The sequence below is a fragment of the Aedes albopictus genome, chromosome 1 (genome assembly GCF_035046485.1).
Source record: "Aedes albopictus strain Foshan chromosome 1, AalbF5, whole genome shotgun sequence".
NCBI lineage: Eukaryota > Metazoa > Arthropoda > Insecta > Diptera > Culicidae > Aedes > Aedes albopictus.
In genome coordinates, this window is record NC_085136.1 from 297,066,655 (window position 1) to 297,210,833 (window position 144,179).

A 144,179-nucleotide genomic window follows, 5' to 3' on the forward strand; every position below is an offset into this window, starting at 1 on the left:
GCGTTCTTTTTGCAATGCCTCGAAAGTCCTTAGCGCGAGGCATTGTAAAGTTTATAAATGTCTTTTCAAGGAATTTGCCCAAGCATTTTTTAGTTTAACCTGCAGCGATTACTTCAAAACTCCTCCAAAAATTGCTGCAAGAAATCTTCTAAAAATTCCTTAGGAGATTTTTTGAAGTCCTTTTTCACAATTAGTTTAAGAATCCTTTAAGGGTTTAATCTTTTTATCCAGGGATTATTTCAAGCTACTTTACAAATATTTCTTCAGTTGGTTCCGCAGGAGGTGCCACAGAAATTCCTCTAAGGCCGCTGCACAAATTCTTCCAGGGAAATCTATAGGAATTCTTTTGAAGGTTATTTTTATATGCACCAAAAAATGTAGAGGAATTCTTCAGGGTTTCCGCCATTGATTCCTTTGAGAAATAAATAACCCAGGCATTTCAAAATAAATTCTTCCAAATATCCCTGTACTTTCAACATTTCTTCAAGAATTATTTACGTAATTCTTCATAGTACTTCTAGTCTAACTTGTGAAAAAGCCTCGATGCTTTTTGTAAATTTGCTTGATTCCTTTAGAAATTCCTCCAAAATTTTCCTCGAGGAATCCTTGGAGGACCTTGTTAATGTAAATTGTAGTTTGCCCTGAAGATGAGTGAATAAACGCTCGAAACGTCGGCTTTAATTAAAACAGTTGTTTTATAAGCAACCCGAGGACCGAAAATACGCCAGCAATCGCTATCAAACGACCTCGTTAAGATTCATCTGAAGGATTCCTTGAAGGACTTCATGACACAAACCTTGAAGGAGTTGATTATAAAATCCGGAGAGGTATTCCTGAAAGCATGCTTGAAGAAATTTATAACAAATTCTTGAAATTCCTTGAGGAATTTTGAAATTTGGGGATGAACTGCCTTGGGCAGAAAATCCCCATAATAAAGAGTTATTAATTAATTAAAAGAAATGTCTAAAGAAATGCTTTAAGGAGTTCCTGAAGGAATCATTGTTGGTATTCCTTAATCAATGCTTGGAAGAATGTCTGAAGTTATCCCTGAAAAAAATTCTGAAGTAAATCTTAGAGGATTATTTGCTACATGAATCGTATAAGATATTCTCGCAGAATTCCTTCAAGGAAAATTGGGTAAGAGATTCTTGATGATATCGTTGGAAAAATTACGAAATACGTTGATTGCTTTTATTTTTCATGCGAGAGCAAACATAATCGACCAACTATTGTTACATATTAAGGTTTTGAGGTGACATGTGTTCAGATCTTAATATTGAACAAAAATGTATGCTACCTGTACTAATCATGATAGTAGCCCACGTGAGAGCTCCACAAATAATAATTTTGGTCAGAATAGGTTAAATATTTCTCAAAAATTTGTTTTTGAGCCCAATTTATTCTCCTGATTAAGCCGCTACCTTAAGCTAAGCCAACAGCTCTTTTAAGTCGTGTGTTACTTCCACATCGGTACATATTGAGTTTCGTAAAGTTGAATTTTGATTGCTTTGTGCGAACACATATTTTGTTGTTTTAAGGCCCCTAAGATACAAAGAGTAATCACCAAACTCCTAAACTAAACTAACCAAACAAATTCAGTAACGCGTGTATGTTTAATAAAAGAACTTTAAATTAGCCATCTGGGTGCCCCATTCCAAAAACTCTTCATAATCCTTTACATACTGTTACGACGGGGTCCCTCGTTACGCCGACACCGCTGAGTATGTCGTGTTATCGGTCGACCGACAGCTGCCCAAGACACGTCATCAAACTGTCAGAAAGAAGATGTGATGAAAAATTGAAAGTCATGCAGTTGAACTCAGTTCGGATTGTTCTAGGAATTTATTAAGCTAGACAAAATACTATTCCACCTAATCTAAATTTGATATTCTACTTAATTCTAGGTTACACCTAAAGTTCTGTTCGCATTCTACAGTTGAATTCTAAATCGTAAGTAATAAGTTCATATTATCATGCAAAGTTGATTGTTTCATATACTCGTCACTGTATAGGCTATCGCGTGCAGACTTGCCGATCCAATCACTCTCCGCTCAGAAATTGTCGGTTCACTAAAATGTATGTAAAGCCACAAAATTGTAAAAATGAATTACACTAATAAACCCTATTTCAGCTTGAAGCTTACCACCAACGCAACGACAAATTTGAGTTTGCTATCCAGATTTAGTGAAGAACCCCAACACATACCCATCAGCAGATCTATGAAGTATTGAACTAGTAATTTTCGTTATTTAACCGTTATGTGGCCGGCAAACTTTTTGCTTTTTTTTACACCGTATATTTTAAATGGGTGCTGGGTACCCGGGTACCCTGCCGGCCACATAAGGGTTAAAGAACTTTGTTCAAACAAGTGTTAAGTAGAAACCTACCTTGATTTAGAGACCCCATGTATTCAGGGGTCCGATGCGGACCACACCCTCCGCACCCTTCCTTGTCATGCCAATGAGTATAGGTATTTTATAAATCGCCTCTGCAACGATGATTATTTTTGCACAAAACACGGCTTTTCAAAGAAATAAGTACCAAACAATAATTATGTTTCAACAGGGTTTATTTCAATCACTCCGGTACCGATACTTCCTCGTTATTGATGGCATTATCCAACGATTCAGCTAATCCTTCCTGGGACACCTTATGCCGTGTCCTATCCTCGTACAAGTAAATTTCCTGAATTGCTCCCACTGGAATCAAATCCAGCCGTCTGCGAATCATGATGGTCGAGGACTTCAAGGCGTAACTCATGCCATGGAACGTGTCCCAGTTCATGCCGGATCCAAATTCAGTCGTCTTGCCGCGGAGGTATTTTCCATTCAAATTGCTGTGTGGAAATCGAAAATTCCTATCAATTAGAGAATAAAAATCTGAACCAATGCAATCTTACCTAGAGTGGCAAGCTTTGTACCACCACGCTCCGTGATACTTGACGGCGCAGTTATGCTTCTCGTTGGTGTCATGATCCTGGTCAAAAGTGGTAAACCTGGCATTCAATGTGTAGTTCATCGAATCACCGGCATCTCCTTTGTAACCATCCAATTTTGTCACCTTATAGTGCTCAAATTCCCCGGCAATTTCAAAGTTCTCGTACAGCGCATATCGACTTTCATCCTCCCAGTCCTCCAGAACCACGGCCAACTCATGTGGAGCCGAATACGTCAGCCGATGAATTCTTTCCAAACCCAGCCAAAACTCCCCACCATCCAGCTTCCCAAACCCTCGCACATACTCATTGTAATCTCGGTAAAAGTTAACTGTACCGTTGAACCGGCGCTGTATCACTGTCCATCCACCATCCAAATAAGTCTGATTGCAGAACACTTTCATCGGTTCCCGGAAATCCCCATCCGGCATAACCATGTACACCCCGGACTCCTTAGTCTCCGGCAGCTGATCACAGTACTCGTACATATGGTCGTCCATCATCATATTCTCCACCATTTTCGTCAGCGGCTCCGGATTCTCATTTTCTCCCTCAGCCTGCTGTTGTTGCTGATGGAACCTCAGCTTTACCAGCGCATTTTCAATGTACGTCCTCGTTGGCAGCCGCTGTTGAACGTTCAACAAATCCCGAACGTCCTTCTGCAGCATTGTCAAATTGAACTCGATCGCCTTCACATGATGCTCCACAAAGCTGCTGGACAACTCGGTTTGGCTCGCTACCCAGGCCAGCTTCTCCACAACCTGGCCCAAGTTCTCTATATCGGCAGCGATCGTCTGCACCGTGTTCAACAGGGCGAACTCCGCCTTCACCATCCGCAGATCCAGCGCGTCCAGCTTCATCATAATCGTCTCAAAGTCCGTACTATTGAGAAATTGTTGACCAGCAACGGGGGTCACAGCTGTGGTCGAATCCACTCCCGGTTGAAACAGCCGACATTGGATTTTTCTTCGTCCGGAAACGGTTCCGATCATGGTAGCACCAATCAAAACTAGCACAACAATCCGAGACTTCATCATTGCACGCGACGTGAAACCGGAATACTCGGAGAAGTCTGATGTGCAGGTGCTTTTAATAGTTTTCGATTTTCGGAGATGGAATGGCTAGCTCTTGGATATTCTATTATTAGTTCAGGCATCGAGGATGTATGATTACCTCACTGTTGATCGGGTAATTGGCGTGAAAGGGAAATCATACGTCACCCGTTCATTATCGCACTTGGGATACTGGCGTGAGTGCAGTAGGCAGCAGGTACAGCCACTACTGTGAGGTTAAGTGGAGACCTGTTGGATAGGTTGGATGACATATAATTGGACACCACGACACCACCACCGGTTTGGACGTGGGCGATGCGAGTGTTAGATCATTATTAACAAGTGTGTTATGTATTGAAGTGCACTTTTTGCCTTAGGTTTAGTGAACTTGTCATGTTAAATCAATATACATCCCAACAAACATTTTTGCTGTACAAGAGTGGAACAAACAACTCTTAAGCAAACTTTAGCTTAAAAAACTGTTATTCAGCTAGTTTTGTTACATGGGATCTACCGAATTCGATTTGGTTACTTGAGCATTCGTGACTATGTAATAATGTTTGTCGTAAGGTTGCTAGCAGCACAATAACAACACCAGTGCAGAACAGTGTGTGTCTAGTGACCTTAATCCAAATAAATCATTGACCATTGAGTAAACATCTAAAAACAAAGGGTTCACGCTACCGTGCGAATAAGATCACAGAAATGCACGCTGAAGTCAAATAAAAGCATTATTACCGAAGTGCGGAATCTATTAGTATACTGGTACTAATTATTGCGAAGTTAAGTTATTTAAATGTCACATAGTTCAAGTGTTTTAAATGCTTATGAAGTAAACGTTGCTTATTAGGTTTGATTAGATGGGTTTTAGAGAGTAGCCATCTAATCAAACCTAATAAGCATTATCTAAACAAGATATCAAACATGTTAAACAGGTGGCAGCTAATGTTTACAATTCAACTTGGGAACATATTTTCTTTTGTTTTGTGTTGTGGGTGTATGACTGCCGCCGGAATATAATGAAAGATGAGCAAAGTAGTTCCGCCAGGTTCATTTTTTGACTCCAGACATTTTCCCTATACCAAATATACTCATATTGAAAGGTTAAGGAGTGTAAAACACCATTAAACATCCGTCATCTCAAATTTGGAGCCGCCATCTTGAATATTCGGCTGCCATCTTGAATTTTGGGCCGACATCGTGGAATTTCTGATCTCCTGTGTTGATTTCCACTCAAAATTCGTCAGCCATGCTAAAGCCTACAAAAATCTCCGCAGTTTGATGTGTCTCGTCATGATGGGGCTTGGCTCAGTTTTATATACGGCCAGGCCAGTTCTACCGGTGCTAGTCCGGATAATTGAAATGCCCGTACTCCGGAAATGCCTTGTCTGATCCGGACCATTTTTAAAAGCAAACAATGCGGTAAAATTCCGGTTCAATTTGAGCTAAAATACGAAATGGGAAGTGCCTCAAAAGTGAGTAAACTTATTTTGCGCACAGACATACATACATACACACATACAGACATCATCTCAATTCGTCGAACTGGGTTGATTGGTATATGTGACTTGATCCTCCGAGCCTTCTATCGAAAATTCATTTTTTGAGTGGACATATAGCCCTTCAGTACACTTTGGTGACTTGGTGTACCAGAAAGACAAAAATCCGGGAAATTTGTGAGAAATTCCGTCAAGAATGCCTTTAAAGATTTCTCTGAGTTTTCTATACATCACAACAGAAATTAATTTGGGGACCTTTTTATGAATCCTTGATTCCATCCAATACTGCTTTTTGGATTCCTTTAGAAAATCCTCCAGGAATTCTTTTTGGAACATTTTCAGAATTAACTCTTTAATTTCCTTCGGAACTTTTGCTAGAGAATCCTCCAAAAGTTTCTTCATCTTTTCATCTGGATGGTCGGGTTTTCTTGAACAAATGCTCCATAGATTTCTTCAAGAATTCGAACGAGAATTCTTTTAACAAATTATTCACGGATTTCTTCAGAAATGCTTTGAGAGTTTATTTAGGAAAATAGAAGGGTTTCCAGGAATCCTCCAATACTTAATCTAACAATTTCTTTAGTAAATCTTCAATAGACTCCTTCAGCAATTATTGCAAAGGTTCAATCATAAATCCTTCAAGGGTACAAATATCCCTGCAGATTCCTTTATATTGTTTCCATGTCCAGGGAAATCTTCCAACATTATATCATCAATTATTTCAGAAATGCAAGTATTTGTCCAAGAAGTTCTTAAGAAATTTCACTAGAGCTAATTACAAGAATTTCCCTGATTTTTTTTTCAGATATTCAACCAGAGAATCATGCAAAAGTACTTCTTATTATTTCTGTAATGATTCTACCAAAGACTTCTTCAGAAGTTTTTACAGAAGTTCCTTCTAAAATTTCTTTGAAGAGATATTTTTATTTCTGAAACCTTTTTATGAGGATTTTTTCAAAATTTCTCCCATGGAGATTTTCAGAAATTCTTCTAAACGATTCTTAACAAAATCCTTCATATATGAAAAGATCTTTTTGGAAATTGCTACCGGGGTTCGTCTTCAGAAATCCCTATAGAATATATTCCGTTACTCCTCCAGGGATGTCACTGAAAATTACTGAAGGGACAAAATCTTTAAAAGTTTCTGGAAGGATTCCTGAAACACCCGTAGATGAATTTCTGACTGAATTTCTTAAAAATGTCCGCAGAAATCACAGACAAAGGTACTAGTAGAATTCTTGAAAAAAAAACATCAATAAATTTCGGATGTATCCCAAAGGGGTTCTAGAGAGAATGCTTGGAAAAGCTCCTGAAGATAGCTCAGAAGGAATTCTCACAAAAAATCATACACAATTTCTGAAGGGGAGCTATCTGTACTACAACTGGAGAAATTTCTGAAGGAAGTCCTGCAGAAATAAAAAAAAATGTTCTTAGGAATTGAATCGGGAGCCACTGTAGAAATAAAAAAAAATATTTGAAGGAATCTTCGGAATAATATCCAGAGAATTAATAAAGAACTCCCTGCATAGAAAAAAAGAAATATTCCTTGAAAACTGCTAAGGAATAGATTCTTGAGTAACATGTGCAGGAAGTGTCTAGCAAATCTTTGTAAAAAAATCTAGAGGAAAGAGTGAATAAATCCAAAGCAATGTCTGGAGAATAGCTGGAGGAACTATTGTAGAAACTCCTGGAGAAAATTTCTGAAGAATCTATTCAGAGTTTTCTGGAAGAATTTCTAGAGAGATGCCTAAGAAAATTCCTCAAAAAATGGGATAATTTCTAATAGAACCTCCGGAAAAATTAAATTGGATTTAATAAGTTTCTGGACATTTTCTAAACTTTCTTTAGGAAACTGCTAGAGGAATTTGTAAAAGAATCTCCAAAACATTGTTTAAAAAATATAGTCTTCTGGAATTGCACCTTTTGAAGAGACGTTTGAAAGAGCTCTTGGAGAAACTCCTACCAAAATGTCTTGAGAAATTCCTAGATTAATTTTCGGAGAAACCTCAAAAATACATTCTGGAAAAAAATCTGACAAATTTTCTGCAGTGTTTCCTTTGGAAATATTTGAAGAAATTTATAAATGAAGGCAAGTATGAACTCATACAATAATCCTTGAAAGAATTTCCAATAATATCACTTAGGGAAATTTTGTGCGAAACTCTCGAAGAAAACCTTTCAAAAAATTCTAAGGGTTTTCCTGAAAATATCATGGAGGAAGCTCTGAAGCAATTTTCAAATAAATGTATGGACAAGGATGCATTTTGAAGGGATACTTAGAGGAATCTTAAGAGGAATTCTTGCTGAGATCATTCATAGAAATTTTGCGAGAATCTTCTTTTGGTAAGCATTGCATAATTTTTTTGATAAACCCCGACAGAATCCCCGAAGGATTTTCTGACGTAGTCTCTGGAAGTAGTTTTGGAGAAGTTTTTAGAAATTTTAAGAAAGTTTCTTGCTAAATTCATAAAAAAAAATCCAGCATAAATGTCATTTCCTGGAAACTTCGTGGAGCCACCGACAAGTTCAGCTTTGATGTAATCACAGCAAATGCAAGTACGAAATACGTGATTGATAGAGGTAAAACTTATTGAGCATGAGCATGAGCATGAGCATGAGCATGAGCATGAGCATAAATGACCGCACAATTCGTAGTTGCTACTCCGTGATTGACCAGAGCAATCGAAATTGCACAAGGAACCAATGAATAGGGCTTGGGACTAGCTTACTATTCTCAATGTACACAGTTCGAGAGCTCTCAGCTTTATTAAGGTCAATAACGGCGCCGGCCACGTCCTTACGGTCATCGAGGAAGGGAAGGAATGTTAGTAAGACAAACGTTGTTAAAAAGACCGCGAATCGCTGCATCTCCACGTTTGTCTCAGGAAGGATTTTTTTTTGTTAGTAGGGTAAGGTACATTGTCAGTCCGGGAGTCACCTATGGTTGGTGATATGATTTGACAATGGATCAATATACACAAACCGCCGTTAACAACCGACCACTTTTCGACGCAAACACTAGCCAAAAAGAAAATTCTATCGCGCGTCTCCACTCCACTAGGGAGCAGAAACCTTTAGTCTATTCCACACAGAAATACACTGAACGCGACTCACTTGTCGGTGCCCGGATTTTTTCTCGACCGGCGAGCCCGAACTAACACTTTTCACTCTTTTGTGTGAATGCAAAAAATTAAAGAAAATGTCAATTATCAACTTAAAGTGTATTGGGAACTAGCGCCGACGGGAAGCGAAAAATTTGGAACCGAAAGCTCTTTTTTATATTGCAGTATAGGCGGTACAGGTAGTGCAGTCAGAAGCCTTTACGACGAGTTTGGCGATATCAAAAAACGGCAGGAAGTAACTAGTCCGTTTTTGAAATAAGCAAATGAGAGCGTGCTACCTGAACTTGCCGAAGCCATAAAACAGTGCCAGCTGTCAGCTTGTAAATCGTGATTTCACTCTCAAACATCCATATTTCCAATAAGTACACATTGCACTGAAATATTATCAATATTATAATTTTTAAAAATAAAAACAACAAATATAAACAAATTTCTGTATATACTCAAACCAACCATCCAATATAGTTAGTTCAACTCTCATGTTGAGGGTCAAGGTGAGCATAAAAATGCGAACAATTGAGCTGTCCAATCATCATGCATAAATATTGATTTTTTTTTCTTTTTTTTTTTTAATAATCTTTATTAGTATCTCAATCAATTTTTACATTCTTCAACTTAATCTAGGTGGTCTGTTTATTATAACACACTATCATCCTAATTTGGTAAAATTAATTTAAATATTCTTGATTTAAGCATATTATGGTTGATTCAATCATATATATTGCTCCAATCAGATCATAAACGTAGCTTAACTCAAGCTTCCATTATTCTTCGACCTTTTGAAATATGCGCTATACAATCTCAAAAAGGGATTATACAGGGTGTTAGGTTCATGAGTGCTCAACTTTTTGAAGGGTGATAGAGAACCGTAAATAGTGAAAAAAAAATGTGCTACGCATATGGTCAAATCTCAACCGTTACGTAGTTCTTGAACTTTCCATGTCTTTGATTATTATTGCATTAACTGAGTATAACTTTAAAATGGTCAAACTTAACGCAGTTTTTTACCCTCATTCGAAAGATTTTTGAATTTTCTATCAAATGGCATCTTTGAATCGATTAGTTTAGTTAGTTGATTTAAATGATTTAAATGTGCGGCACAGTGCGCAAAAATTTGCTTACCATGACAGTTGCAAATTTATAATCTGAAATGCGATGTTTAAATCAAAATTGCAAGAAAACGATAAGAGATAGAAGTTTGATGTCAAAGAACAAATTGTAGAGTAGAACAGGGACCATAACTTTGCCAAATAAAGAATTTGAAATTAATACGCGTTTTTCAAAGATAATTGATAAAGACTAATTAAAATACACTACTTTTGAGCTATTTGCTCTAGAAAACTTAGTTATTTAACTAAACCAATCGGTTCAAAGATGGCATTTGATAGAAAATTCAATAATCTTTCGAATAAGGGTAAAAAACTGCGATAAGTTTGAACATTTTCAAGTTATAGCCAGTTAAGTCAATAAGAGTCAAAAACATGGGAAGTTCTATAACTACGTAACGATTGAGATTTGACCAAATGCGTAGAACAATTGTTTTCACCATTTATGGTCCTCTATTATCTACTAGTTTGCACTCAGGAACCTAACACCCTGTATAAAAGTCAGTGCATAAATGTGTTTGTTTGGGACAGAAATGTCATTGACTTGACTTTATTTTTTTTCTCCGTGTAGGGGGAGGGGGGAGTCCGGCTGAACGTGACGGCCCATACACAAATCTTAGGGTTTTCATACGAAAAAGCGTTGCGGTGGGGGAAGGGGGATCAAAAAATGCCGATTTTAGCGTTACATAATATATGGATGCTGCCCAAGTTGTTTCTTCAAAAAGTGCTACAGGGATTATTTCTATAATAAGAACACATATTTATACGAACTTCTGCAGATTTTTCTTCAGGATTTTCTCTAGGAAGTCTATTGAATGTTCCCTTATGAATGTCTCCTAGAATTCCGCCAGAAGTTCATCCATAATTTTTGTCAGTGTTCCAGCAAGTACGCTTCCAAAGATTCCTACATGAATCTATAAAGAGATTACTTCAGAATTCTGCAGGATTTCTTCTAAGGATACCTTTTGGAATTTTTACTCGGATTCGTTTAGAAATTTGGAGATTTCTTCAAAAACAATGCCTTGAAACTTCTATAGAAATTCCTTTGGAAATTTCACAAGAGATTTTTCAAGGAATCTTTATCTACGTCCAAGTGTTTCTCTTTTTATTCTTCCAGGAATTCTTCTTAAAATACGTTTAATAATTCCGGGAACTTCAAAATATCCTCCATAAATTTTGGTAAGGGATTTCTTTGGGAAATTTTGCTATATATTTCACCATGGGATTTTCTTGGTAGTCCTCCGTAAATTTCTTCAGCAACTCCTTCTAGAATTCTTTCAGGAATATTGTTGGGTTTTGTTTGGATATTCCTTCTGGGATTTAAACAGGAATTAGACAGAAGATTTCCATGAAATCCTCCAGGGGTTCCTTCTTGAACTTTTTCATAAATTTCTTCAATAATACCTCATGAGACTTAGTTTAAGGATTACTTCATGTACGCCAACACGAGATTTCTTCAGAAGTTTTTCCATGGATTTTTTTTAAATTCATCAAACATTTTAGATTCTGCCCTTCATTCTTCCAAGGGTTCCTCCAGGAATCCCTTGAAAATTTCGTCAGGAGTTATTGGAGGAATCTTTTGGAATCTCTCTTGTGGTTCCTTCAGAAATATCTCCTGAGATTCCTTCGGAAACCTCTCCAGGAATTCTATCTAATATTCCGCCACGGAATATAACAAAAGTATTTTATGAAATCACATAAAAAATACTGGAGAAATTCCCTGAAGTTTCCTTGGAAATAGTTCTATAGCTTCCAAGAAGAAACTTTTGGATCCTATGAAGGAATCCTTGAAAAAAAATTCTACAGCAATTCGTGCAGAAATTGCAGTTACAAGTATTGGAGAAATTTTTGAATATATCTTTTAAATTGCTAAAGGGAATCCTGTACGACGTTTGGAACAAATCCCTGAGAATACTCTTAAGGATAGTTCTGGAGGAATGCTTGAAAGAATTCCTTTCAAAATGGCTGAAAATCTTGGACAAATATCCAATTAATGAAAAAATCCCAAGAGCCTAAAGGCATTTTTGTAGCAAAATTTTACAGCAGAAATTTCAAACTTATCTGGATGTATTCTTGAAGAAATTATCAAAACTAAATTTTGAAGAAGTGGATTGTTTTATGGAAACTCTGAAAAAATGCCTGGAAAACAGAAGGAAGCTCCAAGAAGAATTTCTCGAGATATTACTGGACAAATACAATATATCCTAAAGTGAGCTCCGAATTCCTAAAAGGTCCCCGGAATAGTTTCTGAAGTAATCCTTGACGAAAGGTATCAATAAATCAAAAAAGAGATGTTTGTGACGCAACTACAAAAGGAATATCTGAGGATTTTCTGAGAAACCACCGGAAAGAATTTTTAGAAAGAATCTCCTAAGAATTTTCTTTCCTGCAAAGAAAAAAGTCTGAATTTATTAAGGAATCGATAGAGACATTTTGGGATGAACCTCTGGAGATTTTTAGCAAGAATCTCGTGGAGATTTACTGATGAAATAACTGCAGGAATCTTTCATTAAACATCTGAAGTAATCGCTGGAGGAACTCCTTTACAATAGGTTTTGGAAGGAATTTCTGTTTTTTTAAGGTTAAAGCTCTAAGAATATCTGACGAAACACCAGGAGGAAAATATTGAAAAATTTCTTGAGAAATTTCTGGTTGAATTTCTGGAGAAACCTGGGAAAAAGTGCGGAATAAAAGCAAAATTGAGTGTGATCTATTTCAACAACTATTATTTAGAATACGTTACACTTCTTCTTGACCTTTTTAGCGTATCGTATCAACTGAGTCAAAACCTGCTTCTCGGTTTAATTCAGTTCAGTCATTATTAGAGAGCTACCTCTGTTAATGACCATTCTACATGTGCATATCGTTCGGCAGGCAAGATGATACCCAATGAACAAGTAAATTAAATAAATTTCTATTGCGAAACGTTCCTGAACCAACCGAAAATCGAATCACTAAAAAACTGCCGCTCTGTGTTAACCTGCGCAAACTTTACAAATAATATTAACCGTAGTGGAATCTTCCGCAGAGTACACATATTCTTTATCCTAGCGCATTGCACCGACATAATCCGCTGTGTTATGAACCTGTGTTGTAAAACTATGCTCTGAAAGTGCCAACAACCACTAGAGTAAAGTGGGGCAAAAGTTCGAGTGGGGCAAGAGTTCCTTTTGAAGTTTTTGAGCTCAATTTAAATTATTTATTTCGGATGGCAAGGTTGTTCGAAGCCTTTTTGAAAAAGAGTCTTTCACTCCAAAAATTATGAAGATTGATCAATATTTCGAAAACTTATGATAAAATGTTGGTTTTTGATCAAAAAATTGTAATATGCGATGGTCCTTCCAACGCATGGAATGGAATTATAATGAAATCGAATTCGATATTTTATTTTGGGGCGTAACTAGGTATATTTTGAAGATGCTTTAGCATGTATAACTTTTTGAAAAAAAGATTTGAAAATCATATTTTACACATAGTGGGGCAAAAGTTCGAATTGTGGGGCAAGAGTTCGAGTCATGTGGCAACTTTAGGTAAAAAACTCAAATTCTGCAAAATGTCTATATTATCTCTAAAAACGATGGAATTAGTGAGAAAATTCGATCAGGGTTAAGAAAAAATGTTGTTTTATCTGAATTTAGCGGAAAACTACTAATTGTTGATGTAGTAAATTTAACCCTGATTTGAGTAAAATCCAGATCGAACTTTAAAGTGTATTCCAGTTCCAACATCAAATATTAATTGGTTTCAGGCATTCCTATTATCAAAGTGTCAAAATAGTGTGCTACGGTTAGCGTAATTCCTCAAACACTAGATTCGAACTTTTGCCCCAGTGGTGGGACAAGAGTTCGAATAAGAGACACACATACAAAAAGTATTGTAACTTAAAATTGAAAAGACATTTGGCGTAACGTTGTTCAGCAAAGTTTTAGCTCATGGATGGTAGAATCACCAGACGGTATTCATTTATTTATGTCTGCTTTGGTTTTTTGAAAAATTTTGAATTTTCAACTAGGGTCGAACTTTTGCCCCACCTTACTCTAACCATTTCGCAAGATTTCCAACCGCCAACCCGTACAGGCAGCATAACAAAAGGCGCACTTTCTGACTTCATGGGGGGTACCAACTTCTTTCGCCAGCAGCTTGGGAAAGCTTTCCGTCCAAACCTTTCACTCTCTTCCGTCAAGAGGAACGGGATGGAAGTAAGCGAAGCGTGCCCCGTACAAGATATGAGAAATGGCTATTCCCCGAACCGGTTATACCGAGCGTGGTTGCATCCACTGAGGGGAGCAAAACTTTCCTGCTTTCTTAGCGCTTACCTTTTTCACTCATCTGAGATAGCTTTGTCTGCTGCCAGCCAGCAGCACAACGTGGGTAATATATTTCCACTATGCTGTTGGAAGAAAGACTTTCCCCTGCACGGGGGAGAAGAAAGTTCCATCCAACTTAAGTTGCTTCATTCGGGCGTTTGCTGTCAGTCGTTTGTTCAGCTTATTCACGGGCGGTCGGTCGTAACGTATCCCAGCATAACATCATGAGAGCGATCATAACTGTCCCATTTCAGTGGTACTCCTTTCATAGTTGAGGATAAAATATGATCTGGTCAGGGGTTTTTTATTGAGAATTTGCAACGGAGTGCAGTAAGTATGTCCATGTTTGTCGTTATTGAGCTGAAAGAGAATGCACGATAACAATGTCGAAACTGCAACATGAAAGCACTCTGAATGCATTTTTCGATGCAGATGTTCGGTCATTCGACGATATGTGTTAGAGCTCTGCTCACTGCAAAAGCAGTGAGATGACAAAGGAGTTAATTCCAAAATATGTGGAGTGCATCAAAAATGTATGTTTATGTCAGTTATGGATTAAAGCAGATTGATATGTATGAAACTATGACCCTGTGCTGGATAGCGCATGGAATCATAACGGACAGAAGATAAAAAGACAAGAAGACAAGAAGACAAGAAGACAAGAAGACAAGAAGACAAGAAGACAAGAAGACAAGAAGACAAGAAGACAAGAAGACAAGAAGACAAGAAGACAAGAAGACAAGAAGACAAGAAGACAAGAAGACAAGAAGACAAGAAGACAAGAAGACAAGAAGACAAGAAGACAAGAAGACAAGAAGACAAGAAGACAAGAAGACAAGAAGACAAGAAGACAAGAAGACAAGAAGACAAGAAGACAAGAAGACAAGAAGACAAGAAGACAAGAAGACAAGAAGACAAGAAGACAAGAAGACAAGAAGACAAGAAGACAAGAAGACAAGAAGACAAGAAGACAAGAAGACAGAAGACAAGAAGACAAGAAGACAAGAAGACAAGAGGACTTCTTGTTTGGTAAAACTTTTTACTCACAGTTTCTAAGCATATCTATCAGTCTTTCCGAAATATCTTATATAGTACATATTCAGTTCAATGCAAAACTCTTGTCAAAGGAGAAATTTTCAAATTTCCCGTCAAATTCAGGTCAGTCGTTCACTTTCCCTCAAAAACGTCTAAAATTATCTTATTTATAGTTTCCGGAAACAAACGCCGGCTTGACCGTCCAATAATCATATACCTTTTCCGTTGCCAATCGAAACCGTCGACATAAATTAGGCCATATAGGTTGTATTGATACTAATTCGATGCTGCTTTGGGGAACGGATGTCTGCTACCTGTCTGCCACGACCGCTTTATTGCTGTGAATGGTAAACGTTCAGCTGGGAAAGTAACATCGATAGGTTAACTTATGGAATCATTCAGTTCATCTAAATAATTAAGCTCAAACCATAATTGAAAACATTACCTCTGATCTATCAACAATGTTGCAAAAAGCTAGCTCACACCCATCAATCGTGATTGGCATCTTTCTTCGGGCCGCGCCACTCCTACCTGCCATTATCTTTGCAACTGTCACAACACCTATCGTATTACCTACAGAGATCCCCGTCTTGTGTCACCCGAAGCACGATGACCTCTCACGGAGGAGTGAAGCCTACCCGGACGCCCAGGCCAGGGCCTGTCACCTGGGAGATCGATCACCGGTTGATTATTGATGAAGTGGTTCGCCCAGCTTTTGTGCTCGAACTCCAAGCGTGCGCTGCACACGCCTATCCTAGGAAAACCGTGTGCATTGAGAAGTGATTAGAAGATAACATCATCAGTCATCACCATCATCATCATCATGATCGTCTAATCAGACGACATCGACAAAACCGACGACGACGACGAACGGTGGTGATTATCATTTTCCTTCACCAATGGTTTCCGTTCATCCGTTTTTGTGTGTGACACTCTCGTGGCTTGGGTAGAGGAGAACGGGGTGAAATGGGTACCCAAAGGAAAGAACACATATAAGACTTATCCTCTTCCTGTGAATGTCCTGAGCTCAACTTCAAATAGCAGAGAATCATTTTACTCTGGGACGCCTTTGACCCCAACCTCCTATCTAGGGGCAACTTCTCGTCGGCAGTCAGCTCAGCCAGCAGTCATCTGTCGACGCGGACTGGACGGGATGGATGCCTAGCTGCTACAATGAAAGTGAAACTGATCTCCACTCCTCTCCAGATGTAGCAGCTGCCTCGAGAGGCTCCTCATTGTGAGACGGATGGGTGAAGCAGCTCTCGGTGAAATGTATGCATGTCATCGTCACAGCCAGCGCAGTGTAGTGTGGAGTGATGTGGTGCTGCCGCTGCTCAGGCTGCTGTTGCTGTGGGAATAGACCAACTCGATTAGAAACGCATCATGAATCTAATTACATAGCTTGACCGACGACCGCTCGCTCGACTGACAACGACCAAAAGACAATGCTGGCTGTAGTATGTGTACGGAGGAGCAGGAGGTCTTAGATCAGATGCGACTCGACTCACAGTTGCGTGGAACAGTATAATATAAAATCACGCTTTCATCATATGTTCGTGCATTTATGTGTGCGGTTTGCTCAAACTGGTCAGCTTACTGCATAACTGTGATTAAATTACAAGAGATACAGGATCTGCGGCGATTTCTTTGCGAGTGGCTAAGCTGGTTATTAAAAATTGCACTTTACCCAGTATTTCATTATAATTTTCTACTAGTGATAGGTGAATTAGAAATTAAACAATTTTTTTTGTTCAGTTCCTGCCAAGAAGAATTAGTGAAATTTTTAAATTAAGCACTGAATTAAAATAAGAAGACTAAGCTTACTACACTTCTGATGTTCTCGATTTACACAATGATTTCTTAGATTTACACCATTCAATCGAAATTTCTCCTAAAGCAAACTATGACATAAGCTGTAAGAACTGCTCAAATAGTTTGTTTATAAACTTCATAAAGGAATCTCTTCAAGAATCGCTCCAATGGTTAAACCAGGATTTTTGTTTTGTATTTTTCCTTAGTGGTTCTTGGACTTTCTTCAAGAACTTTTCTAGGATTCCTTCAAGGAATGCCCCTGGAAGTTCTTCAGCCATTCCTGTAGGAGTTCTTCAAGCAATTGCGCCAGGAGTTCCTCTAATAATTCCTCCACGAATTGCTCTCAAACTTTCTACAGGATTTCCTCCAGGTGTTTTCCAACAACTCACATTGGATTGCCTTGAGGAATTATTCCATTCATTAAAGAATAAATATCACTTAGAGTTCTTATACATTTTCGTTGTTGTTTTCAGAAATTGCTGTAGAGTTTCCTGCATTTTATTTTTCTAGAAGGTCCTTATGAAGTTTCATAACAATGTATCTAGGATTTCCTCTAAAAGTTAATTCTGGAATTTCTGCTGCTGTTTTTATAAGTATCTCTTTATCAATTTCTTCAAGAGTTTATTTGGCGTAGCTAGGATTTTTTCCTTGAGGGGGCCCAGGAGGGCGCCTGACTTACGATGACTTTTAAGGGGCATGGGCGCCCGATATGTGAATATGTAAACCGGTATTGCAGCTTTGAGTAATCAATAATTAATTCGTCTAGGGATTTTACCGGACATTTTTTCGGGGATTTGTACTGGGATATCCTAAATGGTTTCCCCAGTGATTGTTCCAGTGGGCTGCAAAACGGTGAGTCGATAAGGAGAGCGTCCAATATAGCTCTGATCCTCACAAGTTTCTACCTCATGCTTCCACGGGTCAAGCGATGACAAAGACCGCCAGCTAAGAGTTGTGTGCTTAGCTGGTAGTGCAGCCTGGGTACTGTTGTCCTTCTGACTTCAGCTAGATTGAGGAGGTACGATCCGATTGTCTGTTCACCAAGGAGGTGCGGCTCAAACAGCGTCTGTTCTGGCATCCAGCGGCTGAGTAAGAAACGCTGCACCACGCCCAGCTAGATCCAAGGTGGTAGCCCCATCAGCGTGGTCGTCCCAGTGTTGGTTGGGACGTTAAACAGAACTGGCACGATGGCCCTCCGGCGAGACAGGAGTGTTGGCGTAGGCCCAATAAGCCACCCGTAAAAATCCCCATTGCGAATAACATAGGAGAAAATACGACTCGATACAATCGGCAAAGACCCACGCGACGAAATAAGGACTACGATTGGAAACTTGGAACATGGAATTGCAAGTCACTAGGTTTCGCAGGATGTGACAGGATAATCTACGACGAACTACATCCCCGCAACTTCGACATCGTGGCGTTGCAGGAACTTTGTTGGACTGGACAGAAAGTGTGGAAAAGCGGGCATCGAGCGGCTACCTTCTACCAAAGCTGTGGCACCACCAATGAACTGGGAACAGGATTTATAGTGTTGGGCAAGATGCGACAACGTGTGATCGGGTGGCAGCCGATCAACGCAAGGATGTGCATGTTGAGAGTTAAGGGCCGTTTCTTCAACTACAGCATCATCAACGTCCACTGCCCACACGAAGGGAGACCCGATGACGAGAAAGAAGCGTTCTACGCGCAGTTAGAGCAAACATACGATGGTTGCTCGCCGCGTGACGTGAAAATCGTTGTCGGCGACATGAACGCGCAGGTAGGAAGGGAGGAAATGTACAGACCGGTTATCGGGCGAAACAGCCTGCACGCCGTATCGAATGATAACGGCCAGCGATGCGTAAACTTTGCAGCCTCCCGTGGTATGGTAGTCCGAAGAACGTAGAAGTGGCTCAAGACTACGCGCAGCAGTTAGCAGTGGCCCTACCAACGGAAGAGCAGCTTGGCGCAGCTACACTTGAAGATGGCTGGAGGAACATCCGATCCGTCATAGGTAGTACCTCGGCTACAGCACTAGGCTGTGAACAGTTGAAAAACGAGAAGAATGCAGCATGGGCGAGAATGCTGCAACACCGTACGAGAGCGAATGAGGCACGTTACAAACAGGCGCGGAACAGGCAGAACTCAGTCTTCCGGATAAAGAAGCGCCAGCAGGAAGAACGAGATCGCGAAGCGAAGGAAGAGCTGTACCGCGCTAAGGACACACGAGAGTTCTACGAGAAGCTGAACCGCTCGCGCAGAGGCTTCGTGCCACAAGCCGACATGTGCCGAGATAATCACGGGGATATTCTCACGAGCGCAGTGAATCAAAATTCAACCATCGCGCAACAATAATGACAATGTCGCAACCTGTGTTTGTTGCGACAAACAAACCCATGCGACATAAGTTTGTCCCAACTTGAAAATAATGGGATTAACATCGTACACCACGAGTTTAGAGATTTTTAAGCCTTGCATTGCGATTTTCGAACGGTAACTTCGAGTCGGTAAACACTGCAACTCTGGTGAAGCTCTATCATCAAACAGTTTCGACTTTGGGTTAGCAATAATTGATTATTCACGAGTTGAAAAGTACGCAACAAATTCAGCTTCCGTTTTGTCTGCAACAAAAAATTTCGAGATCATGTCATTATCTGTTACCAGTAGGGATAAAGAGTAATCGTCGCACCTTCTTTGTTGTTTGTTTTGTGCCTCTTTTGTCTGACAATTCTCTTCACTGCACGAGCGAGCATGACGTGGTCGAGAGGTGACGGCAGCATTACGATGAGCACCTCAATGGCCACGTTGCAAGTACCGAAGGTGGCGTGGTAACAGATCTAGGAGTATGTGCACAGGACGAAAGACTTCCGGCCCCTGACCTTCAAGAGATTGAGGAGGACGTTGGCCGGTTGAAAAACAACAAAGCCGCTGGAGCAGATCAACTACCAAGCGAGCTTCTAAAATACGGTGGAGAAGCACTGGAGAGAGCACTACACTGGGTTATTACCAAGATTTGGGAGGAGGAAGTATTACCGGAGGAATGGATGGAAGGTATCGTGTGTCCCATCTACAAAAAGGGCGACAAGTTGGATTGCGGGAACTACCGCGCGATCACACTACTGAGCGCTGCCTACAAAATACTCTCTCAAATTTTATGCCGCCGTCTATCACCGATTGCAAGAGAGTTCGTGGGGCAATATCAGGCTGGATTTATGGGTGAACGCACTACAACGGACCAGATGTTCATTATCCGCCAGGTGTTGCAGAAATGCCGCGAATACAACGTGCCCACACATCACTTGTTCATCGATTTCAAATCGGCGTATGATACAATCGATCGAGAACAGCTATGGCAGATTATGCACGAATACGGATTCCCGGATAAACTGATACGGTTGATCAAGGCGACGATGGATCGAGTGATGTGCGTAGTTCGAGTATCAGGGACACTCTCGAGTCCCTTCGAATCTCGCAGAGGGTTACGGCAAGGTGATGGTCTTTCGTGCTTGCTGTTCAACATTGCTTTGGAGGGTGTAATAAGAAGAGCGGGGATAAACACGAGTGGGACGATGTTCACGAAGTCCGTTCAGCTGCTTGGTTTCGCCGATGATATTGATATTATTGCTCGTAAATTTGAGACGATGGCGGAAACGTACATTCGACTAAAGAGTGAAGCCAGGCGAATCGGATTAGTCATTAATGTGTCGAAGACAAAGTACATGATGGCAAAGGGCTCCAGGGAAGAATCACCGCGCCCGCCACCCCGAATTCATATCGACGGTGATGAAATCGAGGCGGTTGAAGAATTCGTGTACTTGAGATCACTTGTGACCGCCGACAACGACACCAGCAGAGAAATTCAGAGGCGCATTGTGGCAGGAAATCGTGCCTACTTTGGACTCCGCAGAACTCTACGATCGAATAAAGTTCGCCGTAACACGAAGTTAACTATCTACAAAACGTTGATTAGACTGGTCGTCCTCTATGGGCACGAAACATGGACCCTACGTGCAGAGGACCAACGCGCCCTTGGAGTTTTCGAACGGAAGGTGTTGCGTACCATCTACGGCGGAGTGCAGATGGAAGACGGGACTTGGAGAATGAGAATGAACCACGAGCTGCATCATCTGCTGGGAGAACCAACCATCGTCCATACCGCGAAAATCGGGAGGCTACGGTGGGCGGGTCACGTCATCAGGATGTCGGATAGCAACCCGATTAAAATGGTTCACGAGAGTCATCCGACCGGTACAAGAAGACGTGGAGCGCAGCGAGCTAGGTGGGTCGACCAAGTGGAGGACGATCTGCGGACCCTACGCAGAGTGTGGAACTGGAGACAAACAGCCATGGACCGAGTGGAATGGAGGCGGCTACTATGTACAGCAGAGGCCACCCCGGCCTTAGCCCGACTGGTAAGGTAAGTAAGTGATTGTTCCATTGCAATCTCCAAGTTTTCCTTCAGGAATTTCTCCAGAGATCCTTTAAGGTATTTCTTCAGGCATTTCTTCGTATATTTCTTCCAGAATTCTGTTGGAAAATGCTACAACAATTTCATATGGAATTATTCATTTTTAAATCCATGAATTGCTTAAAAACACTTCAGGAGCCCATTTAAGTATTCCTTCAAAAATTGGTCCAGAAAATACTGCAAACATGGATTTCTTCAGATTTTTTATCCAAGGATTCCTACAGAAATTCTTCCAGAAATTCACCAAGAAAGCTCTCCTTAGATTCCTTAAGAATGCTTCCGGGATTCTTCATGGGGTGTCTTCAAAAATTCCTCCAATAATTTCTCCAGAAATTCATCCGGAAATTCATTCTGTGGCTCTTTTAGGAACAACTTCATGAATTATTCGAAAAATGCTTTGAAGAACTCTTCTTGGGGTTCCTTAGGAATTTCTCTAGGAATTCGTTCAGGAACTCCTTCAGGAAAAAAAAAATAAGTTTTCCTCCAGGAGTTGTTTAGAAATTCCCTTAGGAATTCCTCTTGGGATTGCTTCCAATATTCCTCCAGAGATTCCTTCAAGGACTGTTTCGTCCAAGAGTTCCTCTACTTACTCCTGTAAGGATTCCTCTAGCTTAGAATCTCTTCAGGAATTTAAGCGGCTTTTTTCAGTACTTCCTTCTGAGATTTCTTCTGAAACTCTTCTTGAAATTCCCTCTGGAATTGTTCCATGGATTCCTTCAAGAATGCGTCTTGAAGTTCCTCCTGGAACTCCTCAAGGGATTCCTCCAGAAATTCTTCCAAAGATCCTGCCAGGATTTCTCTGGGAATTCCTGCAGGGATTCCTCTAAAAGTTCCACCTCGGATTCCACCTGGTATTTGCACAAAAATTCCTCAAGGTATTTGTCCTGAGGTTCCTCCGAAAAATGCTTGCGAGAATCCTTCAAGATTTTTTTTAAGAATTCCTCCATGGATTCTTCCCAGAATTGCGTTGCGTTTGCGTTGCGTGGTAACGGAGTAATTCGTAGATTGCATGCTGGAAGTTGTCATGTTAAAACTTTAATACTTCTTTTCTAATTGCTTATGGAATGCTATTTGGGAAGAAACAGCTATCCAATCATAGGTTGAAGCAAAAAAGACATGAAAACTTCCATTGCCGGCCACGCCCATCTTCTCCGTTATGAGGATAGGAAAGGATGTGATGATATGACACCTACTTTATGAAAGGCCAGCGACTCACCGGCGCCCCCATAGGTGTCAAGGAGTTGAATATTTGGAATGGGTTGATTTGGGATTCACTATAAGCGAGTGATGCGACAAGATTCAGACTGTGTAACTGTATTTGTATCATGTAAATGTGTTGGTCTTAAGTGTAAATGTTTTAGTATATTTAAACACCAACGTTGGGAGTGACGTAGCTAAAAGATTTTGTCACTCCATGGGCCTTTTTGCTCCAGGGATGGGGCACAGGCATTTACACTGTGCCCTGGCTAACAAGCCTAGGTTTAAGCGCCATTGCTCGCTCTCTGAAACGATAAGAAATACGTTTTGTGGATGGGAAGGGATACATAGTTAGGAAGAGGATGATATGTATTCATCGAAATGCCAGCGACTCACCAACGCACCCGTGAATAGAAAGATGGGATTTTGATACGTGAATGGTCTGGGATTTAGTATAATTAAGTAATGGATTAATATGAAATTATATGTGGTTCGATATAATGCTAATGTAAAATGTAGCTATAAAGCAAAAAGCATGGAGCGAACTCACCAAATGGGAACACCTTGTGAGTGATCAACTGACAATTGTGTTCATGAAGTTCTGCATGCTGTTTTCCAAGGTTCAATAACCGGAACTTCCTCTTCTCCAGGATCTCCGAGATTATCGGAATTCTTCTCATTTTTTTCCGTTTCGGTCAGGTTGTCGTTGATTCTAAATTGCACCTCCGGAGGCTCCCTCGTATGCCGTCGTTTCTTGATCATCAGGATATTTATGGTACTCTTCCCCTCCGAGATTTTCAAAAGCCTTGCACGATATGCGCCGCTGTTTGTGCTGCTATTAACTTTGTGCGGACTCTGCATGAACTCAATACCTGATGACTTCGCCGTTTTAATTTCATTCCCATAATTTTGTGACGATGTTCTCTCCTACTGCTGCTTTGGTTACGCCAGCCGGAACTTTCGCTATCCTGGAATCCTCAAAGCTTTTGAGCTTCAAACTCACAGAGCTTTCGTTGGTTGCTTAAAAAATTACCCCGTAAACGATCTCCAGATTCTGTCCATCTGGCCTTTCACCGCATAACAACCCCATCACTGGAGTAGGGTAGGTAATCAAAATTTGAACCAAATTGCGGCTTTCTGAAGCAGTGCAAATTTTAAGTGATTTTTTCTCCCACATGGAAATAATTTACTACGGCAAAATCGCATGTACATGAAAGCCACGGCTATAAGCTTTCTGTTAAATGGTAAAAAGTTTGTATTTGCACCGAATTTCATTGAAATATTCGATTTTTCATCAACAATGATTTTAATCTTAATTTGAACCATCGTAATCATAATTTGAACCAATTTTAATCTTAATTTGAACTACTGGCGGCAGCAGCTCGAGCAACTCACAAAACAGTCAATTCCATGCTAAACAATTAAAAATCACATGAATCTGCTAATTCTCATACCTATTTATCATTAGGCAGTGGAATTTCAACTCAGAATGTTCGAAATTCTTTAGGAATTCGGAAATAAAATTTGGAATTTTTCATCCCCCAAGAGTAAACAAAGCAACCACTAGCGCAATCTACAGGCCAACACTGGAAGCTCATCCCCCGTTTACTAGTTCAAATTTAGATTACAAATGGTTCAACTTAAGATAACATTCTCCAAGTAAGAATTACTTAAATTCGATAATTTTATGACAAATAATGCGAAATATTATTCGGTTGGTCGATTCTACGATAAATAAGCTTTCATTTGACGTGTTCACATATTGCGTGTGATACAATGTATGAGCTGTACGAGTGCACCGAAAATGTGCTTTCTCTGGGGGGAAATGGGTGAAATCACAGTGATTTTTCAGTTGTCTGTTTTCCATGACAAAAACGCTTTTTTCAATGCTTTTAAAGTCCATGTTATCAAGTTATATTACGGAAAGCTGTTTAACATTTTTTTCGGGACAATATTTGCCTAAAAAATACGTCGTTTTAATGAATTTCGAAATGGTTCAAATTAAGATTACAATTTGACTAGTTCAAAGTTTGATTTCTTACCCTATGTACACGGTTCCGCCTTGCTTTCACCTCGACATTCAGCATTTCGCTTCCTATAGGCTCCTTCCCCTTTTTCCTCGTCTTCCTTGATATCCAGTGCCAGTTCTGTTCCTCCATTGTGACCAGCAATTTACACAATTTCACAAGATTTTCTACCACTTTTTCCGTGACCACCACCAATGTCTGCTTATCACACAATGGATGGATAAAGCTTTGGATTCTTAAAAATATCACAAAATATTCATATTTTTGCTGGAAGGCATCCGATTAGAAAGAAAAAAAAAACACTTGAGCTAACTTGACAAACGCGACCGTTCTCCATGGATTCCTCCAAGAATTTCTCCAAAAATCACTAAATATTTCTTCATGAATTTCTCTAACGGTTTCTTCAAAAAATTTCTTCAGGAATTCTTCCCAGAATTCCTCTATGGACTCTTCCAGGAAGTCATTTCTACAGGATTTGCTCAGGGTTTGCTCCAGGAATCCATCCTGGAATTTCTCCAGGGAGTTTTCCAGGAATTCCATTAGGAATTCTTCCACGAATTCATCCAGGAATTCCTCCAAGGATTGCAAGATCCCTACCACAATTCCTCTAGACAGTGTTGGGAATACTCACTTGTGAAAAGTTATACTCACTTGCTGCTATCTCAGTCCAGATACATGCTATCAAAAATGATGTTTGAAGGGCTTTTAGCTTGAGGTTTAATCTTAAAGTTTCCCGAAAAATGTAAAGGTCGCAGACGCATACCAAAACCGTGAGAGAGCTGTGAGCATAAGGTGAGTATAAATTACACGAATTTTACTCACCTCGTACCCACAGCTCTCTCGCGGTTTTGGTATGCGTCTGCGACCTTTACTTTATTCGGCAAACTTTATGATTAAACTACAATCTAAAAGCCCTACAAAAATCATTTTTTGATAGCACTGGACTGAGATAGAAGAAAGTGAGTATCACTGTTGCAAGTGAGTATTCCCAACACTGAGGAGATTTCACCAGGAATTCACCCAGGAAATCCTCCAGTTATCTCTTCAGAAATTTGTCTAAGACCCTAGTGATACCACTGACTGCAACATACCAAATTTTTTTTATGGAATTTTATATTTTTTTCGCACCAATAAATTGATTCCTTCGTTCATTATCGACCAATACCAGCTATTTATCCAGGTACTCCTTCAGGTGAATTCGTGGATTTTTTTTTAAAGAATTTCGTCATTTTAGAGTTCTCCGGCAATACCTCCAAGAATATCTTCAAGAATGTCTCCAGGAATTCCCTTGAGAAATTCTTACAGGGACACCTCGCTAGTTTCCTCCAGAGATGGTTTCAAAGCTTTTACGAGAATACCATTAAACATTCTTTCAAGGATCCTTCGGGGAATACGCCAATTAACATTAAAAACCATAAAAAACACCAACCCCGGAAGACTGGCGCTTGAGCCTAGCTATTTAGCACTGTAGTTGGATGAAATGCCAATGCAGAACCCGTAGCTTCCGGGAAAGTAAGCCCAGCTCCCTGGGTTAGTGGGTTGGTGTCAGGCCCTGCGAGCCAGCCGTAAAAAGAATAGCACCGAAAAATCAACAAGAGAAGAATGCGAACCAATACCAATGGCGACGACCACAGCGACGAAAACGGACTTGCGATTGGAAGCTCGAAACGTGGAACTGCAGATCTCTCAACTTCATCGGGAGCACCCGCATACTCGGCGATATACTGAAGGACCGCGGGCTCGGAATCGTAGCGCTGCAAGACAGGATCTAAATATTTTCAAGATATTCTTTTGGATGTTTCTTCTGGGGTTTTCCAATAGTTCCTTTAGGTGTTCCTCCAGATATTTCTTTAGATTTATTCAGACCTTCCTTCAGGGATTTTTTCAGACTTTTTTCCAGAGATTCCCTCAATAATGCCTGCAGTAATTGCTCCAGAATCTGTTCCTTAGTATTTTAAAGATTTTTTTAGGATGTTTTTCTATGACTACTGCAGGACTGTTCTTCAGTTATTCCAGATGTTATTTTAAAATTCCTTCGAATATTTATTTTTTTTATTTCTTCGATGGTTTCCAAAGATTCCTACATGAGTTGTTAGTTTCTCCAGGATTTCTCCAGGTAGTAGTTAAGGTTCTGATAGAACCGCGGGAATTACTGGATGAATTACTAAAAGAGTTGTTCTGAAGAATTTGTAAGGATTGAAAAAACTCCATAGAAGAACTTTTGAAGATCTCCCTTGCTGAAACTCTTGAAGAAATCCGTGATATTTTGAAGAAGTTTCTGGAAATGTTTTTCAAAGCAATATCTGAAGGAATTCAAAAAAGAACGGAGAAAAAAAAATTCGAATGAACTAAAAAAAAATCTAAAAGAAATTTATCAAAAGATTTTCTGTAGGAATTACCAAAGGATTCCCCAAAAGTGTTGCCTGGGAAATTTTTGATGGAATTACTGATGAAATTCCTAGAACAAATCTATGTAAATTCCAAAGGAAATATCGACGGCATTTCCCAAGTAACTGATGTAACAATTCGTAAAGGTGTTACTGAAGAATTAACGAACGGATTTTTAAGAGTGTTCTCATAGGAATAATTGAATGAAATCACAAAATAAATGCCGAGGAAATTGTCCAAACATCCTCTAAAGCAATCGCTGATTGAGTTCCAAATGCCATTGATCAATTAATACAGTCGGGTCTCCTATAAGACGCTGTCACCCACTTGCCCACTTTGGTATTTACCAGATTTTCTGGTATGTCTGAAACCTTGATTAGAACGCACGAAATTTTGCCAATTGACTTCATTTTCGTTGTTGAATTACCGCAAGAATTTCCTTGGAATTTCTAGATAAATTTCCGAAGAAACTTTCAAGACAGTCTGGCGATTCCGGGTCTCGTTCATCCCACCCATTGCTCCACATCCATTCAGTATATTCTTATTCTGCTCGCACATGAAATACGTCCCCCTTACTCGTTACCTTCATTTGCCCCCGACACATGAACTCAAAGTGACTGCCCTGAAGGCTGTCGATCACCTCTCGGTAACTCAGTACCCGTGTACCACGGAATACCCGTGGAGTCCATCCTACTGGCTACTTTCACCTTATTTCCCTTGATATCGAGCTGCGGCTTCCTGCCCCCAAATAACTCCGGCCACGACTGGCCCTACGTTCACCCCAACCAATCAACCCTACCGCAGCTACATAAGTTCTACCCAGCGTCCCTATTTTATCAAGCGAATGGAATCGCTCCTCGCATAACAACCCATCGATTTCCACAATGATCTCGTTCAACAATCGCAAACACTCGACCTCCTGGTTATACCCGTACAGTTCGGTGTAGAACAGCATATTGGCTACGATCACCCAAACCTTGCCGTAGCTCGGATGTAACAGGTCCTGATTACCTTCGAGAGAACCCTGCGATTTACACTGGAACTGTTCTTAACAAACAAACCTGCAGCTGCCACTGGAAATCCAACCAAGTCGTCCACTCGACCTGCTGGCCGTGCACCAAAATCGCGATCATAAAGGTGATAATCCTCATGTGTAACGGAATCGTCGACTCCATCCGCTGATCGTAGCAATCGAAGATGTTCGTGTACGAGAGTTCGATGAACACCTGTAGTGCTCATCAGCATGACCAGAAACGTTTTCAACATGATCGGTAACCCACGGATGGAATAAAGGATGAAGATCGATTATGGCTTGTGCAAGAGGGGCACACGAGGATACCTCAGGAATATCGATACGGTCAGGAAGGAGAAGGCCGCCGACAGAGAAACTTACTGCGAAAGAGCACACTTTCGGTGAGCGTAGTTGACTGCGGGAGGTGACGATACGTGGTCTCCCGGAAAGGGTACGTAAGTCTCGTACAATGCCGGCATCGACAAGGATGCCGAAGCCGCCGCTGGTTTTAGGTGTTGGTACCCATCCACGGCTTTCGTTGCGAAGGTAAAAGTGCAGGGTAGTCCGAGAGACAGGTTAACTGGAACAAGGGGTGAAGGAGCAAAAAGTCTGATGTAAGTCTGTCACTGTAGTTTAGAACAGGTCAGATCACTTATCACATTGACCTTTTCGACCGAGTAGAGCAGTACAATCGTTAAAACAGTGGTCGCCGTGTGTAGCGAGAAACTCTGCGACAGGTCCCACTTCAGTCTTTCGGCCAGCAGTAGCTTCAGGATCGAACTACTTCAGATGAACACCGTCAGAAATATAAGCAACAGTACAAAGGTACGAGGTAACGCTGAAATCTGAAACGGCAGTCACGTTAACTCGGATCACTGAGAGGTGATCGCCCAGGATCATCTAACCTGCAATTCAGCGCCTGCAAGAGGAACTTATTGGCCTGGTTCGACGGCTAATGGTATACGCTAGAATGCGGTGAACGGCCATTTGAACTTGTGGGTGATCTTGTTCCAAAAATGTGCGGAGATTTTATGAATGTGAGTTTCATTGAATCACTTCAGGAAGGTCTGGTATGATAAGAGGCTACAACAGATGAGCTACTACATATGTACAACAGCACAAACCAAGGCTACAATCGGGACTATTCAAATAACAAAGCGGGTTAACAAATTCATGTCTTCTTGTCTTCTTGTCTTCTTGTCTTCTTGTCTTCTTGTCTTCTTGTCTTCTTGTCTTCTTGTCTTCTTGTCTTCTTGTCTTCTTGTCTTCTTGTCTTCTTGTCTTCTTGTCTTCTTGTCTTCTTGTCTTCTTGTCTTCTTGTCTTCTTGTCTTCTTGTCTTCTTGTCTTCTTGTCTTCTTGTCTTCTTGTCTTCTTGTCTTCTTGTCTTCTTGTCTTCTTGTCTTCTTGTCTTCTTGTCTTCTTGTCTTCTTGTCTTCTTGTCTTCTTGTCTTCTTGTCTTCTTGTCTTCTTATCTTCTTATCTTCTTGTCTTCTTGTCTTCTTGTCTTCTTGTCTTCTTGTCTTCTTGTCTTCTTGTCTTCTTGTCTTCTTGTCTTCTTGTCTTCTTGTCTTCTTGTCTTCTTGTCTTCTTGTCTTCTTGTCTTCTTGTCTTCTTGTCTTCTTGTCTTCTTGTCTTCTTGTCTTCTTGTCTTCTTGTCTTCTTGTCTTCTTGTCTTCTTGTCTTCTTGTCTTCTTGTCTTCTTGTCTTCTTGTCTTCTTGTCTTCTTGTCTTCTTGTCTTCTTGTCTTCTTGTCTTCTTGTCTTCTTGTCTTCTTGTCTTCTTGTCTTCTTGTCTTCTTGTCTTCTTGTCTTCTTGTCTTCTTGTCTTCTTGTCTTCTTGTCTTCTTGTCTTCTTGTCTTCTTGTCTTCTTGTCTTCTTGTCTTCTTGTCTTCTTGTCTTCTTGTCTTCTTGTCTTCTTGTCTTCTTGTCTTCTTGTCTTCTTGTCTTCTTGTCTTCTTGTCTTCTTGTCTTCTTGTCTTCTTGTCTTCTTGTCTTCTTGTCTTCTTGTCTTCTTGTCTTCTTGTCTTCTTGTCTTCTTGTCTTCTTGTCTTCTTGTCTTCTTGTCTTCTTGTCTTCTTGTCTTCTTGTCTTCTTGTCTTCTTGTCTTCTTGTCTTCTTGTCTTCTTGTCTTCTTGTCTTCTTGTCTTCTTGTCTTCTTGTCTTCTTGTCTTCTTGTCTTCTTGTCTTCTTGTCTTCTTGTATTCTTGTCTTCTTGTATTCTTGTCTTCTTGTCTTCTTGTCTTCTTGTCTTCTTGTCTTCTTGTCTTCTTGTCTTCTTGTCTTCTTGTCTTCTTGTCTTCTTGTCTTCTTGTCTTCTTGTCTTCTTGTCTTCTTGTCTTCTTGTCTTCTTGTCTTCTTGTCTTCTTGTCTTCTTGTCTTCTTGTCTTCTTGTCTTCTTGTCTTCTTGTCTTCTTGTCTTCTTGTCTTCTTGTCTTCTTGTCTTCTTGTCTTCTTGTCTTCTTGTCTTCTTGTCTTCTTGTCTTCTTGTCTTCTTGTCTTCTTGTCTTCTTGTCTTCTTGTCTTCTTGTCTTCTTGTCTTCTTGTCTTCTTGTCTTCTTGTCTTCTTGTCTTCTTGTCTTCTTGTCTTCTTGTCTTCTTGTCTTCTTGTCTTCTTGTCTTCTTGTCTTCTTGTCTTCTTGTCTTCTTGTCTTCTTGTCTTCTTGTCTTCTTGTCTTCTTGTCTTCTTGTCTTCTTGTCTTCTTGTCTTCTTGTCTTCTTGTCTTCTTGTCTTCTTGTCTTCTTGTCTTCTTGTCTTCTTGTCTTCTTGTCTTCTTGTCTTCTTGTCTTCTTGTCTTCTTGTCTTCTTGTCTTCTTGTCTTCTTGTCTTCTTGTCTTCTTGTCTTCTTGTCTTCTTGTCTTCTTGTCTTCTTGTCTTCTTGTCTTCTTGTCTTCTTGTCTTCTTGTCTTCTTGTCTTCTTGTCTTCTTGTCTTCTTGTCTTCTTGTCTTCTTGTCTTCTTGTCTTCATACTGTCGACGAATTTCTCCCAAGACTTTATCTTCGCTTCTTGTATTGTCTATGCAGATCGTTTTCTCCATTGATTTAATCTATTCTCCCAAAAAATCTACGCTTCCGTTCTAATTCTAAATTTTCATAAAATTCATTAACTTAATTCAAGTGTTTACCGATGCTAATTTGTCGTTAAATTTAAAATGCAGGAAATTACCGAAAATTAAGACACCGTGTCGGAGCTGCCAATGAAAATGACAAACACTATAAATCACCGATTAAGGAAGATGAAAGCGCGACAAAAAATAAGCCACAAAAAAACGATGAGCACCATCGCCATTTAACATGGGAAAGACTGCTGTCGTAGCAAAAGCGACGGCGGTGGTGGTGGTGTAGGAAGGCTCCACTGATCAGCAGCAGCAGAAGTCACCATCGCCGACACCGTTCCGGTAAGTCGTTCCCGCGGTGCCTATACCATTTGCTTGTGATCATCATTGCCCCGACGACGACGTTATTGTATTGTGCTGCTGCTGCTCACTCATCTGAATAAACGCGTGCGTCGCGTCGCGGGTTCCTCCTTCACACGCCGCCGCCACCAGCACTCGCATTCGAGAGGCCGGGACTCTGTTCAGAGTCGTTTTGCATAATTCACTGTGTCAACGTGAAAATGAGTCAATGGCGAAGCAATTAGGCGTGAAATGTTGAACTTGGCTGCCGTCTGGCGACAAAACGTGGGAAAAATGGGGTGTGTCTCATGGAGCCAGGCGGGACACAGGAGGATGATTATGCAAAATATGATTTTGGCTGAATGTGGGGTACGTATCGTCTGACGAGTTTGGTTTGGACGTTGATTGTGGTGGACTGGTTCGGTGTGCCGGTGGAATGTGGAATGCGAAATTCGAAGCGACAAATCAATGATTTGCGATCGTCTCAATGCGACGTGGCGCGCGGTGGCCTGCCATATCCTGGAAAGTCTGCATCGCTGAGACCGGTCTTTGATTGTAACCGCGTGCGCGGGCAATAAAGGACCGGTACGGGGTGGTCAGTAATGTAATTCTTCGATCAGCACGGTCGCGAAATGAAACCACAATAAGGTCCCACTCAAGCGCATAATTGGAGGTGCTCCTGTGGACCTTTCATTGGTTGTAATAGCTGCAGAGTCGGTTACTGCCTTTGAATCGGTCCGAACATTCCAGCAATACATCGCAGCAGGGATTGGGCTGCATTAGGGGCACGGAACCGACCAGAAGACCAAAGCTGCATATTATAGTCGCATTACAACACATTTTGCGGTGCCCGTATACCTACAGGCAGAGACGTGTTCCCATCCGAACAGCCGGATCTAGATGCTGCAGCTGTAGTGAAAGTGAAAAAATAAGTTGTTCGAAAAAAAAAACACGAAGCCAACAAAACTTCACGGATCATTTTGTAGATTGGTCGGCTTTAGTACCCCCGCCACCGACCCGTCTCTGCGCGCAAGCTACGCAACAATACTAAGAGGAAGGGGTTTCGATGTGGTAAGAGTCGCGTATGCGAACAGTTTTGTAGGAACCCGATCGGATGGGAATCACCATATTATAACTGGTTGTGTTGTTATTAGTAGATACAATAAAAAATATAACAAAACGAGCTTCAATCAAGACAAAATTATAACAAATTTTGTCAACAAGACTATTACCAATTAAACATGTTTCAAACTTCACTATAACCTTCCTTTTGCATTACGTTGGCAGCACCTCGATGACGTAGTGTACGGTTTGGGTCAAAAATGACCCTAATGCTAAAGGAAGGTTAAACAAAAACACCGACTTCTGTAGCCCTTTATGAAAATAATATTTGAAAATAGTTTAACCGATGTTAATAGTCGGCAGAGGGGGTATTTTCGGCCTTGGCAGTCTTTTAACGGCAGCAAAAACGGCTATTGCATTGTAACCCGACGGTTTCGGTTATGTATTTAACCTTTCTCAAGGATTCTAAAAAGATATTTTTAAACAGTTTTCGTTTTACAAATTTTGCTTATCGGTTTAGGGCCCTATCTCTCTACACTTACATATGCTCGTTTTCTTGTTGGATTTAAAATTTGGCTGTTCTATGTACGGAGTCATGGAGTGATGGCGTCCGCTATGGCTATTGATGATCAAAGTCATGTTATATTTTAATGTTTCAAAATTGTTTGCTAAAACTTTACTTACTGCGTTTGTACCGATTTGTTTGAACCTCACTGTACTTTCAGTGGAGCTTTTTTGTCGGATTCGCAGCTTTTCAAAAAAGATCGCCTACGATGACTTTGATCATCAATAGCCATAGCGGACGCCATCACTCCATGACTCCGTACATAGAACAGCCAAATTTTAAATCCAACAAGAAAACGAGCATATGTAAGTGTAGAGAGATAGGGCCCTAAACCGATAAGCAAAATTTGTAAAACGAAAACTGTTTAAAAATATCTTTTTAGAATCCTTGAGAAAGGTTAAATACATAACCGAAACCGTCGGGTTACAATGCAATAGCCGTTTTTGCTGCCGTTAAAAGACTGCCAAGGCCGAAAATACCCCCTCTGCCGGTTGTAATACCTACAGTCGTAACGAAACATCAGATGTTAATAGTTTTAACCGAATTTCTTTCTTGTACCGACTTTTCGAACCCTCTAAGCAGAATACCCTCTTTCAATGAGTGTAATCAGTTTCGTACCTTTTAATTCCGCCCTATGTTGCTTATCCTTTGACAGATACGCGTATTTCGACTACCACTTGTAATCTTCGAATTTCTTTGACAACTGGCCAACTTTTCTGGGCCCATCTTGATGAGTTCAGCTGCGATACCATCCTTACCAGCTGCTTTGTTGGTTTTGAGCTGGTGAATGGCATCCTTAACTTCGCTCAGCGTGGGAGTTGGTTCATTCCCGTCCTCCGCTGCACTGACGTCGTCGTTTTCTCCGTTGGGCTCTCATGCCTACGTTCTCCACGCAGTTCAGGTGCTGATCGAAGTGCTGCTTCCACCTTTCGATCATCTCACGTCCGTCCGTCAAGAGGCCTCCGTCTTTATCCCTGCATATTTCGGCTCGCGGCACGAAGCCGTTGCGGGATGCGTTGAGCTTCTGATAGAACTTCCGTGTTTCTTGGGAACGGCATAGCAGTTCCATTTCTTCACACTCCGCGTCTTCCAGGCGGCGCTTTTTCACCCGAAAGAGGCGGATCGGCTATTTCCGCTTGTGTTTGTAACGTTCCACGTTCTGCGGGGTCCATAGGAAGGATGAAAGAGGGGGCACTGGCCCCCTCTTGCATCCCGCTCTTTCTCGTGTTTGTTAAGGAGAGTGAGTAAGAAAAAAGAAAAAGCTAGCTACGCCAATGGTCGGGTCCCTTGCTGCAGCATTAAAGCCCGCGCTACGTTCTTCTCCTTCAAAACCGTTCTGCACTCTTCGTTGAACCATTCATTCCGCCGATTCCGTTCCACGTACCCGATGGTGCTCTGTGACAGAATAATGCATTTAATCTTTGGATAATACGTATTAGTCACTGCATTCTTTTGAAGTTTTCCTAGAAGTTTGCAGATGCGATTCAGCGCTCGAACACAGGCTCTAAGGTGAGCTTCACGGAAGTTTCAGGGGCTGGAAGAGAGGCTTCAGATGCGTTTCAATGCGGTTCATAGCGCTTCAAAGTTTTTCAGTGTGCTTCAGGAGATTTCAGAGCCTTCACAGCCTTCACAGCCTCCCAAGTGAACTGCACTGGGTGTCAGGGGCTTTTCAAGGCATTTGCAAAGCGTTTCTGGGCGTTTCAGGAGGTTTCAGAAGGGACTTAGGCGGATTTACAGGAGTTCAAGGGGGTTTTAAAAGCGTTTCAATGCGTTTTAGGGAGCGTCAGGGCATATCGATTTCAGAGGGGGTTTAAGGTGTGTTCCACCAGCCGCAGCTCTAAGTTGTCCTCCTAGAAAATTGAGCCCTTGGTTTAATACTACAGACTTCACGGTGGACTAAAGCTTTTGGAGGAGGGGAACCAATTCAACTTGCTTTAGGTCAGCCCCAGGTCTCCAGTTTTCCTAGTGGTTAAGGCTATGGATTGCCAATCCGAAGACGGCGGGTTTGATCCCCGATGATTGATTAAAATTTTCCAGAATAGCGTGGATAACTCTTCATATATAGAATCGCCTACGTCTAAGTCTGCGTAGTCTATAAATGCTTAACAGTAGAAGCTTAGGCTTCCATCTCCCAACAGCCAGATAACTGGGTTTTGCATATTAAGCATCATTTGTGGCAACACTTTAAGCGGCATGATGGAACAATGTCGAGCACGCTAAGTGTTATTAGACCGCTAATGTAGTTGCATGAAGTGGGTAACGAGGAACATAAGTAACATTACAGCGTGCTTAACCATTATTTCAGCATTTGAGGCACCCATTTCACTAAAGCTTGGAATACACAACAAACTTTAATGTCGAATTATATGGTAGTTCACTCAGAGATTAACTCATGAGAAAACTGTCGAGTTCGATTTAAACATAAGCTATGTGTTCAAGACTTAATAAGCGAACCCGCAGACGAACCTATATTAGAAGTTGTAACGATAAAACATGAATTATCTCACCTCATTTTATAATATCCTTGGATTAGATCATTTTCACAAACTTCGAAAAGCTACCGACTCCTTTTTAACTTTTTAGGATTGGCTTTCTCAGTCATTAAGTCAAGACGAGTATTGTATACTGTTCCGACGTTTCGGCCTTTTTGTTGTGGCCTTCTTCAGGGACAACATCAAAAAGGCCGAAACGTCGGAACAGTATACAATACTCGTCTTGACTTAATGACTGAGAAAGCCAATCCTAAAAAGTCGATGAATATCCAGTCAAAATCGCCATTGCTACCGACTCCTAAATGTAGATTTCCTGAATTACTCGACTAGATTTTCAATGGATTATCTACATTACGGCGAATCTCGTTTTCCCATTTCACTCCCACGAATTGCAGCAAGCTAGTCAAGGTCGAGCGGTTTAAATACTTTTGCTATGCAAATTAGGCGGGACAATGATATTAAACTGCGTAGTTAAATTTGGATAAAAGACCAGATTTTTTTTCTTAAGACAATACCGCTTCCCCCGAACAAATCTGCATCGATTGTTCTCATTCTTGGTGGAAGCTTTAGTCTGTTCAGACGTTTTCTAAAACTCTAGCAGTTTAAATTTCCTCGTGTCGTGTGCGGTAATTATTTGCAGTTGAAGTGAGCATCTAATTAAATACTAGTGAGTGGTTTAATTTAAATTCTAAATTTTATCCCAATTTAGTTTGTACGCGGTTCGGTCTCAACATTTGTTTTCCTGAGTTTTTGTATTGTGAGCCTTCAAGTTTTGAGTCAGGTAAGAACACATGGCATGAAGTGGTATAAATGATGCAGTGGAGTAATTGCAAGTGCCCTTTGGACAGAAGAAACCCCATTCCAAAGTGGGTGCAAGTTTGGGACTCGACGATTCGGCACCTAAAGCATTTCCGTTGGCTGGCAAGCCGCCAGTATCCACCAGTATCCGCCAGGGGACAACTCTAACCCGCGGGAGTGGCAATTCCGATACGCAAGCCACGCGGTGCGGCCATCCGGCGAAGTAGGACATGACCGCTGAATCGAAGTAACCGCTGTACGTCTCGTCGCAGCTCAACTCTCCTGCGTGACGAACGAAGGATCCGAAAACCGTAAGCTAGTGTACTAGAGCTCGAAGAGAAAAACGTGTAGAGCAGATGAATTTGGGGCCAAAACGATTTGATCGCCGGAAGCTCACAATATTTGCTTCGCGATCGAGAGTAGGATAAATTGATACTTTAAATCAGTGGTGTTCAGGCTGGAGGATACCGCGGGCCAAATTTGCAATTCGGGATCGACCTGCGGGCCGCATAAAACATCGATGCACAAAAACAACAAAAAGAACAATTCTAAAGCTTATTTATTAAAAATATGAACTGTTCAGAACTTGTGTAAGGGTCAAACTTTATAATCTATTGCCCCTCGTAAAGCTCAATTTAGATTCATTGGTTTGGTTGAAAAAAAAATGCCTTGAAGCCACTTCAAGAACTTGTCAAGCAGCTTTTACAAGAATTTATTTTGAATCGCTCCAAAAAGGTTTGCTGGATTTTTTCCTGGAATTTCTTGTGGAGATGCTCCAGATGGTTTTCGAGAAATTTCTTGAAGTTTCATTTAGTTTTTCTAGAACTCTCTTGGAACACCTCCAAGAACTCCTCTTAGATTTGCCTTTGGAACTGCCCTGAAGTTACTTCTGGAATTCCTCATTAATGATTCGCAATAATTTCTCCTAGAATAGCTTCCGGATTTTTCCGAAAATTTCCCAGAAGTTTCTTGAAGATTTAGGTAAATTCCTTCCATAAGTCTCTTCTAAAGTTGATGAAATACTTCATCATTAAATTTCTTCAAAACTTAGATTATTAACAATTGTTTCCGGAAGTTTTTTAAACATTAGCTTCTTAAGTTGCTGCATAAGCTGCTTAAAATTTATCGTTAAAAGTTTCCTCTGGTGTTCTAGGCATCTTTTGTGTCTTGATGCAGTTGGTCCTGGAATCTTGTTTGTAGTTACTCCTGATTTTTTTTTTGTTGCTCGAGAAATTCATTCTAAAGTTGTTTAAAAAACTTCTGTTGGAGTAGCACCAGAACATTTTTCTAGAAGATGCTCCTATAATTTCCATGCAGTATCGCCACAACTTTCTCATTGAGTTTCTTCAGGTTTATTTTCTCTAGGATGATTTGAGTTTCTCCATATATTTCGCTTAGAGATGCTTAAATTTTTCTCCAATAATGTTTCCTAGAGTTTCTCCAAAAATATATCCAAAAGTTTCTCCAAAAGGGCACAGGAGACGCTTCATGAATCTCGCCTGATATTTTTTTCTTTAAGTTCGTTCAGGAGTTTTGCTTGGACAATTCAAATTGGATTCGTAAGAATTGTTTCAAAAAAATGTGTGAGTCTTATAATAGAAATTTAAACAAACAGTGAAAATTAAACAATATTGACTACCAAGTTGAGATTTGTTGAAAATTATGTCAAAAACTTCCTGCTTTGTGTTTTTATGTTCTTTGGAAAGGCGAAATGTGAAATATCTGCTCAGCGTTGCATTGACTGCGTTTAAAAACTGCAACTAATTTCTAAATGATTCAAAATTACATTTTTAACAAACTTTCATTTGATTTGTACCACTTATACATAACTATAAGTTGGCTTCGTGACTTAGCTGAAATGCCGAAATATTTCGGAGTTGCGATTTCGAATCTTACCAGAACTTATTGTTCTTTTTGTTTATTTATCATTTAATTTGTGTTCAGCACTGTGAAAATTGATCAGAATTTTTTTTTTTGGTTTGATTTCTTAATAAATTTAACGAGTTATTTCAAATAATCGTTCAAAAATTTCGATTCATCTTAAAGTACTCTGCGGGCCGCATCTTAAGGCTTGGAGGGCCGCATGCGGCCCGCGGGCCGCAGGATGAGCACCACTGCTTTAAATTTAGCTGAATTTGGAGAAAGTTAGATTTGAATAAAACCACTTCGAAATTCGAATATTCAATAAACGTTGATGTTTGATAGAGTAGATTGAACTGCTCGAATTTTTTGAATTATTTTATTGCGCCTTCACTACCTCGATTTTTTCGAGCAGATGAGTTCGGACTAAATAAGAAGAGAACTAATTGAATTTAGAGTATAGTTTCTTATTTTCAACCCAGGTAAGTGCGATTCGAATGAGATTGGGAAAAACCAGACCCGCCCTAAGGAAAAAGTCTCTGGCCGGACGAATTTGTTCCCGTGGCCTCTTTTCGAAGAGTGGCGTGTCACAAGAAATTGATAACCTTTCCTCTTTGATCGCATAGATTGGTGAGAATTTAGTAGAACGTGTTCGCACAATTAGTCGGTATGAGTGTTGGCCCTTTTAGTAGCATTGAAGAACACTTAGAAAGGTTACAAAGTCGTTTCAGTATCCAGTCTTTGATTTTGTCCAGTGTCCATATGATAAAGATCAATCTACATGAAAGATAAATTTCGGCAATCGCATTTGATTTAGTTGAATTCAAAGGCAAGATCAAAACATACTTACCTTACCTTACCGGTCAGGCTAAGGCCGGGGTGGCCTCTGCTGTACATAGTAGCCGCCTCCATTCCACTCGGTCCATGGCTGTTTGCCTCCAGTTCCGCACTCTGCGTAGGGTCCGCAGATCGTCCTCCACTTGGTCGACCCACCTAGCTCGCTGCGCACCACGTCTTCTTGTACCGGTCGGATGACTCTCGAGAACCATTTTAGTCGGGTTGCTATCCGACATCCTGATGACGTGACCCACCCACCGTAGCATCCCGATTTTCGCGGTATGGACGATGGTTGGTTCTCTCAGCAGCTGATGCAGCTCGTGGTTCATTCGCCTTCTCCAAGTCCCGTCTTCCATCTGCACTCCGCCGTAGATGGTACGCAACACCTTCCGTTCGAAAACTCCAAGGGCGCGTTGGTCCTCTGCACGTAGGGTCCATGTTTCGTGCCCATAGAGGACGACCGGTCTAATCAACGAAGATCAAAACATAGAAGGGGAGAAAACTCTCCTCAATGCAAATACAAAAGGTTCGTGTTGAGCCTCATCCATTGATTCGCGGTAATCAGACCTAGGTATGTGTATTTCTGGATTGAACTACATTCGAATTCCTCTCATCGCACTCTACATACTTAGTGTTCTTTGAGCACTTCCACAGTTATTAATTGGAGGGCATTCTTTGTCAGCCATTGCATGAATTAGTATATTGTGAGGCAAGCACAATGATACACTATGCCCAGGCAGTCGAGAAAATTTTCCCGACCGGAACGGGAATCGAGCTCGCCGTCTCCAGATTGACGATCCATAGCCTTAACCACTAGGCTAACTGGAGACTCACTCTACATACATTACTTGCTTTATCATTTGGAGCTGCAGTCCTTAGGGCACCTGGTTTGTCACTTGTTAATACAGTTTATTGACTAAAGTTTAATTTTTAAACTTATTAAATTTCTTGTTTTGTCTTTTTTTGCTTTACAAAGTCACTTACATCAACAAAACAGAGCACGGAAAAAATATTAAATTAAAAAAATAAATAAAAACGCACGGAAAAACATATATTGGAAAAGTGACAGTGATTCAAACGTATGAAAAACTGTATAACCCTCTAATACCCAATCCCGCCTTTAGACGGGGTATGGTTTGAGCATTTTTGTAATTTTTATTTCGTGGAAAATCATTTTTTTTTTTTATTTTTGGCTGATATTTAGGACTGTTCTGTATATCTCAAAATGGTTTTTGGTGTATTTTAAAGCGTATTTACATTTTTTAAAAATCATTGAAAAATTGATGTTTTAGTCACCTTTCAGAAGTCATTGTTTATTTTGTATTGAATCGCTACAATTAACATATTTTAATTTTTTCCCAAATCATTCTATCCTTGTTCAATAGTTCAAGGAAATCGAATACACTCTAAAATTATTTTCCTTAAAATTACACGGAAAATAAAATTTTCTGTGAAAAAAATTTAAAATAATAATATTTCAACAATAATCATAAAATCTCAAAATGTTTTCATCTCAAAAAATCCGTTCCCAAAATTGGCTTCCAGGAAAAATATAAAAGTGTGGGGATGTTCAAAAATAAAAATTAGAAAAATCAAAAACTGAAATTCACGAAATCGAGAATTTAAAAGAATCATCTTCCAAAACATGTTTAAATCGATTTTAGATGACGAAAAATTATATTTAGATGAAAATCAAAAATTTGGGTATTAGAGGGATAATGTTGTTACATAAATATCTGATGTAAATGTATAGCGGGTACAATGTGCAATGCTTTTAGTGAACCATTACATTATAATACATTTTAGTGTAGCAGGAACGCTGTATGGTACATGATTTTCACCAAACATCGTATGGTTAGTTTTTATCCGGATTGTGTTTACTTGGTTAGTGTAATGATTGTTGCAAAACTTCCCTTCTTCCGTAACGTTCCCACTAACTAAGGCACAGTCTGCTTCTCCGCTTAGTGTTCTATGATCACTTGCACAGTTATCAACTGAGACCTCCCTCTGCCAATGACAATTTTGCATATGTATATCGGAAGTTAAGAAAATTTCCATTTTTGAAAGTGCTTGGATGGACCGGGAATCAAACCCGTAACCCTCGTCATTGTCATGTTGAATACCCACTAGTATGGGACAAACATCAAATTCTCGCTCCAGTCGACTAGTTCGATCCCATTTAGGTCTCATATGAACCGTATAAAATTTCAGCGCAATCGGTGAAACTATAATTTAGCGCAAGCGGTTCAAAGTTTTCATAGGATTTACTATGGGAAAAGTTATACTTTCAGATGAAAAATCCCAGAGGTCTCCCCTTATCTCCTTAATTCAAATCAATCAACGCTTCTTGTAGAAAAATTATTTACGAAACTTTCCTTCGAAGACCGCAAAACGATTGGATGCTTGTGGAAAAAGTTATTGATTTTGTTTGTACAGGTATTCTTCGATATAACGTACCCTCGATATAGCGAATTCGATATAACGTACATTTTGCTTCGATATAACGTACAACATTGAAAATTTTTATTTTTCCCATGAATAACCCTTAGATAACGAAATCACTCAAATCAATGTTTTGTTGCAGCATTAGCCTTGTTACCCAGAATAAGCGCAATTTGGGGAAAAATTTAGTGTACGGTATATCGAAGCAAAATGTACGTTATATCGAAGCACAAAAAACGAAATGACTTTTTCGTCAAAACTAAAGATTTTCATTATTGGTTTTGTGAATTTCACCGAAATCATTATTCGGGATTAATTTCACGTCGAATACATCAAAACTAGCATAAAAAATATTAAAATTTTCTCTGCTTCGATATAACGTACACTTCGATATAACGTACAAAGAGAAAACTTTTTTGTACGTTATATCGAAGAGTACCTGTATTATAAGCAGCACTGTAGCTGTTGCCTTGGCTACTGCTGTTTCTGGGGGTGGTGATGCCTCCCGGCACCCCATGCAACAACGGCAGCAGCAGTGCTGCTGATAAAACAAAACAAAAAGCTGTTCGTTGGATCACTAATCGGTAATAAATCAATACCTTTTTACACAAGCATCCAATTGTTTTGCGGTCTTCGAAGAAAAGTTTCATAAATGATTTTCCCACCAGAAGCGTTGATCGATTTGAATTAAGGAGACAAGGGGCGATCTCTGGGATTTTTTACCTGAAAGTATAACTTTTCCCATAGTAAATCCTATGAAAAGTTTCAACCGCTTGCGCTAAATTATAGTTTCACCGATTGCGCTGAAATTTTATATAGTTCATATGGGACCTCAATAGGATCTAAAAAGTCGACTGGAGCGAGGATTTATTTTTTCCATACAAGCGTGTCCCATACTAATACCCACGCATTTGCAGTTGTATCTTTTGGGTTGGAAAACATTGTAACCGATTGATTTAAAAAAAAAGTGGGTACGACTGTGGGTATTGCAAATGTTTTTACTGTGAATATTGTGTGAAAATTGATTAATTGATATGAACCCCGTAACGTGGGTAAATCACCTTAGAATGGTGCGTTGCGGTGTAAGATCTACCAAATCAAATTTTGATCTTGATATTCACCGTATTTTTAAATATTCCAAGATCAAAGTTTGATGCTCTTTTCCTTGTGTTTTGTAGTATTTGTGTTTCAATGAACTGCTAATTAACATTTTATTTCAGCAGGATTCAGGTAAATGTATCGTAAGATATAAATAATATTTTAAAAACATGTAACTGTGGCGAGCGTATCACTAATATGTAGCTTATTTGACGTACGATGTTAATATTATTTTATATTTCAGATCCGAAGAATCTAGTAATTCAACCAGGAAACCAGGATGAATTGGGCAGACAACTGATTCGAAGCAGTCTAACAATGGTGTGCCTGAACGTTAATCAAGCGTATCCTTTGGAGTTTACCCTTCCACTAACAACACCCAAATTCCCGTGACACCTAGGCCTGAGAGATCGTAGAGTTGTCTACATTTTTCATAGGTGTCCAAAACTAACTATCCTTTCCCATTCCTCAGCAGTCGCAAGGACGTGGCCAGGACAGTGCTCGACCATTGGAGGATTGCGTCAGTCTTGTCTAAGAGTCAGAGATTAGTCCCAAATCTTTGTGCTTTGGTTCAGACGGGAAGGAGGCAACCCTCATAACAGCGGTCTAGGACTGTACCACCTACGAATTTGTGCGACTCGCTTAATGCTAATGCTAATGCTAATGCTAATGCTAATGCTAATGCTAATAATTGATTAATTGATATGTCTTTATTTAAGAGACTTTCAGCCCTTGGCTGGTTCGTCTCTATTGTGTGATAATCATAAAGATGCTCATTGTTCAAGGAAGTCAATACCGAAAAGAGTCTAATCCGTGACTCAATAATAATTCCAAATATGATATCATAACACTGTAAGATTCCTATTACCTTGTTATTAATCGAGAAATTAGCACATTTAGTTGCCTCCATAACAGTTCCGGTAGTTTTCGTCTCTTTTTGGCGAAATGCAACCTATCTCACTACACCATTACGCATCACCCGATTGACCCACAAACGCACAATTTTCCCTTTTAGCGATTCTCCGTGCTCATTAATCTCCATTGTTTACATAACCGCAAAATCATTACCCCAGAAAAAAAAACAACACCTTTTCTCCAAAAATTAACAACATACAGAGATACACAATCAAGCGCGGCATAGAAACTGACCGCCGGCATTGACGTCACCGGACTGTTACGGATAGCCACCACCTCGCTCGCAAACTAATTGCCGGCCGTGCACATTAACTGCCCACCACACCGCACCGGCGCGGCACCGGCTCCAACTGACTGGGTTGGCCGCCGATCGTGTGGATCCCGGCCCCGAACTGCATGCAGCTCACGTAACAGATCATTGGCAGTGCGCAGAGATTACGCCGGCAGTGATGCTGCTGATGCTGCTGGTTGCACACCAAACCAAAATCTCCCGCGCGCTCGTTTGGGTTGGAATCTGCGATGAATCCGCGATATTGTGGGGTCCTGCGCTGATGGATTCGATCCGTGTCGTCTCTCGTCAATTCGTATTCCACTGTCGAACGTGCGTGAGATCGGTTGCATTAGATGGCTACCACGGTGGTGCTTGGCGCGGCAGTAAACGAGCAAAACGAGCCTTGCAATCAAGTTCAGTCACCTTTCTCTTGGTGCGATGGGACACGGATAGGGAGGCCAGATTATGTGGACATATGTATAGTGTAAACTTCTGTGCAGTTCCAAGCTCCAATTATGAGCATCATATGCCACAGAAATGTACTCATTTTTTACGACCAGATTCATCGCGTACAATTTTAGCCTTAAAAATAGCTTGGCCACCCTGAAATCACACTCACAGAAAGCTGGGCAGTTTTCGAATTCAAATCAGTTATCATATCCACACTTCAGTGTTCAGTGTTTGGTGGTCGTAACAGAAAGATGCCAAACACTGTTATTGGGCTTGGTCATGAAATGGATGTGTGATTTGAATTTGATGCGAGGAGTTTTGTTTCTTCCGATAGTCGATTCGAAAGACGCATGTAGCTCTGTAAATCATAACTCATAGCGACTCTGAAAATGGGAATAAAATAACTCTCGCTGTTTAAACATAACCGAGACTCTAAGCCGGCATCATTTATTAAGTCATTATGTTTCAAGAGCGTCATTAGCTCTTCCAATGGAAGCCATACGCTGCCACTTGGTAGTAGCTTCTGTAAAGAAAAGGAAAGTGTTTCATCAGTCACATGTGTGAGAAAGAAGTTCACCAGCGCCATCAGCCAAGCGCTTTAATTTGTAACCATCAACCGCCAGTCCCGTCATCCAACAAAACCGGCAATGCAATGGTGGCGGCTCGCCTCGTCCGTCCGGCCGCATGTTGGTGGCACCCGTCGTCAAAGTGGCGTAATAAAAGACTCATAATTTCGCTGTTTGCTTGCGCTCATGCCACTTTAAACTGACCTTTTCACCGGGGTACCTATGGCGGTTGATGCAACTGAAAATACACCCTTCGACACTCGACCGACAGTGATTTCCTCCGTTCGGTCTGATGTAACAAGTGGGTAGCGGTTTTGTGGGAAATGCCACGCAGCGGAAAAGCTCTTTCAAGGTGGATATAGCTTTCGCGTACATATCATCCAATAAGAGGGAAGAAGCCCTAATCAGAAGCTCACAAAAAGATCAAAAGATGCAATGAGAAGAGAAACTGGAAACTGTTTCCGAAAAATGTTTTTGCTGCTAACGAAGCGCCATGCCATGGTGCCTATTTCCATCAAATGACACAAATCGATCGAATTTCTTATTTAGATTTTGGTTTGGTGGTATTTGGTTAATGATTAAATTTTCACCTTTTAGCACTTCCCAGCAAAAATTGCTGGAAATTTTCACCTATCACGGGCAGTCGGAATGCCAAAGGGGATTAGGCTCCGTGGATCTCATAAGCCGGTTTTGCTTATATCCTAATGAATCTGCTTTAGATGTACTGTCAGTTGTGATGACTCAAGATCCGCCTAACTATACTACAGGTTCCACGAATCACCGCTTTCAGATTGTTTTTTAGGTCAATCCACACAATTCCAGCTCGTCTAGGGACCTCAGGAGAGATGTAGGGACAACTCCGGTTGCCGAAAGAATAAACGGAACTGGACTCCTCCAGGTGCCTCTTCTGCTGCAACACAGCGATGTCGATGAGGGTTACCCGCTCCATCCTTTTATCGTAAACTACAATGTCGGGCCGGCTGGCACGAATGAGGACGTCCGTAAAGATCTCGCGATCCCAGTTTTTTTTTTTTTTTAGAACCGGGTCCGGGTGGTTCTTGTAGTGGCGATCGAAGTGAGCTTATCTAGTTAACACTGAACAACCTGCAACAACGACTTATAATCGATCGTTTCCCCTACTGAATTGCGCTTCCTACACTGCCGTTAGTCGCAAGTCAGTCCCATCTGCAAAAAGTAGGTATTGAGAAAATGGACTCTGCAGTTTTCAAATTCGATTTCTTTGTGAAACTTCAAAAAAGCCATGAATTGAAAACTTCTGCGATCATTATGAAACTTTCACACATTGCCTGAAACGTGAAAACATAACAGTGAAAAATATAAAACTGGTTAAAATAATGTTAGGTTTTGTACTGGAGGGTAATTTGATTCGCAAGGGGACTGACTTGCGATTACATTTCATTATGGGACAATTTGACTTGGTATTGTTTTTCAATTTTATTGAACAAACTATATATTTTTATTCACGCAGCTTAAAGATCATCCGAACAAAGATCGAAAATGGCCATTAACTCATTTTTGCCCAAAATGCAGATGGGACTGACTTGCGATTCTCGGCAGTACAGCGGTCCTCCACGTATTCTTTCAATATGTACCGCCGATCTTCGTCGCGATTACCTGATCCTGGATAGCTGCCATGAAACTTTCTGTTTTCGAGAAGATGTCACCCCGCACAAGCCACGTGTTCGACGCCGCCTTATCGGTGTGCTCGAGCTCCAGTTGATGGGGGTGCGTCCGTTGCAACTCCTTTTCCTTCCACGTTACGATCAACATCAACGATTACGTCAACGGTCTTGATGTCGCTGTTCAGCAGGTAATCCTCCTGCGCCAGATGCAGGGCCCTGTAACCGTGGTCGGCTTCACACACAGTGCGGTACATTCACCGTTGCATCCACTTTTCCAGGCTTTTCATTCCTCGACTTTTTCTTATCGCGTCCTTTCCCCAGCTTCGTCAGCTCCGATTCCGTCATCTTCCATGTTCCGATTTTCGAACTTCCCATTTAACCGCCTCCGACAGCTTCCTCGAACTCCTTTCCACCGTTGGCCACTTCTGTATTCCGTTTCAGCTTTTTTTCCATCTCAGTCCGCATTTGCTCGAGTTTCCTCTGGTGGGTTTCTTCTCCGGAGATCTTCTCCATCTGCGCCTTTTCAAACTCGAGCTCCATTTTCCGCTTTTCTTTGTCCAGATGCTGGCGCATCTCGAACAGCTCCTACTTGATCTTCAGACGTTTCCGGATCAAAATTTTCTCATTCCCCATTTCCCGCTTCTGCTTCGTCTTTTCCGCTTCCCCTCTTGCATACATACATTATTTGTTCAACATCATTAACCTTCCAGAACGCGCGCCATCAAGTAACCGAAACTGCACCGCGCTCGCACTGTATACGACGAGCGAGGTTTTTTGGTAGTGTTGTACTTTTTACAACAGCGCGCGTGCTGAAGGGTTAAGACAAGAAAAATCAACAATAGTACGTCACAATACTCGGTTTGTGGCTGCCGCTTTTCACCCTCGGTCGCGCCCATTGCTCGCCAGGTCACGCTCCACCTGGTCCGCCATCGTGCTCTCTGCGGCCCATGCCTTCTTGTGCCAACCGGATCAGTTGCAAACACCAACTTTGCAGGGTTGTTGTCCAGCATCCTCGCAACATGCCCTGCCCACCGTATCCTTCCGGATTTGGTAACCTTCTGGATGCTGGGTTCGCCGTAAAGTGCATGAGCTCGTGGTTCATCCTTCTCCGCCACACACCGTTCTCCTGCACACCGCCGAAGATCGTCCTTAGCACGCGTCGCTCGAAAACTCCGAGTGCTTGCAGGTCTTCCTCGAGCATGGTCCATGTCTTGTGCCTGTAGAGGACCGCCGGTCTTATTTACGTCTTGTACATGGTACGTTTGGTGCGGGGGTCAATCTTTTTCGACCGCAGTTTCTTCTGGAGCCCATAGTAGGCACGACTTCCACTGATAATGCGCCTCCGAATTTCACGGCTCACGTTGTGTCAGCCGTCAGTAAGGATCCGAAGTAGACGAATTCCTCCACCACCTCGAAAGTATCCCCGTCTATCGTAACATTACTACCCAGACGGATCCGGTCGTTTTCGGTTCCGCCTACCAGCATGTACTTTGTTTTTGAGGCATTCACCACCAGTCCGACCTTTGCTGCTTCGCGTTTCAGGCGAGTGTACAGCTCTGCCACCGTTCCAAATGTTCTGGCGGTAATGTCCATGTTGTCCGCAAAGCACACAAATTGACCGGATTTTGTGAAAATCGTTCCCCGGCTGTTGAGCCCGGCTCGTCGCATCACACCTTCCAGAGCGATGTTGAAGAGTAGGCATGAGAGTCCATCACCTTGTCTCAGTCCCCGGCGAGATTCAAATGAACTGGATAGTTCACCCGAAACCCTTACGCAGTTTCGCACACCGTCCATCGTTGCTTAAATCAGTCTAGTCAGCTTCCCAGGAAAGCCGTTTTCGTCAATGATTCTCCATAGCTCTGCGCGGTCGATACTGTCGTATGCCGCTTTGAAGTCGATGAACAGGCGATGCGTTGGGACCTGGTATTCACGGCATTTCTGGAGGATTTTCCGTACGGTGAAGATTTGGTCCATTGTCGACCGGCCGTCGATGAAGCCGACTTGATAACTTCCCACAAACTCATTCGTTTTAGGTAACAAACGACGGAAGATGATCTGGGATAGCACTTTGTAGGCAGCATTCAAAATAGTGATCGCCCTGAAGTTCTCACATTCCAAATGGTCGCCTTTCTTGTGAATGGGGCAGATTACCCCTTCCTTCCACTCCTCCGGTAGCTGTTCGGTTCCCCAGATCCTGATTATCAGCCGATGCAGACAGGTGACCAACTTTTCTGGGCCCATCTTGATGAGTTCAGCTGCGATATCATCCTTACCAGTTGGTTTTGAGCTGGTGAATGGCATCCTTAACTTCCCTCAGCGTGGGAGTTGGTTCATTTCCGTCATCTGCTGCAGTGGCGTCGTCATTTCCTCCGTCGCCGTGGGCTCCCGTGCCTACGTTCTCCACGCCGTTCAGGTGCTAACCGAAGTGCTGCTTCCACCTTTCGATCACCTCACGTCCGTCCGTCAAGAGGCCTCCGTCTTTATCCCTGCATATTTCTGCTCGCGGCACGTAGCCTTTGCGGGATGCGTTAAGCTGCTGATAGAACTTCCGTGTTTTTTGGGAACGGCACAGCAGTTCCAATTCTTCACACTCCGCTTCTTCCAGGCGGCGCTTTATCTCCCGAAAGAGGTGGGCCTGCTGCTTCCGCCTCTGTTTTTGTAACGTTCCACGTTCTGTCGAGTCCCTTGCTGCAGCATTACCGCCCTCGCTGCGTTCTTCTCCTCCAAAACCGTTTTTCACTCTTCGTCAAACCATTCGTTCCGTCAATTCCGTTCCACGCATCCGATGGTGCTCTCGGCTGTGTCGTTGATGGCTGCTTTCACTGTACTCCAGCAGTCCTCTAGAGGGGCCTCATCGAGCTCGCCCTCGCCTGGCAACGCGGCCTCGAGATTCTGCGCGTATGCTGAGGCGACATCCGGTTGCTTTAGTCGCTCTAGGTTGTACCGTGGCGGTCGCCGGTACCGTACATTGTTGATGACGGAGAGTATTTTTCCCTCTTGCATATCGACAGGAAAAACACCTTTACAACAGACAAACTTTTTTTTTTAAAGAGTAACGATGAGAAGTGAGTAGAGTGAGACGCCTGTTTGTTTGTGCCTTCACTATCACTTCCGATGCATTTCTGACAGTACCATGAAACGACCCTGACATCCGCTGTGACGCCAACACATCCAAAGTGGTACCGCCGATGGCAGTGGTCACAAAATTACATTTACGTTTCATACTTACCTTCCGGTCAGACTAAGGCCAGAGTGTCCTCTGTACCTAGGAGTCGTATCCATTCTACTCGGCCCATGGCTGTGAGTCTCCAGTTCCGCACTCTGCGAAAGGTCCCCAAATCATCCGAATAGCTCGCTGCGCATTACATCTCGTCTCGTACCGAGCTCTCAGGAACCATTTTAGTCACGTTGCTATCCGACATCCTGATGGCGTGACCTGCCCACCGTAGCCTCCCAATTTTCGCGGTGTGGACGATGGTTGATTCCCGCAGTAGCTGATGCAGCTCGTGGTTCATTCGCCTTCTCCAAGTCCCGTCTTCCATCTGCACTACACTGTAGATTGTATGAAACACCTTCGGCTCGTAAACTCCAAGGACGCGATGTTCCTCTGCACGTAGGGTCCATGTTTCGTGCCCATAGAGGACTACCGGTCTAATCAGCGTTTTGTACATTGATAGTTAACTTCGTGATACGGTGAACTTTATTCGATCGTAAAGTTCTGAGGAGTCCAAAGTATGCTTGATTTCCTGCCACAATGCGTCTCTTAATTTTTCTCTGCTGACGTTGCAGTCGTACACGAATTCTTAAACCGCCTCGATTTCACCACTGTCGATAGAAATTCGTGGTTGCGGGCGCGATGATTCCTCCCTGGAGCTCTTTACCATCATGTACTTTGTCTTAATTCGTCATGTACATTTCCGCCATCGCATCGTCTCAAGTTTGTGAGCAATAATATCAATATCATCAGTGAAACCAAGCAGCTGAACGAACTTCGTGAAAATCGTTCCACTCGTGTTTATTCCCGCTCTCTCTATTACACCTACTAAGGTGATGTCAAACAGCACGCACGAAAGACCATCACCTTGCCGTAACCGTCTGCGAGATCCGATGGAATTCGAAAGTGTCCAAGATACTCGAACTACGCACATCACTCGATCCATCGTCGCCTTGATTAATCGTATCAGTTTATGCGGGAATCCGTATTCGTGCATAATCTGTCATAGCTGTTCTCGATCGATTGTATCATAAGCCGATATGAAATCGATGAACAAATGATGTGTGGACACGTTGTATTCGCGGCATTTCTGCAACACCTTTCAACCAAATGAGCTCGATTTTTGGGAGAAGGCATAGAATCTGGTTGTGAATCGAATAAGCGGTGTGGAACAAAAACGCCCTAGCGCCTAGGGCTTCCCATATATTTTTGTTAATGAGATGGTCAAAAGCTTTTTCGTAATCTATTTTTGCCTTTCTCGTACACCAAGGTGTCCCGAAAGGCTATATGTTCACTCCAAAAATAAAATTTCGATAGAGCCCCCAGAGGGTCAAGTTTCATATATCAATCGACTCAGCTCGACGAGTTGAGATGATGTCTGTGTGTGTGTGTATGTGTGTGTGTGTGTATGTATGTGTGTGTATGTGTACAAAAAAGGTCACCTCACTTTTAGATAGTAAATATCAACCGACTTTAACGATTGATGGCCCATTCGACGCGGCATCTGGTCCCATTGTTTCCTATTGAAAATGGTTCGGTTCGGTCCAGCCGTTCCGGAGTTATAGCCATTTAGGTGCTCCGGACCGGTACCCCTGGAAGGGGCCAGACATGAAAATGCACCAAACCCATGCATGCGACCCATCAAACCACGGCATTTACGATTATCTCATGAACGGTAAGCAGGAAAATAGTCTCAGACCATATCTGAACCGGTAGTGTTTCGGAACCGGTTCTGGGTGTCCCGCCGGAACTGGCCAAATATCAAATTGAACATAACTCATGCATGCGACACATCAAACAGCGGCTTTTTCGATAATCCGATGAACGGTTAGCAGGAAAACAGTATCAGACTACATCTGAACCGGTAGTGTTCCGGAACCGGTTCCGGATGTCCCACCGGAAGAGGCCAAATATAAAAGAGTACCAAACCCATGCATGCGACACATCAAACAACGGCATTTCCGTTAACCTGATGAACGGTAAGCAGGAAAACAGTATCAGACCATATCTGAACTGGTAGTGTTCCAGAACCGATTCTGGATGTTCCGCCGGATGCAGCCAAATATAAATGAGTACCAAACCGATGCGTGCGATACATCAAACAGAGGCATTTTCGACAATCTTACGAACGGTAAGCAGGAAAACAGAATCAGACCATATCTGAACCGGTGGTGTTCCGGAACCGGTTCCGGATGTCCCACCGGAAGTGGCCAAATATAAAAGAGTACCAAACCCATACATGCGACACATCAAACAGCGGCATTTTTGATAACCTGATGAACGGTCAGCAGGAAAGCAGTATCAGACCATATCTGAACCGGTAGTTGTCCGGAACCGGTTCCGGGGGTCTCGACGGGTGTGGCCAAATATAAAGAGTACCAAACTCATGCATGCGATACAACAAATAATGGCTTTCCTGATAACCTGATGACTGGTTATTATATTATATTTGGTATGGGGAAGACTTCCAGAGTCCAAAATGGCGATCAGGATATCCAAAATGCCGATCTAAAATTTAAGATGGCGGCTCCGAATTCAATATCGCGCCTGTTTAATTGAGTTTTAGGGCCTGCAACAATGCATTATTGGTATATTTGGTATGGGGATGATGTCTGGATTCCAAAAATGGCGACCAGAACATCCAAGATGACAATCTTAAATCTTAAATGGCGGCTTCAAATTCAAGATAGCGTCTTTTTCTTAAGAGTTTGAGGCTCAAACATCGAAAGCCAGATAAACGATATGATTTCTGGTATGATGAAATGGATTTCTGCGAGGATTTCTGTTAATTGTATGGAAGTGCGATATACATAAACATTTCGCTTGAGTTTTATTGAAATGGGGTTTCGAAGGCACGAGAAAGGCGCCATCACCGTTAGGTGGATTAATTAGGGTTTTTTGCCTTTCTCGTACACTAAGTGTACTGGAAAGGCTATATGTTCACTCCAAAAACGACTTTTTGATAGAAAGCTCGGAGGGTCGAATCACATATACCAATCAACTCAGTTCGAAGAATTGAGCAAATGTCTGTATGTGTTTATGTATGTGTATGTGTGTATGTGTGTGTGTATGTGTGTATGTATGTCTGTGTACAAAAAGGTCACATCACTTTTTTGAACTAAACCTCCACCGATTTTAATGACCGATGGTTCATTCGACGCGGAGTGTGGTCCCATTGTTTCCTATTGAAAATGGTTCGGATCGGTCCAGCCATTCCGGAGTTATGGCCATTTAGGTGTTCCGGACCGGTACCCCAGGAAGGGGCCAGATATGAAAACGCTACAAACCCATCCATGCGACACATCAAACTACGGCATTTTCGATAACTTGATGAACGGTAAGCAGGAAAATGGTCTCAGACCATATCTGAACCGGTAGTGTCCCGGAGCCGGTTCCGGGTGTCCCACCGGAAGTGGCCAAACATAAAAGTGCACTAAACCCTAGACTAAACCCATGCATGCGGCATATCAAACCGCAGCTTTTTCGATACCCTGATGAACAGTAAGAAGGAATACATTCTCAGACCATATCGGAACCGGTAGTATTCCGGAACCGGTTCCAGATGTCCCGCTGGAGGTGGCCAAGTATAAAAGTTAACCAAACCCATGCATGCGACATATCAAATAGTGGCTTTTTTGACATCCTGATGAAAGGTAAGCAGGAAAATATTCTCAGACCATATTTGAACCGGTTATGTTCCGGAACCGGTTCCGGGTGTCTCGCCAGAAGTGGCCAAATATAAAATTGAACTGAAACCATGCATGTGACATATCAAACCGCGGCTTTTTCGATAACCTGATGAACAGTATTCAGGAAAACATTCTCAGAACACATCGGAACCAGTAGTGTTCCGAAACCGGTTCCAGATGTCCCGCCAGAGGTGGCCAAGTTTCAATGTTAATCAAACCCATACATGCGACATATCAAATAGTGGCTTTTTTGATATCCTGATGAACAGTCAGCAGGAAAATATTCTCAGACCATATGTATCTGAACCGGGAGTGATCCGGAACCTGTTCCGGGTGTCCCGCCGGAAATGGCCAAACAAAAAAGTGAACCAAACCCATGCGACAAATCAAATCGCGGATTTTTAGGTATCTTGATTTGGCAAAAAAAAAGTCTCAGGCCACTTTAAGACTACCGGTAGTGTACCGGAACCACTTTCGAGTGTCTCGCCGGAACTGGCGAAATGCACAAATAAGTGTGTGACAGTACATCAAATAGCAGCTTTTTTGAATACACGATGATCGATTCGTAAGAACTAGCCTCAGACCATATTTTAGACAACCGGTAGTGTCCCGAAAACAGTTCTGGGTGTCCCACTGGAAGTGGTCAAATGTAAAAGTGATCTATACCCACCCATGCATGAGATAAATCAAATCGTGTTTTTTTTTGGGTAACCTAAAGAACGTTAGCAATGAAATAGTCTCAGACTATATTTGGGAGAGCCGGTGTGCTGCGGAACCTGTTCCGGTACCGCATCGAAAGTAACCAAATGTACCATGCAACATATTACATCACGGCTTTTTGAATAACCCGAGGAACGGTTAACTAGAAAATAGGCTCATAACACATTACAGACTACCGGTAGGGATGCACAACCAGCGTTTGGTGCTTCGCCGGAACTACGAAAGTAAATAAACTCAATGCAAGCGATAAATATGTGTAAGAGAACAAAATCTTACAAATTAAACCCACATACAAACAGACGTCGCACTATACTCACTACCTATCGCTCTTGTTTTCAACGGTCAATAAGATACAGCCCAAACGTTCAGAAAAAAAAAATGTGATCTGTGATTGTGTAAAGAGTTATAGCTTAGCTTGTTAGTATCGTCTTGATATTGATCAGCCTCCAGTGTTAGTGTAGGTGCTCAACAAAGTGCTCAAGCAGTCAACTGAGAAGTCTGATATTTTTCAGCCCTGCTTATACGTTGAACATAATGTCGGACTATGTACAATCAATAAGTTTTAAGTCAATTCAAAGATGTCTGATAAAATGCTTGCTTTTCTATAAAAATATTCGGATTCAGAAACACTTTGACTTACATTGCCGGAAAGATTGTGAGAACATGTTCGACGAGAAAGGCACTATCACCACTAGGTGGATTAATTTGGGTTTTTATTATTACTGTCTATTTCGTAATCAATGAACACCAGGTAGAGAGACTCTTAGAATTCATTGATTTGCTCCAGGATGTTATGTAGCATGAAAGCACAGGATCGTTAGGCACGGAATCCTGGTTGCTGCTGTTGGAGAGTTGCGTCAAAGTATCCGGTTAAAGATCACTTTGCAATGGACTTTGAGTCGCCTTGCATCCAGTCGTCCAGTGTCCGACACTAGAAAAAGGTTTCCAAAGTGCTCGAACCAGCGTTTCAACTGGTCAGCCGAGTCGGTCAGTAACTGTCCAGACGTGTTTTTCACGGGCATCGTAGCATTCATCTTGGTCCCACTAAAGCGACGTGAGACATCGTAGAGGAGACGGATGTCGCCTGCGTTTGCGGCTTGCTCGCCTTCGTCGACTAGGGAGTCCGCCCACGCTCGTTTATCCCATCTACATGAGCGTTTCACTACCTTCTCGAGAGCCGAGTAGCGCTGATGGGCTACGGCTTTGGCTCCTCGTGTTTTCGCTCACTCTATCGCGGCTTTGGCGTTCCTTCGCTTCTCTATCTTCCTCCAAGTGGTCGGGGTTCTGCTAAACCGAACCAAAGACCATTTTTTGAAAAATTGATTTTTCTTAACCATTAAGTGAAGAAAATGATGATCTTCCTTCCATGTAAAAATTCTATAATTCTGACAGCTCTTCGTGGAGCAAATTCAAAATTTCTGTTTAGCGGAACATACAAAACATCATTTTGCATCCAACCAGAGTGAACTGTAAACCATTCGATAGAATCAGCGAATTTTTTTAGTTTCGATCCAGGTGATGATCATTTCAAGTTCTCCTCATCGCCGTCAGATTTCTAACTTCTTACCGACTCATAGAAACAATCTGTGAGAGAAATGAACACGTTATTAGAAATATGGGTGTGGGAGGAACCAATTATGTTTTGATGGCGCTGATTGTCATTTTTCCAAATCACATTCAGCCAGACCGAACCAAGTCCACAGCATTTTAGAATCAATTTATTCTCAACAATACAAAAACCAACTGGTTTTTAATACCAGCGTTATGTCGATACTCCTCAAAATGTTAATTTAACACAGGAGCCGTCATTGAACAACAAGCCTGATTAGATTAATAAAGCTTGATAAAAAAAAAATCAAACACTTGGTTCGCTTTGGCTGATTGAAAAATGGCGTTTTTACGAAAACCATCCTTGAGAAGAATGTTTAGAACTTGATTCAGACTTAACGACTGACCTTCAGCAAGGTAATATGACCTAGAGTTAACGCGCATGGTTATCACTCAGATGATCCAAGTTCGAATCTATTTCATATTTTTGAAAATTTTGGAAAACATCCTGTAACGATACATACACACGATTTTCGAAGGGACACTAGGTGGACAAGTAGAGCAACAAGACTGGGATATCAAACGAAGACTTCAGCTTGCTTCAAGAAGTGGTAGACAAGCTTCATATACTCAAGATCAAGTTTATCCAACACATCTCCAATGACTTCCTTTTTTGATTTCCCTCGGGCCCTGAGGAATGCACATAAATCGGATCTGGCAATACCGTATTCGGGACATTCTCACACAACATGGTTTATATCTTGATAGCCTGCACCACAGCTACAACGATTGCTATTTGTGAGCCCTATTCGATAGAAATACGAGCCCTGAGAGTAGTGATTGGACATAAGTCCACACATTATCTTGATAGAATCTCGCCATTACCCAACCAAAGCTTTCTTGATGGCGCTCCATTGATCTTCTACGCTTCCATCTGGAATGGCTTCTGGAATATTCGCAGCACGGTTCTCTAGCTCCTCGACGAAGGACCTTTTTACCACAGCGCCTTCCAGTCGGCGTGTGTTGAATCGCCGCCCTATTTTCTCCTCCTGTCGATGAATCCTAGAAATGCGCTGTCGGATCTCGCCGAGTAGGAGATGATGGTCGGAAGTAATGTCGGCACTTCGTTTGCTCCGCGCATCAAGAAGGCTCCGTCTCCATTTTCGGCTGACGCAGATGTGGTCAATTTGATTTTCTGTGATGCCATCACGGGAACCCCATGTCTTTTTGTGCACTGGTCGGAGTTGTCGGAACCAAACTTCGCGTTGAAGTCGCCCTTGAGGATCTTGATATCAGCTTTCGGAATCTTGTCCACGACAGCATTCAGTTGTCTGTAAAAGTTCTCTTTGTCTTGCAATTCGGCAGCATCAGTTGGCGCGTAACATTGGATCATGGTAAGGTTTCGAACCAGTGTTCTGAATCTGGCTACAATTATCCTCTCATTAAAAGATTCCCACTTCATAAGCCCCAGCGTGGGCGTGATCGCTGAGCAGGAAACCAACTCCACGGTGACAAGGCCTTCCAAAGAACGTGTTCAACTCGTAGAGGCCAGAGTATTGCAGAATTTGACCCGGCGCCAATCTCAGTTCCCCAAAGTTCGGCCAACGGACTTCGCTCAGTCATAAGATCTCAAGCTTCATGCGGTATGCATAATTGGCTAGTTGTTCCAGTTTACACTGATGGGCTAGGGTTAATACATTCCAAGTTCCAATTGTTGTCCGTTGTTTCGCACCAAGAGTCGTTACCGTTGAATCAGTTCGTAATCTTTCATTTTTGGTTTTTGTAGCGGTTTTTGGGTTTTGAGAACAGTAGGTTGTTGACCTAGCCTAACGTCCCCTATCCAGCGTGGTGGGGCTGCCACTTCAAGTATAGCTTCCGGTGGAGGAACATTTCATACTCAGCAGCTCAACTCTTAGCTGGTGCTGTTTGTCATCACTTAACCGGTGGAAATGAGGAAGGAACTTGTAAGGACCAGTGCTATTTTGGACGCTCTCCTTACCGATTCATCGTTTTGAGGCCCATGACTGTATTGACCTCTAAAAATCTGTAAAACACAAAACACCTGTATATCTGGCAACTCTGTAGACACCAATCAAGCGGTTGGTCAAATCTGGCCGACAATTCGCTCAGACTTTTACTATGTTTGATCGTTTATAACAAACTTGGTGTCAATCGGAGCGAGTTTTTTTGCGGGTCGCACGTTGTTTGGTCAAGCGGTCAAATAATATGTAGACTCCCTAATACAACGAGTCTATGATGATGTATCGGATTTTCTGTATTGGCTTTATACAGCAACTGGAAGAAATAACATATCTCAATTAATGGTATGATTTCTTGATGATGATTAACATGGGTGTTGAAACTGTTTTCTTAGCAGCCCGTACTGAAACTCGTAGTTGGTAGGGATCAGCTTTAGCTGAAAATTTTAATTTATTTAGCGATTTCAATTATTAGAATAACAAATTTTCACTTACAATTTTTCAGTTTTCTCCTTTCTTCTCCTTTAGGTTTGTGGATTCTCACAATACAATTAGCCCTGTAGAACTAAGTATATTTAGCTAATTAGCAATCAATTATTCAATTTAAGTTACAATCCATACTCACTCTAGGTTTAAGGAATTCAGTTTTAACTAGATTTTACAAATTATTTAGGATATAAAATTAATAAAGATGCTATCAAAACAACAGACTTTCTTTAATCGTTCAATCTCTATCAGTTTGCTTCGTCATCGATATTTGACACTCAACGCAGTGACATTCGACTTGTGTAGCAATTGACACCACCGCATACCCTATTGTAATTCCTGGTGGTAGCTCGCCGAGGGGTACTCGTCGTCACACTGGGCTTGTTAGGGGAATATCTGTAAATAAAAAGAAAATCGCGTTAAGTACTGTTCCTTTGAATTCCACTAAGAATTTGCATCTTTTGACAGATACGTATTTCGACCTCAACTGTAAGGTCGTCTTCAGTGTCTTGTCAGTCGAGTCAAGTACAAGACACTGAAGACGACCTTACAGTTGAGGTCGAAATACGTATCTGTCAAAAGATGCAAATTCTTAGTGGAATTCAAAGGAACAGTACTTAACGCGATTTTCTTTTTATTTATGATTTCTTGTTTTGATTGCAGGATAGTCCAGCGGAACCCCACTGAGGCTTCATCAGTCCAAGCCAACGTTCTAGGAAGGAACACGAGGTTCATACTCCCACCCGACTCAGTTTCTGAGTGGAACACGCGCATCACATCTTAACCAGCGCAGTATATTCCACTGCCAAACCGAACATTCATTCTAAACTGTTTACCTTGACATTGCAAGGAAATTCTGGGCGAAAACAATATAATGTATTCATGTGGCTTGATCTTCAGGTCTTCCCAGGATGCCAATTATGTTGAAACACATTGTTTCGATAACAGTGGATTAAAATCCATCGTTAGGCTCCTGAGGAAAGATTAGAAGCTGATACATAACAATTTCACCTGCAAGCTGGTCAAGGCTATATCTGGTAACAGTTCAGGATGGTGCTCTCTCTTGTCAGCCTTCGACCCTATACCATAGTGTTGCATAGAAATGGAAAGGAAAGTTAAGGATATACAATGTGTCATTTAGTGCAAAGGAAGTGAACCAAAAGTATACAAAAATAATTGATTGTGAATGCGTCATTGTCCTACTCTAGTTCCAATGTGAACTGTACGTTCAATCGCGCCCCTGTTTTTCTCCAACAATGATCTTTTCCAATTGATACTGAACGTCCATTTTCAGAAGAGAAACCTACAAATTAGTTCCATATGTTCGAGTGCGATTTGTCCGACCGAATAGCATTATTCCATTCGTTTTGCCAACACCACCAGTCAGCATCACGTTTTAGGCTGCCCAGAAAAACCACTCACCAAAATCTGTGTTACACACCGCATAGAAATCGACGGAAACTAAATGTGTGCCACCGAATTACTGCTGCCAATTGCATTTATCTTTCGGACCTCGGGGGCCGGCACCAATGTGGCCTGCAGAGGAGAGTGCGACCGACCGGGAGATAAAGGAAAAGTTTAATTTTCTTTTATTCATTCAAGAGAGATGCCCCCGGTCCCCAGCCCGGTCAGTGTACTAACAACCCCCTTCGGTTCGCTACGTTTCGATGCGGCTGGACGTAAAAATTGGCCATACGAATTTCTATTCATTTCCCGGTGAAAATCATTAACGCGCGTACCAAAAAAGCAAAAAACACTCGAGTGTCTCTTTTCACTTTGTTAGGTTCGTACATAGGTAGGTAGGTACCCTACATGAGTGCATGCCCACCAGCTGACTGACTCCTCAAGTGATGCTGGTAGAGAGTTTTGGAAATTGGTCAAAATATGATGGGTCGGTGAACTGCCTCCCTGTGAACGTACGCGCTCGTCTTCATCAGTCTCGATATGGTTGTACCTAGCGATTTCGTGGATGCATGCATAATCGCCCGTTCAAAATCCATCGATTCGGTTGAGGAGATTAAAACGCACGCTAAACTTGGGTACATCTGCGTTCATTTTCAGAGGGTACCTCGGGGAGTTTTTCACGCAATCGGGGTAACAAACCGTGGAGCATCTTTTCTCGCGCAGGCGCGCGGTCACCCAGCCAATCAGTGAAAGTTCAGTCGAGGGTCCCAAAAGTTCGTGAGTCATCAATCTCTAGAGACAGGCGGTGATCCATTCGAAGTGCCCACCGTCGCACCGCAACGCAACGGTAATTGGGCTTAAGTGCATAATTTTCTGTGGCCATTTTTTGTGCGGTCATCAGATTATGAAATCTGAGCATTTGCCATTGTTGCAAATGATGATTAATGGGTGGATCAGAGTGAAAGGTAATCGATGGCTCGCTTAGGAAGGCATAGGTCTGACAGGACTATTGAGGTTACGAAACTTGAAGTATGGGTTGAACAAACGATAGCCAAAAATAGATTTTTGCCGGGGCCTGTGGCGTAGTGGTCACACGTTCACTTTATAAGTGGATTTTCATGGGTTCGATCCCAGCCTCGGCACTTGCAATTTTTCGTCAGTTGCTCTTCTCCCCGAGAGCGGTTGGCAGCTGACCCTCTTTAGAGCATATATGCTCTAACGGACCAGGAAACTAGGATATCGGCTAACGGTAACTCATAATGGACCCCCAATCGGACAAAATAATAAACAAGAGCCACACGTGCTCATCATTCTACCATGGGCGACAGGGTAGAAAAGTGACGGCAGCGCAAAGGCAATCAGTTCGATATACTAGAATTAGAATAGAATACATTTAGGCGCTGCGCATAGTGTAAGTGCAGCTGTTCAAACCCATTAACTTTGCCGCACACGGTAATCGACCGTGCAAGTCCAAGGAACTGTGCGACGAGGGCGGGTGTCTCCAGCATTCGCATGGAATCACCAATCATTACTTCGATGATCGCTCCAGTCTTTTCCGAATTCAACCGGTGACGGTGTATGCCAACAACAGTTCCAGAGGATTTCGTCAAGTACCTACTCGAGAAACGAAGGGGAAGTGAATCCACTGGGTAAAAATCGATGAAGGTTAGCTTGGAGCTTTCCGGAGAACAGACGATGTTCAAACAGTTGACCGTCTAGACCTTCCCCGGTAGTCAATCTGCTATGTATATGGAAATGGTGAAGCAGTACCCTTATTTGGGCGGTCTACCAATCAAGGATTACGAAGACGTTGTTCCTAAAATTCTTATCAGTAACAATAATTAACATCTTGGTGCCATGTTGAAGATTCGCGAAGAAAGTCCGCAAGAGCCAATCGCCGAAACACGTTTGGGGTAGACCATCTACGGATCGGTGCCAGGGAGCAGTGCGAACGCATCGAGTTTTAATATATGCGAATCAGATTCATCGCTTCATGAGCTGGTGAAACAATATTTTTCCGTTGAAAGCCTGAGAGTGAAATTGTCGATGGTCCAGAGTCTCCAGAGAGCAACATACATACAGGAGAGTTCAACAAAGCGAATCGGGCATCGCTGCGAGACTGGCTTGCTGTGGAAGTTCGATATATTTGAGTTTGCAGATAGCTATCAGATGGCCGTAAACGAATGATATGTCTTGAGCGGTGCATGGCGAAGCATGCGACCATAAGTGAAAGCTTGAGGAAGCAGATGGTCGAATACGAGAAAAAAGGATACACCCACAGGGCGATGGAAGCGGATCCTAGGAGGACTTAGTATCTCCCTTAAGGACTAAACCTAAATCCTAAAGTTAAACCGGAGAAGATCCGAATTCTGTGATGCTGTAGCAATGGTGGAAGAGTATCTCTGATTTGACCCTGGAACATGCAGAGTTTCAGAGGGACTTCATGGGAATTTCAGGAGGAGGGGGGGGGGGGTGTCAGAGGCGATGCACCGGGATTTTTGGCGAGTTTCAGAGGCGTTACTCAGACATTACGAAGGCGTTTTCGTTGGTGTCTGAGGGTCTCAGATGCGTTACATGGGGTCTGAGGTGATATTAGGGGATTTCAAAGGCATTTCAGACAGCTTCAGATGATTTTTGACGCGTTTCAGAGGCGTTACGAAGGCGTTTTCGGGGGTTTCTGAGGGTCTCAGGTACGTTACATGAGGTCCGAGGGGGTTTCAGGGGGGTTTCGAAAGCATTTCAGACAACTTCAGATGATTGTTGGTAAGTTTCAGAGGCGTTGCGCAGGCGTTTTCGGGGGTTTCGGAGTCTCAGGAGTGTTACAGGGGATTTTTAGGGGGCTTAAGGGGGACTACAGTTTCTGAAAATGCATTTCTGATCACAAATCTTAAGTAAGCTTCAGGGACATTTCAGCGGCGCTTTAAAATGTTTCTTAATCGCTTAAGTGGTTTCAGAAGAGATTCAAGACGTTCCAGACAGTGGATCTGATGACCTATACTCAAGGGAGCTCTTAGAGATTCTTAAACAAACACTGAACTTACCATGTATCAGCACAAAGTTGCATGAGGCTGTGTAAGCATGATTTTTATTCAATCATTTAAGCAAACAAGTTATGCATGTAGATTCGATGATTTATGCTCAACTTTCTTGAAACCTTAAACAGCCCCAAACCATTCCTGAACTTTGCTTAACTCTACTTGCAGCTTAATTCCCTTAAACTTACCTTATCCCTAAGCTAAAACACTTCAACTGCTCTGAGCACAATCAGATTCCATTTAGGTAACGTTATACACCCACAAAAAATCATGTAATTTTAGGTGTCCTGAACCTGCATATACGAGCGTCTTCAAAGGCACAGATTTAGGGGCTGTCCATAAACCACGTGGTCATTTTTTTAGGACTTTTCAATACACCACCCCCCCTCCCCCCGCGTGGTCGTTAGTCCATACAAATTGTTTACCCTTCTTACACCCATAAGAAGGGTATAAATATCGCTCGAAAAACCGACTTTCGATCCGAGGCCCGGAGGGCCGAGTCTCATATACCAATGAACTCAGCTCGACGAACTGAGCAAATGTCTGTATGTGTGTGTGTGTGTGTGTTTTTTTTTTTTTTTTTTTCCTTCTAAACCATAGGGGGATAATCTGCTCAACAGACACCCTAACAGAAGGTTAGGGTAGTGTAGGTCTGACAGGCCGTCTTCTACAACAAAAGTAAAATCCAGGACTACTCTCTCCTCGTACCCACTAAACCATTCCTATGGTCGCCAAACCCTACGTCTCTCCGGAACCACCAAGAAGGTATTGCTTCAGAGAGGGGCTAGTGCACATCGCACCCACAAGGTTAGCTGCGTAGCCTGCAGCAACGAACATCGATGACTCGCTTTGGAGAGTCCATCACGGTAGCATGCTGGCGCTTAGCCAGTTTCCCGAGTGGTCCTCGCCACTCCCTTTGTCCTCGGAAGGCGGGCAGAGTCAACCCCGCCCGCGCCCTACTGCTGAGCGGACATCAAGAACTGATGCCCACATGCAACCCGATCTGACCTGCCCGCAAAGGAAGGGTATCACTACCCTTCAGGCCCTATCAGATGCATCCGTAGGTTGCTGACGGCAGGGTCTCCACCTGCCCCGACCCTTGCCGGGGACCCCTTTCCAACCGCGGGCTTGGATCCAACCCAGTAGACCGACGCCACGACAGCACCGCTACCGGGACTTCCTCTCCGCGGCCACTTAATCGTTGTAAGGGTCGATCTCGACCGCAGGGCACCGGTATGACCTACGAAGCCGACTCCGAACCCCTGGACCACCTCTTGTACTGCATCTGGACTAGCCATTCTCCGAGTCCACGCGCCACCTCCTCTGTAGCTCCCAGACGATGTGGGTAATAGCCGTTGAAACGGCGTTCCAGCCAAACTCATCCCTACACATCCTCTGGACCAAGTTGTCCGGAGTTGTGTCCTCCCCGCATGTGGCAAGCATGCGGTCACGCATTGTGCGAAAACGCGGGCACACGAACAAAACGTGTTCCGCCGTTTCCTCTAAACCATTGCACACTGGGCATTCGGGAGAATCCGCATGCCCGAAACGGTGTAGATACTGTCGGAAGCAACCATGACCTGTAAGGACCTGTGTCAGGTGGAATGAAACTTCCCCATGGCGCCTATTAATCCAACTATCTACCCTCGGTATCAACCTATAGGTCCACCTTCCTTTGGTGGAACTGTCCCACGCGCGCTGCCATTTGACCATAGAGGCCATCCTGACAGTCCTGCGTATGCCTCTTGTGCCGCGCATTTCGAAGCACTCCATGTCCTCACTGATAAGAATGCTGATAGGCACCATACCAGTAATGACGCAGAGAGCGTCGTGTGACACGGTACGGTACGCGCTCGCAACCCTCAGGCACATAAGCCTGTAAGTACTTTCCAGCTTCCGTGTGTGTGTGTGTGTGTATGTGTGTATGTGTGTATGTGTTTATGTGTGTATGTGCGTTACAAAAAAAAGTCACGCACGTTTCTCAGCCGTCTGTCAACCGATTTGAGTTCTCTTGGAAGCAAATGAAAGCTACTACATCCTAGTAGAACGCTATTGAATTTTTTTTCGATTGGACGTTTGGTTACCGAGATATCTCTCGAAGAGTACTTATGAGTCATACTTCTAAACTTTTTAAGATTTTTGACCAAGTGTATCATAATAAATATTTCGACCGTTTGTCAATCGATTTGGGTTCTCTTGACACCAAATGAAAGCTACAGCATCCTAGTAGATCGCCCAGAAATTTTATTTCGATTGGACATTTGGTTACAGAGATATCTTTCGAAGAGTACTTGGGAGTAGCACAACTTACCAATTTTAGAGATTTTTGACAAAGTGTATCATAATAGATTTCCCAACCGTTTATCAACCGATTCGGGGTCTCTAAGCCTCAAATGATAGCTACTAAATCCTAGTAGAACGCTCTTGAATTTCATTTCGATTGGACATTTGGTTATCGAGATATTTTTCGAAGAGTACTCGGGAGTAATACAACCTAACATTATGAGAGATTTTTGACAAAATGTATTATACATAATACACTTATCTGCCGTGTGTCAACCGATTCGGGTTTTCTTGATACCAAATGAGAGCTACAACATTCGAGTAGAACGCTATTGAATTTCATTTCGATTGGACATTTGATTACCGAGATATCTTTCTAAGAGTATACAAATTAACTTTCTGAGAAATTTTTGACAAAGTGTTTCATAATAAATTCATCAGCCCAGTGTCAACCGATTTGATTCTCTTAGCACCTATTAGGATGTCAAATCAAAACTACAGCATTGTTTGAAAGTCTTTTAAAAGTAATTTTGATTGCACCTCTCGTTATCGAGATATTGTTCAAATAAAAGTTCAGATAGTATTCAAGAGCAATTTCAAATGACAATTTCAGAGACATTCAACTCAATGTATCACAATCAATTTCTCAGCTGTCTGTCCGTCGGTTTTGATTCCCTTAGCACCAAATCAGAGCTACCACATCCTAATAGAATGCTACTGAATTTTATATTGATTGGACATTCCGTTACCGAGATATTAAACAAAGAGTATTAAAACAAATTATTTTTAAAATAAATCCTTTTTTACCCTTCTTACACCCATAAGAAGGGTATAAATACCGCTTGGAAAACCGACTTTCGATCCGAGGCCCGCAGGGCCGAGTCACATATACCAATCAACTCAGCTCGACGAATTGAGCAAATGTCTGTATGTGCGTGTGTGTGTGTATGTGTGTGTGTGTATGTGTGTGTATGTGTGTGTGTATGTATGTTACAAAAAAATGTCACTCACGGTTCTCAGCCGTCTGTTGACCGATTTGAGTTCTCTTGGAAGCAAATGAAAGCTACTACATCCTAGTAGAACGCTATTGAATTTTATTTTGATTGGACGTTCGGTTACCGAGATATCTTTCAAAGAGTGCTAGGGAGTAGTACAACTTAATTATTTTAGATATTTTTGACAAAGTGTATCACCATAAATTTCTCAGCCGTCTATCAACCGATTTGGGTTCTTAAGGCCCCAAACGAAAGCTACTACATCCTAGTAGAACGCTATTGAATTTTTTTTTGATTGGACGTTCGGTTACCGCGATATCTTTCAAAGAGTGCTAGGGAGTAGTACAACTTAATTATTTTAGATATTTTTGACAAAGTGTATCACCATAAATTTCTCAGCCGTCTATCAACCGAATCGGGTTCTTAAGGCTCCTAGATTAGCTCTTCTACTCATTTATAAGTATCACAACCACTAACTTTTTCATCAAAGTTTTTCCTTCTTCTAAATTAATACTGTTTTTCTAATTTAACTATTTTTCTCCTTACAGCTAACACATTTTTATCGGAGATTTTTCCTTCTTTAAAACAGGCTATTCTTTTTACGTTTTAGAGGACTCCATTGAATTCAATAATGTTAATCATGTTCGTACGGGAATTCAAAACTTGTTCCTGCCATCATTTAGATTTTGAAATACGAAGAAATTGTGTTATTCAATTAACCATTCAAAGTCACCCAAAATTTCAATGTCGAAGACCCTTACCCTTATACATTTAACAGTTTCTTACCATCCAGTTGCCCTAGCAAATCGTTCCACCTAACAACCCATTTGGTCTAGTGACCTGTTCAGCCTAACGGCATTCGGCCCAACGGTTTTCACCCTAACGGGGTAGAACCGCTGATACGAACTATTACGAAACGCTGCAATCGGTGTGGAGTTCGGGATGCTGCTCCCGTTGTACCACGAATGGCACCACTTTTTACAGCAAGACTTCGAAGCTTCTAGATTACGTTCGACCTTTTTCCTACGTAGGCCTGTACGATTGGCGGTACGCGTAAGCAGAGTGACGGCGAAAAGGTGGAATTCTTTGTTCACGTGTTTCACTATCCGGGCAGTCCATGTGGTAATAGCAATACGCACCTTCGTTGAGAAATAAAGAATATAGTGATGGAGACTCGCAGATACGTTTACCAACACCAATACAAAATGATGTTTCATTCCGCCTGCGGCGTTCCATATTAGCGGGTCATGGGAGATGATGGAAGCCCAGACGCAGCGGTTACGATTAAATTATCGTTCGACCGCATTAAGTTCCTCACGAGGTTCACATGATAACGGCGATGAAATATGTTACCGAATGGTAACCTTGCTTCCAAATTCTGGTGGGGCACGTAGGAAATAGTAATTGTAACTAGTCAGAAAGCAACTGTGAATTTGAATTGTCGGGATGAGTGTGCGGTACACATTTAGATTGCGTTTCTACCACGACCGACAGAAACGCAGACGGTTAAAGCAAGAGTGAGTGGGCTGCATGGAGCTGAGAGCTGAGTGGTCAAACGAAGATAGGTAGAAACCCCCGTATGAAAGGGAGTGTGTTGGAGACCACGAAGGAAGGCAGTTCGCCGTCACGAGGAGGGATCGTCGCTTGGCCTCACAGAAAAAAAAAAAGAAGATTCTTGAAGATTCCATGGGGGGGTGTGTTCGCTAGCACGTGGCGTGGTGCAGTTAGTAAAACCACGTACTGCCGACGTCTCCGGTGACGTTGCATGACACCCCCCCCCCCTTTTCGTCAACATTCAGGCCGCTTTTCGAACACCACAATCGGCGGCCATTACGGCTGCACCACGGTCATCGCCGGTCGCTAGCCATTCCGGCGGCCCTCTGGTCACTAACCAGCCGATGTGCGGACGCTCTACAACTACCGGTCATTCCGATCGCTCCACGATCTTCTACAGTTGCCGGCCATTCAGGCCGCTTTCCGACCACCACGTTCGGCGGCCATTACGGCCGCTCTCCAATCCTCACGTTTACCGGCCGTTTCGGACGCTTTCCGATCACCACGTTCGCCGGCCATTCCGGCCGCTCCTCGATCATCTACGGCCGTCAGCCATTTCGGCGGCCCTTGGGTCGCTAACCGGCCGAAGTGTGAACGCGGTACCATTATCGGCCATTCCAGCCGCTCCATGACCAACGTTCGCAATCACCACGTTCGCCGGCCGTACCGGCCGCTGTCCGATCACCAGATTTGCCGGTCATTCCGGTAGCTCCACGATTATCTACGGCCGTCCGCCATTCCGGCGGCCCTCCGGTCGCTAACCGGCCGATGTGTGAATGCTGCAGCAATACCGGTCGTGCCGACCTCTCCACGACCCTCTACAGTCGCCGGTCATCCCGGCCGCCTCCCGATCTCCTCGTTCACCGGCCGTTTCGGCCGTTTCGCAGACATGTGCGATCATCAGCCATTCCGGCGGCCCATACCGGCCACTCGTCGATCCGTCTACAACAATTTCGCTATACCCTACGACCGCGGCGGCCCAGATGGCCGCTTCTCCAAGTAACGACAGTTTTCATCCTAGCACTCAATAAACCGTTAATTAAGGTACGTCAATTCATTCTCGTAGGTTATTTAGGACAACCCCACCGAAAACTCCCCCTGCCAATACGCCCTGGGACCCGGGAGGCAGAAGATGGCCTTGAGTACCCACCCCGGAAGCGGCCGCTGGCTCAGACCAGCCGCTTGGGGCTTTGGCCGGTCCCCGTCTGGGATCGAGCAGGAACTCCCGGGGTCAAAAGTTGTTTCAAATATTACACCGGGTTTTAGTTTGCGAAGCAACTTTACTTCATCACGGACAAGTACGGACTAACAATAAAATAATTGGCATTTCTGCTTCGTCACACGGGAAAAAAATCGTTGCCGGATCCATGACTAAAATGTTATGAAATCATAAAACTTCATGATATTGTAACTTCCAGTCATGATATCGTGATGTTAACAACGATTATCATGAATAACAATAACTGATTCCATCAACAAAAGCCATGGCCGTCAAAAGCGTTATGAAAAAATTAAGCTCGTTTTCATAAATTGCATACCATAAAGCATAGTCATGGTAGCATGGCTCTGAGTCATAAAACTATGACGCTGAGTCATCTCAACCAGACGCTGAGTCGTATGAACATAACGCAGAGTCATAAAATCATGAATCACATCAAACGAATTTGGGCACTGTAAGCGTTACGCAAACCCTCGCGCAGAATCACCTACGCCATTTTTGTCACTTCTGTCAAGGCGCCTTTTGTGAGCGGCAGTGTTTTCCGGTGAGATTTTTTTTTGGTTTTCGAAAAGTGTAGTGAATTGTTCTTACTTAAATAGTAGTAAACTATATAACTATTGAACTACATTCCAGAAGTTGAAAGTGAAAAAACTCCATATTCCGGCACAAAACTCCGGCCAGCTTCATCAGCAGCAGAATAATCGAGCTCACGTAATGATTTTATTACTACTAACAATTTATACAATTAAGCCTTGCTTTATTTTATTATACATTTTTTAAATAGAAAGCTTTTCTTTTCTATGCAGACGGCGGGTGACATGGAACATAAAATCAGCACGCGCTTGGATTTCCTTAAGGAAATATTCGAGAACCTTAATTTGCAGCCGCAAATTGTTTCGGTTGGGGCATCGCGGGGAGAAGGAGCGGTGCTCGTTATTCTCGGGCGAGCGGAGTACAAGGCAGACCACATCCTCCATGCCATTTGCATTTGCATGCAAGTGATATATGTTTTGAATCTCCAGTATGCACCAGACTGCAAGTCCTTCTGGATGTTCTTACAGGCTCATCTGTTCAAAATCCCAGCGGTAGATCTACCCAAAAGCACCCGCGATTTACTGCGGGCTATTGAGTAGGTTGAAGGCACAATGATGAATAAATATTGACAAATACCAGAATCATAAAAATTACTTCAATATTCAGGAACCTTGTTCATGATTTCAGAGTGCGTGCTTCACGATAACATGACCTTAAATGCCAGTTTGCACAAATTAATCTGATAATATAAATTACAAATACTATAATCATGCATACTGCTTATGTTTTTATAACATTAGGTAATAAATTTAGAACATGCTTTATGATAACATGACCAGTACTACCATTTTTCGCAAATCGATCCAGTACCATAAATGACAAATACTTGCACCATGAGTAATGCTCAAGCTTTCGTAAATTTAGTTCATAGTTTGAGTACGTACTTCATGATAATATGAACCGACTTACCAAATTTCGCTAATAAAACTGGAACCATAAATGACAACTACTAGTTCTATGAATACCGCTTCTGGTTTTATGAATCTAGTTAATAGTTCTGGTATTCATGGGCATGATATCATGACTTAACTTACAAATTTTTGTCAATAAATATTAAAAACGTAACGCCAAGGTGACGTTACGGTAACATGAGTCATGAAATTATGACCTTTTTAGTGGTGTATATTTATAACATGAAAACACACATTTACGCGAAATCATGACTCATTTAGCAGGTTCCAAGCAGCGGATTTTTTCCCGTGCAGCTATGATTCTATAATTTTGAATTCTACACAATGCGCATTAACCAGAGGCCTGACACTCTAATACTTATCTAACAAACGTGTACGCAACACCTTCCGTTCGAAAACTCCAATAGCGCGTTGGTCCTCTGCACGTAGGGTCCATGTTTCGTGCCCATAGAGGACTACCGGTCTAATCAGCGTTTTGTAGATAGTCAACTTTGTGTTACGGTGAACTTTATTTGATCGTAGAGTTCTGCGGAGTCCAAAGTAAGCACGATTTCCTGCCACAATGCGCCTCTGAATTTCTCTGCTGGTGTCGTTATCGGCGGTCACCAGTGAGCCCAAGCACACGAATTCTTCAACCGCCTCGATTTCATCACCGTCGATATAAATTCGGGGTGGCGGGCGCAGTGTTTCCTCTTTGGAGCCCTTTGCCATCATGTACTTTGTCTTCGACACATTAATGACTAATTTGATTCGCTAGGCTTCACTCTTTAGACGGATGTACGTTTCCGCCTTCGTCTCAAATTTACGAGTAATAATATCAATATCATCAGCGAAAACAAGTAGTTGAACGGACTTCGTGAAAATCGTCCCACTCTTGTTTATCCCGCTCTCCTTATTACACCTTCTAACGCAATGTTGAACAGCAAGCACGAAAGATCATCACCTTGCCGTAACACTCTGCGAGATTCGAAGGGACTCGAGAGTGTCCCTGATACTCGAACTACGCACATCACTCGACCCATCGTCGCCTTGATCAATCGTATCAGTTTATCCGGGAATCCGTATTCGTGCATAATATGCCATAGCTATTCTCGATCGATTGTATCATACGCCGATTTGAATCGATGAACAAGTGATGTGTGGGCACGTTGTATTCGCGGCATTTTGGCAACACCTGGCGAACATCTGATCCGTTGTAGCGCGTTCACCCATAAATCCAGCCTGATATTGCCCCACGAACTCTCTTGCAATCGGTGATAGACGGCGGCATAAAATTTAAGAGAGTATCTTATGGGCAGCGCTCAGTAGTGTGATCACGCGGTAGTTCCCGCAATCCAACTTGTCACCTCCTATAATACTTCCTCCTCCCAAATCTTGGTAATGACCCAGTGTAGTGCTCTCACCAGTGCTTCTCCACCGTATTTTAGAAGCGGCTTTTTTGTTTTTCAACCAGCCAACCTCCTCCTCAATCTCTTGGTGATCAGGGGCCGGAAGTCTTTCGTCCTGTGCACGTACTCCTAGATCTGTTACCATGTCACCTTCGGTACTTGCAACGTCGCCATTGAGGTGCTCATCATAATGCTGCCGTCACCTCTCGACCACCTTACGCTCGCTCGTGAGAATATTCCCGTGATTATCTCGGTACATGTCGGCTTGTGGCACAAAGCCTCTGCGCGAGCGGTTCAGCTTCTCGTAGAACTTTCGTGCGTCCTTAGCGCGGTACATCTCTTCTATCGCTTCGCGATCTCGTTCTTCCTGCTGGTGCTTCTTCATCCGGAAGACTGAGTTCTGCATGTTCCGCGCCTGTCTGTAACGTGCCTCACTCGCTCTCGTACGGTGTTGCAGCATTCTCGCCCATGATGCATTCTTCCCGTTTTTCAACTGTTCACATTCGCCGTCGTAGCAGTCGTTTCTGTGATTCGGAGTCGCGAAGCCTTGTGCCGTAGCCGAGGTACTACCTTTGGCGGATCGGATGTCCCTCCAGCCATCTTCAAGTGTAGCTGCGTCAAGCTGCTCTTCCGTTGGTAGGGCCACTGCTAACTGCTGCGCGTAGTCTTGAGCCACTTCTACGTTACGAAGTTGCTCGATGTTGAGTCGCGGCGTTCGACTTCGACGCGTGGTGATAACTGTCGAAAGTTTTGAGCGTATGCATACAGCGACTAAGTAGTGATCCTATTCTATATTCGCACTGCGGTATGTGCGGACATTGGTTATATCCGAGAAGAACTTACCGTCGATTAGAACGTGGTCGGTTTGGTTTTCTGTTTGGTGGTCGGGTGATCTCCAGGTGGCTTTGTGGATATCTTTGCGGTGGAAGAAGGTGCTTCGGACTACCATACCAAGGGAGGCTGCAAAGTTTACACATCGCTGGACGTTATCATTTGATACGGCGTGCAAGCTGTTTCGCCCCATTACCGGTCTGTACATTTCCTCCCTTCCTACCTGCGCGTTCATGTCGCTGACAACGATTTTCACGTCACGCGGCGAGCAACCATCGTATGTTTGCTCTAACTGCGCGTAGAACGCTTCTTTCTCGTCATCAGGTCTCCCTTCGTGTGGGCAGTTGACGTTGATGATCTCTCTCTCTTACTGGCGTAACGTCCTCATTGGGACTAAGCCTGCTTCTCAGCTTAGTGTTCTATGAGCACTTCCACAGTTATAAGGGGCTGTCCATAAACCACGTGGTCATTTTTTTGGGACTTTTCAACCGTCCGTTTCAACGTTCGTTTCAACGTCCGTCGGTGCCCGTCCGGTGACGAAGTCCATCATGATAGCCATCGATATTCGTCCGGTGGTCAAGCTGTCCTCGAAGTCCGTCGGTACCTGCCCGATGGCCAAGACGTTCCTAAAGCTCGTCGGCACCAGTCCGATGATCAAGCCCAAGCCGTTTCCGAAGTCCACTGGAACCAGTCTAGTGGTGAAGCCAATCGTGATGTCCGCCGGTACCAGTCCGGCAGCCAAGCCCTTCGTAGTGTCAGCCGGTCTCCGTCCGGTAACCAAGCCACCGCTGAAGTTCGCTGGAAGCCGTCCAGTGGACAAACCCGTCCCGAAGCCTGCCGAAACCCGTCCGGTGACCAACTCAAGCCTGACGTCAACCGGCACTCCTACAGAGAACCCGTCGATTCTCCTTCCTGTTATGTCTGCCGGCATCCAGCGAATTGCGAAGCTCATTCCGAAGATTGAGATGTGTCTAACCAGAAAGCGAAGCCCACTGACAGTCGGAGTCCATCCGGCACTCAAGCAGATCCAGAGTCTGGAAGAACGAGTCCCAAGCCCGAAGACAGCCGGAACCCGTCCGGTAGTTAGAGAACCTCCCGAGAAGAAGAACTGGATCGTGGTGTTGTCGATGATGAATCAACCACCACTGGATCCGCCGCCGGTCAGCCCGACTGGTGAATGCAAGCAGCTCCATTCCGACACAAGGCCGAGGAAGCCGCCCGATGAACCATCCAAGCGATCCCGACCCAGCGAAGCCATCTCAGAGCGCGTGACCCGAACGCGTCCCCCGAACGACCCGGAGGAAGACGATCCAGACGCCACAGGTGAGCAAACATTCGATCTGTGGTGTGTGAATTCCCGATCCTGGCTTCATGTGGTTCCCCCAGTCCTCCATTGAAAGCCCTAACGAACAAAGTTGCCTTCCTCTACCGTCATTGAGTTGCCATTCCGTACCTATGTTGAGTTCCTTGTTGTAGATTGTCCTTGCCTAGCCCTGAATGAAATTTCATCCTAGAAAGATCCCCTTGAAGTTTGTGCCCCTTGAACCTCCTAGTAACCTAGAGCCCATACTATAATCCGAATCTGATTGCCTTTTAATTTCCTATTCCATTGAAGATGAAGACCCTGCTAAAAAAAAAAGTGCCTTTCCGAAATTGCCGTTGAACATTGATATGCCTCTTTTAGAAATCCCACCTGACTGAATTTTGCCTTTCAACGTGTTATGATGCGCTCCTCTGTGTGCAAAGTAAACCCAACCCAAATAAGTTTGAAACCTCCAATCCTGAAGTCGAAAAATCCAGCCAAGTTAAGTCTCCTAATTTTCCTATTTTGAATCCCCTCCTGATGCCTTTCCTTTAGATCAAGTACCTTTGCTAAATCGAACTAATTTGACAATTTTTGAATAAAACCCATGTTCACAAGTTCCTTGATATCCATATACAGTCCACAACAATTCTCCTCCAGAACATGAGTTCCCTCTCCAAGGATGGAAATCTAGTGATCATGATAAGATCATGAATGTGTCGCGGTTGAAGCGCTTCGCGTGATCATAGCAACAACGATAGAACGTTGTCGTCAAGCATTATAACAAACCACGCTCCGCGAAAATTGAATCGCGAGGCATGTGCGGCCGCGATGCGATCGTTATCATGAAGTCGAAATGATAAATTTCGATTTTCGATCACTTTTTGTGCATTCTTATTGCTGAAGCTTCATGATCTGCATATGAATGTAATATTCCAGATAATGAATTTTGGTTCCGGGTGCAAAAGTGGCCATAATCGTGATGAATAAAGTTTATCGCGACTTGTAACATGATCCGATAACGATGGATCCCGCGATAAAGCGAGCATCAGATGTTTAATTGCTCTGTGATAGGAGCACAGCGCGAGGGTGTCGCATCATGCTACCGCAAGAGCAACGGCTATCTTTGATTGTTCGTATGGTGTATCATTTATCGTTAGAAGTGATTTTTTTCCATCCTTGTCCCTCTCTGCTATTTGAAGTGCATAGAAGAAGTTTCCCACGTCTTGAACTTTCCTCCTGACATGAAGACATGAAGTGATGCCCCCATAACCTGCATAGAAAGTGTGTTTACCCAAGTTTACAGCAAGCCTTCCCCAAGAATCAAGTCCATGTCCAGTTTTGAAGCTAGCAAGTTCCACCTTTTCCGGCCGGGGAGTACCCAAGTAACAATTCAAAATCATTAATAAGCATGTCAGTTGATTAAATGTGCTACAAAGGCGCCGACAGTTGTACAAGAGTATATGTTGAACAAAATGGCGAATAAATGTTTCATGCCGTGGAAACTGCACGCTTGTTAAACATATTTCTGCTCATTGAATAACCAATGGTATAAAAGTTTAAAGACAGTTGCTTAGGTATTCACATCATCTGTCTATTAGTGCTCTAATAATGATAGAATACAAGCTGCTTCCGAAGTATTAGATGCCGTTATTCCACGTAAGATCTTCAATGGAACAAGCAGCTTATTTAAAGTTTAACAACTTTTGCTTGATCATTTTATTCAACTACACTGACATAGCTCAACAACAAGATGTTACCACGTTTCTTTAATACAAATGTTACACTTTTATTCAAGCAATGTTGATTAGCAGTGGTACTGTGTCACTTAATTATCGTTATTCGCCCTGCCCCTTTTTGTAAACACGATTGTTGATTAGGAGCCTAAAAAGAGCAACCGCGGCTACAAGCTTGAAGACCAAACAAACTTCTTGCAGCAGCTCTAAATATCACACTTTTCACACTTTTAAAAACATTCTGACTCACCTTTTACATTACACGCTCCAACGACAGCAAAATCGGCAACAAAAACACCAGAAAATGCAGCATAAGTGGATCCTGGGTGCTGAGCGGCTCCTCTTTTTGGTATTCACAATCTCTTCTATCCACTTTGGTGCCGCCGGTCAAACCGGGCTCAGCTTCCTTATGTTCAAATCTTATAGCTGCCTGGAGATATACACAAGTTTTACACATTCTCCTCCCGGCACAAAACAGGAGCAGTGGAAATAAATAAAATTCACTTGTTTGGACGTTGAAATAAAAAAAGTTCGAAGCGATACCAATCTCACAACACAACACCGTGAATTACTGACAGACAAGCAACATAATTAGCGTGCATGCCTTAAACGTTGCGGTAACAATTGTTCAAACATTGATCAACTTCAATGTTTATGAAGACAATTAGTTGAATAAAATATTTAAGCAATGTTTAAGCAACATATGTACGGTAATGTATTCGACTCAGGAATTGAATATTTATATACTGCTTTAAATCTGCCGATTCATGTAATTCGGATTGAAGCAGAGCGGATGCAGACGAGTGTGAACCCAAAGGTCCAGAGTTCGAATCTTTCCATTGATGTGATTTGTCCCATAAAATGTAATAAAATAATAATATTGGGGGTACATAATCAGAGATATTCCAGACACAAATGCAGAAATGTAGAAAGTTAAACATTTTCTCATTTTATTGTTGCAATGATATTAAAGAAACGTTTAAGAATCGTTTTTGTAGCAATTATAAAACCATTTCTATAAATAGAAATAAATTTCGTAAGTTGTATCACGGCTCCAGCATGTTTTGATTGTATGTATTATGGTGGAATAAATATCGAAGAAAGCTTGTTACTATGCACTATGCTGCTAGTGTATAATAATGGTTTCTAAAACCATTCTTAAATGATTAAACAAATAGCGTCATACAACATTGTTTAATAAACGTTGAAGAAAAGTTTATGATGTTTGTGTAAATTGCTGATGATTCTAACGTTGAACAAGAGTTTCACAATCGATGTTCGTTCATTCGATAAACATTTATTTCATCGTGCTTATACAACGGTTGATGTTGAATAGATTCTCATTTTTGGGCGAACAAGAGTTGAAGAACAGTTTTATTTCAAAATTATTCAAATATAATACGACTTCCAGTTTAACAACGTTGCTTTGAGAAACATTTCTTAAAGCAAAAATTGTTTCTTGGGTATGTTCGCTCCCAACGCGAAGTACCATTTAGATTTTGAGCGCATCTCCCACCCAAACTAACCTCGAGTTGCCGCGAGTAATTTACGGCTCCAACCCCACTAACAACCACCCTATCTTCCTTACACACACCACGTCGTTTGTTTGCCGGTACATCCGACCGAGCGACAACATGATCGAGCATGAACGAGGATCGATCGACCAACCAATCACGCATGAACGGCATGTCCTTATGTGCCAGCAGCCGACGACGCCCAAACCATCGCACCACCGCCTATGTAAATGGAAGATTCCATTATCTCCACAGCGCTGCGCAGGCAGTCTTTTCTACCTCCTTCCATCCTTGAAAGATTGCATGCGCAGAGAAGAAAAACAGTCTTCATTCAACCACCAACCTGTACAGACCTGAAATATAGTAGCTAAGTAGTTAGTAGTCAACCGCCTTTTCCTCCCCAGTGGAAGCCACAGCCTTTCCGAAGGCTAAGTTCCCTTACTTCCCATCGAGCTACCGGTCCTGTGCTGTTCCTCCGACGGAACAGAGATCATGCGGAGTTTCAGATGGCTTTCAAGGATTTTCAGGAGGGGGGGGGGGGTTTCAGGAGGGGAGGAGCTTCAGGGGCGTTTTCGGGGGTTTTGGAGGGTCTTAGATCAGAATTGTCATTCAAATGACTGACTGGGCACGAAACACAAAAACCTTGCGAGAAACCCTGCAAAATTCCGCCAGACTGAAAAAATATTGAATGTCGGGTCAATTTTTATCGTATGTTGGGCCATTAATGGACCCACATCGAACAACTGTTGGGTCTATGTTGGGTTTGGTGGCCAAAATAAAAACAGGTGAATAATAGGTTGATGTCGGGTTTGACGTCATCAATGCTGGAGCTGATATCAATTGAATGATGGAAGGATGGTTGATTATCTCAATTTCAGCTGGAAATGACGCTGGATACTGACACTTTTCAACACTGCATGGAAGGGGGGGGGGGGTGTTTAGGGGGCAACATTACACCCCCTCCCCCCATACCCACCCTCTAACACCACTCACTACTTCTTTCCCATAAATCAATCTTATACCTAAACTTAAGTACTCCAACTGATCTGAACACAATCAAATTCCATTTAGGTAACGTTACCTAAATGGAGGGACCTGAATAGATTTTACCTAAATGGATCCTACCTAAATGGAGGTTTGAGTGTACTAATAACGGCCTTCGTCTTGAAATGGAGAATATTAGTGCTGAACTCGCAGAACTGTTTATCAACACAACACCAATAGAAAATGCGGTCCCCATGGGAGAATCATGTGAGAAACTTGTGTGGTTCATCAAGACGGCCTTCGAAACGCTGTATACTACTAGGAATCCGGGTGGTGAAACCATCGCAACACTGCGTGACCATCGAAGCTGAAACCGTTGAAAACTCTCACCCATTGAGTTTCATCCCGATTGATCCTGGACAACAAGAGGTCGTAACGCCAAATTATAGTTGTTGGAGGTCTGGTGATTGTCGTAATCAAAGGAATGTGGAATGGATGAACAAGAGGAAGGATTCATGAAGTAATTCAAGGATCTGATGGAAGAGTTCGATATGTGATTATGCAGACATCTACTGGAGTGATTCGTCGAAGCTGGCCATGCAGACTGGATATAGATGATGGTAACGTTAGCCAGAGCAGTTGCGGGCCAAGTTACGGGTCGGGGAATGTTGTCGACTTGAGAACCACTGCAGAACACCCCAATACAGAGCATCTGGATGCTGGATTTCCCGTAGAGCGCAGCGGGCTCGAGGTTCATTCTTCGCCGCAATGGCCAACTTTTGCACCTACTCACGATTTTGAGCGCACAAATATCATCGTAAACAAAACCAGCGCACCTGATCTGCTTGTTTTAAGCTTATTACAAGTGCTCAAGAACAGAATAATGCAATGCACTAAGGTTTGAAGCTTTGGCACAAATGTCCCAAATGGAGGATAACGTGCCTCTGGAGCCGGCCTTCTGATATCTGATGGTTTGAAGCTTGCTTCTAGAGATTTGTGCGTCGGAAGTTTTGATGCACTGTTTAAGCGGAATTTCAAGACATTTGTCCTTAAACTGGTTTCAGCATTTTTTGCCTTTCTCGTACGGCAGCCAATTAAACGCCCCATAATAAATTAAAAGGTTTCCATAAATAATTCAAAAATTTCCAATAAATAAATAGGGTTGGAAGCAATAATAAACTATAAAAGTTCCATAAACAAATCAAAAAGCGCATAAATAAATCGAAACTTCCCATAAATAATTGATTTTCGAGCAATAAAAAATGCCAGAATTTCCACAAATAAATCAACAATTGCAATAAAAAACCACATTTTTTCCAACAAAAAATTTCGAACACTCTACATCACAGAACTATTATGATAGAAAGACTGAAACTATGTGTGCAATTTAACAGACAATCGCTTGCTGTCCGAACTCGCTAACGCTCGTCGGACTTTAAGAAGGGATAACATCTGTGTTTGCATTCTACCGGGCAAATTCTTGGATCTGTGGATTGCCTAGAACCGAATCGACTCAGTTACGGCGCGTCGGATTTCGGAAACTTCGGCGTCAGTTCCTCAATCCTCTATGCCAGCGAAGTCTTGAGGAATATGTAATAAATTCCCTAATAACTTTGATATTGCAAATGATATTGCTTCTCATTTTTTAATTTACAAACACTCTCGTGAAAAATAGGCAGAGTTAATTCGAGAAATAAGATTTCTTCTTAATTCTTTTCAAACTATTGTATTACAAGTCTTAAGTCTTAAACCTTGATGGATTAAACACTATGTGTTCCAGGTTTTAGTATCCGAAGGTTTATGATTCTGATAAAATTTTAGATTTTCCTTGTGTTCTGGAAAAATGAGTTCAAATCAAGGTTAAAATTGTTGCTTGCAGTTTGCACTTTTAGTTAGATTTACACGCCAAATTCAGCAAAATTTTGCCAAACTTCGACAAGATGCCCACGAACGTTTGGTAAACTCTTCCGATTTTTTGTGTATTTGTACCCAAATTCGGTAAAGCTGTACTTTGATAAAATTCTGCTGTATTGTGATAATAAGGCAATCCATGAGACAGATGCGATCAGCTGATTTTTTTTTTGTTTACCCTGTATTTTTGACATCCGATGATCGGGGTGACAGTTGAACACAAAGGAATTTGTTAAGCACCAACGACACTTGACGAAAATTTGTTAAGTTGTACTCACACTGTGTTTACACTTTTGGCTGTCACCCCCATCGCGAAAAGTCGTCATGGATTGCCTTATCCAAGCTTTTACAGAAATCATACCAGCTCAAAAGTGATTGAAAAAAAAATAGAATTTTACTTACAGTGGTACTTAAATTTCAAAAACTAAACTTTATGTTTACCCACTCACCGTAAAAAATAAATACTATTTCCAATCCAATCTGTTTGATGGATTGACAAATTTTTGTATAGGAAAACAAAATGCTGGAATTTATTTCCCTTCATTTTGAAGAATATTTTTAAAGCTCTGCAGAAACATAAAATTGCCACTATATCTTCAAAGACTTTGTATAAGTTCTATGTTTTCTTTATTTTTTTAATGTGCATGAAACATGACTGGTTATTAAAAATTATTCAAACTCTTAAGATAACGAGTTTACTGAAACTGATTATATGGGCAATTATTATGACTTAAAAAAAAAGAGAAGAGCACTGTAAATTGAGAAGAAAACGTAAGTTCATCAAAACCTAAGAAAGCGATAAAATATATTTATTCTAAAAGTCTGTCTCAATTTCCTAGAATGATGTATGTTATGAAAATATGTACTGATGGGTTGCCAAATTCTATAGCAATCAAAAGTGGGTCGCAAGCTGAAAAAGTTTAAGTACCCCTGCGCTATGCAACTTCGCCGTATGGCTCGGCCGAAACTTTTACTTTGATCATTGTCTCGTATTTATTGCTAAATTTTCAATTGCTTTTTTGATGTTTTTCAATTGGGAATATTTAAATTATTTCTGGAAAAATCAGATTTAATTATTTTAAACTTTGTTGGTGGAAAAAATGTAAATATTTATTGCAATTTTTGAACTATTTGTGGAAATTGCGACTTTTTTTATTGCTCAAAAATCAATTATTTATGGAAAATTTTGATTTATTTATGCACTTTTTGATTTGTTTATGGAAATTTTATAGTTTATTATTGCTCCCACCCTTACTTCTTTATTGGCAATTTCTGATTTTGGTATGGAAAATGATCACTTTTCTATGAGTCGTTTATATTTTAGTCTTTCTCGTACACCAAGGTGTACCGAAAGGCTATATGTTCACTCCAAAAACGAAAATTTGATAGAGCCTCCGGAGGGGTCAAGTCTTATATACCAATCGACTCAGCTCGACGAATTGAGGTGATGTCTGTGTGTGTGTATGTGTGTGTGTGTATGTGTGTGTGTGTATGTGTGTGTACAAAAAAACTCACATCACTTTTTGGCAGTAAACCTCATCCGATTTCAATGACCGACGGTTCATTCGACGCGGAATCTGGTCCCATTGTTTCCTATTGAAAATGGTTCGGATCGGTTCAGCCGTTCCGGAGATATGGCCATTTAGGTGTTCCGGAACGGTACCCCAGGAAGGGACCAGATATGAAAATGAATCAAACCTATGCATGCGACACATCAAACCACGGCCTTTTCGATAACCTGATGAGCGGTAAGCAGAAAAATAGTCTTAGATCATATCTGAACCGGTAGTGTTCCGGAACCGGTTCCGGGTGTCCCGCCGGAAGTGGCAAATATCAAAGTGAACCAAACCCATGCATGAGACACATCAAACCACGGCATTTTCGATAACCTGATGAGCGGTAAGCAGGAAAATAGTCTCAGACCATATCTGAACCGGTAGTGTTCCGAAACCAGTTCTAGGCGACCCGCTGGAAGTGGCCAAATATACAATTGAACCAAACCCCTGCATGCGGCACATCAAACCACGGCATTTTCGATGACCTGATGGATAATGAGCAGGAAAATTATCTCAGACCATACCTGAACCGGTAGTGTTCCCGAACCGGTTCTAGTCGTCCCGCTGGAAGTGGCCAAATATACAAGTGAACCAAACCCATGCATGCGACACATCAAACCACGGCATTTTCGATAACCTGATGAGCGGTAAGCAGAAAAATAGTCTCAGATCATATCTGAACCGGTAGTGTTCCGAAACCAGTTCTAGGCGTCCCGCTGGAAGTGGCCAAATATACAACTGAACCAAACCCATGCATGCGACACATCAAACCACGGCATTTTCGATAACCTGATGAGCGGTAAGCAGAAAAATAGTCTCAGATCATATCTGAACCGGTAGTGTTCCGGAACCGGTTCTAGTCGTCCCACTGGAAGTGGCCAAATATACAAGTGAACCAAACCCATGCATGCGACACATCAAACCACGGCATTTTCGATAACCTGATGAGCGGTAAGCAGAAAAATAGTCTCAGATCATATCTGAACCGGTAGTGTTCCGGAACCGGTTCTAGGCGTCCCGCTCGAAGTGGCCAAATATACAATTGAACCAAACCCATACATGCGACACATCAAACCACGGCATTTTCGATGACCTGATGGACAATGAGCAGGAAAACCATCTCAGATCATATCTGAACCAGAAGTGTTCCGGAATCCGTTGCGGGGTTCCCGCCGAAGTGGTTAAATCTGAAAGAAAAACAAACCCGTACATGCTTCACATCAAATAGCGGCTTTTTAGATTACCTAATGAACGGTCAGGAAGTGTTTCGGAATCGGTTTTGAGTGGCCGGAAGAGGCCAAATGTAAAAGTGAACCAAATCCAGGCATGTGACACATCAAATCGTGGCTTTTGCGATAACCTGATGAACAGTTAGCTAGAAAATAGCCTTACGTCACTGGTAGTGGTCTGGAATTGGTTCAGAGAGTCCCGTCGAAATGGTCAAACCCTGCATGTGACACCTTCAATTTGCAGCGTTTTTGGTTTACCGATTAGCAGTTAACAAGACAATAATGTTAGACCATATTTGGTTCAGCCGGTAGTTACCCGGAATCAGATCCGGGTTGTAAAATGTTAAATTTAACCAAACCCATGGATGCGGTACATCAAATCACGACCAGTCTTGTAAACATTCGACACTTTTTACTACCTTCATTTCGTTGCCGCAGTCGGGTGTCAGTCGGCTTTGTTACATTCGTGTGCTATCGTTACCTCTTACCTACACACAACACGAGCAGTAGAACGAAGACTGATCACGACTTATCGACAACCTGATGGAAAAATAGGGTCAGACCACATTAGATTCCCGGTAGTGTTGCGGGTTCAGCTGTGGCTTCGAAAGTGGTTAGAAGTAAAAGTGAAGCAAACCCATTCATGCGATATATCAAATCGCGGTGATTAGGTAAAGGTGAATAAATAGCAATAAAATATTCTCAGACCATAATTGGGACAACCGGTAGTGTCATGGTCCATGACTCATGGAATCAGATCCGGCTATCCCACCGGAAATTATCAAGTATAAAAAAGAACCAAACCCATACATACGACACATCAGATCGCAGATTTTTTGATAATCTAATGAACGGTTAGCAAGAAAATAGCCTTAGAACACATTAGCGACTAGCTGTTGTGTAGCAGAACCAACGTTCATGTGAAAAATTAAATTGTGGCTTTGTTTAATGGCCTGATAAACATTAGGTATGAACAACAGTGACGAAAAGGTCTAAGTTCTCATATATGAGAACAAAATATAGACAAAACTAAAGCGATCTCATCAAATCGTACCATTTCAGATTCCTAAGGTGTAAAGTTATAGCAGGATTGGTCAACGTTGAATGGAAAAATAAGAATTTGATCGCGTAAACAGAAGATGGTGGCTGTTTTAAGGAATTTTGAGCTCTAAAACTATGTAAAATAAGTGTATTTGGTATGGAAAATTTGTGTGGAGTCCACCAGAGTATCCAAAATAGCGGTCCAAAGTCCAAGATAATGGCCCAGTATTCAAGTTAGTGCCTATTTTATAGGATTTTTAATTCTTGCATTATGGGCATATTTTGTATGAAAATATGTCCAGAATTCAAAATTTGTAATCAGAAAACCCAAGCTGTGCGCTGTTTCACAAGGTCTGCAATATGACTATAGTTTGAATGGGGAAGAATGCCGGTCTTCGTCCAAAACTGGTAACCAGAAAATCATAAACGACATGCCAAAATTCAATACGGCGACTATTTTATGTAATTTTAGGTGCAGAGTCCAAAAATGAATACCAGAACATCCAAGATGGTGTCGCAATGTTCAAGATGGCGGTTAGTTTAGTTGGGGTAGATATCCGGAGTCATAAAATGATGACCGGAAAATCTAAAATGACGTTTCAAAATTTTGCGGCTTCGTGACACATGTTTGGTTTGAGTTTTGGATCGTTGTCTTATATTTTCTGAATATTGGATGTTATGCTAATATAAAATGTATCCATATTGAGTAGATTTAGCAAGCAGTTTTCATTTTGTATTTATGTCAATGTCATCAACATGTCGCTCGAGTTTTATTGAAAGGATATTTCAAAGCACGAGAAAGGCACCATCACCGCTAGGTGGATTAATTAGGGTTTTTCATTATTTCTTCAACTCACTTTAAATCGATAGAAGCGTCGAATCTCCTTCAATTTATATATGCAAAAAATAGCTTCAACTTCACGAACGAATCCGGTTGCCCATCTAAATGCTAATCAAATCTCTCTATACAAACTCAAAAAATAACGCCAAGCAGGTGCTTTATTTTCCCAAACAAACCGAGCTCAATCATTGGATTTTGGTGAGATTTCACCGCAAGGCGCCATCCAAATAAAAATCTGTTTTATTGACAGTCTTTCCCGGCTCTGCTCGTGGAGCGCGACCTCGCTCTGTTACAGCAGAACGAACGGATGTGAAATGCTGCACGTGACCTGACCGGACCGATTGGAGCTTGCATCCGACCAGTAGGCAGGTACCTCGTGATAACATCCAGGTGGCGGACGGCGCGGCGGGAGGTTTGCTGGTTCGTCGAAATTGGGTGTATTTTTGATGCGTAGGTGTGGAAACTGTGCCATTTTTTGCGAGAGGGTTTTCGTCATGCTTTGATTGCGATACAGGATAACTTGGTGAATGGAGAGGATTCGGAGCCTTCCGAGAAGAATAGCGCGCAAATTATTATAATCATGATATTTAATTTGCCTAATGCTTCTGAAAATACTGATGTCCTTCCTAAATTATTTAGTACGAAACAATGAAAAGAACTCCAGAAGAATTTTCTCTTGAACTTCCATCATTAAAACGTACTCGTTTTCTATGCCTAAACGGTGTTAAGAAAGATTTCTTTTCTCGAAGAAGGATATTTCTCTATTTAAAATTCTTCCAATATCTGGAAAGTTTTCAAATGAAAATTTGTAAATTATGACGCTTTTTACAAGCTTATGGAAAATATACATCACGCGGTGTCCATTATTCCAAATCATTCACACGTGGGGATGATGGGTGGCCTTAATGTTTACTTTCTTCAATTGCAAAACCACCCATCTTTCTCCACGGTTCTGGTGCTGGGGCAAGGGCGGTGTGGCGGCAATCCGGAGGCGGTGTGTTGTGGTGGAAAACCACACCCAACGGGCAAAGTTTGCCATTAGCCTTTCGGTTGAGCCACTGGCTGCTGCTGACTGTTGTTGGTTTCGTCAACATAAGCAGCAACAGCAGCAGCAGCGAATCGAAGGTGAAAAGATCAGTCCGGCATCGAGAGCGATTTGTTCATCTATTATTACCCGCTTCCCGGTTGTTGGTTGGGGATCGGATCGGGCTATAAAAAGAAGGTTATGTGCGGAAGCTATTGAAGCTGGACAATCTCCGCTCTCGCCTGCGGGTCCCTGCGCGCGGTAGGGTCATGCTGCACATGTGCGGAGGTGGTTGGGAAGATGGGTGGTTGAGTGTTGGGAGGGGGAGTTGGTTGATTTTTTGTTACGACGAGTCAGTTGGTGTCCGTTCGAGATACACAGAAGAACGTGAGGCTCCGGTCGGTTGCAGCGGAACTATCGGATGGATGACGGCAGGGCTTTGCCATCGGCAAGATAGAAAGTGGAGTGTGAATAATTGAACTCGTTGAAAGGCTAGCTGCTGCGCTGACGCTGCCGTTGTTGGGTGCCTTTTGCTCTGGGGGTTCTTTTTTCCTCAAACGATGGCGATTGCCTTACAAAGAAGGGAAGGAGCTTTCGAAAGTGTACTTACCTAGTCTATTATTGATGGTATATTTAGTCGTTGATTTTGGAATTGCTCCTCGGAAAGATGAACCACTTAAAGACTTACAGTTTCTTTCGGTGGCATTTGAACTATCCACACTAATATTTAGAAAGCTTCTATCATTTGGTAATTCCTCACAAGACCAAGAATCTTCCAAGAAAAGTTACGGCATATCTGTGGAGAGCGAACTTTCATTCATAAGCCGTGAATCTTACCGCAAGCTTGTAGCATTATTCCGACAATCTCTCAGCCCCAGTTCACATATTCCATCCTGCTAACACTGATCAGAAAATCCCTTCCAGCTATAGAAAGTTTTCTGCTGGTAGACTTTTCAGTGTACCCATAAAATACGTAAATTACAGAAATGAGAGTATCTTACAAGCTTTTTAGAAGATTATTAAGTTTTCCATTTTAAAACTATATAAAAAAATGTAATCATCATTGTGAAGTTTAGGATTTATCCGGGAAGGAATAACCACTCACATGTAGCACGCACAACTTACCCAGGCTGACGTCGGTTCGCAAGTGACGGGAGCGAATGAGGTTGGTTATCATGGGCAGTGGTTGTTATACACTCACTGATGCCAACGTTGTGAACTTGACAGATCATGGCACAGACAACCGCACCAGAACGCCTGCGTACATCCAAACATATACCTCACAATCATATCGTTCGATCTGCAAGCTGTTGCTCTGCAGCGTCGGTTAATACAAATGTTCGCTAAATAACATTCTATCTAGTACGCCCATAGTATCCTCTGCGCTCAATGCATTCTTGCGCCAACTGTGTCAGTAACGAACACCAACTTTGCATGATTGTTGCCTGGCATTTTTGGAACGTGACCCCCACAGTATCTTTCCGTCTATGGATACTTTCAGGATGCTGGCTGTATTTCTCTGTAGAGTACAGCGAGCTCGTAGTCCGTCCGTTCTCCTGCACACCACCTGCACAGATCGTCTGTTGTGAGCGGAATATCTCTACCCAAGCAACACACAAATCACAAAGAAGTGACGACAGCGCATGTTTTTGGTTGGACACGAATCATTTTCAAGTTATTCTGCCTTCGAGATAGAATTACATGAATGTAGCTCCTGTACAACCAAAAACCTTCGCTGTAGATACTCCTTTGTGACTTGTGTGCTGCTAGGGTACACTTCATTCTCGAGCTTCTCGAGCATGGTATAGGTCTCATGACCATAGGAGGACCACAGATCTTATTAGCGTTGTATTGGAACCCCCTTTTTGGGTGAATCCGTTTGAGACTGTATAGGGTTTGGGATACGGTTAGCTGTTGGCCGGTTTGACCTCACCGGATGTGCTCGCGTCCCCGACGGAGATGGAGCCAGGTGGGAGCAGGATTGTTGGGAACTCCTCCCGTGATGCGCCCAGGATGTGAAGTCTCGTATGACGAGTCCCGAATGAATGAAGTCCCGAATCACGAGTAATACACTCAGGGCTTGCAAAGAATCAAACCGTTGAAGGTGCTAATCCATGGACGTCCAGGCAAGACAACAGTGGCCCCCATGGAAAAATTGAGGGCCGCGAAACTCAAGCCACTGCATGTTTTCCCCTCTCGATGAATCCAGTATAGGAACTACCGAGAAAAACTGTTCTTGGTACTGGTACATCTAGAGAAAAATTCGGCCACCATGGCGAATATAAAAAAAAAGACTAGGCACTGTTCAGCATAACCGTTGAGTAGCAACGGAACCAACCAAAAAAGCGTGACCTCACCCAGTGCGGGAGCTGCCTTACATTTGGCCATGGATCCCGAAACTGCCACATGAAATACAGTTATGTCAAGTGCTATGTAGCGCATCTCACAGCATCCTGTCAACCGATGGAAGAGGACACCAAACCGAAGTGCCATAATTTAGGTGCCAAGCATGATGGAACTAACCGCAACTATCCGAACTCTTCACCACCAAGGGGGGCTGCTTTGCCTCATTAATATATTTGTCAGCAGCCAGGAAGAATTTGATTTGATAATGCAAATCTTCGCTTCTTTCTCCCAATATGCGAGAATCAAGGTTAACTACAAAAAGTCATCCTTTATAAGATTAAATAATGCCTCTTCTGGCCCGCAGATTGTTAAGGAAGTTGATGAACTTACTATTTTGGGAGTAACTTTCGCATGTAACTGGTCCAAAACAATAGATATTAATTATTCAAAGCTAATCAGCACTATTCAGAATCGGTTAAAAGTAAATGAATCAAGGAATTTACAGATATTGCAGAGAGTATGGGTTCTTAATACCTTTTTGCTTTCAAAACTGTGGTACGTGGCCCAAGTTTTTCCACCTAGGAACAAGCATCTGGCAAAAATCAAAAGCCTTGTAGGGATCTTTCTGTGGCGTGGTAGTATTTTTAGAGTCTCCAGAGAGCAGTTATACCTTGATTACGAAAGTGGTGGTCTCAAATTGATAGATCCAGAGTCTAAATGCAAAGCTTTGTTCGTTAGGAATGTAATACAGGATGGCAATGGTGAGGAAGAGTATTTGCTAGGATATGGAAATAGTGGACAATTCACTCGAAACGGTAAAGAATGTTTGCAAACCGGAAATGTCATCAAAGGAACACCGCACTGTGAATCAACAAAAAGCATGTATAGACACTTCATAAACTCCTTGAATATCACTGTGAAAGCTAAACAAGATCACCCAGAAGTTGATTGGGTAACATTGTGGAGAAATTTGAGTAACAGTTTTCTGTGCGCCGAGGACAGGTCCAATTTGTTTTTGTTGATCAATGACGTTATATCAACTAAGGAAAAGTTGGTAGCATACGGCATTGGCAGACTACAGGACTCACTTTGTGAATATTGTGGAAAAACTGATAATAATCTGCATCGATTAACAGAATGCATAAAAACTGAGGCTATTCGCAAATGGACACAAGAAGTAATAAATAACAAATTAAACATTCATTTCAAGCGGTTTGACGATATTTTAGCATTAGAAAGCATAGGAAATGATCCTAGGAAAAAATCTGCTCTTTGGCTTGTGGTGCACAGTATAGGTTGGTCGATAAACTCTTCTCAAACTGGAAGCTTGTTCTGCTTCCAGAAAAGTATTAGGGAAATAAGATGGGCAAACAAGAGATCATTTGAGAAACATTTCGAAAGGTTTATGAATATTTGTTAACACTAGGAGTACGTAGTTTAAAGTATTGTATCTGGATATAAATCACCAATAAAAAAAAAAAAAAAAAAAAAAAAAAAAAAAAAAAAAAAAAAAAGCGGTTGGAGTTCCTGGAGTACGTCTACCAGGAAACTAAACTCCGCCTCAGACTCATACATCAAGTACCCAATCTATGTGGGTTTCAACGAAGCTATGTGCTGACCGCCGCTATCCAGCCCACCTGTCTACCTCACCACCTGACTGGGGAAACTACGAACGACGAATACTCACACCTCAGTCCTCTGATGAGGGTTCCCAGATCTCGCCGGTCATCGTTGTGAAGTTCACGCAATACCTGTACGAGCGGCTAAGCACCTGCAGTTCTAAGCAGGAACAGATCGATGCCGATACCATAGTGGTCATGCCTTTCGTGAAGACTGCCTCATCGTGGCCAATTAGAACACTCGTTGTATTCTGAATAAAACCCACAAGCTCGTCGATTTTTTCGACATCGTCGTAATTACGACGACTAAGACGACGACGCATCTCAAACCCGCGAAAAGTGTCTTCATGTTTGGATTCAGAGTTATGTTATGATGCTTGAGCTGGTCCTCCAGTGGAGGGGGAGTCACCGCCTCAACTGCCATCAACTGCCGGCTGCTGCCGGCAGCATCATCGCGGCAATAATAGGTCATCTTCATCGATGGGACAGCAACGGCTCCACAAAACGACATCGTCTAGCTGTCTCGGCGACAGGGGCAGTGCATCGAAGCTTGCGTCCTTAATGTCAAACACAGTCTGAGGAAACCCTCGACGAAACCGCAATGGCAAAATATTTACTACAGCTAGATCTGAAAGAAGGGCAATACACAATCCTAATCCAGATGCACTTAAAAAGCTCTTAACCCACGAGCGATCGCGCTGTTCTATTTTGTACAACACGTTAAAAAAACTCGCTTTTTGTACTCAGCATTAGCGTGGTGCTGACGCAGGTAGTCAACCGCGCGAGTTACGGAAGGTTAAAACACGATCTAGGCCTATTCCACAGTTGATTCCACTAGACAATTCCGACTCTAGGGAGAAGCCCAAGTAACACACATGGTTACAGAACAGTGACGGCAGCGTATGTAAGGGTTGCACAGAAGTCACTGTGATTTACTGCGCAACCCTTACATACGCTGCCGTCACTGTTTTGTAACCACGTGTGTTGCTAGGGAGGCTGGTGAGTCGACATTTCTTCAGTCCACACAATCTCCGACAAGACATTGTCAGCACTCAAAAAGTCGCTGAGTTTGAGCATTAGGCCGTCCCTTATTTTGCAAAAAATTTAAATGTTATAAGTTCGTTAGTGGAAAACAATCGTTTTAGCTAAGAAATTATCGTGTCAAAATTTGAAGTCCGTTTTCAAAGCTAAGTGGTCTCTCAAGGGGTCTAAAGTTGTCAAAAAATGTATGGGACTAAAATGAAATTTTTGTCGACGAAAAAAATACGATATTCTAATAAAACCGATGATAAATAAAAAATGGTCAGAAATACTGATTTTTCGGTCGTTTTTTGTCAATAACTCAGAAACGAGTAGAGATATCGCAATTCCAGGCACATTTTTGGTCCTATGGGGTCCTAAAATCATTGGTTTTAGTAAAATAGCGTATTTTTTCGTCGAAAAAAATTTCATGTTATTTTAGTCCCATACATTTTTTGACAACTTCAGACCCCTTGAGGAACCACTTAGCCACGTGCCAAATTTTGACACGATCATTTCCTAGCTAAAACGATCGTTTTCCACTGACGAATTTATAACATTTCAATTTTTTCAAAATAAGGAACGGCCTATTGAGCATCCTGTCAACTTACATCTGATCCCCAATGACTGCACGGAGGATTTGGAGATCACAGCTGATGAACTGTCGGCCTACATAAAAAGATCTCAAAAACGACGGCCCAAGCTTTCGATATTTAACACTGTGAAATTGAAAATCAAGAGCTTAAGTCTTCAATTCTACCAACATCCGTAATCCGTAATCAGTGCCTTCCACTTAGCTGCATCCCCTTACCCTGGAAGTCATCCCCATCAGGAAACGACGGTCAAAGACCCTTCCTTACATAAAAGAGCTACAGACTTATTATCTTTCTCTCAGGTAAAACTATGGTGGCTTCCAATGATGCGCGGAGAAAAATAGCGCCCTCTCCTGTCATGTGTAACGACCGTGGTTGAAACTTGCTGACAGATGAAACAGTGGTGGCTGCTTCAAGGTATTAGCACCTTGAAGTATTGTTAAACGGTAGGAATGAAAGAGAGATTGATAGAATTTGAATCGCTAAATGAGGTCAATACAGCCATTCCCGGGATGTATAACAACAAAACTGCTGAGAAGTACCAACTCCCGGCCGAGCTTCTCAAGCCTCGTAGTGAGCAGCTGTAGAAGAGGGAGGAAGGAGACCCTGCTGGAGCTGGTCCTGGAACGGAGGACAGAGCGAGCGGCCAACAGCTAGAAGGAGATGCGGTGCAAGACCGCTCTTCCAGTCAACGGGCACAGCCCGTACCATGAACGCAGAGCAGTAACGGCAGGAATAGCAATCACCGAGGCCATGCTGCAGCAGCCAATCCCAAGTAATGCACATGTCACAGAAGAGTCACAGCGGCGCAGCTTTTTATTGCGCAGAAGTCTCTGTAACATACATCTGGCAAGTAAGTATCAATTTGTTAGAAGTAAGTCACTGTGACTTCTGCGCAACAAAAACCTGTGTCAACGTGACTTTTGTGTGACAAGTGTGTTAAATACTTGGGATGTTACTGTGGATGATCGATGCCGGTTACCCACGTTAGCAGACAGCCAACGGCAGAAGTTCTCGTGGGCTGGATGCATCAAATACAAGCGAGAGTCGTGACTCGGCTGCAACCACTACTCAATAGCACCAACAGCGGATATGCAAGGACAGCAACTACGAGATTAAGTAGCGCTCCACATGGCTACAGCAGTCACGCAGTTCCATAAGGCAGACGACAGACCTCATATCCCGGCAACGAATATCAAATCTGCGGAATTCCTATCAGCTAACAGGCGGAGTAAGCATTCTAAACCAGGATATTTTGCCCAGTACTTGGCGGCCATACAGAAACCCGAGGATCCACATTTTTCCTGTGTATTCAGCTACTGTTTGTGTTGTAAAAACGCTGGGTTTGCGGACGCTCCCGCAAGGAGACGATGAACGCAGACATGCAGGATCAAGGCAGCAGAAGAAATGACTACGTCATTTCTACAGGGAGCAATAACGAGTCAACTCCCACGTTGAGGGAAGTAAAGGAAGCTGTCCTGCAGCTCAAGAACAATAAGTCAGCTGATAAGGATGGTATCGGAGCTGAAATCATCAAGATGAACTCGGAGAAGTTGGCGACCTGCCTGCAGCGGCTAAAAGTCCGGATCTGGGAGACCGAACAGCTACCAGAGGAGTGGAAGTAAGGGGTAATTTGCCCCATCTACAAAAAAGGGGACACGTTAAGGTGCTAGAGTTTCCGCCTATAAAGTTATGTCCCAGCTCATCTTCCGTCGTCTTTCACCAACAGTTAATGAGTTTGTGGAAAGTAATCAAGCTGGCCTCGTTGACGGCCGCTCGACAACGGACAAAATCAATACCGTGCGGCAAATCCTCCAAAAATGTCGCGAATATTAGGTCCCAACACCTGTTCATCGACTTCAACAAGGCGTATGACAGTATCGACCGCAGAGAGCTATGGACGAGAACGGCTTCTCCGGGTAGCTCAGATTATATTGATCAAAGCGACAATGGACGGTGTGAAAAATCTGCACACTTAAAACAGAATGCCGAGATCGGCTGTGCGGATCTCGGTTAAAGTTCATTTGCTGAAATCTCGGCTGAACGCTTGACGTTTGATGTTTGATGATAGCGGCACCCATGGGTGCTGCTATGAATAAACTTTAATTTTTGCTGATATCTCAGTTAAAATGCGATTGCCGAGCGCTCGGCTGTGCGGATCTCGGCAAAAGAATGAAAATTAGCCGAGCTCAACTGAGTGTGTGCGTGAAGCTTTTGGACGATCTGTCTAGTTCGTTCAAATCTCGCCGGGGTGAAATGGGTTACTGCTTCCGGTTAGATTATGATGGTCATCACTCAATATGAACGAGGCAACTCGGTTGAAGTTCTACCTAAGAATGATTTATTCATATCTTACTTGTAACTCTTGACTGTCGCGCTATGGTGCGGACGTGACCCTTTTCGCTACATCAGCATAAACGCGGTCATCGTCCGGGTGGCGTGAGCGCATTCATGCTGATGTTTTGTGTTTACTTTATTTTGCGCTTATGGATAAGTTCCGCGCGTATACAGGGCCGCATCCACCACAGGGGACTAAATAAATAGTCTGTTTTGCGGATTACATGGTTTTTATTTCTGGAACATTTGGAATGGTGGCAGAACTGTACATCCGCTTTAAACGTGCAGCAGCAAACGCCAGTCTCGCGGTGTACGCATCGAAAACGAAGCACATGCTGGCAGGCGGAGCCACGAACAACAGGGCAAGCCAAGGCAGCAGTGTTACGATAGACAGGGAAACTTTCGAGGTGATGGAGGACTTCGTCTATCTCGGGTCTTTATCAAAGGCAGACAACAACGTTAGCCGCGAAATACGAAGGTGCATCATCAGTGGAAGTCGGGCCTACTATGGGCTCCACAAGAATCTGCGGTCGAAAAAGATTCACCCTCGCACCAAATGTACCATATACAAAACGCTGATAAGACCGGTGGGTCTCTACGGGCACGAGAACTAGACTATGCTCGATGAGCACATGCAATCTATACTTGAAGCTCAAACACTTCGGGTGCATAGGACCACCAACATTGGCTGTATTCGCCATACAGCGATCAAGAAGGAGCTGCAGGATAAGTGCCTGTATCGCGTTAACTGAGTTCTGAGTACATTTCTGTCATCCGGAAACAAGGTGAACGCGATCAACACGTTTGCTGTGCCCCTACAACTTTGGGGTGGTAAATTGGCCCAGGATCAACCTCGAGGCGTTATAACGAGCAGTATACGAAAGGCGTTCACCAAGAACCGCATGTACCATCGGTGATATCAAGACCATCGACGAGCTGATCGTTACGTGGAAGCAGTAGGAGTTGCATGGGACGCACTTCCACCAACTGGAGCTCGATATGCTGATAAGGTGGCGTCGAACGTTTAGTTGGTTAGCTGATGCGGGGTGACCTCTTTTCGGAAGCTGAAGGTTTCATGGTAGCCATCCAGGACCGTGTAATTGTGTCGAAGAATTTCCTGACGTGTAGGATCGCTGTAGGAGGTGCAATTCTTTATTACACCAACGAACCTAACCTAAAAATGACTGCCAACTATCAGGTCATTTTGACAGATGTAACGTGAGCATGAAAAGGTCTGTCAAAATGACCTGAGAAGTGTCAAACATTTTCATGGCTAGCTTTGCTGGTGTACTGAAGAATTCAGTATGAGAAACGATCGAGCATGTCGTAACAAGGTCTCAGGTTGCCATCTGTTCAGTGTAAGCTGGAATAGCCTACCTCGATCGTCACTACGAAGTTGGCTAGATTGTGCACCAACAGTTTGCGTTGAAGCACAAGTTGGTCGATAGATTTGTACCCTACTGCAAGTATTTATTAGCTGGAAGTGATTCTGGAAAATAGTTGCATAAAGCTGTACTGGGATCGCGAGATCATTACGGGCGTCCTTATTCATTCCAATCGGCCGGACATTATGGTTTACGCCAAAAGGATGAAGCCTATAATCCTCATCGACATCGCTACACCACTAGACCATTATGTGTGATCAACGTTCTCTGGCAATATAACCAAGTACAACGAGCTACCCAAGCAACACACAAGTTATATAATAGTTACGACAGCGCAAGTTTTGGTTGTATAGAAGTTTATTTTACGTTATTTCAACACAATGTTAAAATTACGTCAAATAAACTTATATACAACCAAAACTTGCGCTGTCGTAACTTTATTATAACATGTGTGTTGCTTGGGTAGCGGAGAAGTTCAAGCAGAAGTGACACCTGGAGGACGACCGGCAAGCGAAGTTACCCCTTAATCTCTCCTGCAGTCCCTAGACGAGCTGGAATTGAAGAAGGACCTGAACAGGATCGTGAAAGCGGGGATTCTTGGAACCTGTAGTATAGTTGGGCGGTTCCTGAATTATCACGATTGACAGTACATGTGAAGCAGCCTCATTCGGATATAATCAAACAGGTAAATGAGATCCACAGAGCCTCATTCCGATTGCTACGGGTAGGGTAATGTTGCCAGCATTTTCCCAATGAAAAATCATTGTCCACTTATTTTGTTAAACACTAAATCTCCAAGTGGTCCAAAAACATTTTGCTTTTTCTTCTCAAATCTTAGAAACGAATACCATCTCGTTCTAAACCCATCAACTCTCGCAGTCCATGTTTCACTCGGCTCGGGATCAAACCCAGTCAGGGAAGGAGAAACATCACCGCCGGGCATTTTCTATCGTCCTTTCACTTTCTTCTGCTGGAACAAAAAAAAAGTAAATCCATTTTGTGCGCTTTAATAACAACATTATTAAAGGGGTCTTACGTGTAGGTAGAGCTCCTTACCACAGCGCAGCAGTGCGGGTCCTCGTGCTGGCTGACGATGATGACGCCCACGTCGTTCACCGAGGTGAAATGGTTTACCCGCAAGGGTTATGTTTGGATTTTTATCTTTCCGATTACATACTTCTCCGTGTGGTGGCACTATGACTGCACCCACGGCAGGGCTGAGGGTGCCCGAGGGTAGGAAGTCAGTAAAGTCAAGTAGGTGGGAAATTGGAACCCCATATCGGCATCGTCGTGGTGCGGTAGCTTAGATATGGTGCCGCTTTTATGGCGTTTGGTCGTCAGTCAGCCACCGCAACCGCCGTCGTCGTCGCCGTGTGGTTCAATGATGATGTTGGTACGGAACAATTGAACATTTTGCCCAGAGGGTTCCACGTTCCATTAGGACGTCGAGTGTAGCTTATCGTTGGCTTTATGGCGTTCAGCATCCGATGGAGGTGCAGCCAAATGGGCTTGAAGTGGTAACAGATGATTGAAGTGTGATGTTTTTAAGTGTGAACCGTTTTATGACTTTAGAAATTTGGTAGGTTTGGTGCTTCTATCTTCATCTCTGGAATCGTCACATTGATTTTCTGTCATAATTGACTGACATATCAACTAGTAGTGAACGCGTGAATGATTTTCAATATTCATCAAGCAATCATATTCCATCAACCTAAACTCCATTTTTTTGTATTCAAATTTCAGTATATGAAAACGTTTCACATAACATCAAAGTGGATGAACCAAAACCATCCGTGTGACTTCCTGTGTGCCATGCCACACCGTTGCGTTGCCATTAAACTAGTTCTTCTAGTTTCGATTCAGATAAGGTCATCCGTTAGGTATCGTAGACTTCCTCCTCGATTGAATATGGCGACGACGCGGATCAAGTCCCTACGAAAGAGTTGCCAGCGCCAAGTACCTATGCCTGCCCGACCCTGTGCTCTGCTCTACAAAGCTCTGATTCAAAACTTGCATTGAGAGGATTGCAGCTGAAAGCAACAACGTTTTCACCAAATCGGAACGTAGATGCTCATGCACATTGGCTGGTGGAGAAAAATGGTAAAAGTGACTCAACGTGATACTCGTACAGTGGTTTACAATCGAACGAGTCAATGTCCAAAGGATTCAAGTCTTGTCGTCTTGTCGTCTTGTCGTCTTGTCGTCTTGTCGTCTTGTCGTCTTGTCGTCTTGTCGTCTTGTCGTCTTGTCGTCTTGTCGTCTTGTCGTCTTGTCGTCTTGTCGTCTTGTCGTCTTGTCGTCTTGTCGTCTTGTCGTCTTGTCGTCTTGTCGTCTTGTCGTCTTGTCGTCTTGTCGTCTTGTCGTCTTGTCGTCTTGTCGTCTTGTCGTCTTGTCGTCTTGTCGTCTTGTCGTCTTGTCGTCTTGTCGTCTTGTCGTCTTGTCGTCTTGTCGTCTTGTCGTCTTGTCGTCTTGTCGTCTTGTCGTCTTGTCGTCTTGTCGTCTTGTCGTCTTGTCGTCTTGTCGTCTTGTCGTCTTGTCGTCTTGTCGTCTTGTCGTCTTGTCGTCTTGTCGTCTTGTCGTCTTGTCGTCTTGTCGTCTTGTCGTCTTGTCGTCTTGTCGTCTTGTCGTCTTGTCGTCTTGTCGTCTTGTCGTCTTGTCGTCTTGTCGTCTTGTCGTCTTGTCGTCTTGTCGTCTTGTCGTCTTGTCTTCTTGTCTTCTTGTCTTCTTGTCTTCTTGTCTTCTTGTCTTCTTGTCTTCTTGTCTTCTTGTCTTCTTGTCTTCTTGTCTTCTTGTCTTCTTGTCTTCTTGTCTTCTTGTCTTCTTGTCTTCTTGTCTTCTTGTCTTCTTGTCTTCTTGTCTTCTTGTCTTCTTGTCTTCTTGTCTTCTTGTCTTCTTGTCTTCTTGTCTTCTTGTCTTCTTGTCTTCTTGTCTTCTTGTCTTCTTGTCTTCTTGTCTTCTTGTCTTCTTGTCTTCTTGTCTTCTTGTCTTCTTGTCTTCTTGTCTTCTTGTCTTCTTGTCTTCTTGTCTTCTTGTCTTCTTGTCTTCTTGTCTTCTTGTCTTCTTGTCTTCTTGTCTTCTTGTCTTCTTGTCTTCTTGTCTTCTTGTCTTCTTGTCTTCTTGTCTTCTTGTCTTCTTGTCTTCTTGTCTTCTTGTCTTCTTGTCTTCTTGTCTTCTTGTCTTCTTGTCTTCTTGTCTTCTTGTCTTCTTGTCTTCTTGTCTTCTTGTCTTCTTGTCTTCTTGTCTTCTTGTCTTCTTGTCTTCTTGTCTTCTTGTCTTCTTGTCTTCTTGTCTTCTTGTCTTCTTGTCTTCTTGTCTTCTTGTCTTCTTGTCTTCTTGTCTTCTTGTCTTCTTGTCTTCTTGTCTTCTTGTCTTCTTGTCTTCTTGTCTTCTTGTCTTCTTGTCTTCTTGTCTTCTTGTCTTCTTGTCTTCTTGTCTTCTTGTCTTCTTGTCTTCTTGTCTTCTTGTCTTCTTGTCTTCTTGTCTTCTTGTCTTCTTGTCTTCTTGTCTTCTTGTCTTCTTGTCTTCTTGTCTTCTTGTCTTCTTGTCTTCTTGTCTTCTTGTCTTCTTGTCTTCTTGTCTTCTTGTCTTCTTGTCTTCTTGTCTTCTTGTCTTCTTGTCTTCTTGTCTTCTTGTCTTCTTGTCTTCTTGTCTTCTTGTCTTCTTGTCTTCTTGTCTTCTTGTCTTCTTGTCTTCTTGTCTTCTTGTCTTCTTGTCTTCTTGTCTTCTTGTCTTCTTGTCTTCTTGTCTTCTTGTCTTCTTGTCTTCTTGTCTTCTTGTCTTCTTGTCTTCTTGTCTTCTTGTCTTCTTGTCTTCTTGTCTTCTTGTCTTCTTGTCTTCTTGTCTTCTTGTCTTCTTGTCTTCTTGTCTTCTTGTCTTCTTGTCTTCTTGTCTTCTTGTCTTCTTGTCTTCTTGTCTTCTTGTCTTCTTGTCTTCTTGTCTTCTTGTCTTCTTGTCTTCTTGTCTTCTTGTCTTCTTGTCTTCTTGTCTTCTTGTCTTCTTGTCTTCTTGTCTTCTTGTCTTCTTGTCTTCTTGTCTTCTTGTCTTCTTGTCTTCTTGTCTTCTTGTCTTCTTGTCTTCTTGTCTTCTTGTCTTCTTGTCTTCTTGTCTTCTTGTCTTCTTGTCTTCTTGTCTTCTTGTCTTCTTGTCTTCTTGTCTTCTTGTCTTCTTGTCTTCTTGTCTTCTTGTCTTCTTGTCTTCTTGTCTTCTTGTCTTCTTGTCTTCTTGTCTTCTTGTCTTCTTGTCTTCTTGTCTTCTTGTCTTCTTGTCTTCTTGTCTTCTTGTCTTCTTGTCTTCTTGTCTTCTTGTCTTCTTGTCTTCTTGTCTTCTTGTCTTCTTGTCTTCTTGTCTTCTTGTCTTCTTGTCTTCTTGTCTTCTTGTCTTCTTGTCTTCTTGTCTTCTTGTCTTCTTGTCTTCTTGTCTTCTTGTCTTCTTGTCTTCTTGTCTTCTTGTCTTCTTGTCTTCTTGTCTTCTTGTCTTCTTGTCTTCTTGTCTTCTTGTCTTCTTGTCTTCTTGTCTTCTTGTCTTCTTGTCTTCTTGTCTTCTTGTCTTCTTGTCTTCTTGTCTTCTTGTCTTCTTGTCTTCTTGTCTTCTTGTCTTCTTGTCTTCTTGTCTTCTTGTCTTCTTGTCTTCTTGTCTTCTTGTCTTCTTGTCTTCTTGTCTTCTTGTCTTCTTGTCTTCTTGTCTTCTTGTCTTCTTGTCTTCTTGTCTTCTTGTCTTCTTGTCTTCTTGTCTTCTTGTCTTCTTGTCTTCTTGTCTTCTTGTCTTCTTGTCTTCTTGTCTTCTTGTCTTCTTGTCTTCTTGTCTTCTTGTCTTCTTGTCTTCTTGTCTTCTTGTCGTCTTGTCGTCTTGTCTTCTTGTCTTCTTGTCTTCTTGTCTTCTTGTCTTCTTGTCTTCTTGTCTTCTTGTCTTCTTGTCTTCTTGTCTTCTTGTCTTCTTGTCTTCTTGTCTTCTTGTCTTCTTGTCTTCTTGTCTTCTTGTCTTCTTGTCTTCTTGTCTTCTTGTCTTCTTGTCTTCTTGTCTTCTTGTCTTCTTGTCTTCTTGTCTTCTTGTCTTCTTGTCTTCTTGTCTTCTTGTCTTCTTGTCTTCTTGTCTTCTTGTCTTCTTGTCTTCTTGTCTTCTTGTCTTCTTGTCTTCTTGTCTTCTTGTCTTCTTGTCTTCTTGTCTTCTTGTCTTCTTGTCTTCTTGTCTTCTTGTCTTCTTGTCTTCTTGTCTTCTTGTCTTCTTGTCTTCTTGTCTTCTTGTCTTCTTGTCTTCTTGTCTTCTTGTCTTCTTGTCTTCTTGTCTTCTTGTCTTCTTGTCTTCTTGTCTTCTTGTCTTCTTGTCTTCTTGTCTTCTTGTCTTCTTGTCTTCTTGTCTTCTTGTCTTCTTGTCTTCTTGTCTTCTTGTCTTCTTGTCTTCTTGTCTTCTTGTCTTCTTGTCTTCTTGTCTTCTTGTCTTCTTGTCTTCTTGTCTTCTTGTCTTCTTGTCTTCTTGTCTTCTTGTCTTCTTGTCTTCTTGTCTTCTTGTCTTCTTGTCTTCTTGTCTTCTTGTCTTCTTGTCTTCTTGTCTTCTTGTCTTCTTGTCTTCTTGTCTTCTTGTCTTCTTGTCTTCTTGTCTTCTTGTCTTCTTGTCTTCTTGTCTTCTTGTCTTCTTGTCTTCTTGTCTTCTTGTCTTCTTGTCTTCTTGTCTTCTTGTCTTCTTGTCTTCTTATCGTTTTGTAAGAATAAGTTATTGTGTCACTGTAATTGCAGTGCGCTGTGGAGCTACGATCCAGCATCCAAAACGGTACGTCATTGCAGTCTGCAGGAATCCACATACTACCATACTCCTATTTAGGCACACACAGTTTGTTTACCAGATGATGTGTGAAAACCGCATTTCTGGCGTTGCTTTTGTGCTGATGCACAGCTGTTACTTCCATGGGATGCTGGCGCATGCTGTGCTGCGCCAAGGCAGCAGCGCATCAAAACACAACCAAGAGCACGCGAACCAATGCGGGAAAACGGCAAGAAATTAGTTTTGTTTGGTACGCATAATTAAAATGGGTAAACTTTGGCTTGCCTTTCCGCAGCATTCGTGGCTGGTCGTGGTGCACTCCCAGGGATGGTCCAATTTACTGTTTGGAAGGAAATTGCTGCGACCGTTTTCCGCAAATTTTCCCGCGAAAGCATTTAAAAAGCTCCATCATTTCGCCTCGGTAGTTGGTAACTGTTTGCGCGAACGTCGGCAATTGGCATCGTTCCCTTTGGGAGAAAATTCCATTTGATTGCACGCCTCAGTGTTCCGACCTATAGAGGTATGTGCAGTAGCCGATGGGTTGGAATTTCTTCCATTAGCCATTTAATGTGGAACAATAAAAGTTTTCACCTTGTTTGGCGCGTTTGTCACTCACGCAGAGCGTTGTGCACTGTGGGAAATCGAGTGGCAAGAATAATTGTACAAAAACGAACAGATTTTCAGAGCTTCTGTTACTTCAGTCAGAACATGAGTCCAAACTGAGTCCTATTCCGAAACTTGTTACTTATGTTTCCAGGTTAAATTGTCCATCGTTGGAAAAGTGATATTGTTTCCCAAAGGGACAACATTTTGTCATCGTGAATCTTCCACGGCGACAAGTTATTTTTCGCTCTTGTATCGTTGTTGTAGACACCACCCGAGCAAAGTCTGACAACAAATCGAAAACTAATTTTGATGTTGTGATATTGCAAATTATGATTACTCAGGTTGATGTCGTTTTGGTCGTTTTAACGGTTAAAACATCAAAAATGAGAGCAGAAAAATGTTCCTGTGAGAGCAAGTTGAAAACAATTCCTGCTATCAGTGATGGCAAATTGATTACTGTTTTTGCTATCAGGGCGAAAAAATGGAAAAATCGTTAAATTTAGAGTTTTTTCGAATAATTTGGAAACATAAATGCAATACGTTAATTGCAATGATGGTATATCATTAGATGCTTTATAAAAGATCGCCTAGAAGTTTTGAAATAACTTGAAAACTTAAACATTTGTAATAATTTTAAATGACAGCCAAAAGATATCAAAATTTTGAATCGAAATTAATCAAGACAATCTGATATCAAAATATGATATCAATTTGCTGCTGATTACAAATCGTGTTTTTGATTTGCTATCATTTTGTTGTTAGACTTTGCTCGGGCAGCCAACGCAACGCAACGTCGGGCACCCATGAGACAGCTTCGCAGCGCAGAAGCACAGCACAACTCAAGTGAAAGGTGTAAGTCTTATTTGCATTGACGCGAGTCTTTCGCCTTCCCCCATGGGATGAAGGGGTTGGCATCGTCACCACCGTCGTTTGTGGTGCTCTGCATCATCAGCACCACATGCCGATATATTTGAGAGATTCCGCGCCGCGAGAAGACAGACGACAATGACGACAATGGGTGACAACAAGCGATAAAGACGACGTTATGGCAGAGCCACACATTGTACCGCTTAATAAGCTTCCGCGGTGTATTTGATGGTGTTGGATGTTGACACTGGCTGCTGACTGAGATGCAGTTGGAAATGGGTTTGTTTTGTCTCCGGTGGTGTTTGTTTATGGAAATCATTAGGATTTATTTTCAAGGCCGCGCCTCAATGGGAAGATGACAATACTGAAGCCAGATGCCGGCGCGTGTCACTGTGTCAGATGGATCATGGATTGGAAGTGAATGGGGATGACATAATGGATGCATTCCGGGGGAATGGCGTCGTTTCAGTAAATAATGAGATGATGAAAAGTGGGTTATACAAATGAAAGATGAACATAACACATATTACAATCATCATTAATTGATTGCTCAGGGAAATCGATTACGACATTCCGAGATCTACAATGAGCTGAATTGCACAATTTGCATATCTTTTTTTAATGGAATCGTGATGGATTTGAAAATCTCAAGACGAGTATGTAGACGTTACATACCCGATTTTTGGGGAGACAGAGATGTTCGGTCTCCATAACAGCAGTTATCTAACTAACGGCCATCAAGGCCGTTAAGACATGGCCAGCGCCCTTATTGAATTAACTACACTGGTATGAATCTCCTGCAGATCATCATGTATAGCGTAAAAATCTGTTGGTGTATTAGTGTAATCACAGAGAAACAGACGTAACACTTAGAACATATTCCATTTAAAACCATCGTCACGAAAACGTAATCGCCCAATACTAAATGTATTGTGTTTGGCCGGGCCGCCACTAGATGGCGGTAGTGAGTAAACGTCAAACAGAAGCAAAAACGATACCAGCGCCGCGAGTGGTAAATCGACCTACTACTGAATATTTGAATCGACCGTTAAAAAGGTGATCGATGGGAAGCGATGAGAGTGTGACGTCCGTTTCTCTGTGGTGTAATGTTCAGAAAGTTCACTGGATTCTACCTACTTCATATAGAGTCCTTTACAATCGGACACCCAGATATATGAGATGTCTACATCGAATTCACTCAAATTAACAAAAAGTCAAAGTTTATTTTTAATAGTCGGAATCTCTCCTTCCACAAATCACTCCTTCCAAATCAACGGACTCACACCATCCCTTCATATGATCGGCTGCATACACAGTCGAAAAATTTCGGCCACTCATACCTGGTACTGTAGAAACCCTGTAGCGATCGTTCGGCAGCACCTCGGTGACCACAAACGGCCCTTTGAATCGGGGTCCTAACTAACGGCTGCCTCCGGCTATGTATTGGTCCTTGACAACCAACACCAGATCGTCCACCTTGTAGTTGACCGCTGCTTGCCGTCGTTGATCGTAGTATTTCTTCTGCTGTCCTTGTGTATCTCGCGTAATTCTCTCCAACTGCTGTCGCATTCCTTTAACTGGTGCCGACGACGATGAGTTCTCGAACGAAATGACGGAGATTATTTCGTTTTTTTGGTTTATACGACAACACCAGAGTAGCAGGAGTTATCATTAGACCGATGCAAATTTTGAAATTTTCGCTCCCCTATGCTTAATCGATGCCAATATGGGTTGTGATTATCCTACTAAAATTTGAGCTCATTTGAATCAAATTTGACTGAGCACACGCCATTCACGGATTGTATGGGAATTACTATGAAAAAGTCAAACTTTCATTTGCACGAGTTGGAACTTTTTTCCACGTTACCTTAAAAATAAAACCGATATGGATTTATATAGATTACATTGCCATCTTTCATATTGCCGAAGACGCCTAACACGTTAAACCAACAGAAAAATTGTTATTCATCAAAATCTGACTTTAAATCTTTTGAAATGATGTTTCTCTTTACTTTTTGGGAACACTGCGAGTGAAAAATTCTGCCAAGTAGGCCAGCGGAAAAATTTTCAATACGAAGTGACAGAACAAGAGCACAACAATCCGTCCCAGCATCGAAGCCAATGAATAATGAATGTACTATTTCAATCTTCTCCTACTATTGATAATCTTTTAACTTTGATAGCTCAAGAAAAACCATCAATTGACCAAAACTGCTCCCTCTTACAGACTTTTATATTTTTGCTTCGATGATTTGCGTAGGTGCTATCCATACACTTTGCTAGATCACCTACACTACCCCCCCCCTTAATATCGACGTAGCTTATGAACAGGCCCATAGAGGGTAGGCTCCGGCTAGCCCATCATGTTGAGAAAGCGTCCTATAGAAGCCCGTCGTCCACAGGCGGCAGGGCAGAAATTATGCGTAATTCTGGCAAAACGCGGCTGTACTTCATAACATGATGACTGACCTTGATGAAGGATCAAGTGAAGGATATAAAAGTCGAACGTTAGCAGTAGATAAGTAAAATAGTTAAAGTTTTCCATGATGGCCCGGTTGTATGTATGTGGTTCAGAGTATACGGAAATGGAAGTATCCCTTCAGTTAGCCTTTATTTGCCCTTATTTGTTTCCTCTATTTTATTCCTGGCCTAATTGACTACCCATTTAGCAATTAGAGCCGCTGTCCTACTTTTTGCTGCATGCCATCACGTTTCCATTTTGACATTTAAATACATTGCAAAATTTTCCTTCGGCCTACTAGGCAGAATTTTCCACGCGCAGTGTTCCCAAAAAGTAAAGAGAAACATCATTTCAAAAGATTTAAAGTCAGATTTTGATGAATAACAATTTTTCTGTTGGTTTAACGTGTTAGGCGTCTTCGGCAATATGAAAGATGGCAATGTAATCTATATAAATCCATATCGGTTTCATTTTCAAGGTAATGTAGAAAAAAGTTTCAACTCGTGCAAATGGAAATTTGACTTTTTCATAGTAATTCCCATACAAACTTTGAATGGTGTGTGCTCAGTCAAATTTGATTCAAATGAGCTCAAATTTAAGTAGGATAATCACAACCCAAATTGGTATCGATTAAGCATATGGGAGCGAAAATTTCAAAATTTGCATCGGTCTAGTTATCATAGTAGTAGCATTCGGTGTTGTGTTGATCGCACTCTGCACAAACTTGACCTTTTTGTCCCACCGTCGGTCCCCGTTGTCAACCATCGATCGGAGAGCAGTGAGAATAGTGCGGTTGCTTCTCTCAACCTGCCCATTACCGCGGGGTGTTCCAACAGCTACCAACTCATGATCAATGCCGTAGTCTTCACAAAACTGCATGAACACTCTGGATGTGAACGCAGTTCCACGATCAGTTATGATTCAGGACGGTAACCCAAAAACACTGGACACTTCTTCTAACATTGAATTCACGGGTTGCGTATTCGTGGACTTCACCGGCTTCACCAACAAGAACTTGGAAAATCCACAAATTATTATTTTTTTTATTCTTAACCACTTAACCTAATTTACAGCTCTATTGTCCACTGGGGCATTACGTGAGCAATTTCAAATGACAGCTGCACTTACATTTTGTTCAGCGTCTAGATTCTCTTCTACTTTATCGAACTGGTTCCCTTTCTGCTGCTTTCACTTTTCTACTTTATACCTGGTAGAATGATGAGCACAAGGATGATGATGGGTGGCCGTTGTTCCTTTCCAGTCCGATTGGGGGTCCATTATGAGTAGCAGTTCGCCAATGTCCGGGTATCCGGGTCCGATTGAACCATGGGGCTCAGAAGAGGGTCAGTGTCAGTTGCTCTCTGGGGAAAAGCAACTGACGAAAAATTGCAAGTGCCGGAGCTGGGAATCAAACCCATGACCATCCGCATATGAAGCGAACGTGTGACCAACTACGCCACGGGCCCCGGCTGAATCCACAAATTATCGCCAAAAATGTGCTCATTTCCTTTCGCTGATCTAGGGAAAGGTCCTAGATGGTCGATGTGTACCGTACGCTATGTCCAAAGGGTATTATGAAAATCGAATGTCTCAAATGTTATTCCATACAATCTTAGTTTTGGACCTCTAGTTTCAGAATCGGTTTAAAATATTTCATCTTGGTTTTTTCGATTTGTTTGATTTTTTTCCTATTTTCCCATACAAATAGCGAAAAAAGTCATTTTAACATAAATTTCATCCCATATAAAAAAGTACGAAAAAAAAAACTTAAGATGGATTATTTTAAATCGCACATATTCTGAATCTAGATGTTCAAAATACGGTTTTAGCGAAAAAAGTTTGAGGTACATTCGATTTTCATAATTCTTCCCTTTGGACATAGCGTGTACCGTATGGAATGGTACAGGCACTTTCGGGATGGGGCTTAGGAAGCCTTCGGGCTTCCCATGCTCCGCCTTGAAGAACGCACACTTGAGACACGCTGCTACTTAGGCTCGCACATATTTATATGCAGTTTTGGGAACCAGAACATCTCACTTATCATGTTCACCACCTTTTCTTCTCCAAAATACCCTTTTTCGTCGTGGTAACTTCGGACCATTTTCCAGCGAACAGTATTTGGAATAACCCAACACTTTCTTTCCTCCACTTTACGATATAATCGGTGATTATCTAACACATAGTTATCGCGGATCTGTTTATCTTCGTCTCATAGTGGATCCCCGAGAGCTTATCGATGATCTCTAACAAGCGCTCATCTTTCCTCTGCATAGTCATAAGGAAGTCTGTATTCGAGATCTCCAACACCATTCCACTCGGGTTCTCCACCGGCGCTCTGCTAAGAGCATCTACAAGCTGCAAACTCGAACCACTATGGTACTCAATTTGGAAGTCGTATTCCAACATTTTCAAAAAATAGCGAGCAATTCGTGGATTCATTTCTCTCTTGGCTTACGTATCCCGTATCGCTGAACAATCCGTATGGAGTACGAAGAATCTACCGATCAAATGCTGTCCGAATCTCTCCACGCTCGCAACCACAGCCAATAATTTCAGCTCGTAACTGTGGTAGACAGCTTTAGCCTTCGACGTCTTTCGACTAAAGTATCCAAAAGGAATATTGCTGTTGGGAATCGACTGTAATCTTGACTCTATAGATTAACGGCTACGCAGTCTTAGGGTTCAAAAAACGAGTTTTATTATTCCTCCGACGTTTCGACACGGGGATAGTGTCTTCCTCAGGGGGAAAATAAATATTAACGTTTTTGGTCAAATGTTTTGTCTAACTTTAACTGTCTCGTTTTGTGTCGTTTTTGGTACATGCTTACACTTCGAAATCATTTAAACAGTTCAACGGTTTTTTGGCAATGGCGCTGTGTCGAAACGTCGGGTGAATAATAAAACTCGTTTTTTGAACCCTAAGACTGCGTAGCCGTTAATCTATAGAGTATCTAACAGGTTTCCACACATCTTCAGTTTTCTGTAACAGTGTTCCAGCCAACCTCACACCAGAAACATCAATGTGAAGCTCGAGATCAGCCTTAGGATCATATAACACCAACAAAGGCTTTCCACTAGCAACTGTTTAATTTTTCGGAACGCACTCTCCTGTTCTACATGCCACACAAATTCAGCCTCTCTTCGTAGTAGCCTGTACAACGGTTCGGCAACCATGCTGTAGTTCTGCACAAACCGCCTGAAAATTCCGGAAAGCCCCAGAAACTGTTGCACTGAATGCACGGAGTTAGGAGTAGGAAACTCTGGCACAGTTTTAGTCTTCAGCTGGGGTAAATGGGTAAGAGCAAGATGCAGCAACTTCGAGCAAGTTCAACCCGCGTCGTTGAACAGGACTATTTTCTCTAGCATATTCGTCAGGTTGATCTTCATCTCCGTAAATTTGGCACATCTAATCACTTTTAGATTGAGGGCGAAGCATGCTCTGTACTTTTCTATTAGCCGAAGCAGCTTCTGGTTATGTGCGTCCTCTCCAACGCTGTTAACATATTGATGATCAAACCAGGGGATCCGCTAGCAGCAAGGCAGACCTACTGCTCATCTTTTGTGAGTGTGTTAGTGTCGACTGGCAACGCGGATGGCCCGCGAAATCGCATTGTGTTGTTTGGGGAGGCGCACTCGATGCATGTTAGGTAGGTGTAGTTTGTTCGAGTTTGACGTGCCTCTACACTCTCCCTGGATAAAACTTCTCCTTCGAATCAACTGCAATCGAATACATCCGGGTTACCGATGAACCTTCTTTGCTCTCCGAATCACGCACAACGGGTGTCAGCTCCGGCCTAGGCTCTGATTCTCTTTCCCACTCGAGCGATACATCACCTCTTCGCTTCACCATTACCAACTGATCCTGTTCGGGTTCGTTTGGAAGTTGATCATCAATGTTAACTTCTTTTCCCGATCAGCCTAGATAGCTGTGTAGTGTCGGTAGCGGTTGTCTCAATTGGCTAAGAATAACACTACGGACCGCCTGATCCAGTGGTAAGAGTCCACTAAACAGGTGACCCCTAATTCATGGTGTTATGCGGCTTTATGCTTACCGTGCCAAAGAATGAATGGTTAGGGGGGTCTAATAAAAACCTAACCACAAACGGAGCCTGTGGAGAATTAGGGCGTCCTCCACTGTATTACGCCCTTACTGCGCTAACCGGAGCAATGGTGCAGTGGACCTTGCGTTTCTCCGAGATAATCAGTTGCCCTTCTTAAGTCTCAAATTTGAGGCTAAATAAGGGCGGGGTTATTCAAATGTTGTTAATTAGCTTACATTACTGCCTATATGGGTTCGCTTAATGCGTTTTCGCCATTGGCGTTTTTCAATTGACCACGATTTGGTTCGTCGTTGATGTTTCCTTTTTGTGCTGTGATTGTGAAGAGTGTAATCCTGTCTAGTTTGGGTAGTGGCTACGGCAAGGAAACTTCAGATCAATTTTCAGCGTAAAAAGCGTATGTAGCCCAAGTGGATCTACTTCAAAAAGTTCATTTTCGTAGGGTAACTTCTGTATAGTTTACCTTGTGAACCCAGTTTTGCTTCTTTCATTATAAATGAAGTATCGTGCCTCGAGCATGCTATATCTTAGTATGTTTCAACCTTTCCTTATGGATGCCTTCAAGCAAGCTCTTGTTTTCAGCATCTTTTCGCTGATATTTGGCATCTGAAGTAGCTCAAACATTCATTTGAGATGCTTCAGTTTGATGAAATACTTAGGTAGTACAGTTCATGGTTAACTTAACATAGAATTGCACCTAACCCAACTCTGCATGAGCAGAATTTGTCATGAGTTGACTGATTGGCATGTGTCAGATGAGGACTCTCCATTTGACCTTTTTGCACTTTGGAGTGTTCCTTCGCAAACTTTGCGTATTCAGGCGTCCCTGCTCAACAAGCTAGGGAACCTGTAATAATTGGTTGCGATCACATTTTATGGATAACTCGCTTCCATTGCTACTCCAAGAGAGTTTCATTATGGTTTTGTTATTACAACGCCCTTCATTGTGGTATACCATAGCTACTGCTTTGAAAGAAGCTTGTCCTCTGCGGTCTGTGCGGGCCGCAAGAGGTATTCCTGAATGGAACTCGGACCTGTTCAAGTTCTAAATATCTTCGGATAAACCCCTCCTTTGTATAGCTACGAATCTTTAGCTTCTACCCCGAGGATTGTAGCTATAGAATCGATTTAGTGAGCACTAAAAAGCTCTGCTTACTTCAAATCTCCTGGAGCAAATGGGGTTTTATCCTATTTTTCTCCAGAGGGATTTGAGTTTTTCAAACATGTTTTGAACTCTTGTACTACCCATGATCGCATATTTGCTGGGTTTCCTATTCATATGGGACAATTATGCGATCATAGGCAGTGTAGTTTTCTATTGGGTATTTTCATGGCATGAAATTACTCTGTAGTTTTATCCCGAAAGGGTGCATGCGTTGTAAAAAGAAGGAATAAGTTCCAGATTTTTCTGGTTATGTCGTTCTTTCTGAAATGCTCGAAACGCATTGTCGATTATCACATCTGTGATGTTCGTCTGGCTAACATGCCTGTTCATGTGAATTCACATGTCTCCCAATTTGGGATGTCCACAGTGACTCTTTTACATAAAGTTGTATACGTTTTCAAGAAAGCACTCGCTCAAACGTAGTTTTTGCTTGGGTGATTTCTTGAATATTGAGGATGCTTTTGATGACGTGCCTTTCTATGTCGTATTGAAAGTCGCATGACGTCGCAAGCTACCTCCAATGAGCTATAGGCTCTTTTTACGCTTATGCGTTTTACAGTGTCCTTTTCAGGGCACTGATTAACCCAGTTGTGGTATGAGCTATGAGCTCTCGTTGCGCTTATGCGCTCATTCCCTCTTCTAGGGCACCCCTTCCTATTTCATCATCTTTCCCTTTCCTAATTCCCATCCCTTGTCCCATTCTCCCTCAGGTAAATGATGAAATAGGCTCATATGTATGGCGATGGCACAAATGTCCCAAATGGAGGATAACGTGCCTCTGGAGCCGGCCTTCTGATACCTGATACCTGATACCTCTCCAACGCTGTTAACATATTGATGATCAAACCAGGGGATCCGCTAGCAGCAAGGCAGACCTACTGCTCATCTTTTGTGAGTGTGTTAGTGTCGACTGGCAACGCGGATGGCCCGCGAAATCGCATTGTGTTGTTTGGGGAGGCGCACTCGATGCATGTTAGGTAGGTGTAGTTTGTTCGAGTTTGACGTGCCTCTACACTCTCCCTGGATAAAACTTCTCCTTCGAATCAACTGCAATCGAATACATCCGGGTTACCGATGAACCTTCTTTGCTCTCCGAATCACGCATAACGGGTGTCAGCTCCGGCCTAGGCTCTGATTCTCTTTCCCACTCGAGCGATACATCACCTCTTCGCTTCACCATTACCAACTGATCCTGCTCAATTGCATCTTCTCCAAGTATGATAGCCGTATCCTGAACCCATGTGGGCACCACCTGTAACTCAACCGGCAACTTGATCCCATCAATCAATAACTCAGCGGACACCTTTGAGGACACGGTTACTTCCTTATTTCCAAAACCTCGTAGCATCTTATGACTTGGCTTTAGTTCGCCAACCCTTTTGGCGAATTTCTCCTGGATAGTCGAGACTTTTCCGTCAGTGTCCACTAGGGCCTTCAGCGTGTGCCCAGCTACCACTACATCTTTCACGAACATACTCTTCTGATCTACCACTCGTATCATATTCGGGTTTTGTTCCCATTTTGCTAATTTGGCTTCTACAGTCCTTCTTCATGTGTCCTTTTCGTTTACACAAATGGCACTTCACTTTTGGGCAATTCCTGGCAATATGCCCCGACTCGTGGCAATGAAAGCAAGATTCTCCCGCAGCTTCAGCTCTACGACGCCCCTCACTCAAGATTGATGCAGCACCAGCTACCACTTCAGCGCCTTTACTGGAAACCGCTTCAGCATCTACACTGCCAATCCAACGTAGTTCTTTCAATAATCCCTGCACTGTAACCTCTTTACCAATTGTCATTCCAGATCGTTTAATGTGCGCCTTGAGCCCACTGGTGATGTACATCACGATCGTTTCTTCAGCGAATCCTCTTCTTCGGCCCATCGCCAGCATCTCGTATACGTACTCCTCTACTGTTTCAACACTCTTCCATTTACGAGATGAAAGTAAATTATGATAATAGATCGGATTTTTTGTCTACGGAAAACCGTTGACTATTTCCCTCTTGAAATCCGTCCTGCTCTTGATGGTTGTATGGCAGCCCTCAAACCATAATTTCGCACAACCGCTCAAACTCAACCGGGCACAAATGAAGGCACAATGCAGCAGTCCACGCATACACGTCACCGATTCCATCTATATTGTTCACCCATACCTCAGCACTGGGACGCGATGGCACTTTTGGATCAAAGGGGGTGACGTATTCTCTGATCTCTCGGAAATCGGGCACTCTCGCGGGAAAGCCACCTGTACTCGTATGCCCACCGGTATCACGAGACACGCGTCACAAGTCATCAAGTTCCTTCTTCAGGGCTTCAACATGAGCATTCATCTCATCCATTTCAACACAATGTGTCATTTTACGATCAGCGTCGAACGGTGGTAAATCAATGCTGAAGCGACCGACGGAGTCTTCAAAACTCTCACTTTCAAGTTCAGAACCACTCATATCATCGCCCTATATCCAGTCACTGACGATTTGAAATCAGTCCGCGATGACGGAAACTGTACAATCTGTATCACTGTATTTTGCTGAGTTATACTCTCGAGGAGTGGACGGCTAGAAAGTCCCCCAACGTTGAGACTTTCCTCGAACCGACGATTTCAGAAACACTCCCTGGCGAAAGAACGATCGCGAGTAGCTATTGTTCAAGACTTGTTCAAGAATTTTGCGAAAAACTATTGAATTTTGGTATGTTAAATTCGAAGAAGAATTGGGTAGAAGAATCTTGAAATGTATTCATAGAGGAATGCCGGAATGAATTCCTGGTGGTAACCCGGGAGGAATTTCTGGAGGAATCCTCGGAGGAATGCCGGGAGTAATTTCTGGAGAAAACCTGAGATAAATGCCTTGAAGAATCCCAGAAGAAATTTCTAAAAGAATACTAGGATGGATTCCTAGAGAAATTCCTGGAGGAATACTAGGATGAATTCCTGGAGGAATCCCGGGAGGAATTCCTGGAGGAATCCCGGGAGGAATTCCTGGAGTAATCCCGGGAGGTATTCCTGGAGGAATCTCGGGAGAAATTTCTGGAGGACTCCTGGAGGGATTCTTAGTGGAGTCGTGGAGGATTTCTTAGAAGAATCCTGGGATGAATTCCTGAAGGAATGTCGGGAGGAATTCCAGGTTGCATCCTGTAGGATTTACTAGAGGAATCTTGAGATAAATTCCTGGAGGAATGTTGGAAGCAATTTCTGGAGGAATACTAGGAAGAATTCCTAGAAAAAATCCTGGAGTAAGCTCAGGAGGAATTGCTGGAGGAATCCAGGAAGGAATTCCTGGAGAAATACTAGGAGGAAGTCCTGGAGGAATACTGAGATGAATCCTTGAAAGAACCTTGGGCAATATTTCTGGAGGAATTCCTGGAGGGATCATGAGAGCAATTCTTGGAGGAATACTAGGATGAATTCCTGGAGAAATCCCGGAAGGATCTCCTGGAGGGATCCTTGCAAGAATATTTTAAGCACCTCGGAAAGAACTCATAGAGAAATCTTTGAAGCACCTCTTTTAAGAATCTCGGAAGCAACTGCTGGGGGAATTCTGGAAGGCACTTATCATGAACGAATCCAGTATGGAACTTCAGGAGAAATCCCAAAAGAAACTTCTAAGAATACTAAGCGAGTTTTCACTATCATGAGTATCTTAAACAAAAACTGGAAAAGAGATCTCACAAAACTGCAGCAAGCTTAAAACCGAGATTAGATAATGGCGCCAAATGAGTCCATAGACACGGCCTGTGGAATTATGCTGATTGAATTACACTCACCAATTTCCAATCCGGTCTCGATTCGTTAAAGCATTTGAACGCCGAATTTAGCTAATGACGATAATTTGAAGCACTATCTACCTACCACCAAATTCGTCAGATCTTATCAACCCGAAACGAAAGCTGAACAAACCGCGTTCACATTCCTCGGATGCCGATTTGGCACGCGTTTTTCTTTCGCACCTCGCCGTAATCTCGCCATCTGCCACCACATTATCAATCTGATCCCGGCGCTGCTCAGTCGCAGAGGTAAGTTCAAAAATACCTCAGCGTTACATGTCCAGTCCGCGGCAACAACGGCAACCGGACCCCTGGCACTGGCCGCTGCTGGCTGGCTGGCTGACAACAGTTTATTGGAAATCGATTAATTTTTATTGCAAATAATTGCTCTCACTCACGTTTCTCCGGTCGATCGGTCGGTCGGTGGTGGAGGTAGTGATGCAGTCCGCGAAAGACTTCCTTCCAGTAGTCGCCGGCCACCGCACCGACGACGACGACGACGACGACGACGGTTTCAATCATTGCTATGCGCGCGGCGAGTTTTGAATATTCGCGTCGTCGCCGCTGCCGCCGTGGCGCGGCAATGACAGACAGGGGTGGTTATAGCAGGAGCACCGAGGCATTGATACAGATCCGGGAAAGCCTGGTCGAAAACAAAAACTGCAACTGCATCTTGAATTCGATCCGGTTTGTAATCAACAACCGTGTGCAGGAGGGACGAGGACCAAACAGCGAGGTCGTTAGCTTTTTGCTCCCGTTTTGTAGTGATTTTCGCCCACACACTTAATCAAGGGATCAACAACTGTAACTGGTCGCAACGGGGAGTATGAATCAGTAGGGAGAGACGAATCACCCGTTGGTGGTTTCGATTGCATTAGGAACGGCCTCTGGTGTGGTGACCCAGCGATTTTACATGAAGAAATTGAGCGATAAAACGAGTTTTGTTCAAAACTTCCGGCTTGCGTGGCGACATATAGACTAACAGCACTTTTATTCGTGGACATGCATCGTACTGCAGTTCATATTCAAATCGTTTTTCCTCTCATGGATTCTTCCGGAGAATTCTCCAGAGATTACTCCGGGGATTCCTCCAAACATTTCTCCAGAGACTCCTCCAAAGATTCCTCCAGGGATTCCACCAAAGAATCATTCAGGAATTCCTCCAGGGGTTCTTTCAGGAAATCTTCCAAGGATTCTTTCAGGAATTCCTCCAGGGATTCCTTCAAGAATTCCTAAAATAATTCTTCCAGAGACGCCTTTGGAGGTTCCTCCAGGAGTTAAACCCCGGAACTCCTCTAGTAACGACAACGGGTTTAATTCGTCCCTACGTTTCAGCAATGAATTCCTCCGGGGATTCCTCCAGAAATTCCTCCGGGGTTTCCTCCAGGTATTCCTCCGGGGATTCCTCCAGGAATTCCTCCGGGGATTCCTCCAGGCAGGCTTGTCCGCACTGAGCGCATGAAAATTCTGCTCTTTTGATTTACACCACCAAAACCATCGTTTTTATGCAATCTTCCTATTTCACCTGATAGAAGGATGTTTGAATATCCTAAATGTCATTTCGAACTGTCAAAAAACCGCACCGCAGTGCCACACCGTGCGTGCAAAGAGAATTTCACCCGGGTGAATTCACCCCAGTGAATTTCTCTTTGCGCGCTCAGTGCGGCACTGCGGTGCGATTTTTTGACAGTTCGAAATGACATTTAGGATATTCAAACATCCTTCTATCAGGTAAAATAGGAAGATTGCATAAATACGATGGTTTTTGTGGTGTAAATCAAAAGAGCAGAATTTTCATGCGCTCAGTGCGGACAAGCCTGCCTCCAGGTATTCCTCCGGGGATTCCTCCAGGAATTCCTCCGGGGATTCCTCCAGAAATTCCTCCGGGCCCGGGGATTCCTCCAGGAATTCCTCCGGGGATTCCTCCAGGGATTCCTCCGGGGATTCCTCCAGAAATTCCTCCGGGGATTCCTCCAGGGATTCCTCCGGGGATTCCTCCAGGAATTCCTCCGGGGATTCCTCCAGGTATTCCTCCGGGGATTCCTCCAGGAATTCCTCCGGGGATTCCTCCAGGAATTCCTCCGGGGATTCCTCCAGGAATTCCTCCGGGGATTCCTCCAGGAATTCCTCCGGGGATTCCTCCAGGAATTCCTCCGGGGATTCCTCCAGGAATTCCTCCGGGGATTCCTCCAGGAATTCCTCCGGGGATTCCTCCAGGAATTCCTCCGGGGATTCCTCCAGGAATTCCTCCGGGGATTCCTCCAGGAATTCCTCCGGGGATTCCTCCAGGAATTCCTCCGGGGATTCCTCCAGGAATTCCTCCGGGGATTCCTCCAGGAATTCCTCCGGGGATTCCTCCAGGAATTCCTCCGGGGATTCCTCCAGGAATTCCTCCGGAGATTCCTCCAGGAATTCCTCCGGGGATTCCTCCAGGAATTCCTCCGGGAATTCCTCCGGGGATTCCTCCAGGAATTCCTCCGGGGATTCCTCCAGGAATTCCTCCGGGGATTCCTCCAGGAATTCCTCCGGGGATTCCTCCAGGAATTCCTCCGGGGATTCCTCCAGGAATTCCTCCGGGGATTCCTCCAGGAATTCCTCCGGGGATTCCTCCAGGAATTCCTCCGGGGATTCCTCCAGGAATTCCTCCGGGAAATCCTCCGGGGATTCCTCCAGGAATTCCTCCGGGGATTCCTCCAGGAATTCCTCCGGGGATTCCTCCAGGAATTCCTCCGGGGATTCCTCCAGGAATTCCTCCGGAGATTCCTCCAGGAATTCCTCCGGAGATTCCTCCAGGAATTCCTCCGGGGATTCCTCCAGGAATTCCTCCGGGAATTCCTCCGGGGATTCCTCCAGGAATTCCTCCGGGGATTCCTCCAGGAATTCCTCCGGGGATTCCTCCAGGAATTCCTCCGGGGATTCCTCCAGAAATTCCTCCGGGGATTCCTCCAGGAATTCCTCCGGGGATTCCTCCAGGAATTCCTCCGGGGATTCCTCCAGGAATTCCTCCGGGGATTCCTCCAGGAATTCCTCCGGGGATTCCTCCAGGAATTCCTCCGGGGATGCCTCCAGGAATTCCTCCAGGAATTCCTCCGGGGATTCCTCCGGGGATTCCTCCGGGGATTCCTCCAGGAATTCCTCCGGGGGTTCCTCCAGGAATTCCTTCAGGAATCCTCCAGGGATTCCTTAGGGAATCCTCCAGGAATTCGTTCGGGGATCCTTCAGGAATTCCTCCGGGAATCCTCCAGGAATTCCTCAGGGAATCCTCAGGGCATTCCTCGGTGAATCTTCCAGGAATTCCTCCGGGAATCCTCCGAGAATTTCTCCAGGAGTTCCTTTCGTTTTTTTTTCCCCAGGGGATTACTCCAGACATTTCTCCCGAGACTTCTCCAGGAATTCATCCTAGGATTCCTCCAGAAATACCTCTCGGGATTCCTCTTTGAATTCCTCTAGGAATTCATCCAGGAATTATTCCCTGAATTCCTCCGAGGAATTCCTTCCGGGATTTATTGAAGGATTCCTTCCGGGATGTCTTCAGGGATCCCTTCTGGGGTTTCTTGAGGGATTCCTTCCGGGATTTCTTGAGGGATTCCTTCCCGGATTTCTCCAAGAATTCCTTCCGGGATTTTTCCATGGATTCCTCTTAAAATAAATTCAGAAATTCTTAAAGCTATTTCTTTAGGAATTTCTTCAGGAGCTTTTCTTAAGATTTCTCCAGGGATTCCTCCAAAGGAATTTTAAGGAATTCCTTCCAGGGTTTTTCCTGAATTACCTCCCAGAATTTCTCTCGAGATTCCTCTAAGAACTAATCCCAGGATTCCTCCCGGGATTCCTCAAGGAAGTCCTTCCAGGATTTCTCCAGGAATTTTGTGTCATGCTTTTTTCAAAGAGCATTGGAAGCATTGAACGTGTCGGTGTTTTTTTTTGCCTTTCTCGTACACTAAGTGTACTGGAAAGGCTATATGTTTACTCCAAAAATGACTTTTTGATAGAAGGCCCGGAGGGTCAAATCACATATACCAATCGACTCAGCTCGACGAATTGAGATGATGTCTGTGTGTGTGTATGTGTGTGTGTATGTGTGTGCGTGTGTGTGTGTGTCTGTATGTGTGTGTACAAAAAAAACTCACATCACTTTTTGGCAGTAAACCTTATCCGATTTCAATGACCGACGGTTCATTCGACGCGGAATCTGGTCCCATTGTTTCCTATTGAAAATGGTTCGGATCGGTTCAGCCGTTCCGGAGATATGGCCATTTAGGTGTTCCGGAACGGTACCCCAGGAAGGGACCAGATATGAAAATGCATCAAACCTATGCATGCGACACATCAAACCACGGCATTTTCGATAACCTGATGAGCAGTAAGCAGAAAAACAGTCTAAGACCATATCTGAACCGGTAGTGTTCCGGAACCGGTTCCGGGTGTCCCGCCGGAAGTGGCAAATATCAAAGTGAACCAAACCCATGCATGAGATACATCAAACCACGGCATTTTCGATAACCTGATGAGCGGTAAGCAGGAAAATAGTCTCAGACCCTCATATCTGAACCGGTAGTGTTCCGAACCGGTTGTGGGCGTCCCGCTGGAAGTGGCCAAATATATAATTGTACCTAACCCATGCAAGCGACACATCAAACCACGGCATTTTAGATGACCTGATGGACAATGAGCAGGAAAATCATCTCAGACCATATCTGAACCGGTAGTGTTCCGGAACCGGTTCTAGGCGTTCCACTGGAAGTGGTCAAAAATACAATTGAACCAAACCCATGCATGCGACACATCAAACCACGGCATTTCCGATGACCTGATGGACAATGAGCAGGAAAACGATCTCAGGCCATATTTGAACCGGTAGTATTCCGGAACCGGTTCTAGGCGTCCCGCTGGAAGTGGCCAAATATACAATTGAACCAAACCCATGCATGCGGCACATCAAACCACGGCATTTTTGATGACCTGATGGATAATCAGCAGGAAAATCATCTCAGACCATATCTGAACCGGTAGTGTTCCGGAACCGGTTCTAGGCGTCCCGCTGGAAGTGGCCAAATATACAATTGAACCAAACCCATGCATGCGGCACATCAAACCACGGCATTTTCGATGACCTGATGGATAATCAGCAGGAAAATCATCTCAGACCATATCTGAACCGGTAGTGTTCCGGAACCGGTTCTAGTCGTCCCGCTGGAAGTGGCCAAATATACAAGTGAACCAAACCCATACATGCGACACATCAAACCACGGCATTTTCGATGACTTGATGGATAATGAGCAGGAAAATCATCTCAGACCATATCTGAACCGGTAGTGTTCCGGAACCGGTTCTAGTCGTCCCGCTGGAAGTGGCCAAATATACAAGTGAACCAAACCCATACATGCGACACATCAAACCACGGCATTTTCGATGACCTGATGGACAATGATCAGGAAAACGATCTCAGACCATATCTGAACCGGTAGTGTTCCGGAACCGGTTCTGGTCGTCCCTGAACCAGAAGTGTTTCGGAACCCGTTCCGGGGTTCCCGCCGAAGTGGTTAAATCTGAAAGAGAAACAAACCCGTACATGCGTCACATCAAATAGCGGCTTTTTAGATTACCTAATGAACGGCCAGCAAGTGTTTCGGAATCGGTTTTGAGTGGCCGGAAGCGGTCAAATGTAAAAGTAAACCAAATCCAGGCATGTGACACATCAAATCATGGCTTTTGCGATAACCTGATGAACAGTTAGCTAGAAAATAGCCTTACGTCACACTAAAGACAACTGGTAGTGTTCCGGAATTGGTTCCGAGAGTCCCGTCAAAATTGTCAAACCCTGCATGTGACACCTTCAATTTAAAGCGTTTTTGGTTAACCGATGAGCAGTTAACAAGACAATAATGTTAGACTGTATTTGGTTCAGCCGGTAGTTACCCGGAATCAGATCCGGGTAGTAAAATTTAAAATTTAACCCAACCCATGGATGCGGTACATCAAATCACGACCAGTTTTGTAAACATTCGACACTTTTTACTAACTGCATTTTGTTGCCGCAGTCGGGTGTCAGTCGGCTTTGTTACATTCGTGCGCTATTGTTACCTCTTACCTACACACAACACGAGCAGTAGAACGAAGATCAATAAACATAAGAAAGGGTCAAATCAATGTCATCTGACACAATGACATTTGTCTAATTATAGCTTTACGCATAGATTTTCAGCCAATTCCGATTATGAATGTTAATATTAGTTTATTATTGCATGTTGCATTGAATACGACACACAGATGGGCAACATAGCTCTTATTATGGAAGAAGACAGGAACAACAAAAGCCGAACCGTCTCCCGAAGCCGCTATCGTGGTGAAGTGCATTCGTTTGATATTTTTGTTTCGAACAGTAGTTTGATTGCTTGTGTTGCGAATGTCGGAGACAAAGTAGGCCGAATATCGACGAAAAGGTTCAAATGATTGTGATCTCTAACAAGACTGATCACGACTTATCAACAACCTGATGGAAAAATAGGGTCAGACCACATTAGATTCCCGGTAGTGTTGCGGGTTCAGCTGTGGCTTCGAAAGTGGTTAGAAGTAAAAGTAAAGCAAACCCAATTATGTGATATATCAAATCGCGGTGATTAGGTAAAGGTGAATAAATAGCAATAAAATATTCTCAGACCATACTTGGGACAACCGGTAGTGTCATGGTCCATGACTCATGGAATCAGATCCGGCTATCCCACCGGAAATTACCAAATATAAAAATGAACCAAACCCATACATACGACACATCAGATCGCAGATTTTTGATAATCCAATGAACGGTTAACAAGAAAATAGCCTTAGATCACATTAGAGACTAGCTGTTGTGTAGCAGAACCAACGTTCATGTGAATAATTAAATCGTGGCTTTGTTTAATGGCCTGATAAACATTAGGTATGAACAACAGTGACGAATAGGTTTAATTTCTCATATATGAGAACAAAATAAAGACAAAACTAAAGCGATCTCATCAAATCGTATCATTTCAGATTCCTAGGGTGTAAATTTATAGCAGAATGGGTCAACGTTGAATGGAAAAATAAGAATTTGATCGCGTCAACAGAAGATGGTGGCTGTTTTAAGGAATTTTGAGCTCTAAAACTATGTAAAATAAGTGTATTTGGTATGGGAAATGTGTTCGGAGTCCACCAGAGTATTCAAGATAGCGGTCCAAAGTTCAAGATAATGGCCCAGTATTCAAGTTAGTGCCTATTTTATAGGATTTTTAATTCTTGCACTATGGGCATATTTTGTATGGAAATATGTTCAGAATTCAAAATTTGTAATCAGAAAACCCAAGCTGTGCGCACAAGGTCTGCAATATGACTATAGTTTGAATGGGGAAGAATACCGGTCTTCGTCCAAAACTGGTAACCAGAAAATCATAAACGACATGCCAAAATTCAATACGGCGACTATTTTATGTAGTTTTAAGTGCAGAGTCCAAAAATGAATACCAGAACATCGATGATGGTGTCTCAATGTTCAAGATGGCGGTTAGTTTAGTTGGGGTAGATATCCAGAGTCATAAAATCTAAAATGACGTTTCAAAACTTTGCGGCTTCATGATACTTGTTTGGTTTGAGTTTTGGATCGTTGTCTTATATTTTCTGAATATTGGATGTTATGCTAATATAAAATGTATCCATATTGAGCAGATTTAGCAAGCAGTTTTCATTTTGTATTTATGTCAATGTCATCAACATGTCGCTCGAGTTTTGTTGAAAGGATATTTTAAAGCACGAGAAAGGCACCATCACCGCTAGGTGGATTAATTAGGGTTTTTTTGAATAAAGCTCGTTTAGTTGATATTCGCAATTCATCTGTTTCGAAAAGGTACTATGCCATTTATTGTGTGAGCCATGTGCAACTTCGTTGGTAAACTTTTATTCAAAGTGCAATGAATTGTATCACCACTGCACCTTACAAAGTAAACCGCAATTTCCTTTCCTCTCTAAGCAAATATCCTCTGCTAACTCGCAGCAAATTCACTCGATGAGATCGACGACGACGACGTTATCATCAGTTTCTGCCTGCAAGACAATCCCCAACTATCATCGCACTGCTGACTGCTCTTTTCTAGTTTAGTACCCACTTCTGTAGGATAGTTGATACCATTTCCCATCAACGTGCACCCAGACCCAGGGTCAGGGTGACCAATTTGTTTAGCCAAAACGACTATGCGAAGGATGAATGACAGTGAAACTTGACATTCGTTAGATAAGTGCATACGTTAGTGATTACCATGGAATCATCCGATAGTAGCAAGTAGTCATGGCGGGTGAATTGACCGCCCTTTAGAGAGAATTGCAATAGTTTCTAGCAGAGGTTCCCAATTACAAAGCGTTGCAACACACGTTAGGTCTTATGTTGGATACCGACGACGCCTGTATGCTGAAAGGTATAGCTCAAAATTTCACGACAATGCATTTTAATCCAATCATTGAAGCCCACTGGTCTACAGTGCTACTGCAGCCACACAATCCTAGTGAAGGTAATTTATTCATAGCCTGCCGGGCTTTACTGGCATCCATTGTAGCCTTCCTCACGTGGAGGGAAATATGCTCCCAATATGATATTATTTGTGGTCAGTTGATCTCGCTCTTTCTCTGTTCACTCTTACTGTGGCAAAGAATCTGCCTTGGCCTCGTACATATGACATAATTTTCCTAACTGCACATAATCGCCATCGGGCACATATCATCATCTTTATCGTATAGAAGAGCTGAAGCTGCTTAGCAGCGACTGCACTGACTGGCAACTTGATGAAGCAGGCGTTTGTTGGAGTTTGTGCAGGGACAATGTCGGGTTTTCAGTCTCAGCACTTTGCTATGGATGATGTAGGTTAGTGTGGCATTTTACCATGCGAAAAACTTAGCACTGTGGCGGCGTTGTCATCGTTGTTGACGTAGATATTATACTGACGGTAGCACCATGGGACAGATATGACAGTTTCGCTGGAAAAGTTCAGAACAAGAAAACAAAAACAACAGGCATAAAACAGAGAACAGACTTAGCAGATAGAGCGGATAGAATGGACAGCAAAAACAGAAAAGACAAAACAGATAGAACAGACAGAACAGACAGAACAGACAGAACAGACAGAACAGACAGAACAGACAGAACAGACAGAACAGACAGAACAGACAGAACAGACAGAACAGACAGAACAGACAGAACAGACAGAACAGACAGAACAGACAGAACAGACAGAACAGACAGAAAGAACATTCAGTACAAGCAGAAAAAATATAACAGACAAAGCAAACAGAGCAGAGAGGGAACAAATATAACAAATAGACATAAGTAAACAGTTAAAAAAGATAGAAGAGAGAGTTCAGGGAAAGTGAGACAGACAAATCATACAAAGTGAACATTACTGATCGAACAGTCAGAACATGAAGATATATCAGAAAAATCAGTGAAAACAAATAGAATCGTGAAGAACGACCAATAACAACAGAACGAACGAAGTTTATTTTATTTTATGGATCGAAAGAATCTTTCACCACATATAATTTTTTGACTCATACAAGGATCCATAGCACCCACAGGCCCGCATTGCAGCTGAAGATGCATACCAAATAGAAAGCCAAAGTGGATTGGATTTCCTGCGGTAGGAACTTGGCCGTCAATGCCGACGCGCTTTGGTTGGGGTTTGCTACTGCTGCTGCGCGGAGTGGTCTTCTCGTTGTTGAGGTTCAAGCTCAAGAGCGATATGGTAATAGCGCTTTCGTCGAATAAATCGGATGAGTAAGCAGCTCTCGGTGGAATTCAAGATATGTATGCGGCGTGTGTGTGCGCCCCGTAACCAACCAACCCCATCATTCCCATGCTCTGGCTGGCTCCCAGCCAGTGCCAGTCAGTGTGTGGCTACGAGTGGGGGATGAAGAGGCAGTAATTTTGCGTACTTACCACCAACGGCAACTGTAGCAATGAACGAACGGCAGCAGCAGCAGTAGTGGCGGCGTCTACATTGGATACATGTAGTTAACGAGAGTGTCACCACTTTGGACGGGCTTTCACTGATTTGTGAAATTGCACCCCATTCGAGTGGGAGAGCTCGGCCTCCCCACCTCCGCCGTGTATGCCGCCCGGGGTACATCGTAATCTTCTATGAAGCGTCATCATCATTTGTCAACTTACTCTGGGCGTTCGCTGCTACTACTGCAAACCATTAGAAAGTGAAACAGCGGGCAATGGAATCTTTTGTTTGTTATTTGGCCGACCGGAGCTATTCGTTTATTATTTAAAGGTGATCATCGTTTATCTGATGCATGATGACAGTTGATCTTGTTTAAGAAACTAAAAGAAACCATCGTCATCTAGCAAAGTTTTGAGGTTTCATGTTCAGCTAAAGGTAATGACAAAGTTTTTATATTCATTCTGGGGGAACCCCTACTTGTTTTTTTTTTGCTTTTTTTCTTCTGCAATTATCGCGGAAGGAGTATTCTTGCAGAAGTCCCTTTTTGGCAAGAGTTCAACAAGTACTCTTCTGAAGACTCCTCCAAGAATTATTTAAGAACGTTTTTCTTCCCATGTACCTCTTTGGAATTTTCTGACGGAATTTCTTCTGGAATATAATCGGAATTATCCAGGAGTTTTTCTTTGAGTTTTCTTTGAGAATTACTGAATTCAAAAAAAAAATAAAATAAAGAAATTCCAGGATTTTTTTCCCATGAATTCCTCCAAAAATTTCGACAAAATGTGTCTTTTTCATAGAGATCCTTTCAGTTATTCATTTGGAATGTTTTTTTTTCTTGAAATTCATATTTTTTCAGGAACTCTTTTAAAAGTTAGTGTTGGAATTTCTCCTGATGGATTCCTTCGTGTATTACTCCATAGATTCAGGGATTTTCTCAGGTATTTGTTTTAAAATTCCTCATGAAAACTTTCAAATGATTCTTGTAGAAGTTCTTCCAGTGGTTTCTCAAGAAATTCGTCCAGGTTTTCCACAAGGTATTACTTAGGTCTCATTCAAGCCGCTCTTCTGGGATTCTTTCAACAATTTCATCGTAGCACCTTTCAGCATATCCAGCAGAAATGCAGAAATTACTCCAGAATCCATTCCTTGGCATTTTTCGAAGAGGATTCTTCAATTTTCCAGATATTTTTTCAAAGATTCCTTGAAAAAAAAAAACACAAACTTCGAAGAAATTTGTTCAGTTTTCTAAAAAATCCTGTAGGATTTTTTGAATTTTATTTTTTTGTTTTTTTTTGCAGAATTGTTTTTAGAAATTTACTACCGTAAACCGGGGTCAAATTGATCCAGCGAGGTGAAATTGATCATTGGTCATTTGGGTACTACATTGTAATTGCATACCAGGAACTTCTAAGCGTCGCAATGATCTCAAACTTCGTACCTCATCTAATTTATAGATGTCTAGAGATGAGTTTAGGCTTTTATTTTTTTAAGAAAAAGTTGGGTTTGCCTTATTTTTTTTTTGAATTTGCAATGTATTCCGCATTTAGCTGAAATCGTTGCTACTAAACAATCGTTTGTCAATAGGACTTCCAGTAAATTTTATATTTTATCATTTTTGTGGAGCCTTGGTTGGAAAGTTGTGAAGCTTTTCTGAATATGAATAAGTTAAAAAAAAGTTCTTTTTTCGATGAAAAAGCCATTTATTGTAACAGAAATCACTTATTTTAAATGATATTGCCTACCTTTAGGCCAGAGGTTCCCAAACTTTTTGCTATCGCGGCGCCTTTTGAAATTTTTAAAAATCTCGCGGCGCATCAGCAACTTTTTACAACAAATTTTGATGATTTTAACACTTTCAGTTAATAATTTCAACTACAAATCGTAAAAATAGCATTAAATCTAATGTAACAATTGCTTGAAGATTCACAGGACAAAAAAAAACATTGGAGGAAATTAATGCAAAACTTAGAAATTTGATATATAAAATATGTAGTTTATTTATTGATTCAAATATAAAAATTTTTCCATTTTTCAATTTTTCGTATTTTTTTTACGATAAGGAGATGAATCAGGCAAGGGCTTAAAATCTCAATAATAACGGTAATGATGAATCTCTCTTCTTGGCGTAACGTCCTCATTGGGACAAAGCCTGCATCTCAGCTTAGTGTTCTATGAGCACTTCCACAGTTATTAACTGAGAGCTTCCTCTGCCAATGACCATTTTGCATGCGTATATCGTGTGGCAGGCACGAAGATACTTGATGCCCAAGGAAGTCAAGGAAATTTCCTTTACGAAAAGATCCTGGACCGACCGGGAATCGAACCCGTCACCCTCAGCATGGTCATGCTGAATACCCGTGCGTTTACCGCCTCGACTATATGGGTAATGATGAATGTACACCATGAGAATCGGCTGAGTTATAGCAAAAACTAGACCAGTGCAAATAAGAATCGGGTGTAAACATGTCGTTCAGAAACTTTTGAGACAGCATGAAGTCTGGGAGGTTGACAGTTATTATTTTCGAAAGAGCTTCAAAAAAGTTCCTTGGAAACATTACTTTGAATTCAAAAGAATTCATGAAATCGAAAACCAAGCAAAAACATAAACAAGTTCAACTTCATAGTGCTCTCGATTCTGTTCTGAACATTTTTTTGAAAATTCTTAAAATACCACCCTTAGAGGTTCCATTACAATTTAAATAGGAATTCTGATCTCCGGAAATTTTAAAATTTGGTAAAAAATTAGACGTTTCATGAGGATATAAAAAATTTCGAAAAACATTCAAAGACTTGGAAAAGACGAATTTCGCCCCAAATCGTATTCGGAGTTGGCAGCACCCTCTCAGATTACAATGAAACTTTCTGGGCATGTACACCAAGACTAGATAAGCCACTTTGCATACTTAGTTTCTTCAAAATTTATCTGGACTGACTTTTGAAAAGGGCTAAACTTTTTTTATGGATTTTTTAAAAATGTTTTTAATCAAAAACTGACTACTCCTACAAAAAAGTGTTGTATGGGAGATTATCACAAAATAAGTCAAATTTTAAGAAAAAAATACTGAAAAAAATCCAAAATGAGCCCTACACTAAAAAAAACCCTAATTAATCCACCTAGCGGTGTTGGTGCCTTTCTCGTGCTTTAAAATACCCTTTCAATAATACTCGAGCGACATGTTGATGACATTGACATAAATACAAAATGAAAACTGCTTGCTAAATCTACTCAATACATATATATTAGCATAACATCCAATATTCAGAAAATATAAGACAATGATCCAAAACTCAAACCAAATAAGTGTCATGAAGCCGCAAAATTTTGAAACGTCATTTTAGATTTTCCGGCTATCACTTTATGACTCCGGATATCTACCCCAACTAAACTAACCGCCATCTTGAACATTGAGACACCATCTTGGATGTTCTGGTATTCATTTTTGGACTCTGCACCTAAAATTACATAAAATAGTCGCCGTATTGAATTTTAGCATGTCGTTTATGATTTCCTGGTTACCAGTTTTGGACGAAGACCGGCATTCTTCCCCATTCAAACTATAGTCATATTTCAGACCTTGTGAAACAGCGCACAGCTTGGGTTTTCTGATTACAAATTTTGAATTCTGGACATATTTTCATACAAAGTATGCCCATAATGCAAGAATTAAAAATCCTATAAAATAGGCACTAACTTGAACACTGGGCCATTATCTTGGACTTTGGACCGCTATCTTGGATACTCTGGTGGACTCCGAACATATTTCCCATATTAAATACACTTATTTTACATAGTTTTATAGCTCAAAATTCCTTAAAACAGCCACCATCTTCTGTTGACGCGATCAAATTCTTATTTTTCCATTCAACATTGACCCATCCTGCTATAGATTTACACCTTAGGAATCTGAAATGGTACGATTTGGTGAGATCGCTTTAGTTTTGTCTATATTTTGTTCTCATATATGAGAACTTAGACGTATTCGTCACTGTTGTTCATACCTTATGTTTATCAGGCCATTAAACAAAGCCACGATTTAATTTTTCACATGAACGTTGGTTCTGCTACACAACAGCTAGTCTCAAATGTAATCTAAGGCTATTTTTTTGCTAACCGTTCATTCGATTATCAAAAAATCTGCGATCTGATATGTCGTATGTATGGAATTGGTTCATTTTTATATTTGGTAATTTCCGGTGGGATAGCTGGATCTGATTTCATGAGTCATGGACCATGACACTACCGGTTGCCCAAATTATGGTGTGAAAATATTTTATTGCTTTACTTAATCACCGCGATTTGATATATCGCATGAATTGGTTTGCTTCACTTTTACTTCTAACCACTTTCGAAGCCACATCTGAACCCGCAACACTACCGGGAATCTACCCAGTCAACACATGATCGCATATGATGTTGAATAGGATGCAAAAGTGGAGGCGATATACGCACACTTTACACACGGTTAAATGGAAGCATGTACGCATATGACCTCCACTTTAGCATCCTATGCAACATCATATAAGACTTTGTGTTAGCTGGGTAATGTGGTCTGACCCTATTTTTCCATCAGGTTGTCGATAAGTCGTGATCAGTCTTGTTAGAGATCACAGTCATTTGAACCTTTTCGTCGATATTCGGCCTCCTTTGTCTCCGACATTCGCAACACAAGCAATCAAACTACTGTTCGAAACAAAAATGTCAAATGAATGCACTTCACCACGATAGCTATGTTGCCCATCTGTGTGTCGTATTCAATGCAACATGCAATAATAAACTAATATTAACTTTCATAATCGGACTTGGCTGAAAATCTATGCGTTAAGCTAGAATTAGACACATGTCATCGTGTCAGATGACATTGATTTGGCCCTTTCTTATGTTTACTGATCTTCGTTCTACTGCTCGTGTTGTGTGTAGGTAAGAGATAACGATAGCGCACGAATGTAACAAAGCCGACTGAAACCCGACTGTGGCAACGAAACGAAGGTAGTAAAAAATGTTGAATGTTTACAAGACTGGTCGTGATTTGATGTACCGCATCCATGGGTTTGGTTAAATTTTACATTTTACTACCCGGATCCGATTCCGGGTAACTACCGGCTGAACCAAATGTGTTCTAACATTATTGTCTTGTTAACTGCTCATCGGCCAACAAAAAACGCTGCAAATTGAAGGTTTGACAATTTCGACGGGACTCTCGGAACCAATTCCGGAACACTACCAGTTGTCTTCAGTGTGACGTAAGGCTATTTTCTAGCTAACTGTTCATCAGGTTATCGCAAAAGCCACGATTTGATGTGTCACATGCCTTGATTTGGTTTACTTTTACATTTGGCCTCTTCCGGCCACTCAAAACCGATTCCGAAACACTTGCTGGCCGTTCATTAGGTAATCTAAAAAGCCACTATTTGATGTGACGCATGTACGGGTTTGTTTCTCTTTCAGATTTAACCACTTCGGCGGAAACCCCAAAACGGGTTCCGGAACACTATTGGTTCAGATATGGTCTGAGATGGTTTTCCTGCTCATTGTCCATCAGGTCATCGAAAATGCCGTGGTTTGATGTGTCGCATGTATGGGTTTGGTTCAATTGTATATTTGGCCACTTCCAGCGGGATGCCTAGAACCGGTTCCGGAACACTACTGGTTCAGATATGATCTGAGACTATTTTCCTGCTTACCGCTCATCAGGTTATCAAAAATGCCGTGGTTTGATGTGTCGCATGCATGGGTTTGGTTCACTTGTATATTTGGCCACTTCCAGTGGGACGCCTAGAACCGGTTCCGGAACACTACCGGTTCAGATATGGTCTGAGACTATTTTCCTGCTTACCGCTCATCAGGTTATCGAAAATGCCGTGGTTTGATGTGTCTCATGCATGGGTTTGGTTCTCTATGATATTTGCCACTTCCGGCGGGACACCCGGAACCGGTTCCGGAGCACTACTGGTTCAGATATGGTCTCAGACTATTTTTCTGCTTACCGCTCATCAGGTTATCGAAAATGCCGTGGTTTGATGTGTCGCATGCATGTGTTAAATGCTTTTTCATATCTGGCCCCTTCCTGTGGTACCGGTCCGGAACACCTAGATGGCCATAACTCCGGAACGGCTGGACCGATCCAAACCATTTTCAATAGGAAACAATGGGACCAGATTCCCCGTCGAATGAACCGTCGGTCATTGAAATCGGTTCAGGTTTACTGCCAAAAAGTGATGTGAGTTTTTTTTGTACACACACATACACACATACACACACACATACATACACACAGACATCACCTCAATTCGTCGAGCTGAGTTGATTGGTATATGTGACTCGACCCTCCGGGCCTTCTATCAAAAAGTCATTTTTGGAGTGAACATATAGCCTTTCCAGTACACTTAGTGTACGAGAAAGGCAAAAATCATGCAAAACAATATCACGATTATTTAAAAATGCTATTACTGTATCAAAAACTTAGTCTATAAAAGAAACACAATTATGTACAACGTAAAACATATAAACATCCCTGTATTTGTTTAATTGATAGGGATTTTTTAACGTCGTTACCAATAAACGCGAGAGGCACTGATCATTGCTGAATAAACACGTTCAAAAAACTGGAAGTTTGTCTCTGCGTTGTTGCAATAGCAACAGCATGTTTGGGTTTAATCAGCTATTCGAAGGAAGATGAATAGCATTCTATTCAGCTCACTTTTTAAGTAATTATCTGAACTAGAGTTCACAAAAAGTACGCTTGTGTCGCTGAGAGGAACGCTATTCAGCTTAAAAAAGCTTCGTAAAAATGAAAAAAAAAATGTGTTTAGTCCTCAAAAATAATTTATTATTAAGAGACATTATTCCATGTGGAATCCAAATTGACTAATACCTTGAAATAATTGTTGGTGTTTATACTTACTGAGATTTGAACTCGGGTTCTCCTCGTTGAAACCCGGTCTCTAACCACTACTCCATGTATGTGTTGTTAAGCACTGTAGGATTTTACTTAATGTGCTGATATCATTTAGTAGAGCTCAATCAGGTTCGCGTGTCAACTTTATCTGAACTTGGAATATTTACTTTTTAAAGTCGAAAGTTTAAAAAAAGTTCACGTGGAACTTCTTGTGAACTTGCACAGTTTCACATTTTCAGTTTGTTATGGTTCGCAGTGCAAAGCAATAAGGGCCAGTGTATCGACTTTCAGAAAAGATCATAAGTTTCCAGCTTGGTTTCCAGTGACTACGATCGCGTCGATTACCGGCGTGCTGCAGCGACAAGTGAGACGGGGTTGGAAAAAGCCAGCAAAACTGGCAAAAAAATGCACAGTCAAAAAAAAACCGGCGGAATCCGAGGTGAAACAGTTGTCTGCTGCGAGGGCAGCCTTTGAGCCACACAATACGGATGCTTGGCGTTGATTACAAGTAAGTACGTTGAAATATTATAGTAAAACAAAGTGTACTTGAGAAATTAACACAAGCTGTGGCTGCTGAGCTCGATTTCCGAGTGATTTAATTGAATGAGAACTTCGCCCAGGCTTCGCTGTCGCCGAAGTTCAAGTGAAGTTCACTTTTGGTACGGTTAATATTTATCTGAACTTTGAGTAGTAAGTTCATAACAAGTACGAAACAAGTTCGAAACAGAACTTTTCAAGTTGTTGGAATATGTCCAAATGAACTTTATTTGAGCTTTAGAGGCACGCAAAAGTTCAACATGAGTTTGGTTTAATTTTAATTGAACTCTGCTCATAAGTTTAAAGTAAGTTTTTTCTGGACCTCTTTTCTACAATAATGTCGTTTTGAAGAGAAGTCAAAAGCTTGTACATGTACTTCCAAGTTCATAAACAATACATGAGTAACTTTTTGGAGAATTAAGTTCAACAAAACCGGAATTGAACCAAACTTGAACTTCTGAGTTCGTTCTTCAAGTGGTATCCGAACTTTTGGTTGCTTGGGTACCGTGCCAAGTTAACTATCTACAAAACGTTGATTAGACCGGTAATTCTCTATGGGCACGAATGATGGACTCTAAGTACAGAGGACAAACGCGCCCTGGGAGTTTTTGAACGGAAGGTGTTGCGTACCATCTAAGGCGGAGTGTAGATGGAAGACAGAACTTGGAGAAAGCGAATGGACCACGATCATCATCAGCATCAGCATCAGCTGCTGAGAGAACCAACCATCGTCCACACCGCAAAAATCGGGAGGTTGTGGTGGGCTGGTCACTTCATCGGGATGTCGGAAAACAACCCGATAAAAAGTTGTTCTTGAGGGCAATGCGACCGGTACAAGACGACGTGGTGCGCAGCGAGCGAGATGGATCAATAAAGTGCGGAATCATTTGCAGATTCGCAGAGTGCATGACTGGAGACGCACAGCCATAGGCTCAGGCATTACTCTGACTGGTAAGGTAAGGAAAGTGATTTGTAAGAATATTTTACGCCACTCAAACAATCATGAAATAAAGACCCTTGGACCTATCTGCATGGTCTACAATCTCTCTACAGTTTGTGAAGACGCTAGAAGATCCACGAAACGCCACATCATTTGCCAAAAAAAAAAAAATGTCTGGATAAAAAATAGCTGTGGAAAAGCTGGGAAAAAATATTAAAACAAATAAACATACCTATTCTTTCCTATATCAGAAATTGTGATCGTTTTTTTTTTAATTACAAAAAAAACACCGTAACAAAATATCATGTTTGACAAAACCCATAGAGCTCATAAAAGCATTCCGAAAGCTAAACTTTATGCGAATTTGTATGCGAAAACACTATTTTAGTACATCAATTATTTTCACGCTAAAACTTCACACCATCACCGGACCCGGAGCGGAAACTTCTCCCGGTAGCGTCGTCGTTGGACAGTGAAATTTTATAGTGACAAATGGTGAAACTTTTCCGGGCGTACCTAGACCAGCTTGTGCGGTACAAACTGTAATAAATAAATAAAACATTGCATTTCCTCTACCGGAGAAGCAGCAGCAGCAGCGCCAGCGGTTTGCCATCCTAATTGATGTTGTTTGGCGCGAGATAAGAGGAATCTGTATAAAATGAACTTTTAAGATAAAGTTATTCTATTTAAATATCATCCAAATTGGATACACAAATTGTTCAACTATAGACAATCTTAGAAAGTCCGATGTATTTCGAATATAAATATCACATACATTTCTCCGGAATTTGAGGATGTCTTTGTGAAATTTTTGTAAGGATTCGTGCAGTTACTCTTCCAGGAATAGTTCTCCCAGGATTTTTCCATGAATCATTTCAAGAATTCCGTCAGGAATTTCACCAGAGTAAATCCAGGAATTACTCTACCAGGACTTTAACCAGAATTTCCCACTGCACATTTAACCTCACTCTCCCGCACTGTACCGCGGAACAAACTATTTTTCCGAAAACTTTCTCAACCGCCAGACCCGACTAGTATAGAACCAGATTCGCCACCATGGCTGGCCGCCGGATGGCTGCTACAGGATGCCCGCGCCCGCAAGTGGCCGAGTGTGAAAGTGTTTTTGCCCACCCGAAACGCAGCAGCATAAAACGGACCTAACCAGCGCAGCGACAGCGCCAGCGGAATAGCTAGATGGTGGTGACGAAGTAATGGTGGTGTGGCCAGCTCGGGGTTTATTAGATCTACTGAAAAGTTGCCGAAGTGAGCGGGACTCATGAGCCGCGGAGTGGGCACATTAAAGTGACATAACCAGTTGGATTGCAACCAACCAGGCAGTAGGTATTTTGTTGTGGGTATAAAAACTGTATGTCTATGCGGTTGTTCATGTCATATTCCAAGCTGGTTGCGATTGTTGGAAGTGGTGACCTGTGGCATGAGTGATGCTGTCTGCATGAGGCACGATCGTATCGACGAGAGTGAGATACGGAAACTTCATTTGTCATGGTTTGCAAAATACTGTAATGAGTAAGTGCTAATTGTGATAGCATTGTATGACCATTTCCATTGGGAAGGTTTTTTGTAATCAAGGAAGGGCTAACTCTCACTATTACTTCCCTTCCGAAATAATCCAACTCATATTGTTTGTCGGGAGTAGGATTCGATCCCAGATCCTCGAGGTGATAGTCACGTTCTTCAACCATCACACCAGGTCCGTTCCACGAAATTCCTTAGTTATTTTCAACAAAAATTAAATTAGTTATTTTCCATACTTATAGTAGAAGCACGGTAAAGGCTGGGTAACTTGCGTAATTCCGATCACATTGAGATTCATAAGCCTCTGCCCAGCAACTCATATTCCTATCTCCGCACGGCACTTACCGGGCTCTTAGGGAAGATCAGGGAACCAGCCCTGGTGGGAACTTTGATCGTAGGCTGACAGAGGAGGGGGGTTGGTTTGCTTCTGAAAACATGAATGTCTGTTCTCCAGGAAGAGTTGCTCACAACAGCGTCTGATCCCCATGTTAGGGGCAGTTGATCGAAGTCCGAGTGCCAGGGAAGTTTTTTTAGCTCAATTGTGCATTATTTTATTTACCGGTCAGACTAAGGCCTGAGTGCCTGAGTACGTACGATTCTCCTCCGTTAGACTCGGCCCTTGGCTTTGCTTCTCCAGTTGCGTACTCTACGAAGGGTGCACAGATAGTCCTCCACTTGATCGATCCTTCTCGCTCGCTACACATCTTGTCGTCTTGTACCGGTCGCATGGCGCGTTGCTCCTCTGCACGTATAGTCCATGATTCGTGCCCATAGAGGATTACCGGTCTAATCAGCGTTTTGTAGATGGCTAACTGCGTGTGACGGTATACCATGTTCGATTGTAGACTTCTGCGAAGTCCAAAGTAAGCTTGATTTCCTGCCACCATTGCTCTGCTGGTGTCATTGTCGGCGGCAACCATTGAGCCCAAGTACACAAATTTTTCGCTGGTCTCGATCGATTGTATCATATGCCGTTTTGAAATCGATGAACAAGTGATGAGTGGGCACGTTGTATTCGCGGCATTTGTGATACACCTGGCGGATGGCGAACATCTGGTCCGTTGTAGCGCGTTCACCCATAAATCCAGCCTGATATTACCCCACGAACTCTCTTGCAATCGGTGATAGTCGCCAGCATAAAATTTGAGAGAGTATCTTGTAGGCAGCGCTCAGTAGTGTGATCGCACGGTAGTTCCCGCAATCCAACTTGTCGCCCTTTTTGTAGATGGGACACACGATACCTTCCATCCATTCCTCCGGTAATACTTTCTCCTCCCAAATATTGGTGCAGTGCTCTCACCAGTGCTTCTCCACCATATTTTGGAAGCTCGCTTGGTAGTTGATCTGCTCCAGCGTTTTCAACCGGTCAACCTCCTCCTCAATCTCTTGGAGGTCAGGGGCCGGAAGTCTTTCGTCCTGTGCACATACTCCAAGATCTGTTACCACGCCACCTTCGGTACTTGCAACGTCGCCATTGAGGCGCTCATCGTAATGCTGCCGCCACCTGTCGACCACCTCACGCTCGTTCGTGAGAATATTCCCGTGGTTATCTCGGCACATGTCGGCTTGTGGCACAAAGCCTCGGCGCGAGCGGTTCAGCTTCTCGTAGAACTTTCGTGTGTCCTTAGCGTGGTACAGCTCTTCCATCGCTTCGCGATCTCGTTCTTCCTGCTGGCACTTCTTCCTCCGGAAGACTGAATTCTGCGTGTTCCGTACCTGTCTGTAACGTGCCTCATTCGCTCTCGTCTGGTTTTGTAATATTCTCGCCCTGTTGCATTCTTCTCGTTTTTTCAACTGTTCACATTCGCTGTCGTACCAGCCATTTCAGTGATTCGGGGTCAGATTTCTGCAAATATTTATCTGAAGATTCGTTGAAAAGTACTTGCTGGTATTTCTGCAGAAATTTCACTGAAGAGTTGTACAATTTTTTTTCTGGACATTTCCTCCCAGAAATCTTTTTTAAATTATTTTTTATTTGTATATCATTAGACTTCTTCAGAATTTTAGGGATCTCCTCAAGAACTGTATCAAGTGATTACTTCAAAACTCCTTCCATGGATTTTTACAGAAATTCCCGTGAAAAAGTCTTCAAAATCCTACGGAGATTTCTTGAGAAATGCTTTCAATAATTGTTGCTTCAAGAATTCCTTGAGAAACTCTTTCAAGTTTCAGAAATCCATCCAATTTTTTCTTAGAACTTTTTGCAGAACTTGCTCAAATAAAGAAACCCTGAAGTCATTTCTAATGAAATATCTGAAGGATTGTCTAAAGAATCCCTTAAAAAAAGTTCTGGCGAGACCTTTAGAGATTTCAAAAAGCAATTATTGAAAACTTTCTAGAGGGATTCTAAAGCAAAAATTCCTAAATGTTTGCAGTTATCTCCGGAGGAATTTCAAATTAAATGCCTGGAAAAATACTTAAAAAAAACTCCTTAAGATACGTTCTAAATTTCTAGAAAAAAAATATGAGAAACATCAGTAAGAGCTCTGCGAGTTCTTCCAAGGGAAAATTGGGAGTCCGTGAAGGAATTTCTGCAAAAATGTCTGCATACTGCAGATATTTTAGACAAAGGTACTGGTGGAACTCTTGAAGAAAACCCTCAATACATTTCTAAAGGTTCTCTGGAGGGTTTTTCGAAAAAAATCCTTGGAAGAATTCTCAGAAGAATGACTCAAACTAGTTCTAAAGAAATTAGTTCAACCTTATGTGAAATGTGAGCTGATTGCTCAAGGTTTCCAAATTTTGGCACCCTCATTGAAATGACTTCTATATGTCGCCCGATGAACATAAAGATGGTTTTCTCTATTCCGGATGATAATTCTCAAATAAAGAATTATCGTAAAAATATGTACAAAGAAAAACTGTGTTTTTGAGAATTTCAATCTCTTCAAGAAATAGTTGGAAGTGGAATTGCTAGAGATAGTCTAGCAGTTTCGAGGAAAAAATATCTAGAAAAGTAGGAATCCGTGAGAACATGTCTGTTGGAATACTTGAGGATTTCTACCGAAACATAAAACTTCTGGAAAGATTTTCAAAAAATCATATGTGAAACTTTTAACAGAATTCTTTTTATGGGTTTCTGGAAAAATTACTTTAGAAGGAATTCCTGCAGGAACTTCCGGAGGAAACGCTAAACAAATTCCTTGAGATTTTCCTGTGGGAATTTCCAATTTGGTTGCTGGGTTGATTTTCAAAAAACTCGAAGCGTAGGAAACAGTTCGTGTAAGAATAGCACTACGAATGCCTGAAGAAACCTCAGGAAGAATTGCTGAAACTATTTCAAGAAGACTTTTTTCAAGAATCTGTGGATAAATTGGTAAAGGAGTCTCTAAAAATTGCCGGAAAATCCCCAATGGGGTTTGAGAAGAAATTTCTGAAAAATCTCTTAAAAGAACATCTAAAGAACTTCTTGATGGAATTTATGAAAGAAATCCCTGCAAGGATTACTAAAGTAACTACTGGAACAATTTCTGAAAGAAACTTAGGTAGATCAATGGCAGATTATCATAAAAATCCCTGAAAGAATTTATAATAGCCATCTTTAGAGAAAGATTTTCCAAAGGAATAGATAAATTACTGATCAAATCTCAAGAGGATTTTCTGAAGGAATGCATTGAGGAATTTCTAAAAGAATCCTTGTAACATCATCTAACAAAAATTTTAAATAAATAATATAGTGAATTCTTGACAAATATTCTCAATACATCTGAAATCACGTAGAAATTTCTAAAAAAAAGTATTTTCTAAATATCTTTGAAATAAATCTAAAATAATGTTTTAATTCAAATTCTCTCAAATGAACTCCTGGAAGATATATTCTAAGGAAATCGGAAGAGATTATTGAAAGAATCCCAGGAGAATTTTCAAAAGGAAAAAAAATCGAAAGGAATCCGTGGAAGATTTTTTAAAACTTCTTGAAAAAAAAAACTTCAGGAGTCACTACTGGAATTTGCAATATAGCCTTGGAAGAATTTTTTGATGAACCATGAGAGGGATTCCTGAAGAAATTATTGTTGAAATTTATGAGAATATTGTGTGTTTTTAATTTTCTAAAAATTCACTGCCAGGAACTCCTGTTGGAGACCCATGGAAGTTTTCTTAACTCACCTAAGATTTAGAACTAGGTGCACCACAACGGCGCAGTGTGCGGTCAACGAGCCCGTCTGGGTCATATTGACCCTAACTTCCTAAAAGAGCTCTGAGAAACATTCGAACGGAATATCTAGAACTTTCAGAGGAAGGATCTCTGGAGGATTTTCAAGAAGCATTCATTAATCAATTTTGGGAGAAACATCAAGAAAGTTAACCTACCAGAACTCTTGAAGAACATTCTGGAAGAATTTCTAGAAGAAATTAGGAAGGAATATCCGAAGTTATTTTCAGTAGTGTCGCTAGTTTTTTAATTGATTCGTGGAAAAAATCTTCACGAATCCGTGGAGGTTTTTACAAATCCATGAAATAATTTCTGCAGGAGAAGTTTCTAAAAGAATCTGAAAGAAATAATGATGGAATACTTAGGAAATTTGCTGAAAAAATCTCTATAAGACTTTTTTAAAACAAATCTCTGTTTTCCGACATTGATTGAATTCTGTTTTAGATAGGGTATATGGATCATTCCTTGGCCTAATTTGCAAACCGCCTTGACAATTTTGTCCATAACTCATGAATTAATAGCACTAGAAATAATATGTTGACCCTATTACGCACTCTAGGCAATGCATGTTTCACCAATTGGAAGTAAACTAACGTAAATATTCAAGAATTTACTTAACTAAGTTGAAAAGATTCGATGTGATGGTATGCAACGTTGGTCTATGGTACATGAATTGGCGTATTAGTGGATACAACGTTGGCCTATTGCTTTCCATGCACTAGAACCACTTATTATCTCATTTTTTCAATATTTCTGCTGAGGTATTATCTCTGTTTGTTCACCAATCATACTTTCAAATTACATTTTCGGAGCCAAATTTTCAAAAAACTATAAATAAATCACTTAAACTAAAGTTCTTTCTTTTTTAGTAACGAAAACAATGTAACCCGATTATTGTGTTATATTTTTAAAGTCACCGCACACAAAATCTATCTTTCTGGTTCTTACGCAAGCAATGTTGTTGGCGTCACTTTATCGGTGTTTTTGACGTCACTTTACTGATGGGCCAAGATTTGGGTACATAGTGAAAAAAATGTCCTCAGAGTTTTGTGAACGTATGTTGACAGAGACGATCGCGTTTTGCACGGGTGTCTGCACCCAGAAATAATCAAGTTTCGCGCGCGGAAAAAAGGGTTGTTGGTGCTGAAAATGAACGGCGGATTCGACAAACCTGAGAATATAATATATGAAAAGCTTGTGTGGCTAGACCAGTTCTGCAAGAAAGTCACGAAAAAACCGCTATTTTTTAGTATTTAAGGTAAATGTCACGGACTACCTTTGAAAAATGCCAAATGATATTCACCGTGAATATCATTTGCATTTTTTGAAGGAAGTCCGTGACATTTACCTTAAATATTCGAAAAAGTTCGTTTTTTCCGTGACTTTCTTGCAGAACTGGTCTAGCCGCACAAGTTTTTCATATATCATATTGTCAGGTTCAGCTTCTAAAATGAGCTGTTGGTGGTTGAATTAAGATATGACGAAATGAATTTTTCAGCACTGCTTATAATTCATAAGACTCCAGAAGTATTGTTTTTATGTGTGTGGCTATAAACACTATGTCGAGCATTTTATACTGTATGCGTTGATCAATAAGTAGTATGTTCGTCTTTATATCGTTTATCGTTTATGTTCGCGCAAACATAAAAATTATAACGGATTTCTATAGTATATCGAACATTTGTCGAAGTCATTTATGTGTCGGGAAAATATAATTCCAAGTTGGTGAGAATATTACAAATTGAGGGAGGGTAATAGGCACAGTCAGGCCCCTGAATGGGCAATGTGGGTTAGTATGTGGGAATGTTATTGAATAAGGTTTGTAAAATTCTCTGAGGCTTTCGAAATCCAACAGGGCGTGTCCCCGGGTTGCGGATAGGGGGAAAAGGGAGATTTTTCGCATTTGTACTGTAATCAGCCAATGTGATATTATCTTCTATGGATTTTGTACGACGAAAGTCAGTCTAATCCAAGAACAGCCATTTTAGTAAGTAGGAGAACAGAATTTGTCCCAATTGGCTTTCAAGGGCAAAACAAAACATACCTACTGTTAGGAGTGCGAGTGACGTTCGGTCGGTCGCATTTGTAATGTACTGGTAGAATAAACCGTATTTTTTCAAGTAAAAAGAAACAGTTTTATATCCAAGTGGTGTTTTAACGAATAGACAAAATCGCGATGACTGCAAACATGGTGTTTTCGAGTGTCTGTGGCTCTAAACAGAGTGAATTAATTACTTTTTCACGAAAATTTGTCGGCTTCCATTGAAGAGGACGCACGACGTTGTTGTGTTCTTTTTTTTTTCAATTTAGCTCGCGTGTTAGTGATGGTTGTATGTGTGTGCTCTTGCGTTTTCTCTCTCAGCACCGCTACTGCGCAGAAGCAGAACAGTGTGTGCGATGAACGCGGCTGATTTTCGTATCGTTGCGTGGAAGTTTCGGTTGTATGCGTGTCTGTGCTCCAGATGGTGGGCGACAGTTCTTTGTCGCACGTTATTTATGTCGCAACGCAAACGTGTGTTGCAGTATACATATCGTCATCATGAAACGCGAAGTGAAGTGAGGTGTGTTGTGTTGCATAATTGCACATTGAGTAGTAACCTTGGCAAAAAATGAAAGATAAAAAGAAAAAAAAATCGGTACATCCTGTTGTTGTTCTTTATGTTATGTTATTTTGAACAGTACGATGTTTATGTTATGTGATTTGCTTTGATATTGTGAATGTAAAGTTGAAAAATGTGTGCAGTGAATATGTGGTCAAATGATGACTAGTTATGCACGCGTTAAGGTGCAGCGAGGAGAATCGGAAGAAGCTGAACCGGCAGTCCACATCATATTTGGTGAGATTGTTCTGATTATTATTGACGCTACTATGATTCACTAAATACGGGCCAGTTTTGAAGACATTTTCTTTAAAACAGGAAGTGTGTTTGTATTATCATTATCCATTTGATAACGGTAGTGCATACATGCGGGGCTTATTGTAAGTGAAAGTGACTTCTGAATGGAGTGTCTCTCCAACCATTCTGAAATGGGTCACCGGATTTGCAATAGAGCTATCACTGTCTAACTCCCGGACTAAAGCAATTTGCAACGACATCATAACGGTGTTGCAGGCTGCTTTCTTCCATAATATCACTGCCGGACAGTGGGTGTTAGATGGAGTACACACATACACACACACATAGTGAAAAAAATGTCCTCAATATTCGGCCCACATGTAATTTGTAAATTAGTTATTGTTCGTTAAAAACAAACATACAAATTCAAAATAGCATCTTTGACCGTCGCATCAAATGTTCAGTTATTGAAAAGGCAATTCGAAATATTCCAGAATTATGCCATTTATGATCATGTGTATAGACTACCCACTAAGCCGAAGAATCATGGCGTCTACAAAAGCTTAACAAAGTGACATTTTCATACAATTTTAATACTCCAAAGTGCTAAAATTAAAACAAAATGTTACAGGTGTTTGGCGCAAAGCTTTTCCGATATCCAGTTCGGCGTGTTTGTTTGAGTTTTTGGTTAACGTTAAGATAGGCCGAACGAGGGGACTATGCCAACGAAGCATCCCGATACCCTATTTTTTAAGGATTTCGAAATTATCCCTGGAGGAATTTGCAAAGCAATTCACATACAGATTTTCAAGGAATCTTCTGAGACATTTTTGGAGGAATTTGAAGAGAATTTCCAAAGAAAGTTGAGAAGAAATTTCAGAAGAAATTATTCGTTAAAGGGTTTTAAAGGTATCCCTTAAGAACCTTTTAGGGAATCTCTGGAAGAGTTTTTGGAAAAAAAAAATTCCGGGAGAAAATTTCTGGTTAACCCCGCCTTTAGACGGGGTATAGTTTGAGCATTTTTGTAATTTTTGTTTCGTAGACAATCAAAATTTTTATATTTTTGGCTGATATTTAGGACTGTTCTGTATATTTAAAAATGGTTTTTGGTGTCTTTTAAAGCGTATTTACAGGGTGCGGCAGGAAAAAATTCGAAAAGTTCAAGGCACTATCACACCCTAAATATGGGATATATATGACTATTTTTTCATGACAGTGTATCAGTCAATGTCTATATTCTAGCACTGAAAAAAATGACCATATTTGATGTTTAACATGTGATAATGTAGGCCTAATAAGCGGGTATCAATAAACTGCGCGCCCAATGGTCATTAAACAAAATGACCATAACAGTAACAACATTATCTTAAATTCGATGAACAACCAGACCACACTGATCCAGAGCCATGTAGTTTCACATACCAGATGAAATAGGTACAATGTTTGATGATATTGTAGAGAAAATCAAAAATTTTGTTTTATCAGATATGAAATTTAGCGACCTGTGTGATTTTCTGCGGTTTGAAAATTCTGGATGTCTTTATCTTCAGGCGCCGCCCTGTAAAGGTTAGTGACCAAAATGGGATTTTTTTTTAATTAACTTTTCAGAAAACTAGCCTATTATATATCATGGAACGTTGAAACATAGATTGGTTAATGTCAAATGGACGAAAAAGAGGTTTGAAGTTGAAAAACACTTTCGCATTTTTCCTGCCGCATACTGTATATTTTTTTAAAATCATTGAAAAATTGATGTTTTAGTCACCTTTCAGAAGTCATTGTTTATTTTGTATTGAATCGTTACAAATCACATATTTTTAATTTTTCCCAAACCATTCTATCATAGTGAAACAGTTTAAGGAAGTCGAATACACTCTAAAATTATTTTTCTTAAAATTACACGGAAAACAAAATTGTCAATGAAAAAAAAATATACAACAATAGTCATAAAATCTTAAAATGTTTTCGTCTCAAAAAATCCGCATCCCAAAAAGGCTTCCAGGAAAAATATAAAAGTGGGGGGATGTTCAAAAATTAAAATTAGAAAAATCAAAAACCGAAATTTACAAAATCGAGAATTAAAAAGAATCATCTTCCAAAACATGCTTAAATCGATCTTAGATGACGAAAAATTATATTTAGATCAAAATCAAAAATTTGGGTATTTGAGGGTTAAAACACTGTTTTTTTTTCAAAGGAATCTCAAAAACAATCTCTGGTGGAAAATCTTATGGATCCAAAGGAAAGATTTCTGCATTACACTTTTGGGGCATCAATTTAGTACGTCAGGCTAAAATTGGGGATTTTAAACCCCCCCCCCTCCTCATTCGAACGGGTTTTTTCTATACATAATATATTGCTTGTCACACTTCTCAGATCCCCTCTCCCCCCTTTAACGGTGATGTACTCTATGAGTAATTTCCAAGTATTTCCTTAAAATTATATCGGGAGGAATTTCTGAAGAAATGTATGAAAGATTTTCCAATTTCCGTCGAGACTTCCGAATAGTTTCTGAAGCAATTGCTAGAGGAATACAGAAAAATAACATAGAGAAGTTTCCGAGTAACAATCACTAAAATAATCCTTGCAGAGTTTTTTGAAAAATCACCAAAAGATATCTATATATATAAAAATGCAGTGGCATACGTGGGACCACACATAACTTGTGAACGGAAGGTCAGATTTGGGTCGTCTTGGTTTTGTTCTGTTAGTTTTCACCCGAGGAAGATTTATGAGGCGGAGGCCTAAAATATGGGGAAAACTGAGAGTTTTTGAAAATCGGGTTTTGATACATTTTGAACGGGTACTTGGATGCTTGACTAGGGACTTGGGACGTCAAAAAACGCAGTAGGCAAGACAAAGTTTGCCGGGTACAGCTAGTTTTTGATAAAACTTAAAAAAATATATATATTTAGTAAAATTCGTGCAAAAACTGCAATTGGACGAAATTTAAGAGGTAGCCTCAGATAAATTTCTGAAGAAATTTTTTTGAATAGCCTACGGACAAAATTCTGAAGGAATCTCTGAAAAATTTGGTTAAGGAATCTCTGAAGAAATTTCAGATGAAATATCTAGAGGTAATTGTAAAAGTATGCAAGGACGAATTACCGAAATAAAAATTCCTGAAGGAATTTCTGGAAAAAATCTAAAAGACGCCATCAAGTAGTCCTTTTTTAGAGAAATTTCTGAAGGAGTTCTTGGAAGAAGTCCCAGTTTTACAGATTTTTTTTGCAAATATGAAAAAACTAAATTGGAACACCTCAAACGGTTACAATTGTACATGAAAATTCTATAAAAAAAATTAACCGCAATGTCACCCAACTTCCTCCCACACATAGCACGTGTGTACTAATACAGCTTATGCATTGTGAATATGGGTACTGGAATGAATAAAGTTCACCGAAGGCTTGACTGTGCGAATCAAGAACTCAACAAAGCTGAGTACAATTGAGTGTGTACATAAACTTTCCCGGAAATAACCATGAAAATGTTCTACGAATTTCACTGGGAAGTCTATCTGTAATTCAATTAGAAATATTCACTAGGAATCCATCATGAATTACATAAGACGTTTTTATAAAAATATCAACGAGTTTCCGTCAATTCGCCACACGAAACTCTTAAAGGATTGGCTGTTAAGGGACGCACCAGTCAAGGGCTGAAAGTCTATAATAAAGACAAATCAATCAATTAAAGGATTCAGCATAAATTTTCTCTAGAATTCTTTCAATATTTCCACCAAGAATTTCTCCGGAAACATCTTTATGAAATCCGGCAAGATTTTTTCAAACATCAACTGGACTTACAAAAGCAATTTAATCTGAAATCTTGGCAAAATTCTCCACAACGATCATTTCAAAAATTTGTACAAATATTCCTCCACAATTGGCCTCATAACTATTTCAGGGATTTCTCCAAAATTCCCGAAGCAATGTATACATGTACATCTCCTGGAATTCCTGCATGATTTCCTTCAGGGATCATTTTCCTCCAGATATCCATGCTGGAATTACAGGTTTTGTAGAAATATC

General features: G+C 42.0%; 1 protein-coding gene across 1 annotated transcript; it reads right to left on the bottom strand.

Moving 5' to 3' along the window:
• Nucleotides 1-2,577: 2,577 nt before the first annotated feature.
• LOC134287591 (fibrinogen-like protein 1) lies at nt 2,578-3,972 on the bottom strand. Its single transcript, XM_062849674.1, has 2 exons — nt 2,900-3,972; nt 2,578-2,836 (listed from the first exon to the last, which is right to left on the bottom strand). Exons 1-2 carry the CDS (start codon nt 3,970-3,972, stop codon nt 2,578-2,580), a joined length of 1,332 nt encoding a protein of 443 aa, XP_062705658.1.
• Nucleotides 3,973-144,179: the final 140,207 nt, after the last annotated feature.

What these genes read in the sequence shown, in the direction of transcription:
- LOC134287591 (XM_062849674.1), bottom strand. Translation starts at nt 3,972, where the DNA reads ATGATGAAGTCTCGGATTGTTGTGCTAGTTTTGATTGGTGCTACCATG. An exon ending in TACAAAGCTTGCCACTCTAG is followed by an intron (nt 2,837 to 2,899) that starts GTAAGATTGCAT and finishes ATTTCCACACAG; the next exon opens with CAATTTGAATGGAAAATACC.